At 38.9% G+C, this 144,179-nt stretch overlaps 1 protein-coding gene across 4 annotated transcripts; it reads left to right on the forward strand.

Annotated features, from left to right (window-relative positions):
* Window positions 1-3,755: 3,755 nt before the first annotated feature.
* On the forward strand, window positions 3,756-66,471 carry YTHDC2 (YTH domain containing 2). 4 transcript variants are annotated; one of them, XM_036309168.1, is made up of 29 exons: window positions 3,756-4,133; window positions 5,299-5,389; window positions 7,535-7,731; window positions 11,882-12,081; window positions 15,733-15,899; window positions 17,304-17,406; window positions 18,243-18,399; window positions 21,533-21,640; window positions 24,611-24,759; window positions 27,192-27,327; window positions 30,310-30,436; window positions 30,648-30,713; window positions 34,393-34,571; window positions 34,813-34,909; window positions 34,991-35,078; window positions 35,165-35,245; window positions 37,413-37,495; window positions 38,691-38,796; window positions 40,254-40,373; window positions 40,680-40,952; window positions 44,355-44,481; window positions 45,917-46,122; window positions 46,444-46,639; window positions 50,228-50,337; window positions 51,685-51,977; window positions 59,505-59,676; window positions 62,099-62,302; window positions 63,057-63,239; window positions 64,693-66,471. In XM_036309168.1, exons 1-29 carry the CDS (start codon window positions 3,929-3,931, stop codon window positions 64,771-64,773), a joined length of 4,305 nt encoding a protein of 1,434 aa, XP_036165061.1. In that variant the 5' UTR covers window positions 3,756-3,928; the 3' UTR covers window positions 64,774-66,471. The 4 variants fall into 4 exon arrangements, with proteins under 4 accessions (XP_036165061.1, XP_036165062.1, XP_036165064.1 ...); XM_036309169.1 differs by lacking the exon at window positions 62,099-62,302 and having other exon boundaries at window positions 3,757-4,133; XM_036309170.1 differs by lacking the exon at window positions 5,299-5,389 and having other exon boundaries at window positions 4,115-4,133.
* The last annotated feature ends 77,708 nt before the right edge of the window (window positions 66,472-144,179 follow it).

A 144,179-nucleotide genomic window follows, 5' to 3' on the forward strand; every position in this document is an offset into this window, starting at 1 on the left:
AGGAGGGGGTGTGCAAGAGGCAGCTGATCGATGTTTCTCTCTCATCGATGTTTCTAACTCTCTATCCCTCTCCCTTCCTCTCTGTAAAAAATCAATAAAATATACTTTAAAAAAAATTAATTGTAATAAGATAATTCACTTTCTTTCTTATACATGTTTTTCTAATTATTTGCAGTTAATTACAGTGAAAAATAAGGTAAGCATAAAGGTGACATATCACTTTAGCTAATTACTCATTAGCCAGAAGTAAATATATATTCCCACCCAACTGTAAGGGGGCCAGAAAGGACAATTCTGTTACATACCTGCAAAGGAAGAAAACTGGAAATATTCAGTGAACAGGATTGTTGACTGACATAATATTCTTGGTTGCCTAGCCAACAGCATTTCAGCATCCCTTATTACTTGCTAAGAGAACATCAATTTTGTCCAATCTTTTCTAGGTGACGATCTACTTTAGGAAAGACCAGACCTTTCATGATAATTCCATTCCCCTTTGCTGGTTATTGGGTTAGCCATGTTCTGGTTAGGATATATAAGGATGTCTATTTTTGGGATTTCTGGGAAAGTTTTTCTCTCTTTTAAAAAGAGACATCAGACAAGACACTTATCTTTCTTGCCTTTATCTGGTGCTGTGTGATGATGTGCTGACATGGAGCTGCAACCAAGAGGAGTAGCAAACACTCAAAGAATGGCAAAGTGGTAAGCTGGAGAGATTCTGAGTGATTGAGGGTATTGGTGTACAATGTTGAAATAATAAACTCTGGAACTACCCTACTTCTAGACTTCTTGCTACATAAGATGATAAATGGCCTTATTTTGGGCATTTTTTGCTTGGTTTTCTGTCATTTGACGTCAAAAGCATCTAATTAGTACTGAATGCTAAGGATGAGAGATAGTAAAAACATCTAATTAGTACTGAATGCTAAGGATGAGACAGTAAAAACATCTAATTAGTAGGGAATGCTAAGTGCTTCATCTGCATAAAGATAATATAATCTAATTTAATCCTCATAATAAAGCTATAATATAATGTTTTGTCATATAGATGCAGAAATGAAAGCATAGGGAGGCTAAATTCTTGCACAAGGTCACAGAACTATAAAGATTAAAACTTTAGGTCTATCTGACACTAAAGATAACTTGAAATCATTTAAAAATATTCCATATCTTCCTTATTTTAATTTTTCTCTGAAACACTTGTAGAAAGTAGAATTGCAGTGTTTCACCCTAAGGACCCAGATATTTCCAGGCATATGCCAAAATATTAGATAATGTATAATCTGATTAATCTTATTACTTACTTTTATGTAACTTTAGGCAGGTCTTCTCTCTTTTTATGTGATTTTATTTTATTTTAAATTCTTTATGAGTTAAGGAATTACAAATGTGTCCTCATCCCCCCATGAATCCCCAACTCCCCCCCCCCCCTCATGCTCTCATCCCCCTGTTGTCCATGTCCATTGGTTTGGCTTATCTGCGTGCATACAACCCCTTTGGTTGATCTCTTCCCCTTACCCCCTCCCTCCCCTACTTTCCTTCTGGGGATTGATAGTCTGATCCCTGTTTCTCTGTCTTTGGATCTGTCCCTGTTCATCAGTCTATGTTGTTCTCTATAATCAGGTCTTCTCTTTTTTTAAAAAAATATATTTTATTGATTTTTTTACAGAGAGGAAGGGAGAGAGATAAAGAGCTAGAAACATCGATGAGAGAGAAACATTGATCAGCTGCCTCCTGCACACCTATTGGGGATGTGCCCGCAACCAAGGTACATGCCCCTGACCAGAATTGAACCCGGGACCCTTCAGTCCGCAGGCCGATGCTCCATCCACTGAGCCAAACTGGCCATGGCCAGGTCTTCTTTTTTATTTCAACAAACATGTTCCATATCCTTACTGGGCACTAGGAATACAAATATTAAGAGCATTTATCCAAAAAGAAAGGAAAGAAGAAAGGTGAAGCAGAACATTAAATCAATGCTTGATACTTGCATATTATGTCACATTTACAATTCTGTAAAATGAATATTAAATATACTCATTTACAGATAGGAAACCTGTAAATAAGCTTAGCAGTCAAATAAGTAGTCAAGCCACAAAGCTAATAAATAGTGAAATCAATAAAAAATGGAACTAAGAAGTTGTGAAGTGAAATTGAAAGCAGTATGTGGCTGACCCCATGTATAATGTTTTCAGTCTTATGACAATATATTTAGTGCATCCAGCTATCATCTACTATCTATGTTGTCCTGGTATGAAGCTAGGCTGGGCCTGGTTTTCATGCATAACTCATTAGTTACCAATAAATTGCATGGCCTTCAGCCAGTTTTAATTTCATCCAGCCTGTTTCCTCATTTGTATCATGAGTTAATATAACTATTTCATATAGTTTTGTGAGGATTGGAAAAATAGTGCCTCTGGGCACTTAGTATATGCCAGACATTATTATTGCACACCTAAGGAAATTAAGATACACAGAGATCAAGGTAGTAGTAAATGTTTACACAATTCACTGATAACCCTGAGAGGACCAGAATGTAGGACGTATTTCTGCTTATGTAGAACTCTTTTTAGTAGCCAGCCAAAGAGATTTTGGAGGGTAGAGACAATCAAACCTAATTTTAGATTCTAAAATATGGCCAAACAATGAATATTCATTATGCATCTATGCAGTGCTAGCTGATGAAATAGTGACCAACAAGATAAACAAGGTCCCTGATCCAAAGGCGCTAATATTCTAGTGGGAAAAGCAAATAATACCTAAACAAAATAATTTCAAACAGTGGCAAATAACAGATTGAAGAGCTTGTCCAGGTAAGGGATAGAATCCGGCTTTAAATGACAAGAAAGAGGCATCCATATGAAGTCCTGGGGGCAGGGGCGCGGGGGTATGTGAACTGCCTTGTGCAGGAGGAAACTATGCAATTGGAAAGTTCCTCTGACCATAATGAGCTTGTTAAACATCAAGGTACAGAAAGAAATTAGTTGCAGTGGGGGAGCCTTTGTTGTGCCAGAATGGAAGCAGTTAAGGTAGCTGGGATTAGGTTTATGTTAGTGGAATTGTATACTAGCAAGTGGGATTCTCATCATCTTCCCTGACCTCCTAAATTAAAGGGTTTCACCTTCCTATTCCATCATCTCATATGGCACATAACTATCATTCAGTCATTTACTTGTTTATTGTCTGTCAGTCCCATTTAGGATTGGCAGATAAAATACAGACGCTGTTAAATTTGTATTTCAGGTAATGAATATATATATATATATATATATATATATATATATATATATATATATATATATATTTAACCAAATGTGTTCCCAAATATTGCACGGGACGTACATATGCTAAAAAATTATTCGGCTTCTGAAATAAAACAACTGGGCACCCTGTATTTTTATTTGCCACATCCGGCAACTCCACCCCCACTAGAATGTAAACTCCCAGATGGCAGGAAACGTGCATGTTTGGTTCCCCAGTGTAGGGCGTAGCATAGTGCTCGCAGGGCACATAGTAGGAGCCTACCCGTGCTTATTGAAATGAAGGAAGGAAGGATTCAACACAGTAACGAGGGCTGAATAAAGGTCTGAGTAAGAGCGCCTGGGTTCGAGGGGTGGATGGAGACAGACCAGCTGGGTCGGGGCGTTTGAGTTAGTGAGGTGCGGCGGCCCCGGGGCGCGACGGCGGGCGCGCTGAGGTCACGGGCGCCGCGGCCCTGGTGACGTCATCACGCTCGCTCTCTAGGCCACGCCCGGGCTTCAGTGGCGCCCGCGCCTCCTCGGCTGTTGTGACTGACTAGGCTTCCCGGTGGCTTTGGCGCCGCGCAGGCCGCCTGTGGAGCGGTCCGGAACGGCAGAGGCCCGCTGTCCTTATCGGTGACCGTCAGCCCGCAAGCCTGGCCGCTTCCCGGCGGGGTGACCTCAGGGCCATGTCCAGGCCGAGCAGCGTCTCCCCACGGCCGCCGGCTCCTGGCGGTGGCGGTGGCGGTGGCAGCGGCGGCGGGGGCGGCCCGGCTCAGTGCGGCCCTGGGGGCGGCGCCCGGGCCAAGGGGCTGAAGGATGTTCGCATAGACGAGGAGGTGAAAATCGCAGTTAATATCGCTCTGGAGCGCTTCCGATATGGGGACCAGAAAGGTGAGGCTCCCGACCGGGACCCCGCCGGCGGCCCCCTCCCCTGACCCCCTGACCCCCTGACCCCCTGGCCCCCGGGGCCAAGGGGCTGCCTCGGTGCCGGGAGGGCAGACCGGGCCCAGCGGGGAGCCTCCGGCGGGCTGTGAAGGGCCGCGGGGCATCCTGCTGAGGGCGGCGCGCGGGCGCTACTGTAGCCTCAGGTGAAAGGTCCGGGTGCCCTGCGGCCGGGGGCGTTTCTTCCCCCCCAGGGGCAGGCTGTTCGCAGCTGCGGGCGGCTGAGCCACGGTGCTGAACTCCTGATAAGCCCCTACATTTTTATTTTTATATTTTTTTAAGGAAGCTGTGGTACGTTTAAGCCACACAAGAAGAGCAGAAGGAAATCAGACAAATAAAGGCACTGGCAATATGTAGTGCCTTGGTTAAATCCTAGAAGCATCACGCTAAACACTTGAAAAAAAAAATGAAACCTGTTTTGGCCTGGGAAACGGCTTGCGCACCTGTTCGGGTTGGAGAGCTGCTTGCCTGGCGCCACACGGCGCAGACCCAGCCGCCCGCCTCTGGCGATACGTCCAGGGTATGGAGGCCCCCCCGGGTTTGCTGGCCTGCATAGGGGGCCCCTCGCTCTGGGGCCTACAGTTCCCAACCGGGAATGACCTGCGCAGAGTGGCTCTGAACTTGCTGTCAGCAGAGGTGCAGCCTCAGCAATAAAGAGCAGCAGATCTGTTGTGAGCTGGTGAAGTAGGAAGTCTGTGCAGTTTTGAAGGCAAAGAAAATATGCCTTCAAGGTGTTTGATGTCGAGCATTCATAATGCTTGAGCATCGTTGACCATGGCAGGAAATGAACATTTTGTTAGTTAAGCAAGTGAGGACGAAGTTAAAGTCGTAAAGTGTCTTCATCGGTCATCATACCAACGCAAGCTTCTAGCATACATAAGTAGAATCTTTGGGGAACCATTAGAATTCTTTACACACTTGGATTTAATTTTCATGACTATAACTGTGGTAGACATTCAGTGGCTGTTGAATATCTACTTTTCACATAGAATATAATTCGATTATATGCATATATGATCTTTTCATATTTTATATCTATGTAAGCAATATTGAAGCACCTTGAAAGAAAATCACTTGTCCCCAAATGGTACTTTGTGTGTCTTTTCCCTTGTAGAAATGGAATTTCCTTCTTCTTTGACCAGTACCGAACGAGCCTTTATTCATCGATTGAGTCAGTCTCTTGGTTTGGTCTCTAAAAGTAAAGGGTAAGCTGATAGCTTTTCTTATTTAAAGAAAATTATTTACCAAGAAAAGAACAATTATTCTGACTACATTTAAATAGTACTGTTCTAGATTCACATTCTTAATTATATTGTATGTAGATAAACTGATTCATGTCTGTGCCAAACATAAGCTCTTTCCTTTTCCTTCAATCCCCCCTATTTTTGTTTTCCCTAGGGGCAAAAAACAAAAAAAGTAAACTTTAAGATGTAAGAAAAAATAGTTTAAAATTTGAAGTTGATTACTTGAGAGAAATATTTTCTTATTTCATTGAAACAGTCTTTTTTTTTTTTTTTTTTAAAGAATGGATGGCCTAAAGGTAATAAGTATAATTATTTACAGAATTTCTCTTTTAATGTTACAGTACTGTAATGGTAAGCCTTAGAACACATTGACTTTTTTTTCTTACTAAATCAAGAATCTGATGATTAGAACTGATTAAATAAAATGGAACAGGAGCAAACCGTACATATTTTTTGAGAGTCACTGAACCATAGTGGGGAAAGGTCATTTGAGCTATCCAAATTGAAGAGCTTTGAAATTCTGTGGAACTATTTCATTTTGAGACTAAGGGTGGTGGGATTGCTGTATAGCAGAGCTTCTCAATATTGGAGCAATTGGCATTTTGGACTGGGTAATTCTTGATTTTGGAGGGCTTTTTTTTTTGCAATGTGGGATGTTTAAGCCTTTACACCTATATATACCAGACAACTTCCTCCCCAGTTGTGACAACCAAAAACGCCTCTAGACATTGCTAAAATGTTCCCTGGAGAGCAAAATTGCCCCTGGGTGGGAGCCATGGGAGGGGGGCATAAATTCAGCTTACTCACTTTTAGGTTAAGAGGAGGAAAACAATACTTTATTAAGTAAATATATTAATAAATAAATAGTAGGGAAGAGTCTAAGGTGAAATTAGCTGATGTAGGTATGTCTTGCATATGAATGTCCACAACAGTGACAGATTACTGACAGGGGATTTAGCTTAAGTGAATGTGCATTTTGAACATCACTGAGGTCAATGCTGGAACAATGGCTAGGATCCTAAGCACCCCCATATTAGAGTCCTCTGGATAAGTAAAATACTGCACTTGGAAATAAAAATGGAATGTAGGGGCATAATCCTTTGTCTAAAAACACCTGGATCAATATGTTTTGAGATTCAGGTTTTTCTGATGTTAGAAAGGTATTAGGGAATAATTTCAGTATGTTATGTAATACCCCTAATAAGCTGTAGGCGTCACCTTCAATCACATTAATATTTCTACTGGAAAATGTATGATTATTCACACTAAAATAAATAAAGACTGGAAATAGCCTCATGTCAATTTAATCAGGCTTTGCTGCCAGTTGAAGTTGCTGCACTTAAAAAAATTTTTCAGAACTGTTTGGGTTTAAGATTTACAGATAAGAGCTAGTGAGCCTGCATTAGAAAAATGCACAGTTCTGCAGTTATACCATTTCTGTGGTTAAATGGGTTCTGAATTCTGAAAAATTAACTTAGAAATGACAATTACAAATTGCTCTCAGAAAAGCAGTCCATTTGAATAGATTGCCTCTACTTCTGTTCTGTTCCCCAGTATGCATTTGAAAATTCTTACCAATAATGTTGATTTATGCTTTTTGGGGGGCCCAACTACTAAAGTTGGCTCTCTTAACAGGTCTTCATGAGAGTGTGACATTACCAGCATACTGTGGAGATATTCAGTGGGATGTGTTAGTCTGCACAATGAACCATAACTTTTTTATTATCACTTTTAGATTCTGTTGTTCAGATCCCCCCCCCCCCCCCCCCCCCCCCCCCCCCGTGCTTCCCAGCATGCATGAATTAATTGTTGTCATACACCATGAAGTCCGCTAGGACAAACTTTAACATTTGTGGGTAAGTAAGCCATTTTTACTGACTTAAAATTGGATTTGCAGCATTTTGAAATTTTAATTGAAAGTGGTCTTGTGGTCACTTTAGCACCACAGCCCTCTTTAATTGAGTTTTTGGGATTTTCAGCATCTTTTCCCAAATCATTTTGATTTTTTTCAGTGTTTTGCTTGACATGTATTTTCTAAGTAGGCATACATCATATGTGAACAAATTGACTGTATATAGTAAATAAATGATTTTTATTAATATTCAGAAAGGGAGCAAATAGATACCTAACTGTGAAGAAGAAAGATGGATCAGAAACAGCTCATGCAATGATGACCTGTAATTTGACTCATAATACAAAACATGCTGTTAGGAGCCTAATTCAAAGATTTCCCGTCACCAATAAAGAACGTACTGAACTTCTGCCTAAAACAGAAAGAGGAAATGTGTTTGCAGTTGAAGCTGGTATGTATTTTCTGGGGAGCTTCTGTGTTTATCCAATTATTTGATGACTGTTCTTTTCCCATTTTAAATTTATTTTTAAAAACTAAGATGAAGTAAGATTTCCCAGTGTGAATAGCTTATTGAAATTATTAAAACTTATAAAAATTTTGGAATGAAATGCAGTGTTAAGGCATGTCATGAAGTTAAACAAGTTTTCTTTTGAAGTGTCATAGTAATAGAAACCATTTATTGAGCATTTACTCTGTGCTGGGCAGTATACTAAACTCTCTATACAGGGCCTCATAGCAACTCTTGCAAGGTAGGAATTTCCCCTATCTCATAGGTGAATAAACGGGTTCAGAGAAGTTAAATAGTTTGTTCAAGGCCATTCAATCAGCCAGTAAACTGCAGAGCTGGGATTTGACTACATGGTCTAGACCAGGGGTCCTCAAACTTTTTAAACAGGGGCCCAGTTCACTGTCCCTCAGACCGTTGGAGGGCCAGACTATACTTTAAAAAAACCTATGAACAAATTCCTATGCACACTGTACATATCTTATTTTGAGGTAAAAAAACAAAATGGGAACAAATACAGTATTTGTATTTGCATGTGGCCCGCAGGCCGTAGTTTGAGGACCCCTGATCTAGACTTTCCTATATTATGCTGCTGTGACATGCTAATGAGTGAGTTTTGGAATTGAGTTTTAGCTTCTGGTAAGAGACAGGACAGAATGTTCAGTACATTAATTTGTTGAAAGGTAGATAATATATTTAGGTTATAAAATTAAGTGGCAATTTCACTGTTTAAAAAAATAACTTCCCTAGTGAGAAAATTATTTATTACCTGAAGTGACAGAATGTGCATAATTTTCAGTCTATTGGAGTAGGTTTGCAGAATCCAGAAAACACATGGTAGTAGATATCAAGGAATTTAAGTTTAAATACACACATGCAAAATATTTTTAATTGTGTGAAGAATATAAATACATCATGGCTCTATTTTATTCCTGTCTGTTTAGGTAAGTGTAGAAGTTGGCCAAAATACTCAAGTAGGAAATTTGATAAGCATTAGAGCCTTATATCCTATACTATAGGCCTGATGCACGAAATTCGTGCAAGAGTAGGCTTACTTCCCCTGGCTGCTGGCACCAGCTTCCCCTGGGACCCAGGCTTCCCTCCGGCCGCAGGCAGGAACCTGGGACCTGGGCTTCCCTTGCAGCCCCGGCTTTGTCCAGAAGGTCGTCTGGAAGGACATCCATCCTAATTAACATATTACACTTTTATTATTATTATCCTATCTAATAAAAGAGAAACATGGTAATTGGCGTACGACTGCTACCCTTCCCATTGGCTAATCAGGGCGATATGCAAATTAACTGCCAGCCAAGATGGTGGCCGGCAGCCAGGCAGCTTGAAACTAACATGAGGCTTGCTTGCTTCAGTGACGGAGGACTCCAATGTTCCCTGCCTGCCGCTGCAGGCCTCTGAGCTGGCAGTTTGAAACATAGTTACAAAAACAGAAGCTAAACAAAACCCCAGAAACCAGCTTTCAGCTAGCCGGGATCTCAGACCTGGAGTTGATACAGAGTTTCGATTGTAGAACCTAAACAAACCAGATACCTGCTTTCAGGAGCGGAGGCCTAAGAGCTGGAGCCTCAGAGCTAAAGCTGGCTCAGAATAAAAAAAGAAAAAAAAAAAAGAAAAAAAGGAGCAGTTGGGAGCTTCAGTCCCAGCCTGAAAACAGCCCTCAGCCCCTCACCCAGGCTGGCCAGGCACCCCAGTGGGGACCCCCGCCCTGAAGGGTGTGGGACCAGCTGCAAACAGCCATCATCCCCTCATCCAGGCTGGCCAGACACCCCAGTGGGGACCCCCACTCTGATCCAGGACACCCTTCAGGGCAAACCAGCCAGCCCCCACCCATGCAACAGGCCTCTATTCTATATAGTAAAAGGCTAATATGCCTCCCAGCACCAGGATCAGCGGAGCCTCGAGGTCTCCCGGCACCGGGATCAGCATGACGGGGCAGCGCCCAAACCTCCTGATCGCCCTGTGGCTCTGTGTGTGACAGAGGGCGGGGCCACAACCATCCCTATCGGCCCTGCTCTGTTCCTGACAGGGGAAGGCGCCCCAACCCCCTGAGAGGGGGGAGCTCCCCAATCTCCTGATCGCCCTGCGGCTCTGTGTGTGACAGGGTGCGGCGCCCCAACCCCAACCCACGGGCCCTGCTCTGTGTGTGACAGGGTAGAGGCATAACCTCCCCATCGGCCCTGCCCTGAGTGTGAGAGTGGCGGCGCCCCAACCCCCTGATCGGCCCTGCTCTGTGGGTGATAGAGGGCGGCGCCCCCCCCCCCCCCCCCACAGGCCCTGCTCTGTGTGTGATGGGGTAGAGCCATAACCTCCCCATCGGCCCTGCCCTGAGTGTGACAGTGGCGGCGCCCCAACCCCCTGATCGGCCTTGCTCTGTGGGTGATAGAGGGCGGCGCCCCAACCCCCTGATCCACCCTGCTCTGTGCGTGACGGGGGGAGCTCCCCAACCCCCTGATGGGCCCTGCTCTGTGCGTGACAGGCGGTGGCGCTGCAACCTCCCCATCGACCCTGCCTTGAGTGTGACGGGGCGGTGCCCCAACCCCCCAATCGGCCCTACCCTGAGCATGACTGAGGGTGGCATCGCAACCTCCCAATCCGCCCTGCTCTGTGCATGACAGGGGGCGGCACCCCAATTCCCCAATCGGCCCTGCTCTGAGCCCGACCAGGGGCTGTACCTAGGGATTAGGCCTGCCCTCTGCCACCCGGGAGCAGGCCTAAGCCAGCAGGTCGTTATCTCCCGAGGGGTCCCAGAGTGCGAGAGTGCACAGGCCGGGCTGAGGGATCCCCCTCCCCCCCGAGTGCACAAATTTTTGTGCACCGGGCCTCTAGTCCTATATAATAAAAAGCTAATATGCAAATTGACTGAATGGTGGAATGACTGATCGCTATGATGCGCACTGACCACCAGGGGGCAGACGCTCAATGCCACTCAGCCAGAAGCCTGGCTCTCCCGCCTCCAGGATGTCCCACTGCTGGCTTAGGCCTGCTCCCCGGGCGGACATCCCCATCAGTTGGGCATCCCCCAAGGGCTCCCAGAATGCAAGAGGGCACAGGCCGGGTTGAAGGACCCCCCGAGTGCACAAATTTCATGCACCAGGCCTCTAGTAGATAATAAAACTCTAATATGCAAATCAACCTAACAGCAGAACAACCATTGCTGTGATGTGCCCTGACCACCAGCAAGCAGACGCTCAACGCAGAAGCTGCCCCCTGGTGGTCAGTGTACTCCCACATGGGGAGCACCACTCAGCCGGAAGCCGGGGTCATGGCTGGCAAGCACAGTGGCGGTGATGGGAGCCTCTCCCATCTCCAAGGCAGTGCTAAGGAGCAGAGAGCCTGGCTCATGGCTGGGGAGTGTAGCGGTGGTGGTGGGAGCCTCTCCTGCTTCCGCTGCAGGCAGGCGGTAAGGAGTGAGGGCCCCAGACTGCGAGAGCCTCAGATTGCGAGAGGGATGTCTCACCGCCAGATTAGGCTCAATCCCAGGGGATCGGGCCTAAGACGGCAGGCAGATATCCCCTGAGGGGTCCTGGACTGCGAGAGGGTGCAGGCGGGCTGAGGGGGATGACCCCCCCCCTCCAGTGCACAAGTCTTGTGCACCGGGCCTCTAGTTTATACATATTATTCTATTTGGTCACATAATCTTATATGTTTAACTTAAACATATAGGGTATTTTTTTCATGATGTGTTTTCACATTGGACTTGGTAAATATAATTCACATTGTTTCCTACTACAATATTTCCTAATTTTCTATGTTATTGATAGAAACAAGCCTGAAAATCATTTTAAGATATCAAATCATGCTTTATTATTAATGGCTATTGAATGATTGATTTTTGTTTATTTCTAAACATTATGCATCAGAAATACTTTTGGGAAATATGTTTTCTAAATAATACTGAAATTGGTAACGTATTCTCTAAGAATAGTAAGTATAGGAGTACAACAGTTGAGACCTTGCTTGCAAACTTTATATGGACTGAGTAGAGAAGAAACATTTGGATGAAATTACATTAGAAATTACTTATTTTGTTTTTAACACATTTTTTGTTGATTATAAATTTATTTTTTTTTCATTTTCAAAGAAAACCGGGAAATGAGCAAGACAAGTGGGCGACTCAACAATGGCATACCTCAGATTCCAGTGAAAAGAGGAGAATCCGAATTTGATTCTTTCAGGCAGTCTTTGCCAGTGTTTGAGAAACAAGAAGAAATTGTTAAAATAATTAAAGAAAATAAAGTAGTTTTGATTGTAGGAGAAACTGGGTCTGGAAAGACTACACAGGTTTGTTTCCTTGTTTATAGCAGAAAAAATATTTTATCCCATATAACAGTTTTATACAGAAAACCCTCGATTTTTCAGACCTTTATTTAACAGATCTCGGGTTTAACAGACAAAATTTTCAGTCTGTGTCATATGTGAAAATTAACACCCTGTTAATTTTAAAATGCTTTTAACTAAGATTTGCTTATAATTAAATTAACAGGTTATTTTGTTGTTGTTGTTATTAGTTACTGTTATTTTTTTAAAAAAATATATTTTATTGTTTTTTTACAGAGAGGAATAGAGAGTTAGAAACATCAATGAGAGAAACATCGATCAGCTGCCTCCTGCACACCTCCCACTGGAGATGTGCCCGCAACCAAGGTGCATGCCCTTGACTGGAATCAAACCTGGGATCCTTTGGTCCACAGGCCGACGCTCTATCCACTGAGCCAAACCGGTTAGGGCAGTTACTGTTATTTTTAACAAATTTTAGCAAATAGGCCATGTGTTGGAAAAACCTGTAGTAATTTCGCTGACATAAATAAATTACATGTCTATAACTATAGTGTACATATTTAAATCCAAGAGTTTTTGCTGGTAAACAGTGTTTGGCAAATGATTAGCTTGTGATCACACTGCATCGCAGGCAGTAATTGGTTTCTGTTGTCATGTACTGCAGTAGTTTTAATGTGTGCTGGCCTTTGTTTGGATGTACGTGCCCAGATGAGGCCCAGCTGTGAAGCATTGCAAGCTGCTGTGGGGCCTTGGGCCTTCTCTTGGAAGTTCTGGGTCTGTCTGACCCAGCTGCAATTTGTTAGGTAATTTTCAGGTTGCAAAGGGCCAGGGCATTCATATGCAAAAGCCTCTGCTGCAGCCTGGGTGGGGCGGGGTCTCAGGGAATCAAAGGGCGGAGCAAGCAGCTATGGCTGGTCCTCAGCCCTGCCCTAAGGGGCCCCGCATCTCAGTGTCCCGGTAATTGCTGCAAGCACCTCTGACGAAAAGCCGCCCTCAAGTTCCGAGTTCTGCCTGCTGCAGACAGTCCAGTTTCTCCCCATATGAGTCCTGGGTCCCCAGAGACTTCCTGGAAACGGAGTTCAGAGCAGTCGGGAGCTTGTGACTCCCTACCGATTAAAAAAGACAGCTGCGTCCTCAGGTGCCAGCCCCTTTCCGCGCGCTCAAGCCTCCGTACCTCTGCACTTTACTTCCGCAGCTCCTCTGGGTCTCAGTGTGCTTTTCTCTTTCCTTCTAGTTGTAGAATTTCCACTCAGCCAGCCTTCCTGTAGTTCTGGATGATGTCCGTTTTGTCTTTTCATTGTAATTTTGAAGTTGTTGTGGGAGGCAGCAATTTCTGTTGTTTACCTATGCCGCCATCTTGGTTTCTCTCCGAGTTGAATATTTTTTATTCCTTATTACCTATTTATATTTTGTGACTTGCTTATTTACATCTCGTTTTTCGTTTGGCTTAGTCATTTTGGATTTACTTTTAATAGTACTTTATATATCATAGATACATGCCTGGTGTCAGCTATCTTGAGCATAATTTTTCTCAATTTTTTGTTTGCTTTACTTAGTGTCAAATCTATCAATATTTTTTAAGGTCTTTTGCCATGCTAAGAAAGGCATTTCCTACTCCAAGATTAAGCATAGGGAATACAGTCAAGTAAATTGCAGTAACTGTGTGGTGATAGATGGTTACTGGACTTCCTGTGGTGATCACTTTGTAAGATATATAAATGTCAAATCACTGTGTTGTTGTACACCTGAAACTAATATATTATCTTATGTCATTCCAGAATGAAAAAAACATTTTCCTATAATTATTTTTTCTTAGTATTTTTTTTATTTATAGTTTTAAAATCCATCTGGAATTTATTTTATCATATCAGGTAGAAATCTTACTTTTTCCTCATGTTAATATCTAGTTGTTCCAATATAATTTGTAATTATCTTTTTCCCTTATTTAAGATAACACTTTTGATCAAATACTAAGTTTCTGTAGTCCGTGAACCAATTTCTAGAATTTTTGTTATATATATTTAGTTGTATTTTTGCACTAGGATCTCACCTTTTGCTTTTTGTAGCTTTATAGTATGTAAAACAACATTCCTCTTCATTATATTTTCTTTTAAAATATTTCTTAGCTGTGTATATGCATGCTTCTGGGTAAAATAGTCAAGTTTAAAAAAATCCCAGAGGCTGAGATATGTATGAAAAGATGCTCTCACTCATAGTTAAAGAAATGGCCGAAACCGGTTTGGCTCAGTGGATGGAGCGTCGGCCTGCGGACTGAGGGGTCCCGGGTTCGATTCCGGTCGAGGGCATGTACCTGGGTTGTGGGCACATCCCCGGTAGAAGATATGCAGGGGGCAGTTGATCGATGTTTCTCTCTCATCGATGTTTCTAACTCTATATCTCTCTTCCTTCCTCTCTGTAAAAAATCAATAAAATATATTAAAAAAAAAAAGAAATGAAATCAGAACAATTTTATTTTTCAATTATCAGATTGGCAGAAATTTAAAAATGATCAATATCCAATATTTGCATAGGTGTTGGGAAAACAGCATCTTCTGCTTTATTAATAGTATAAATTGTTTTGGAGGGAAATTTATAGTTTTTCTGTTCAGATTTAATTTATATTCTCTGACTATAGAAGTATGTGAAGATAGATATTCAGTGCAGCACTGGTAATAGCAAGGAACATCATCAATAATAACAAGTCCAAAAACCTGGAAATTATTTAAGTGTAGTGAAATTTGTTAAATTATAGCACATCCATAGAATAGGATGTACAGTTATTAAAGTGGATTAGGTAATCTGATATGTTAAGTGAAATCTACAAATTACAGTATTGTGTAAGTAATCACTTTGTATGAATAAAAACCAGCTTATATACACAAATATGCTAAATTGTGTAAACATTTTTTCCCCTGAAAGAGTTCATAAGAAACTTAACAGTAGTTATTTTTTTGGAGAGGACTAGTGGTAGTGGAAGGGGTAGGAAGACTTTTACTTTTGAATATTTCTGACCTGGTTGAATTTAATTATAGAAAAGTATTTACAATCCTGGTATTAGGCTATTTTTTTATGCTTTTCACTATTAAAACCCACAGTGGAATTTTGATTGTCGTTTCATTGACTTTATAGAATAATTTGAGAGAATTGACATTTTTGTACTTATTCCCATTCAGGAATATGTCATTTATTTATATATTCAGATCTTTTATGCTTTTCATTAGTGTTTTAATAATCTTTGTATAAGCGTTAACTATTTCTTTTTTATATATTTGATTATTTTTATCATGTAGATTCATGACTATTTATTTTATATATGGTTTATAATTAATTAGTTTAAATTTTTTTACTCAACTCTCCCAGATTTGGCCATTAAGTATTTCTTCCACTTGGTTCCTGTGTCGTTTTGGCATGACTCATCACTTTTTTACCACTTCCTTACTTCCTAGCACTGCAAGATGTTTCAGGTTGATCTTGAACAAGATCTTTTTAAATCACATTCTAGCCGATTATTAGCAATTACATGAAAGTTGTTGATTTTTTGATTATTTTATATTTGGACATGTTACAGAATTTTTTTAGTTTTAATAGTGTTTCATTGGATTTTCTGGGTATATAATTATGTCATTTTATAGCACTTTAAAACTTGTATTTCAGATTCCTCAGTTCCTATTAGATGATTGCTTTAAAAATGGTATCCCTTGCCGAATATTTTGTACTCAACCAAGACGATTAGCAGCGATTGCTGTGGCTGAAAGAGTTGCTGCAGAGAGAAGAGAAAGGATTGGTCAAACAATTGGGTATCAGATACGATTAGAAAGCAGGTAAAGATAATTCTTCACTAGCCTATCTCTTATCATTCTTAGAAAAGATAAATGTCTATGTTTCACTGAATATGGAGAATGTGTTAGTTGAAAAGTTAGATGATTATTTATTCCAAGTAGTAATAATTCTATGACAGATCATTGAGGTTATGTCTAAACTTAGTGAGATTTTAATAAGCAAATAGTTGAGAAAGGCTTTGGGCCATAGATACAAATTGGAATTTCATAGTTTTATGATCAAGTACAAGTTATTTCACCTCTTTGGGTCTCAGTTTTCTCATCTGTAAAATAGGGCTAATAAAGGCATTTAGAGTACGTTGATGTGAAATTTATAGTAAGTACTCAGTAAATGTTAGAGACTGAATTGAATACTGTTAGTATTAGTAGTACTTTCTTCATCAATTGTACTATTTTTGTGCTTCAGTAGTTTGGATATGGTGGTTTAAAAAGCTGATCCCTTTTATGATATACTTTTGTCCCCAAGCAAATAGTACAGGGTGTCTTCAAAAAATTTATGCACACTTTGAATGATTATAAAGTCAATGTTTATACAGTTCATTTTAAAAATTTAAAAGAATTTACAGAAATGAATAAATTTTTTTGTCAATGCCTATTTTCAAACTGATGACCATTCTGGTCCAGGCTTTACTGATAACGTGAAGCAATGGAATTGCAAACATCAAGAATCATATTGTTTGGTGTTTGTGTGCCCTCATTTCGTCAATTGTTGCTGGTTTTGTACCATAAACTTTACCTTTATAAATCTCCATTAAAAAAAGTCTAGTGGCACTTTAGGATAAATTTTCTTTGCTCAAAACTTAGTCTGGCTTCACTCATTATCACATATCACCTAAAAAAGAGTGAAAATTAAGTAGCTATCAGCTGTTAAAGTGTGTATATTTTTGGGGGACATCCTATATTTAAGGTCTTTTAAAAAATCTGCTTATGGCTTTTTAACAAAATAATCATTTAATTAATAAAAGGCTGTTAGTAATAAAAATTTTGTGAGATTGTCAGGCATAACATAAATATTTCACATAACTTTGCTAATAAAGCATATATACAGTATTATATTACTTAAAGAATATTTTTATTGATTTTAGAGAAGTGAGAGGGAGAGAGATATAGAAACATCACTGATGAGAGAGAATCATTGATCAGCTGCCTCCTGCATGCCCCTTCCTGGGGATCAAGCCTGCAACCTGGGCATGTGCCTGACTGGGAATCAAACTGTGACCTCTTGGTTCATAGGTTAACACTCAACCACTGAGCCACACCAGTTGGGCTATTAGTTACTTAAAGTAACATTTGTTAAAGTACAAATGAGACTAGCATTTAATGTGATCATGGTTTAATTACATATAATGCTTGTAATTGTGCATGTTATTTTGATTTTTTAAAAAGGGTTTCTCCTAAGACACTTCTGACATTTTGCACTAATGGGGTATTGCTTCGAACATTGATGGCAGGAGATAGTACATTGTCAGCTGTGACACATGTTATTGTGGTAAGAATATTGCTGAATTTACCATAAATTTCCATAAAATTTAAATACATAATTACATTTTTAGAATAGGCTATAAGTGAGAACCAATTTGTTTTTGTTTGAACAGGCTATTATAATCAGGTTACTTTTTATTTTATACAATTATTAGAAATACATATTTTATATTTAAGCTATTATCAGATTTTATAAGAAAATAAAATAAGTGGACAGTTTTTTAAAAAGTGCTTTTTTATGTATGAAAACTATACTTGCATGCATTTACATAGAGCTCTCTAGAATGGTGAATGTTTTCTTTTCTCTGAATGCTTAGTCATCTGATTCCTCCTTTAATATGTATTTACCAGCCTTAGGGCATACTTTACAGTCATTTAACTTCATGGTGAAGCTGCTAATGAAGAAAGTAGATGAATTATCACCCTATTAAAGAGTTATAAGCTTTTATCCTGCTTGTATAAAAAGAAGTAGATTGAATTTTATAAACTTGTAATAAGCAGCTTTTGTAAACTTATTAGTTCTGTGTATTCAAACCAAAGGATGCACCTGAGCCCTGATGCTAACAGATTTTGTATATTATATTAAAAGAACATTAAATTAGACTGTACTAATTCAGAGTTTATTTTAGTTTGTGTGGTTTTATATTCTGTGAAAAACAACAACCTATATTGGGTTATTAAAGTCTATTTCTGAATTGTCCATAATACAGAATTTTCACTAATACTGGTTGGCCTTGTCCACAGTCAATTTGAATTAGTGTAAACCTAGCAGTTCCATAGTTGTAAAGACTTAGTCATCTATAATTTTTAACTATTCCATGGTTTTATTTTTGTTTACTGCAGGATGAAGTACATGAAAGAGATCGATTTAGTGATTTTTTACTTACAAAGTTAAGAGATTTGTTGCAAAAGCATCCAACTTTGAAACTAATTCTTTCTAGTGCTGCCTTGGATGTAAATCTCTTTATAAGATATTTTGGAAGTTGTCCAGTGATATATAGTAAGTTAAATTATAAGATTTCTTTTAGCATTTGTACAAAAGAATGCTTTTTGGCATGGTTATATTTATTGTAATCAGAATTGGGAAATGTTCTGAAGTAGAGAGTATCCATTTCTGTTTCCTTTGAGATATGCTTAATTAGTCATCGTTCTATTATTTATCCTTCTCCATCTACAACTCTTTGCTGTTGTGTTGTGAGGCCAATTCTCTAGTATTAAAAGGAAGTATTCTTTATTTTGGCCCTGTATTCCCCTTTAAATTCTGTCCTATAGCTTCCTCTTTATTGCCAGACTCCTTGAAAGAGTAGCCTACATTTCCTTGTTTACTTCTCAGGTACTTCTGAACATGCTGCCACTTAACTTTTGTCCTTATCCTTTAATCAAAACTGGTTTTGCCACCAGTTAAAAAATTATTAAATTTATCCTCAAAATTAGAAAAAGTTGTATGTGTTTACCTTAATGATATAGTGCAAACATATATAGGAAAAAGCACACAGTTGCTCCTGTCCTCTTATTCTATGTTCTACTTTCCTGAGATTAATTGATGTTAAAGCTTAGTGTATATCCCTTTTCACCTTGTCCATCTCATATATGCAAATCTACACATATATATCATGTTTACAGAAATTAGTTTTACAAAAATGAGCACATACATTATTTTGCAGTTTGCTTTATTCATATGCCAATACATTGTGAACAGTCCTTCATATCAGCGGTCCTGGATGTAGTTCATTATTTTAAGAAGCTGTCTTAATATTTTATAATATGAATGTACAATGATTTAACTATTTCTTAATTTTTTGATATTCAGATTGGTTTTAGATCCTCCTTTCCCCCACAATAAACAGTGTTGTAATGAACATTCTTATATGTATATTCTTATATACTGATGCTCTTATTTCTAAGGATAGGTTCCTGAAAATGAACTTGTTGAGTAAAAGGATATATTTTTAATTTTAACAGATTTTTCAATTTTACTTTTTCAAAAGCCTAAAATTATTTAAATTTCTGTAGTCTATAGGGCTGTTTCTATTTGTATATTCTTACCAGTATTGTTTTGACACTAATTTAATTGCCAAGCCTATAGTTCATATTTTACATAAAAATCTTAATTACATTTTCTTTAGTATTTTTCATGCTTGGCCCCCTTTTTCTTGTGTGTGTGTGTGTGTGTGTGTGAAATGCTCCGATCCCATAATTTGACAAAACTGCCTTCTGAAACTCAGTTACATTATAGTTTGCACTTTCTTTTGTGGTCCCCTTTGTGGGTTTATTCTTTTACAATGGTGCTTAAATGTTGGTATTATGGTTATTCCCTTGATCTGTTTTCTTTTCCTTATACACCTTCACTTCCTTTCTTTTCTTTTTTTTTTCTTTTTTGTTTTTCCTCTTCTTTTCTGCTCTATGCTACACTCTATGAGGTACTGGAGATGCATAGTTAGTGTCTCTAGAAGTTCTCACTGCCCTTCTACTTTTTTATTTTTACTTATTTATTTTAATGAGTTTTTTAGAAAATTTTTTTATGGATTTCAGAGAGGAGGGGAAAGGGAGAGAGAGAGAGAAACATTAATGATGAGAGAAAATCATTGATCGGCTGCCTCCTGCACGCCCCCCACTGGGGATTGAGACTGTAATCTGGGCACGTGCCTTTGGCCAGAATCGAACCTGGGACTCTTCAGTGTGCAGGCCGATGCTCTATCTACCGAGCCAAACAGGTTAGGGCTACTTTCTTTTTTAGACCGATGACTCTTGAATCTTTATTTCCAATTCAGACTTTTCCCCAATTCAGACTGTTCTCTAGAGCTTTGGTCTTAGATATCTTATAAACAGCTTACTTCTAATATGACCCAAACTGAATACTTAATAGTTCTACAAAAATTTTTTCTTATGTTGCCTGTTTTGATTAATCATACCATTGACCTTGTCACCTAAGTCACAAATCTGTATATTTTTCTTTTCATAATATTCTTGGATGATAAGGCACATGAAATACATGCATCTGCTAATTGAAAGCTAGTTTGGGCACCTCACAATTGACATGTCTAAAACTAAACCCCAACTTCCACCAGCTAACTAACCCGTTCCTTTTTCAGTTTTCCTTGTTACATCAAGGAATAACCTCATCATCTATCCAATTTTGTAAGCCAGAAATCTAAGAGCTTTGATTGACTTTTCCTTATCATTCCTCCATATCCAATTAAATGATGAGTTCTTTGGGTTTTACTTTCTGTCTCTAAAGTCTCTTTTTTTCCATTTTTACTATCACCAGCCTCATTCAAGTTGTTCTCTTTTACCTGAACTATTGGAATAACTTCTACCTGCTCTGTCCCATCCACTCTACTCTTTTTTAAATCCATTCTCCATGATGCAATCAGAACGGTCTTTTCTGAACTGGAATTTGATGATGTTGAACACTCTCCTGAGCTTAAAACTTCGAATGACCATTACTTCAGGATAAATACCTAAGTCCTTAATAAGACTTATCTATTTCTCCTGCCTCATCTTGGACTACAATCCCCTCTCAACTCCCCCTCTCCTACTATGTTCTAGTTAGCTTGAAACTAGTTTGGTCTTTTCATATCCTTTCCCACAGTGGGCTCTTTGCATGTGCTATATTTCCCCACATAGCTTAGTTATTTTGTTTATCCATTCTCTTGGTCCTCATTTTCTCAGTGAGGATGCTTTTCTTAACTCACTAACACCCCCCCCCCACACACACACACATTAGATATTGTCATGACATCTTGTATTTCTCTTTGATAACACTTGTCACAACTCTATTTTAAAATTTACATTCTGGATTATTGGATTAATGTCTGTCTCCTCTGCTAGCTTGCAAGCTTCAGGAGATCAGGAGGTAGCTCTGTTTCTGCTTACCATTTGTATTCCTGGTGCCTAGCATGATGCCAAACACATGATAAGTAGAGAGTAAACATTGGAAAAAATAAGCATATGAACACTTTTCTAAAATAAAGATCACAGTTATATTTAAAGGACAATATCATGAGGATCACTTAACCTATAGAATTGCTTTTGGATTTTACACTCAACATTTGTTAACTTGGAAATCTCATGGTTTTATGTGAATTATCTCTGAGATGCAATAACTACTTTTTAAAATGTATGTTATTTAGTACAGGGAAGACCATTTGAAGTAAAAGAAATGTTTCTGGAAGATATTTTAAGAACTACTGGATATACAAATAAAGAAATGTTAAAATACAAAAAGGAAAAACAGCGAGGTAAGCTTTTTTATTTCTTATTCCCCACCCCCCATTGATATTTAGAGAGTGTAAGGGAGGGAGGGAGGGAGGGAGGGGTGAGGGGAGAGAGAGAGAGAGGGAGAGAGAAAGAGAGAGAGAGAAAGAGAAACATCAACATGAGAGACACATCGATTGGTTGCTGCCTGCATGTGCCCTGACTGGGATGAGGATCAAACCTGCAACCCCAGTACATGCCCTTGACCAGTAATCGAACCTGAGACTCTGGTGCTCAGGCCAGTGCTCTAACCACTGAGCAAACACTGGCCAGGGTGGGAGGTTAGCTTTTTGTCAAACACATATAAAAAGAAAATTACTATTCCTATTGACTTTTTAGAATACTTCAGTATTATACTATGAAGGTACAAGGACACTTGGAAGTGTTTGTCTTGTATATAATTGTGTAATATACTAGAATACTGTCCCAAATATACCTTTTACAATATGATTTATGTCCAGAAGTTATAATCTATAGTGAGGAATTGAAAGTGGATGCCAATATGGTGAATACGATGGAGAAAAGGTGTGGGGAAAGGTAGAAGAGGATAAAAGGGGGATAAATGGTGATGGAAAGAGACTTGATTTGGGATGGTGAACACACAATACAGTATACAGATAATGTATTATAGAATTGTACACCTGAAACCTATATAATTTTATTAACCAATGCTACCCCAATAAATTCAATTTTTAAAAAATTAATTAAAAAGAAAGAAAGGGAGTACCGGAATTGAGGAGGTTGTGTGCGTCTATAGCCAAAGATTCAACCACTGCCCTGGCTGGTGTGGCTCGGTTGGTTTGGATTCCATGCACTGAAAGGTCGCTTGTTGCCAGATTGATTCCCAGCCAGAATGCATGCCAGGGTTGCAGGCTAGATCCCCTGTAGGGACATGCAGGAGGCAGCCAGTTGATGTTTTGCTCTCACATTGATGTTTCCCTGTCCGTCCCTCTCCATTTCTCTCTCTCTAAAAATAAATCAATAAAAATATTTTAAGGAAAAGATTCAACCACTGTTTGAAGGAGGGAGAAGAGTATGATATGCCACAGCATATCTCAGGACAAGAGTAGGGAACGGGTGGGAGGGAACTCATCTTTGATACAAATGTCAAGGTTTTCAAATCTTGATATTGTTATGAATTGCTTCTATTCTTTGATTTTAGCATTATTTGCCTATTAATACATTTCTTATGACATATCTCAGGTTTTGAATTAGGATTAGACTCTTTTTATTTACTTTCACCTACATTATTCATGATGGAAGATTTGGCTTAAAGCTTTGATTCTGTTGTTTTGTCTGTATGACCTTGGATAAATAACTTTGGATTTTCCACTTGATAAAGCTGTTAGCAATACTTATTTCACAGTGCAGTGCTAGATCACTAATGTGTAAATTATAAAACTTGCAGATCTTGAAACTTTTGAACATGAAAGTTGTATAGAACTTGTATTTCAAACAAATAGCATGGTGGCAGAAGTTCAATAAATTGTTTTCTACAAAGTGCTATATGAATATCAATCATTGATTTAAACAGTATTTATTGTATGGCTAAAATACTGTTCTTTGAATTATGGATATAGAAGTAAACATTTTATTAATAGATGAATAGATAAAGTTTTTAAGCCGTTTCATGTGTCTTTATGATTCAGCATAACACATTTCATTAAATGGTTGCTAATTAATATATTTTAAAAAATAATTATTTATATAAAAGGCCAATATGCCAAGTGTCCGACCGTCTGACCGGTCACTATGATACACACTGACCACCAGGGGGCAGATGCTCAATGCAGGAGCTGCTGTGATGCGCATAGAGAAACGGTACTGTGGACCTGGCACCCACAAAGCAAAACTCGGCTTCCTCGAAGTGGGACTCAGGCTCCGCCACCACCCCAGAGTGACAGTCCACCAAATCACAGCGGACGCTGCCAAGACCCCATGGCACAAAATGGGCCCACAGCCCCACCCAGCCCGGAAAGGGTTGCTGTGGGCACCGGGTAATGATGTCAGATAGCAACGCCTAGCTTCCTCTCCCTAGAGACAACTACCCTCCTTACAATTTCTTCAGCCCAGGAACACGACTTGCTTTATAGCCAAGTGCAAATATTTTACACTTCAATTAAATGTCTGTGAAGCGTCTGTGCCTCATCTCATTTGATCCTCACAAAAGTCCTGGAGTAGGTAGATACGAGATTTAGTGGAATCCTATTTTCTCTTCATTAGCTGGAAAACGGAGATTTAGAAAGTTTAGAAACTTGACCCAACGGAAAAGAAGTAAGAAATGGTGGACCTTGACAATGACTTCAAGTTTTCTCACTGCACAGAATTATAGTCAAACACTGCTGCAGTTAAAATATTTTACCTTTTGTTCTCCCTGCATGATCTACAATAATAATCTGCTTTGTGTTGATATTTACTGCTGTGTTGCTGACAATTACCTGAAAGAGAAGTTGGGGTGCTTCACTGGGCTGGAAAAAGTTTAGCTACATCAGAAAGCAGGTCTAATTAAGCAAGTTTATTCTATATCTGTAAAAAGCTAAGTTGACTCGCGAATGTGCGATACATAGAAAGCTCTCGCTGGCACCAGTTACACACGTGTGCTTTGATCTGTCATTATCAGTCGTGAATTTGGTTAACACTTCTATTATAAAGGGTGAATAGCAATATTAAAATATTTATTCTAATTAATTTCCTTTCAATGTTCATGAATTTGTGTACCAGGGTACTAGTATTTAATAAAGGAATTAGACTCTTTCTGACATATGGCTGCATAAAGATGTTAATGTCTTTGCTAGGGTTTTTCACATTATTTTAACTGAAAATATGAGTGTAATTTATTTTAAATAAGGCCAACTTTTAAGTATTTTCAGATTCATTAGAGTACTAAAACAAAGGAATATATTTCACAAAGCAAATAACTTATTTATAAATTCTTTCTTTGATAATTAATTTAGAAGAGAAACAACAAACCACACTTACAGAATGGTATTCAGCTCAAGAGAATACTGCCAAGCCTGAATCTCAGAGGCAAAGAACAATTCCAAATGTGACTGAAGAGTATGATTTATTGGATGATGGTGGTGATGCTGTTTTCAGTCAGTTGGTAAGACCTAATTGTTTTCATACTGATATTTTAAGTAAAAATTTTATAGTTTAAAGAACATTGTAGGAGATCATAATATTTTTATGCATTTTTTTATTGCTTAAAGTATTACATATGTCTCCTTTTTCCCCAATTGACCCCCCCCCCCGCCATACCCACCCCCCAGGACAAAGCCCCAACTGCCCCAGTGTCCGTGTCCATTGGTCATGCCAATATGCATGCACACAAGTCCTTTGATTGATCTCCCATCCCCCTTCCGCCTTCTCTCTGTGTTGGACGGTCTGTTCAGTATTTCTTTGTCTCTGGAACTATTTTTGTTCATCAGTTTACGTTGTTCATTATATCCCACATATGAGTGAGATCATGTGATATTTATCTTTCTCCGACTGGCTTATTTCGCTTAGCATAATGCTTTCTAGGTCCATCCATGCTGTTGTAAATGGTAAAAATTCCTTCCTTTTTATAGCAGCGTAGTATTCCATTGTATCGATGTACCACAGTTTTTTAATCCACTCATCTGCTGATGGGCACTTCAATATATCAGACATATGCCATAGCAATATCTTTACTGATAATAGCTCCCAGGACAATGGAAACTAAGGAGAAAATAAACAAATGGGACTACACCAAAATAAAAAGCTTCTGCACACCAAAAAAAACACCCATTAACAAAACAAGAAAGCCCATTCCATGGGAGAACATATTTGCCAATGCTATCTCAGATAAGGGTTTAATCTCCAAAATTTACAGGGAACTCATACAACTTAACAAAAGGAAGATAAACAATCCAATAAAAAAATGGGCAAAGGACTGAAATAGACAATTTTCAAAAGAGGGCATACAGAAGGCCAAGAGACATATGAAAACATGCTCAAAGTCACTAATCATCCGAGAGATGCAAATCAAAACAACAATGGGTACCATCTCATACCAATCATCAACAAATCAACAAATGACAAGTGCTGGAGAGGATATGGAGAAAAGAGAACCCTTGTGCACTGCTGGTGAGAATGCAGACTGGTGCAGACACTGTGGAAAACAGTATTGAGATTCTTCAAAATATTAAAAATGGAACTCCCATTTGACCCAGTAATTGCATTTCAGGGAATATATCCCAAGAAACTAGAAACACCAATCAGAAAGAACATATGGACCCCTATGTTCATAGTGCACAATTTATGCATTATTTTTTGCATAATATATGCATACAGTTTTTAGTTTATTTTAGGCTACAACACATTTTTCAGAATGGCTTTCTAACACTTTTTTTTGTAAATAATGCAGTATCTTTTACTGTTTCATTTTAACTTTAAATTATTTCAGTATTTTCTCTAAATATCTTGAATATAGTAATAGATATTGTGCATATGCATTATTATTGCTTGATATTTTGTCATCTCAAACGTTTAGGAGCCCATGAGCTAAATAATATAAGACATGATAACTTAGAAAATTGAGAAAAGATTGTTGGTGTTAGAGCAAATAATCAATACTGGTATTGTTTCTATCACTGATCAGCTTTGTGACTGTATAAAATCAATTGCCTACTATAGATAAAATCAAGTTCTCTTCTTTTATTTTTACAAGTGAATATTTTGTAGAAGCCCTGCCTGGTCATCCATAACTCTTCATTCCCATTCCCAAGTGGTGCCTCTCCTTCACTGAGTTCCAAGAAATCTGAAAACTGGAACTAGCTGATTTCCTAAGACCATTTTGGTCTTTGACTCTGGTTTGGAATTCTTTAAATGGCATTGATGAAAATGCAGAATATAGCTGGGACTATGCACTTCTATAAAAAGAATTTAACTTACTGTTTTGAGCATGAGAAGGTATATAATGCAGATATGCTGCAGTTTTTTTGCGATTATTTAGAGATAATGTATCCAAATGAACTACACATGAATTTAAAAATACTTTTAAAGAATGTTTAAAATTGTTTTTTAATATAGGGAACATTCATTTGGTACAATGAACAGGATTTTGATTATTAGTTCTTAAGAGTGGGTTACACATTAGCATCACCTAAAGAACTTTTGAAGCCCTATGGAATCTGGCCTCCATCATCAGGGTGGAACCTGGATCAGTGTTGAAAAGCTCCAGGTGGTGGTCCCTCTGGCATACAGTTGGGAGAGAGAACCACTGGTATACATTTTGCAACATCCTATCAGAAGCATACCAGTACTTGGTTAATATTTTATCTGGATTATCTACCCTGTTACAAACATTCTTATTCTCAGATGAAAGATGAATGTAAGAACAACATATAGTAATGTAAGTGATATGTTTATGATGAGATGAGAAACATGTCAACGTCTATGCTATAATATTATATGGTTAGTAGTTTCTGTGATCATTATGGCCATCTCATGTTCTTTGCAAGTAGAGGTTAAGCTGTTAGGTAATTTATAACCTTTGCTTTTTTTTTTGTAAAGACAGAAAAAGATGTGAATTGCCTTGAACCATGGTTAATAAAGGAAATGGATGCTTGTCTTTCTGATATATGGCTGAATAAAGATGTTGAGGCCTTTGCTCAGATTTTTCACCTTATTTTAACGGAAAATGTTAGTGGTAAGTGTAATTTATTTTAATTTATTAGTCAGATTTATGCTGAAAATTTAGTTCAATTCAAAATGTATGTACTATATTTTTTATTCACAACCAATAACGTATTCTTTTGGAGTACTTATTTGAAATGCACACATCAAGATCTTCTTATTAGCATAGTACACTAAATAAATATTGTGTTAAATCAGGATTCTTAACCTAGTTGTACCAGAATAGTTTAATGGGGTCTGTGAGTGTATGCCAATTATGTGCAAAAGTATTTTTATGTTCATGTATTGTACACATACCTTCCCACTCCCAGGGGAATGGCTTAGATTTTCAAAACATTTGTGATTTCAAAAGAAGAAAAAGAGCTAACTTTGCTCTAAATTTTTAAGTAAGTGAATGGAGAATTTTAACATATCTTTAGTTGTGTGAGCTCAAGTCCTAATTCACATGTACATGCTGTATGTCATGTGACATGTTTTCCCTAGTGAGTTATCCTGATGTTGTTAGTTGATGATAGTGGATATTGGCAACCAGAGATGAGTTTCAGAACCTTGAAGGATTCTTAGCAAAAGGTAGAATAAAATATCATAGAAAGTCAGTACTGGAAAGGATTTAGATGTTCTTTCACCTAAACTTCTCAGCATCATCCTATATAATAAAAGGCTAATATGCAAATTATCCCCTTGGGACTTTAACTGCTTGCTATGATGTGGGCTGACCACCAGGGGCCAGCGCGGAATAAAGGAACCCCAGCCGGCAGCCGGCAGCTGGGGAAGGAAGGCCCTGGCCAGCCCTGATCACCAGCCAGGCCCAGGGACCCTACCCATGCATGGATTTCGTGCATCGGGTTGGGAGGAGGGGAGATCCCTCAGCGCAGTCTGCACACTCTTGCAGTCTGGGAACCCTTGGGGGATGTCTGACTGATGACTTGGGCCTGCTCAGTCGTCAGTCGGACATTCTTAGTGCTGCTGCAGAGGCAGGAGAGGCTCCTGCCACCGCTGTTGCACTTGCCAGTCTTGAGCCCGGCTTCTGGAGCGCACTGACGACCGGGGGGCAGCTCCTGCATTGAACGTCTGCCCCCTGGTGGTCAGTGTGCATCATAGCGACTGGTCATTTCACCATTTGGTTGATTTGCATATTAGCCTTTTATTATATGGGATTATTGATCACTCCCTTCCTGAAACATTTTTTAAATTAACTTCTGATATTCCATACTTGATTTTCCTTCTTTTCTCCCTGGATGGAACTACTTGGTTTTCTTGGTAGGTTTATTCTTTTTTTTGACCTATAAATATGAAATGTCCCAGGCCTCAATCCTTTGACCTTCCTTCTACTTATACTTACACACTATATGGATCTCATCTAATCATAGCTTTATGTATTTATTTAAAATTACTTGTAATTTTATGTCTCCAGTCCTGACCTCCCTCTCTCTTCAATATGTCTGATCACTTGACATCTCTAGTTGGATGTCAATCGGATAAAACTGGATTTGCCCCAAACAACTTTTGATTTCCTCTCAACATGCTCTTTCCTAAGTGTTTCCTAAGTATGCATAATCAATTGTAGATCTTTTTAAAAATGCAGGTGCCTGGCCATCTGAGACCACCTGAATCTGAACCTAAAGTACTATCATTCACTTAGTTGCTAAGTCAACAAAACATAAAGTCATCCTAGACTTTGTTCTCACATCCCACATATAACCCATTAACAAATTCTGTTAGTTTTACCTTCTAAATAAATCTAAATCTGACTATATTGCACTTCCCCTCTGCTGCCACCCTAGTATAAGCCAATATTTCTCTCCTGGACTATAGTAGTAGCCTATTAACTGCTTCTGTTATGTTATTTTAGTCTCTTCTCCGGAGAACAATCAGATTGATCCTTTTAAAAAGGGAATTGGATTATGCTGCTTCGCTTTTCTCTTACTTTTTCATGGCTTTCAATTACACTTTGAATAAAAACCAAAGACCCTTCCCTGATTTGGTCTTTGGTTACCTTTTTTATCTCATTTTCTACTACTTTTTCCCTTGTTCACTCTGCTTTAGCCACCCTTACCGTCATTCCCATATTTGGGCCTTTGTTTTGTTGTTTCCTGTGTCTGGAATTCTGTTCCCACAGATACTCATATGGTCCAATGTCTATTCCATTTAGCTCTCTATTTATTTATTTATTTATTTATTTATTTACTTACTTATTTATTAAGTATATATTTTATTGATTTTTTACAGAGAGGAAGGGAGAGGGATAGAGAGTTAGAAACATCGATGAGAGAGACACATCGATCGGCTGCCTCCTGCACACCTACTGGGATGTGCCCGCAACCAAGGTACATGCCCTTGACCGGAATCGAACCTGGGACCTTTCAGTCTGCAGGCCGATGCTCTATCCACTGAGCCAAACCAGTTAGGGCTAGCTCTCTATTTAGATAGTGTTTTCTCAGAGAGGCCTTTTCTTATTTTACTAAATTGCACCCTTTTCTCACTATTTCTCCTTACCCTGCTTTATTATTCTTATTGTACAGTTGACCCTTGAACAATGCGGGGTTAGAAGTGCAGTCCCCCATGCAGTTGAAAATTCCACATTTATTTTGACTCCCCCCAAAATTAACTACAGTTTTACCCTGCCTGGTATGGCTCAGTTGGTTAGAGTGTTGTCTCAAGCACCAAAGGGATTCAGTCCCTGGTTGGGACACATGTGGGAGGAAGCCCATTAGTGTATCTTGGTGAGCTTACGATAGTTTAATAACTGTCTTTTCTTCTCTGAAATTCCAAAGGTAGTCCCTATTCCATCCTGTTTATATTAAGAGCATGTTAATAACAGATCCTTTGGGATGATATGAGTTAAGGGTTATATAATGCTGTTAATGATATAGTTAGGTGAAGTAGCCAGTCCCAGCTAATTCTTCTGATGCTCAGTTCTTTCATTTAAATAAAAATTAAAATTATTTTAAAAAATTTGGAAATTTAACACATATTTATCTTTTTCTTATTTTAGTCGATTACAGACATAGTGAAACCAGTGCAACAGTTCTGATGGTTGCCGCAGGACGAGGTTTTTCAAGTCAAGTAGAGCAGTTAATTAGTATGGGAGCCAATGTCCATAGCAAAGCATCAAATGGCTGGTAATTTTAAATTGTATCCATTCTTTGTATATCTTTGTATAGGTACACATATTTTTTGATTTTTCATATTTACCTTTGTATTAAAAGCTATTGTGTAATAATTGCTGGTACATCTCTAATGGGTGAATGAAAAATTTTGAGCAACTACTAGTTTTGTAATTTTGAGAACATTATTTATTTGTCTTAATTTGATATATTTGAATTTTGGCAGGATGGCTTTAGATTGGGCTAAACACTTTGGGCAGACTGAAGTTGTGGATCTTCTAGAATCTTACAGGTAAAACTTTATACTATGTTTAATTCTAACTGCTTTTTAAAAAACCTCAGCCATGTAAATTATAGAAAGTGACAAATTTACAGTCTCTTATTGAGATATTTTGTGTGTGTGTGTGTGTGTGTGTGATTCTAAGGAATTTTTCTGATTTTTTGGCATAGGTTGCTAATGAGATCCACTGTGTTATAATATTTATCTTATTTTTTTATTTTATTTTGAAAAAGCAGAAAGGGAATTTCCAGTTAAACGTGGTAGCTACAGACATGTATTTATCACTGCATTTTCCCAAAACTTGACTAAAATGATAAGGAAAGGAATATAAAATGTGTAAACTGGCAAAATTATTTGGCAGATCCAAATGTTAATTCTAGTATGGTGGGTTTTGTTGTTATTTCAATAATAGCACTAGAACCTGCAATCCTTTTAGTGCTAACATTTTTAATGTTTCAGACATTCGTTTTTTTTAAATATATTTTTATTGGTTTCAGAGAGGAAGGGAGAGGGAGAGAAATATAGAAACATCAATGATGAGAGAGAATCCTTGATTGACTCTCTCCTGCACAACCCACACTGGGGACTGAGCCTGCAAATGCCCTGACCAGTAATTGAACCATGACCTCCTGGGTCATAGGTTGATGCTCAACCACTGAAGCACTGTGGCTGGGCTGTTCGGACATGTTTATGGTATCAGATATAGCACACTAGACACTAAAAATTACCAAGTAATTATCTAGATAATATTTTAGTTATTCTGGTTAATTGGGCTTTCTTTTTATTTCCCAGATTATGACATTATCAATTACAAATTTCAAATATTTAAAATTAAGTATATTATGTTTGTTGCATAATTCATAATTGATATCTAAAGTTTGTAGCTTAAAACAAAGAATGTAATAGCATCTTCATTTACCAGTTAAAAAGTAAGAAAAAAACTTGGAATGTTTTAAAATGGATCTTAAAGTTTAAATACTGCAATTATAAAATTGTATAAGTTTAATATTTTCCCCAATGAAAGCAGTCTTATGTTTATCTTTCTGCCAAACTCTTTTAGAGAGATTGTATTATATTAATTTCCTAGAAATCTTATGGATAAATACTAGTGATGGTAGTAGTTTATATCTTTACTAGAGGCCCGATGCATGAAAATTCATGCAAGAGTAGGCCTTCCTTCCCCCGGCTGCTGGCACCGGCTTCCCTGTGGCACCCAGGACCTGGGCTTCCCTCCTCCAGCCACTGGCAGGCACCAGGGACCCAGGCTGGCATCCCTTGGGCCGCCCGCAGGCACCCGGGACCTGGGCTGGCTTCCCCCGGGCCTCCTGCAGGCAACCAGGACCTGGGCTGGCTTCCCCTGGGCAGCCTGCAGGCACTCAGGACCCCTGCTGGTTTTCCCCAGGCCGCCTGCAGGCACCCAGGACCTGGGCTGGCTTTCCCTAGGCTGCCTGCAGGCACCCAGGACCTGGGCTGGCTTCCCCTGGGCCGCCTGCAGGCACCCAGGACCTGGGCTGGCTTCCCCTGGGCCGCCTGCAGGCACCCGGGACCCCTGCTGGTTTTCCCCAGGCCGCCTGCAGGCACCCAGGACCTGGGCTGGCTTCCCCCAGGCTGCCTGCAGGTGCCTGGGATCCGGCTGGCTTTCCTCTAGCCCCGGCTTCGTCAGGAAGGGCGTCCGGAAGATGTGTGGTCTAATTAGCATATTCCCCATTTATTTTTATAGATGTGTAGGATAAAGACTTAAGGCATGTATTTCAGTAATTTATGCTGATTCTGGCTTTTGGAAAATAGCATAATTAACTCACTTTTAGTATAGAACTACCAAATTAAGAATCTTGTTAAGTTGGTACCTATAGAATTTTCTTTAAATGGAATTTTCTTCAGAGTGTTGTTTATCATAGTGAAGAATAAGAAACAACCTACTAAGAAAATATAATGATGACCAGAAGTTTGGTTTTTAAATGTTTATTGAGATAAAATTCATAAACCATATAACTCACCCAATTAAGTGTGCATTTAAAGTTTTTTAGTATGTTTACAGTGTTATGCAGTCATTACCACAATTTTAAGAACCTATTCATTACCCCAAGAGGAAATCTATACTAATTATCAGTCACTCCCCATTTTCCCCAACTCTCACAGCCCAAAGCATCCACTAATGTGTCTTTCTATCTGTTTCTATAGATTCGTCTATTGTGGGTATCCTATATAATAAAGGGCAATATGCAAATTGACCCTAACAGCTAACTGACCAGGAATGATTGGTCGCTATGACACTCACTGACCACCAGGGGGCAGACGCTTAATGTAGGAGCTGCCTCCTGGTGGTCAGTGCACTTCCACAGGGGGAGCGCCACTCAGCCAGAAGCCGGCTCATGGCTGGCCAGCATAGCAGTGGTGGTGGGAGCCTTGCCTGCCTCTGCGGCAGCGCTAAGGATGTCCAACTAGTGGCTCAGGCCCGCTCCCCTTGGGGAGCTCCCCTTGGGGAGCAGGCCTAAGCCACTAGTCAGACATCCTCCGAAGGCTCCCAGGCTGTCAGAGGGATGTCTGACTGCCAACTTAGGCCTGATCCCCCCACAGAGTGGGCCTAAGCCAGCAGGTGGACATCCCCTAAGGGGTTCTGGACTGCCAGAGGGTGCAGGCCGCGCTGAGGGGACTCCCTCCCGAGTGCATGAATTTTCATGCACCAGGTCTCTAGTTTCATATAATTGGAATCATATAATATGATTGATGGTCTTCTGTGATTGGCTTTGTTCACCTAGCCTGGTGTTTTCAAGGTTTATTCATGTTGCAGCATCCTTTTCTGATTGAGTAATATTCCATTCTGTGGACAGGTCACAGTTTTTTATCCATTCATTACTTGATGAACATTTTGGTTGTTTCTACTATTATGAATAATATTGGTATGAACATTTGTCTACAAATTTTTATGTGGACATGTATTTTTATTTCTTTTGTATATATACCTAAGAGTCAAATTGCTGGGCATATGGTAACACTCTGTTTAACATTTTGAGAAACTGACACATTGTTTTCAAAATGGCTGTGGTATTTTTACATTCCTACTTAGCAATGTGTGAGGGGAAAGTTCCAATTTCTCCACACCCTCTCTAACATTGTTTTTTAATGAAGTGTTATCTCATTGTGGTTTTGATATTTGTTTCTCTAATGATGAATAACATTTTTTCATGTGGTTTTTGGTCATTTGCATATTTTCTGTGGAGAAATTTCTTCAGGTTGTGTTTTTTAAAAAGCACTTATTGCCAAATTTACTTTGAATAGTGTACTTTATTTTTAATTTTTATTTTTTTTAAAAATATATTTTATTGATTTTTTACAGAGAGGAAGGGAGAGAGATAGAGAGTTAGAAACGTCGATGAGAGAGAAACATCAATCAGCTGCCTCCTGCACATCTCCTACTGGGGATGTGCCTGCAACCCAGGTACATGCCCTTGACTGGAATCGAACCTGGGACCCTTCAGTCCACAAGCCGACGCTCTATCCACTGAGCCAAACCGGTTTTGGCTGAATAGTGTACTTTAAACTAAAACATGAATTATAGTTGGGACATTAAGTATCACTTATCTTTCTTAATGTCTATTGAAAATTTGAAGAAGGACATAGTGGGGCTCATTGGTCTTAAAGGGTTATTCTTTTAAATTAAAATTAACTTGGCCTTTTTTTTTTTTTTTAGTGCTTCATTGGAATTTGGAAATCTAGATGAAAGTTCTCTGGTTCAAACAAATGGAAGTGACCTCAATGCAGAAGATAGAGAGCTCCTGAAAGCTTATCATCATAGTTTTGATGATGAAAAAGTAGATTTGGATTTGATCATGCATCTCCTGTACAATATCTGCCATAGTTGTGATGCTGGTAAATAAGTGTTGTCTAAAAGATCTGGAACAAAATGTATACTTTGATTTAAAAATTAATAATTTGTGTGTACAAATTTTTGTATAATTCCCTTGACAATAATGCATAACCTCTTAAGTATCTTAAGTATTACAGTTTATCAGTACTTGAAAACATGTGATATAGTTCATTATAGCTAATTCTATTGATTGGTTCTGGTTTTACATGAAATTTAATATTAACAAAATCATTTCTCTCCAAGGTGCAATATTAATTTTTCTGCCTGGATATGATGAAATTGTTGGACTGAGGGATCGCATCCTATTTGATGATAAGCGGTTTGCTGACAATACACATAGGTAAAAACTAAAGCTTTATATATTTTTTATTTAAATTAAAGATAGGTACCATAGTATATTTTCTCTTTCAATTGTCAACAGATATCAAGTCTTTATGCTTCATTCAAACATGCAAACATCTGATCAAAAGAAAGTATTAAAAAACCCACCTGCAGGTGTTCGAAAAATAGTAAGCTTCATAAAATTTTATTTTTTCTATTTTAGTAGTCATTGGTTCTGTTTTCATATTAACTATAACATAACATCCCATTGCAGATCCTTTCCACCAATATTGCTGAAACCAGCATCACAGTCAATGATGTTGTCTTTGTTATTGATTCTGGTAAGGTGAAAGAGGTATGTATGGTTAAGTTGTATTTTCAACTCAAATGAGGAAGATTAAGATGCATTTACGTGCATGCTTTCATAAGCAGAGTTCACTTTAATGGTAATATTTCTGGTTCTAGATAAATTTAACAGTAAATGTTAATTTCACTAAAGTAAATATTCTCCCTTAAACAATTCAGTGTATAGGATCTGTCTTGTTATTTTTACAAATTATACAAAAAAGTAGCTTTTGCTCACTAAATACTAGGAAGGAAGTAAAGGGTTTGGCTAGTTATAGTGAAAATTTTGTCCAACTGTGGGCATTTGATTACATGTTTTCATTCTACATGTGGGAATGGCCCATAACCTTCTTATTTATTGTTATATCTTCAATGCTCCAAGAATAGTAGGTAATCAGGAGATATTTAATGCAAGGGAGCCATGCTGAAAGAAAGCAAACAAAAAATAAATTTCATTAGATCACTGCCATGTTTAATCTTTGACCTATTGTCTATGGCTGCTTTTACACTGCAGTGGCAGAGTAGTTGCAACAAAGACCCTCTGCAAAGGCTAAAATATTTAGTACCAGCCCCTGCTGTAAATAAAAGTCAGCATTTCCTTTTAGTAATGGAATGCCTAGCAACTCTCATTTCACTGAAAGAATTGAAAATGATAAAGGTAGTTGATTTGTCAAGGAAAGAAATACTATCCTTGTTGTAGAAGGCAAAGTATGTCTGTTCTAGTGGATATAAATAATGGTTTTTAATGTGAAAATTTTGTTAATTACTTTATAATATTTTCATTGTTCATTTTCAAGATGTTTCTAGGAATATCTTGTAGAAAAAATCTTTATAAAATTTGGACATTTCATTGTAGTTGGATACTGTAAAGAAGGGGTACATTTTATTTTTTATAGGAGAATAATTATGAATATTATCATTAAAAATCTGAATAGTGAGTCAATGAAAATTCAGATTTTATTGCCCTAAAATTATCTAGAGCTGAAGTAGATTTTGAATATCTTAGAAATTAATTTCTTTAGGTGTTATTTATCAAATAAACATGACAAATGCAACATTTTATTAAAAACTAAATAAGTAGCATCTTTTCTAAAAATCCCACAATTAAACTATTAGGAGAAACACACTTGTATTTGTTTTATATAGTTATTTTTTGAAAGGGAAATTATTGTCACTGAATGTTTGAAGCATATTTTAGTCAGGAATGCAGTCTTTAAAAATGTTTCTCTACAGTAAATTTTCTTTGAGGAAGTATGCTTTAACATTCTGGATCGGCTAATTACATTACAGTAGTAGCTCAGCAGGAGATACAGTGGAAGGGATTAAAATGTTTTTCACTTTGGGATAGGATTGTTTCAGCTATTGATATTCTTTTTTAAAAAAATATATATTTCTTTATTGATTTCAGAGAGGAAGGAAGAGGGTGAGATAGAAACATCAATGATAAGAGAGAACCATTGATTGGCTGCCTCCTGCACACCCCCTACTGGGGATCGAGCCCGCAACCCAGGCATGTGCCCTTGGCCAGAATCGAACCCGGGACCCCTCAGTCCACAAGCTGACGCTCTATCCACTGAGCCAAACCAGCTAGGGTGGCTATTGTTATTCTTATTTCTCTAGATCAAGCTTCCTAGAGAGTATTTTAAAAAAATGTTTTTTCCTGATCATATCTGTTCTTCACAATGATGTAAACCTGATGAACAGTGATGTGAAGAGAATAGATTAGTTCTTTCCCATCTTGATGCCTTATGAGAACTGACTGCTATTATTTAACTGTAGAAGAGAGAAACAAATAGCTCAGCAAGGCACAGAATGAGGAAGTTTTTCAGGCCTTCTGAGTTTTTATTCTTTTTCTTTAGAATGTTTGTAGTCAGAAATCTGGATTAAAAAAAAATTAGTACTCTGCTGTAATTATCTAATCAAGGGGTGTTCTGAATTAAACTTGGCATATTAAAATATAACTAGAGGCCTGGTGCCCCGCCCCCCCCCCCCCCCCCCCCCCCCGTGGGAGCACACTGACCACCAGGGGGCAGCTCCTGCATTGAGTGTCTGCCCCCTGGTGGTCATTCCAACATTTGGTTATTTGCATATTAGCCTTTTATTATATAGGGTGGTTTTGCTATTTCTTCCTAAATGCCTTTTTAAGTTTTAACATGAAGGTGATTTAAATATTACAGAAATCCTTTGATGCACTGAATTTTGTTACAATGTTAAAAATGGTGTGGATTTCCAAAGCTAGTGCCATACAACGAAAGGGCAGGTAATGTATATTTAATGTACATTCAAAAATTGCATGTAAAATGGAAACATATTCATATGTATTACATATTAATGTATATTGCACTTTCTGTAAAATGTTAACATTTTCATGTTAGTCTTTATTTTATATTACTTTTGCAAAGCAAACTAATTTAATACTGTTTAAAAAATATCACATTCAGGTTATATTAAAATTAAAAATTTTTGCCTGGTATAAACCATATTCATAACATGTAAGAAACTTAAAAAATAAAAGCAAAAATGTCAAACATTTGCAAGATGGGACAAAGGACTAATTTTTGTATTATACCAAAAAGCTTTTAAAAAATTGGTTAATATAGACCAGCACATTAACTTCACATATGTTGCCTTATGTATATACCAAAATAAATGTAAATTAATGAGGTACTGCTTTTTGCTTATCAGATTGACATTGATGAAAATGTTAACAGTGTGTGCAACAGAGCTGGCAAAAGCATGGGCCTATAGGCTTTCGTAGTTTGCTGATGGGAGTGTAAATTGGTGAGATTTCTTCAGAGGGCAGTTTGAAACTGTTTATCCAAATCTACCCTTCCATAGTGGATTCCACTTCTCATAATTTATCCTGAGTATACTTGCACATGATGTATATTTAAAAATGTATTTCATAGCATTTTTGTAATAGTTTGGGAACACTGTAGTGTCCATCAACAGTGAAGTGGTTATATTGCTAAAGCCACACAGTGGTATACCAGTGTAACTGTTAAGAGGAAAATATTTGGATGTATGTCTTTTTATGTGGGATGAGTTTTCAGAATATATTAAGTGAGAAAAGTAAGGTATGGAACATGTGTCTCATATTCTGTACTAAAAAATATATGTTTGTATATATATTTAGATGTAAATGCATTGTTAAGTCCGAGAGAAACATTGAAAAACAATTATTGGCTCTGTGTTTCACTTACTGACAATTGTAAACCTACTTTGCCCACCCCTATATATCAGTTAGGTATCATTCATGAATCTCACTTTATAAATGAGATAATGGAGTCCTAGACAAGTGAAGTGCCGTCATAAAGGATAAGTGTCAGAGTAGCAGTTCAAACTCAGATGCCCTGATACTAGTTCAGTGTTCTATATCCTAAATCACATTGGTTGTACAGTTTACTTATTATAGTCTTTATTCCTGAGTCTTAATTTTGTATTTTACTTTAAAGGGCAGGGCGATGTAGACCTGGAATTTGTTTTCGTCTGTTCAGTAGACTCCGATTCCAGAATATGTTGGAATTTCAGACTCCAGAACTTTTGAGAATGCCATTACAGGTAGAAGTTTATTTAACTCTAAAAGCCTATCTTTGTGGGTAAGGGAGGAGAAGGGATCATTTCAACTTATGCTGATTGGACTTTTCAATAATCAATTTATGAAACAATTTATAAAACAAAATTATCAAATATATATTATGGTAGGTGGTTATGTATATAACTAATATTTTTTATATACAGAAAATTTAATTTACAAACCTTCAAAGCTTTAAAGAATTACTTGAGTATAGTTTATAAGAATAGCATTTGTTTTTGTACATTATTCTAGGAGTCTGTCAACCATGTAGTTTTCACCTTTTACATTTTCTATGAGGATTACAAAGCAAATTATTTGACGTCCAAAACATAATACCAGAATCTCAGTTTAAGATGCTGAGATTACCTTGGTAGATTTGGAACTAAGTTCACTGAGATTTCCTGGCCGTTACTGTTTTCCTTCAGGTTTTCTGACTTCATGGAACAGCCAGACACTATAGTTCCTAGGGAAAACTATCATAACATTAATTCGATTCTCTGCTGTGCTGAATTAGATGCTGATTCCCAAACCTTTAAAGAGACATTGCATCATATTTTTGGTAACCACATATCTAGATGACTTCCTACTTCCTCATGCTCATGTTCCATTTTATGTTCTTCTTAGGACAAATTATAAAATTCTTAACAGATGCCTAAATTATTTCTCAAGCTTATGTCTCCAGTTTTAATTTTTTAGCTCCTGCCTTTTGTCCTCTCTCTACTCATACCAGTAGTTTTCATTTCCTAAGCACATCTTATTTGTATTGATCTTAGGGCCTTCATATGTGCTATTCCTTCTCCTGAGACTCCTCCCCCTTACTCTTTTTATAATTAACTCCTACTCAGTCTTTATGTCTTAGTTTAAATGTCATTTCCTCAAGAAATGGTTTTTGACTTCAATGGCTTCCTTTTCCTGCTTCCTGAACTTGATTAATTTACCTCTTCAGCTCTCTGTGTCCTTCATAGCGTTTATCACAGTTGTAATTAAAGAGTTAATTATGTAATTATTCTGTTCTTCACACACAGTGAAAACTTCATGAGGGTGGGCACTTGTCTGACAGTCTGTCCTCTTCTTTTTCTCCAACTTGCTGCACAGTACCTAGCACTTAGTAGCACTTAAGTATTTGTTGAATAGATACAAGATTCCAGAAGGTAATATAAAGGAAAAAAAAGATATTTTGGACAGTAACTCTTAAAACTGTGTGAGGAGACATTGTCACTGGTGGCAATGGTAATTTTGATATGAGTTGTTGGAGGGTGTTCATAAAAATTTTGGAACCTAGGGCAAAGTATGAGCCTATGTTTCCTTGAAAGACATTGTTCCCTTTACTGTTGTTCATTTTAGTCAGAGGCTCTGCTAGTTTTTGGGTACTGTAGTTCTCATGATTTTTTAAAAAAATAAATGTCAATACTTCAAAATTATTTGCTATTCTTATTTACAGGAACTTTGTTTACATACCAAACTGTTAGCCCCAGTTAATTGTCCTATTGCGGATTTCCTTATGAAAGCTCCTGAACCTCCACCAGCTTTAATTGTACGGAATGCTGTACAAATGCTTAAGGTTCGTGTCTTAATGGTTTTATTTAACCTATATGAAATTTAAACCAAATGAGAACACATCTTAACTAATTTTATACTTTAAAAAATTATCTTAACCATCTACTTTGAATAAATACTGTTGTGGTAGTTATAATAAAACAGTAGCTTGTTTTAATATATTTAAAGCAAAATATATATTTTGTGTGTGTGATGTGATAGCAAAACAAAGTTTACATTCTCATTTCTTTTTTATAGACTTTTAGATATGTCACTTGCTTAAACATAGTTTTTGGTTATGTTAAATTCTGTTTTGTATTCTTTTGTTTAGACAATAGATGCAATGGATGCATGGGAAGATCTCACTGAACTTGGATATCATTTGGCTGACTTGCCAGTAGAACCACATCTTGGTAAAATGGTCCTGTGCGCTGTTGTTTTAAAGTGTCTGGACCCTATCCTTACAATTGCCTGCACACTAGCCTATCGAGATCCTTTTGTCTTGCCAACTCAGGCCTCTCAAAAACGCGCAGCTATGCTTTGTAGGAAACGTTTCACTGCTGGAACTTTCAGTGATCATATGGCACTTCTCAGAGCATTCCAGGTACTCTCATTGTTATTTTATTTCTGAAAATGTTGCTGGTTAAACACATTTCTGGAGCAAGTGTAAGAAATTTAAAAAATAGATATGATTCTATTAATTTTGTTTCATTATAACGTCACATTTTATGAATTTCCCAGAAAAAAATCTTCCTACTGTTAATGTTAACATTATCACAGTTTTTCTCTACTTTTTTCTTTCATTTTATCTTTGTAGGAATATGTGTATTGTAGGTGTGTACATACTTATTTTTATTTATACTTGTATTTATTTTTAATACTCAAGTTTCTTATCTTTCAATTATATCTTGGGCAAGAAATGCTCTAAAATTTTAGTTAACACTCTATGTTACTCGAAATATATAGAACAAAGCTTAGAAGAAATTTACCTTGAATTTAATGTCTATTTTTTTTAGAGTACATCTTTTTTTTTGTATGATCAAGACACTATGCTAAGAACTTGATTTTATAAAGCAAAATAAAAAAATCACTTAAAACCTATCCTATATAATAAAAGGCTAATATGCAAATCGATTGAATGGCAGAATTACCAGTCGCTATGACATGCACTAGCCACCAACAGGCAGACACCCAATGCAGGAGCTGCCCCCTGGTGGTCAGTGCACTCCCACAGGGGAGTGCTGCTCAGCCAGAAGCTGGGCTCACGGCTGGTGAGCGCAGAGGTGGTGGCTGGAGCCTCTCTGGCCTCCGCCACAGTCGGACATTCCCCCAGGGCTCCCGGACTGCGAGAGGGCACAGGACGGGCTGAAGGACCCCCCCCACCCCGAATTCTACCCCCCGAGTCCCCCCCCCCCCAGTGCATGAATTTTGTGCACCAGGCCTCTAGTTAAGATAATAGTAGTGAAAAATGAGGAAAGGGCTAAATGGGAAAGGAAAGATAAGGAAAGTGAGGTTTTGAAGAAGGGAAATTATATATAATGTAGAAATTCAGATGCAGGGGATAATTTCATTATTTCTTCAAAAGGTAGACATGTTATTTATCCTTAAATTCTTTTGAATGTAGTCTATGCCTATACATTAAAAAAGCATTTTTTTTTTATTTAAGCAGAAAATACTTTTTTTCAAGTATTTCCTTATAATACATACAATTTATAAAAATATTTACAAACTTCTTTTGTGTGAGCATTATTAAACAGCTAGAGGCCTGGTGCACGAAATTGTGCATTGGTACGGTCCCTAGGCCTGGCCTGTGATCAGGGCCATCTTCCCCGGCTGCCAGCAGCCGGCCCCACCCTCTGCTGCCACTCACCCCTGGTTTCCTGTTTGCCATCGGCGATTGGAGCCTGACAGCCAGGGGAAGGAGCCTAACAGCCGAGGTTGGCCATTCCCACCTGCTTGTTGGCCCCACCCCCACTGCGGGTCACCCTCTGTGTGTAGGCTGACCAGTGGGGCGGGGGCCTTGGCCTGGTGCCACACGTGTCCCCTGCCACTCACCCCCGGTTCCCTATTCGCCATTGGGCAATCAGAGCCTTCTGGCCAGGGAAAGGGACCGAGAGGTGGTCAGTGCACCTCATAGTGACTGGTTGAGTGGTCGTTCTGATCGTTCCACCCTTAGGGTCAATTTGCATATTACCTTTTTATTATATAGGATAGAGGCCCGGTGCACAGGTAGGGGCCAGCTTCCCTGCCCTGATGGGGGCCCCGCATTGGGGTGGAGGTCCCTGCTAGGGCGCTGGGCTGGTCAGGGTGAGGGGCCACAGCCATTCTGGTCTCTGACTGTTCTGGTCATTCTGCCATTTTGGTCGCTGGGCTTTTATTATATTGGATGGATAATGCATTGCTCTTAATTGAGTCTGTGATATCTTGTATTATCTGCTATGATCAGATCAGTTGAGTGACAATAATTAGAGGAAGATTTGGAGAATTCCTGTCTATTCTTTGCTTTTCCCCCAGCTCCTTGAAAAGAAGAGGGAATAGATAAATTACTGCTTTGATCTATCGGTTATATTTCAAAGCAAAAGAACTCATTTTAAAAGAGGAGCTATTTTATATTGCACATAGATAGTTTCTAGAAATCCCACTTTCCATTCTCAGACTGATTAGGAGGTTGATACAGAGGTTATTTTTAGAGGAATAGTGGATTCTTAGATATAAATGTATAGCTCTATACCAGCGGTTCTCAACCTGGGGGTCGCGACCCCTTTGGGGGTTGGATGACCCTTTCACAGGGGTCGCCTAAGACCATTGGAAAACACATATATAATTACATATTGTTTTTGTGATTAATCACTATGCTTTAATTATGTTCAATTTGTAACAATGAAATTGGGGGTCACCACAACATGAGGAACTGTATTAAAGGGTCGCAGCATTAGGAAGGATGAGAACCACTGCTCTATACTTTTGTGAAGGACAATTAGCACCTGTATTTGAAAGGTAAATATTTTTACATAACTGCTCATTTAGGTTTCTTGATACTTAGTTCTCTCATTGAGATTTTTATAAACTCAAAAGACTTTCTTAGCATTTGAGTATAAATTTAACTGATAAATCACAAAGTCTTAGATTTTATTTTTTATATTTAAATTTTAAATTATTTTTTTTCTTTTAAATATATTTTTATTGATTTCAGAGAGAGGAAGGGAGAGGGAGAGAGATAGAAACATCAATCAGCTGCCTCCTGCACGCCTCCTACTGGGGATCGAGCCTGTAACTTGGGCATGTGTCCTGACCAGGAATTGAACCAGCCACTTCTTGGTGCATGGGATGATGATCAACCAACCAAGCCACACCAGTCCAGTGTTAAATTATTTATTTTTTAAAAAATTGAGGTATAATTGGCATATAAGTTTCAGTTGTACGGCATAATGATAAGATATTTGTATATATTGCAGAATGATCACAGTCAATCTAGTTAACATCCATCTTCAAACAGTTATAATTTTTTTCTCTTGTGATGAGAACTTTTAAGATCTACTCTCTAGTCTGTTAATTAGATTTATTCTGAAGATTATTTCACAATATATACAAATATTGAATCACTATGTTGTACACCTGAAACTAATATGTTACATGTCAAGTATATCTCATTAAAATAAAGTTTATTTTAAAAAAGTTCTACTCTCTTAGCTACTTCCAAATATGCAATATAGTGTTATCAACTATAGTCCCCATGCTATACATTATATCCCCAGCGTTTAAACTTGGTTTATAACTGACAGTTTGTGTCTTTGACCACCTTTACCCATTTTGCTCATTTGCTGGCAAGTATCAGTCTGTTCTCTGCATCTACATTCTTTTTTTTTTTAAATAAAGTCTTAGATTTTATAAAATAATTAGAAGAAGAAGAATTGACCTTGAGTGGTTAATGTAGTGGTTTTCAGTTACTTTGTTGCCTAAGAAGTGTCTGGTACATGTATTATGTTATATAATTATATTTTTATAGGCATGGCAGAAAGCACGAAGTGATGGGTGGGAGCGAGCCTTTTGTGAAAAGAATTTCCTTTCACAAGCAACAATGGAAATAATCATAGGCATGAGAACTCAATTGCTCGGTCAACTTAGAGCATCAGGTAATGTTTTCACACAAAGAACCTATTTAAACCACTGAGAGAACCCTGCCAATACCTCGTAGTATTTCTAGTATTAACTGATGCCATCTTATATTATTGTTATGACATTATCACATTTTTGTGATATTCATTACCTGCTTTATAGATTTCCATGTGACCTCAGCTTTTGTTTGTTGAAAAATTGACACTGCAGAATTGTCATTGAGAAATGTGTGAATACCTTTTGATACTGTTGGCAGTGAACACTTTAAAATGTATTTGTTGGTAAAGATCAGTTTAGATATTACAGTTATATTTTATCACTATTAATAAACAGTTATTTAGCTCTATGAAATATAAATTATAAAAAATTAACTAGCTTGTTACAAATGCTGGCCTTCATATGTTTGGAACATAAAGCAACAAGTAATCACTTGAAGGCATTTTGATTTTTTTTTTTTCTTAATATATTTTATTGATTTTTTTACAGAGAGGAAGGGAGAGAGATAGAGAGGTAGAAACATCGATGAGAGAGAAACATCGATCAGCTGCCTCCTGCACACCCCCTACTGGGGATGTGCCCGCAACCAAGGTACATGCCCTTGACCGGAATCGAACCTGGGACCTTTCAGTCCGCAGGCCAACGCTCTATCCACTGAGCCAAGTCGGTTTTGGCTGATTTTTTTTTTTTTTTATGTAGCTATTTTATTTTAGAATTGCTAATTCCTTTTTGAGTAGCATAATACATTGAAAAAATAGAAGATGACTACCAGAGTCTGGGTTTACAGATGAGCTGAAGTGCCAAAGTAATATAAGAAATAAACCACAGGGTTTAGAGTTGTCTCAAATATGGGACAATATGAAGTACTTTTGGAATTATTATTAGAATGGTTTAGGTTTTCAGCTATGTTTTAGTGTGTTTCAGATAGCAGCTTATGAATAACTTGACTGCAAGAATGTGTAATTTAAAAAAATATTTTTATTGACTTCAGAGAGGAAGGAGAGAGAGAGAGAGAGAGAGAGAGAGAGAGAGAGAGAGAGAGAGAGAGAGAGAGAAACATCAGTGATGAGAGAGAATCATTGATCAGCTGCCTCCTGCTCACCCCACACTGGGGATTGAGCCCTCCACCCAGGCATGTGCCCTGACTGGGAATCGAACTGTGACCTCTTGGTTCATAGGTCATCGCTCAACCACTGAGCTCTGCTGGCCAGGCAAGAATGTGTAACTTTTAAAAAGTTTCTAAGCCCCCAATAAATCTTCTGTTTTTAGCCTGAGCAAACTTAAACTTTCTTAGAACATTGATTCTATATTTTAAATTAGATTTTATTAATTATTGTGGAATTTGAATATCATTAAACTTACATACGTTCTACAATTTTTTTATAAAAAACACACAAATTTAAAAGTATGTTGTGAACAATAGGAAAAGTAGGTGTGGTTTTTTCCTCTTTCTAGGTTTTGTTAGAGCACGAGGTGGTGGTGACATTCGAGATGTTAACACAAATTCCGAGAATTGGGCTGTCGTTAAAGCTGCATTGGTGGCAGGCATGTATCCTAATTTAGTCCATGTGGACAGAGAGAATTTAGTATTGACAGGGTCAAAGGAGAAAAAAGTACGGTTTCATCCCACTTCAGTTCTCAGTCAGCCTCAATATAAAAAGGTAAAACATTTTTAATGCTCTTAGGCCTTGAGGTGAAACTCATCTAATTTAGATGGTTGAAAAATCAATGAAACATTAAGAAATTAATTATATATATGTGTGTATAATTCAGTATTGGGGCAAAATTTTGATTGACTCTTAGAGCTGAAAGAGTTAATGTGTTAAGTAATGAGAACTAACTACATGAGCAATGACTTGCTTTAATTTTTGTTTGGGTATGCATCACCCATTTTATTAAGGGACGTTTTACAGTTTAAAATTATTACCAGTAAAGTAGGTGATAAACATAGTTAACAGTTTTTTAATTTATTTTCCTAATAGATTCCTCCAGCCAATGGTCAAGCTGCAGCAATTCAGGCACTGCCCACAGACTGGCTTATTTATGATGAAATGACCAGAGCCCATAGAATAGCTAACATTAGATGTTGTTCAGCAGTGACACCCGTCACTGTATTGGTATTCTGTGGACCAGCTAGGTTGGCAAGTAATGCTCTTCAGGAATCTTCATCCTTTCGAGGTAAATGTGTTATGAAGGAAATAAAAATATATTTGAAATGAAATTTTTTTTCTTTTTGCTAAACCAAACAAATTTTGAAATTATAAAAACTTATGTAGTATTAACTCCCTTTTAATATAAGACTAACCAGAAAATACTAAAGCATACCACTGTTCTTGAAATTAATTAAGATAACTTGATTTGTACATTTTTTATTAATCTTGCTGATAGGAAGTTTGTTTTTCTCTTCCACTGAATTTAAATGATTAACAAAAATAAAAGGTATTTGTTTAAAGGAAATAATAGTTACCCATATCTTATTACCCTTATGTAAACATACTTAATATTATATATTTTTCTGTAGATATATACATATTTTAAATTATTTTACCCATACTATCATTTTATATTCTGCTGTTTTGATTGTATAGAATATAAAAAACATGAAATATTTTATATTAATGGCTGCAAAATATTCTATCATATTAAAGTGGTATATTGTATTTAAGATTTTTCTTTATAATTGGACATCTTGATTGTTTCTAATTTTTTCCTATTTGGTGACTCAGCAAATATTTACTATTTGAATAACTGCTATATGTCAGGTATTGTGGTAGGTATTGAGGATGTAGCAGAAAACAAAATAGACAAGTTATTTCTGTCCTTGGGAGTTTACATGGTTGTGGATGGTAGACAGACAGCAAAAAAGTAAGTGTTTTATATAGTACTATGAAAGAAATAAAGCAGACTGCCTTAGGGATGACCTACTTTAGAAAGAAACCCTAGACAAATTTCTCTGAGGAGACGTGATTTAAGCTGAGACCTAAAGTATGAGAAGGAGCTAGCTATGTGAAGATAATAAAGAAGTTGGCAAGGGCCAAGATTCTGCACTAAGAAATGATCTAGGAATTGACCTAAAGGTATGTGATTGGAAACACAGTGATCAAAGAGAGAGTGGGATGGGATAAGGTTTGAGAACTGATGTTTTTCTTAATTTGACCTACAGTTTCATGATTTAAAGCTGTTAGCCTTCTTTCTATCATATATAATACCCATTTTTGTTAGTTTTATATATTTTGAGTTCTGTGGTGTTTTTGTATTGTTTTGTTTTTTAAATCCTCACCAGAAGACATACTTAGAGAGAGAGGAAGGAAGAGGGAGGAAAACTTTGATTGGTTGCTTTCTCTAAGTGTCCTAATCAGGATTGAGCCTGAAACCCAGGTATATGCCCTGACTTGGAATCTAATGGGCAACTTTTCAGTGCATAGGACCATGCCCAACCAACTGAGCCACTCTGGCCATTCTAGTTCTGTGTTTTGACTGCTATAGATTCAAATTGAATAATCTTTTTCTATACTGCTCACTTCAGAGCTGAAAAAGTTTCATTCCTCCATGGACCTGATAAGTACTCCGTTTTTTCTTCGTCTTTTGCTATGATTTGATTTTTAAGATAATTTTTTCAACCATGTTGCATTGACTCTGGTTTAAAATGTAGATTTCATGTTTTTCCAAGTGCTTTCCCCTCACCTGCACCAAAATAATCCTTATGTATTGTCTTTTAGAAGGCTTATATTGATTTCATATTACATTTGGCATGGTAAAACTCTCTGTCTTCTTTTCCTTTAAATTTCTGCCTTTATATTATAACGTTATTCAATAGTTTTGTATTTTAATAAGCTCTAATATCTGGTGGAGTATCTACCCGTAACTCTTTGCTGCTTTTCTATTAAGTTATTTGATAATCTTACCTATTTTTTTTTTATGAATATTGAGTAGTCACCTTCTTTTTTTTTCTTTTTAAAATATATTTTACTGATTTTTCACAGAGAGGAAGGGAGAGAGATAGAGAGTTAGAAACATCGATGAGAGAGAAACATCGATCAGCTGCCTCCTGCACATCTCCTACTGGGGATATGCCTGCAACCCAGGTACATGCCCTTGACCGGAATTGAACCTGGGACCTTTCAGTCCGCAGACCGACGCTCTATCCACTGAGCCAAACCGGTTTTGGCGAGTGGTCACCTTCTTATAAGCCTTTTGACACCAAACAGTTCTTTTGTGATTTTAATTTAGTGTTTGCTTCCAGCAAATTTAATATATTCTTCCTAATTAGCTATATCTTCTATTAAATTTAGCAATTTTTTGGTAACTTTGTAAAGATTGGATATATTTCTTAAGATGATTCTTAAGATGTTTTCTTTCTGTTTTTGAATTACGGTGAATAGGTTTTCTTTTTCTTTGCCTGTTGTTCTTGCTTAATAAGAACTCTACCTCAAAGAGTATATTTTATGTACTTGGTTACTTTACTAAGCTCTTATTAATCCTTTGGATTCTCTATTTCTTAAGTTATATTACCTTCAGGTGGTAATATTTTAATTTGTTGCCAAAATTTATTTTTTTATCTCTTTTTCATGATATTGGAAAACCATTAAATGGTCTACTTTGTCCTTTTTAATTTTAAAGGTTTAAATTCTAAAGTTGTACCATTGATTATAATGTTAATTCTTGTTTTAATAAATTATTTTATTCATGAAATTAAGGCAGAATTGTTCTGTTTTTAATGTTTTAAAAATGTGTTGAATTTGTTAAATAACTTTTGAGCATTTGTTCATGTAATCAAAATTTGTTTCATTTATTGATGTGGTGTATATTTTTTTTATGGAACTACCATCATATTGTTCCAAGAATAAACCTTTCTTGGACTAAGAGTAATTTATTGCAATGCTAAATACTTTGCCAGCACTTATTAAAATTGTAATATTTATGTTCATTAGTGAGGCTGACCTACATAGAGTTTGTGTGGCATGTGCATTTGCACATTTAAGTATCTTTAGGTTTTTGGTTTTATCAGTTTTAAGGTTAGGTTTAGATTCTCTCATTAAAGGAACTGGCTATTATTTGATTTCTTGAAGGTTTGAGAGACTTGGTGTTCTGCATTTCTTTGCTGCTGTTCTTTAAGGACATCTTGAATTTCTTCCTTAAATAGTCTGAGTTTTTCTATTTCTTATTCTTTCAGTTTTAGTAATTACTTATTCTTTCAATTTGTTTTATAGAAATGAATTTTCCTTGAAGGTTTCAAGACTCTATAATTCTTTTAAGCTTAACACATTTTGAACCATTTTTACAATTTTATGCTCAGTTTTGATTTTGTGGTTAGATTTGTGCTTTTTTCTCCCTTTATTAAATTTATCAGGATTGCTTATTAGGTTTTAAGGAACTGGATTATAGTTTTAACTATTAATAACATTTTGTCTTCCCTAATATATCATTCTTTTCCTTACTATTTTTAATGTTTTTATTCTCTTATGTTCTTAGTTTTCTTCTCCATCTACTTATTATTTAAATATTTTTTTGGATTTTTTAATTTCTTTTTTGTTTTGTTGCCTTGTGATTAGAGATTGTAGTCTTTACAATTCCTTTTTTCCCCTCCTTTTAAATATTGAGATTTAATTTGTGACCTATGGGGTTTAGAGAACTCCCCACCCAAATTGTTAGTATATCAGGAGGATTTGTGTAAATGTGGTGTGTCAATCTATATTTGCTTATTCTTTTTGCTATAATATAAAATGGTTAAAGTGAAAATTTTTCTTTCAATATTTGTTTCTACAGCGGATGGTATTCCTAATGATAGTAGTGATAGTGAAATGGAAGATAGAACCACTGCTAATCTGGCAGCTTTGAAACTTGATGAGTGGCTCAATTTCAAACTAGAACCTGAGGTAAGTTGCTCTTTAGTAGTGTGATCCAGTTAGTATGATCTAATAAACAATATAATGAAAATTATATCTATAATATTGGGTTCTTAGCATTAGAGAATACAACTTCTTTTTCAGTTTTGGGCCCTCAGGTATTCTCTGCTGCATTGGGGTTTAATCCAACAGTGGATTTGAAAAACGTAGGTGCAGATCAGTATTTATGCATGGTAATATTTTGAGTATTTCTGTGTATATAATGAAATATTGAGTATTGGGTACACAAGAAATCCCTTTATTTTAACTATTTCTAAGAGAAAGATCTGAATTCCTTTCTCATTTCTCTTTTCACATATCTCTGAATTGGGAAAGAGGAATGTTTCTTTTCAAATTAAAAATATTTCTTGACAAAGCCTACCCTTAATTTCATCTCCACTTTTAAAGGTCATTTTATAGCTTTTTGTTTTGTTTTGTTTTGGCAGCTAAGCTGTGAATAGTCGACAAGGGCTAGATTTACCTTTTTCGGATTCTTCCATCATTTGAACCTACTGTATGTAGTCTCACTTGAATATCCAATAGCCTGTCACTTCACTGAAATTGTTCTTGCTGGGGACAATATTGTCCTCCATGTTGTCAAAACCAGCCTGCTGTCCTTGACAAATTTGACCTCTTCTCATTTTTGGCAGTATTGTCCATAACCTTCTTTTTGTAATTTTATCTTTCCCATTTTTCCTCCTCACACCTGTCCCAATTTCTTTGTCACCAGGTACTGTGACATTAATCTTTCTTGATTCTTCTTTTTTCTAGAGAGGCCATTTCTTCTTAGGTTCTTTCACGGACTCTTCTCTATGTGTTTGTGCCTTAAATGTTAGATGTTCTCCAATACTTTGTGCTTTGCTTTTTTCACTGTCTGCACAGTTCCTAGAGACTACCTCTAACCATTTATGCATTGATGACTACCACGTCTATATCTAGCTTAGGCCTTTCCCTGGACATATGAATCCAGCTGCCTTCTGGACATCATTATTTGGATGTTCCACAGTCACTAAAATAAAATGAATGGAACTAAATGTATTTTTGTTTGTTTACTCTGCTTTTGTTTTTTACTCTGCTTTTGTTTGTTTACTCTGCTTTTGAGATGTTAATCACACTCTACCACATATTGTCTCTCTCAATAAACTGTTTCATTTGATTTTGTGCCTCAAATATGGTAAAGAAGAAATTTTATTTCATTCTTGTAATAAAAAGAATGAAAGTAGTAGTAAATTATATGAAATGTAAACCTTGTTCTTTGGAAACATTCAAAGACCCTTAATTAATAAACAAATAGGTGCTTGCAAGCATATTTGAACTGAAGAAACTATTTTATTGTAGGCCGCCAGTTTATTGCTGCAGCTCAGACAGAAGTGGCATAGCTTATTTTTACGCCGAATGAGAGCTCCATCTAAACCGTGGTCTCAAGTTGATGAAGCAACCATTAGAGCAATTATAGCTGCTTTAAGCACTGAAGAACAGTCTGCAGGTTTACAACAACCATCTGGGATTGGACAAAGGCCAAGGCCTATGTCTTCAGAAGAACTTCCTTTGGCATCATCTTGGAGGTCAAATAATAGTAGGAAAAGTTCAGCAGATACTGAATTTCCTGATGAGTCTACTACTGCAGAAAGGTAAATTAATGGCTTGAAACAGGAGACATTTTCTCCAGGAAAAGTTATTTATTATGGAATTATGTGCTTTTATAATATTTAGAAGTTACATTGTTATCATGTAAGGAACACAGAAAGGTCACAGTAAAATGGGAAGAGATTTTTCCTTTTAAAACCTCTATATAAATGCCTAATATGCAAATTGTCCCTTTGGGAGTTCGACAGGGAGTTCAGTCGCTTGCTATGACATGCGCTGACCACCAGGGGATGGTGTGGTACTTGGCAGGTGTTGGCAACACGGCGCCAGCAGTGGGCGGCAGTGGAGGCACTGCCAGCCCCGATAGGCCCCAACGAGAGCGGGACCGTGGTGGGATGGTGAAGCAGGTGAGCAGGCAGTGCCAGGCCAAGGTGGGGTGCCAGGCAGGGCTGCGGGGCTGTGAGGCTGGGGGCGCAAGCTGGGGTTGCAAGGCTGGGGATGCAAGCTGGGGCTGCCAGGGCGAGACAGGGCCAGACATGCCCTGAAGCCCTCCTGCGGTCCCTTCTAGGCAGGCCAATCTCCTGTGGTCCCTCCCCGGCCGGTCAGCCCCAATTGTACCTCTGTAGCCGAAAGAAGCTGGCGTCGTCACTAGAATATGTCTGAAGACCAACTATTGGCACAATGTACCTCTGCGGCCGAAAGAAAGCATCATCATTGACAGAATATGTCTGAAAAACTGTCATCGACAAATACTACCAATACTGGTAGGAACTGCCTTCACAGCAAAAATTAAGTAAATGAGGATGCAATTATCGAACATAGTTGTGGTGAAATGACTGTTACATGTCAGTTTTGCCTATCACTAAATTTCTCCAATGGAAAACCATCTGATGGAAAATTTACTCGATGTTGCAGCAAAGGTAAAGTTTGTCCAAATGATATAAGTTTCCAGAATACCCGGCATATTTTAAAAAATTAATGATAAACGAAGATTCTGATAGTAAAAATTTTATGGAAAATATTCATTCCATAAATAGTTCTTTTGCTTTTGCTTCAATGGGTGCAAATATCACTTCATCATCAGGATATGAGCCATACTGTTTTAGAATACACAGTCAAGTTTATCACTGTACTGGAACTTTACATCCTTCAGATGGTGTTTCTCAGAAGTTTGTTCAACTCTACGTTTTAGACACGGCCGAAGCGACAAGTAAAAGATTAGCAATGCCAGAAAACCACGGTTGCTCAGAAAGACTCATGATCAATATCAACAACCTCATGCATGAAATAAACAAATTAACAAAATCATACAAGATGCTACATGAGGTAGAAAAGGAAGCCCAGTCTGAAGCAGCAGCAAAATGTATTGCTCCCACGGAAGTAACAATGGCAATTAAATATAATCGTGATAGTGATCTGGGTAGATATAATTCTCCCCGTGTAACTGAGGTTGCCGTCATATTTAGAAACGAAGATGGAGAACCTCCCTTTGAAAGGGACCTGTTCATTCATTGTAAACCAGATCCCAATAATACGAATGCCACTAAAATAAATCAGTATCCTGTTTTCTACATTAGATGCAATGACATATCCTATTCTTTTTCCACATGGTGAAAAAGGCTGGGGAACAGATATTGCATTAAGACTCAGAGACGACAGTGTAATCAACAATAATACCAGACAAAATGTAAAGACATGAGGCACACAAATGCAGTATTATGGATTTCATCTCTCCGTGTGGGACACGTTCAATCCTATTTTAAATGCAGGAAAATTAGCTCAACAGTATATTGTCAATTCATATTAAAAAATGGAAGCAAATCGGATAAATTTCATTAAAGCAAACCAATATAAGTTGAGAGTTGAAAAATATGGTGGTTTGATGGATTATCTCACATCTAGATCTGAAAATCACAATGTGCTGATTGGTAAAATGATAATACTTCCATCGTCTTTTGGGGGTACTCCCAGAAATATGCAGCAGCGATATCAGGATGCTATTGCAATTGTAACGAAGTATGGCAAGCCTGATTTTTTTATAACCATGACATGCAACCCCAAATGGGTAGGTATTACAAATAATTTACAGCGCTAGCAAAAAGTTGAAAACAGACCTGACTTGGTAGCCAGTGTTTTTAATATTAAACTGAATGCTCTTTTTAAATGATATATGTAAATTTGATTTATTTGGCAATGCTACAGCTAAAATTCATGTCACCGAATTTCAGAAACACGGACTGCCTCACGCTCACATATTATTGATATTAGATAGTGAATCCAAATTATGAACGGGACATGACATTGACCATATAGTTAAGGCAAAAATTCCGAATGAAGACCAGTGTCCTCAACTTTTTCAGATTGTAAAATCAAATATGGTACATGGACTATGTGGAATACAAGATCCAATATTAAATATTAAAATATTCTAATTATTTTTTTTTCAATGTGCATGAATCCGTGCACCAGGCCCCTAGTAATTCTTATGAGTTTTAAGATAATATGAAGGATTTTAGGCTACTGGTATGTGAGTTATTTAATAAGAAATTTCTTTTTCAGAAAAACTCAATGTTTATTTTTAAGAATTCACAAATTTAGGGTCTGTTGAGAAGATAGCAACATTTTTTATTTTACATTTTAGTTAATGTATGTCAAGTGGCATCTTTCGTAGGTACCCTACAGCAAGAAGTGATGGCTATAGCCATTTAAAAGAACAACCCACAAGTATTACCTAGATATCAATATTGCTGACTAGTATTCCTACAGAAAAACCATCTATTCATTCAGTGATACATTCAATACCTGTTGTTCTTGGTATGAGGGATAGAGCAATGTACAAAACAAAATAGACCTCTTCCTTCAGAGAATTTACATTTTATTGAGAGGCATATAATAAGTAAATAAATTTATTGTGACAAAATTTGTTTCAATTTAATCAAATTCTTTTATTCTTTCTGGCATTTAGCAATTGGATGTGACATTTTTATTTTATGATTGTCAATAGTAAGAAAACTCTTCTTGAATTATTTATCCAAAAATATATTATGATATAACGAGAGGCCCAGTGCACGGATTTGTGCACTGCTGGGGTCCCTCAGCCTGGCCTGCGGGGACTGGGCTGAAACTGGCTCTCTGACATCCCCCGAGGGGTCCCGGATTGCGAAAGGGTGCAGGCCAGGCTGAGGGACCACACAGGTGTACAATCGGGGCCAGGGAAGGACCACGGGAGGGCTGTAGGGCATGTCTGGCCTGTCTCGTCCAGTCCCAATTGGACCCCAGCAGCCAGCTAACCTACTGGTCGGAGCGTCTTCCCTCTGGTGGTCGGTGCACGTCATAGTGACTGGTCGAACAGTCGAATGGTCAGACACTTAGCATATTAGGTTTTTATTATATAGGATATGATAGTGGTTATAATGAATCATTGGGCATGATTCAGAACTATTTCTTGTAAACATTTAATAGAATCAAGTATGTTTCTTTTTATCATTAGAAAAAATTTTCTTACCTTGTTGATAACAAAGACAACATTTTGCCTGTGATGCTAATTTTGGCAATATTGGAAAGTCTCTGTAGTAAGAATATGATTTCACTGGTAAAAAACTGAAAATAGAAACAATGGAAACAAAAGATATGTGATGTTCAAGGGTCAGATGGGGATTTCATTACCTTCTTTTGATCAAATTTTGCATATTTCACAGAAGCATAAAGGCTTTATTAGTTCAGACTTCAGTGAAAGAGGAATAATATTTATTGGTTTCCAAGTTCTTCAGATATCCAGTTTTAGGAATAATTTAGCCAGTTGCCAAGAAAACCACACATTGTGCACAGCTGAACCTTTCTGATGTAGACCCTCCTAAACAAAAGAATAGTAAAAACCATATATTCTACTTAGACATCCCCCACTTTTTTGAAAAGATTATTCTAAAAGCTTACTTGAACAGCAAATATTTAGAATGTGCACATACATCTCCATGGATATTTTAATGTGGTCTTATTATTCCTACACCTTTCTGGCATTTAGCAATTGGATGTGACATTTTTATTTATTATATGATTGTCAACAGTAAGAAAGCTCTTCTTGAATTATAAAAAACCTGTTAGATTCACAGAGAACTGTGTGTGTGTGTGTGTGTGTGTGTGTGTGTGTGTGTGTATGTGTGTATGTATGTATGTATAAACGCATATATATTATGTGTGTACCTATATTCACATACTAACAGAGTTGCACACATTTTTTTGGATAAAAACTTCCTTTTTCCTTTATGAAGTAATACATATTCATTTGATAAAATTTGGAAATACAGAAGAAAATCAGAATTATAAAGTGTAATTAGTTATACTTAGAAACTGATTGTCTTATAAGTTCATCCCCCCCCCTCCCCCCCCACCTTGTGATACCAGGATCAAGCATTTCCTTTTCTTACAAGTTGTAGCCTGACATTTTTCATTCTCCTACCTATTGAACAATAGGACTTTTTGTAGAATTAATGGATTATGCCTAGAATTGATGTATCTTGATGAAGACTAGAATGAGGACTCTTAGGAAGATTTATTTTTGAAGAGAGAAGTTATCATCTTTGTGGGATTACTTTTTAGAGAAAAATTATTTATAGTTAGAGTTTTCACTCTAGGATAGCAAGATGTAGATTAGATAAATGTTTTCAATAAAAACACTTTTTGTCAGTGAATTTCATTTATTTTTAATATAATAAATATCCTTTGATAAATATAAAAATAGTCACATATTCTGTTTGCTTACATTTTCTTTCTTTTAAAAAAAATCCTCACCTGAGGATATGCTTATTGATTTCTTTTTAGAGAGAGAGGACAGGTGGGGGTGGGGGGGGAGAGAGGAAGAAAAGAAAGAAAGAAAGAAAGAAAGAAAGAAAGAAAGAAAGAAAGAAAGAAAGAAAGAAAGAAAGAAAGAAAGAATTATCATTATGAGAGAGAACATTGATTGGTTGCCTTCAGTATGCACCCAACCAGGGATTGAACCTGAAATCTAGGTATGTGCCCCAGGTACATCCACACCTTTCAATATATGGGACAATGCTCCAACCAACTGCATACTGGCCTGGGCTGCTTATATTTTCAATTAACTCTTCAACTCTACATTTGAAGCTTTGTACATTCTGCACCTCAGCCTTATAATATCCTCCATCCTATAAAGTTTTTACCTAAAATCATATTTTGAATTGAAAATATTTAAGAATAGTTTAAGAAACTATTAAAATACTAGAAATTGCCCATGTCCCATCCCAAAGCCAAACTAATGTTTTTTTCTTATCATTTTCAAATAGTAATTTAATGGCAAAAGATTTACATAAGAAAAAATGAGCTATAAGTGAGTTCTATATCAGAACTCTTTGTTCCTCCTAATTGAAAATTTAGGTGGAATGGTTTACGCCACAGTGGTTCTCAACCTTCCTAATGCCGCGACCCTTTAATACAGTTCCTCATGTGGTGACCCCCAATTTCATTGTTACAAATTGAACATAATTAAAGCATAGTGATTAATCACAAAAACAAGATGTAATTATATATGTGTTTTCCGATGGTCTTAGACGACCCCTGTGAAAGGGTCGTTCGACCCCCAAAGGGGTCGCGACCCACAGGTTGAGAACCGCTGGTTTACAGGCATACTTTGTTTCTACTTGAATGAAATGTTTTGGGGAAACCAAATAAACATGAGAAAAAAGCTAAAATAAGGCTCAGAGTAAAAGATCAACTTGAAAACCACAAAAATAGGTATTTAATTCTATTGAAAATATCATTTTTACTTTAATAAGATTTTGCCTTCATTAAGTTCTGTCAGCTAATTTTCAGGTCAGTTAGGTACCAGGGTAAGAATGATGGAATGTTAGAAGTTGTAACTAAAAAAGTCATTGAACTTCGGTTATGAGAGGAAAAAAATCTTTGAAAATTTAATTTTTGTACTTCTAATCAAGTTGTTAATGATTCATATATGCATACATCACACTTTATTAATATCTTTAAGTTTTAGCTATTTTATTTCATTTGTGAAAGAAACAATCCTTCATCTAAGATATTTATAGAAATGGAAAAAATTGTGGGCATAAGCTATTTCAACTTGTCTTGTAGGCAGGACTTGCAAAGACTCTGTGGAAGCTTGTGGATTATTGAACACTTACCCTTTTCTGCTTTAAATTTATTCATTATAAATATTGTGAAACACAGCAAAGTAAATGAAATACTATAATGAACTCCATAGCCCTGATTCAATAATAACCAAGATTTCACCTACTTGTTTGTAGCCAAATATTTTTTCCTTTTGCTTTCGTTTTTGTTTACATATTTCAAAATAAATACCATACATCCTGTCATTTTACCCTTCCACATTTAACTATGCATCTCTTAATACAACAGGCATTTTTTCCTACATAATCAAAATCCAATTATCAATTTCAATGAAATGATAATTTCCCCAGTTCTCTATAGATTTATTTGAATTAGCATCCAGGGAGGACTTATGCATTGTACCAGGGTGTTGTGTTTCTTGAGTCCCTTGTGATCAGAGCAGTTCCTTAGTTGGCCTTTTTGAAGAAACTAGGTCAGTGGTACTGTGAGATGTACAGCAGGTCCTTGAATAACATCATTTCATTCAAAGTGTTTCATTATAATGTTGATGAGATGACATAGTAACTTAACTCTTGTTTATGTCAATTAGCCTATGGTAAAATTGGTTCATTATACATCATTTTGCTTAAAGTCACAGAACTTGTTGCTGACACTGAGTACTTACTGTACCACATTCTGGATTTGTCTCTTCATTTCTCCTGGCGTTAGTTATTGCTATATCTTAAGTAGTTCATGTAAACTGGTAGTTAGCTCTCAGTGCTTGATTAGATCCAGTGTTTGGGCGAGAATATTCTATAGGTGGATATTGCATGATTTTAGGAAGTACTCAGTTTATTTTTAAATGTCTGGTTGTTCCACAAATATATACTTTTTAAGCTCATAAATTAAAAGACTTGCCCAGGATCATATACCTAGTTAGTTATAAATTTAGTACTGTCCTAGAAATCTTTTATCCTGACTCTAGTCCAGCATTATTTCCACTTTACCTTACTATTTTAGTATGCTTTTTATATGTATTTTACTTGGCTCTAAGATATGCTGTGGAGGTGGAAGGGAAGTGGAGTGGGTGATATTCTTGTAAAGGCCATTGGCTTAGATGTAGTTTAATAATTTTATAATGTTAAAGACATTAAATGTCAATATAAAATATAATTGTTAAGTTCTCTCCTATACCATCATAAAGGAGGATAGGGATTTGGTAAGGGGAATAATACTTGGGTAATTTTTAATATTAAGTTAAAGACTTTTGTAGATTGTCTTAAAAATATGTTTTTGTATATTTGTTTTTGTAAACTGTACCATAATAGTCCAACTGTTTCTTAACTTCCAAATGTAATAGAAGAATGAAATTCCCTTTTAAAAAATGTCCTATCAACTATAATGTCTTTGAAACTTTGATTTAAAATGGCATTTGCTTTGTATTATGAACTTACATATAATGGGTTGCCTTTGCTTCTTCCTTCTCACTCAAGAGTATTGATGAAATCTCCATCTCCAGCACTACATCCACCTCAGAAGTACAAAGATAGAGGAATTTTACATCCTAAACGAAGCACTGATGACCGACCAGATCAAGCTTCTGCAAAATCTACAGAAGATTACCCAAGTCCTTGTGCTAGCCCTTCTCCTCCATCCTCAGGAAAGGTAGAGTATCTAAAAGTTGATGTAGCAAGGAATACATTTGTAGCACATTGGATATTACGTATTTAAAATCATAAACCAATTATTTTCAGTTACTAATTGTGGGCTCTGTTCTAGATATATATTGAAGCCTGCAAACTTGAGACACCTTGAGTAAATTTTTTGTTTCTTTTGTTTGCCAGTTTTTTCTAGTTATTACCATGTTGGTGTGTTTTAAAACTAACAGATCACTCACTGATGGCATGTAGCTAAGTAGTTCATTATTTCCTTTCTATTTCTTTAGAACTTCTTTTTTTTGTTGTTAAAACAAATAAGAAGAAGATTATCTTAACTTTGGTTTATAATTTTAGAATTGAAAAGGATTTTTTTGTTAATTGATTTTATCAACTCAGTGGATATAGTATAAACCAAAACAGGATGGAACTAGGAAGATAGGAAATTTTGATGGGGAATTGAGAACTATGTATCTTTTAAAGAATTTATAAAATGAATGGTTTCTAATGTTAGAATATATTTAGTTCTACTTTCTTGTGTTGTTAGTACCTGAGTAAGTATTTGACTAGGGTTATTTGTTGTACTGTATGTTGTGTTCTGGTGAACCTGTAACATTTTTGGTGTACAGGGTGACATGACACTCAGCCAAGTCAACTCACCTGGGTCCTCTAGCTGTTTTTATTAAGATTTCCTTTTTACCACTTGTTTTTAGCAGTTTGATTTTGATATGATTTGGTCTAGTTTTCCTTCTGTTTCTTCTTCATTCTGTGTATTTATAGTTTCCATCAATTTTGGGAAATGTAAGACCATTACTTTCTCACTTTTTTTGTTGTTAATCCTTACCTGAGGATATTTTTTCCATTGCTTTTTTTGAGAGAATAGGGGAGAGGGAGAGGGAGAGCGAGAAACAATGATGTGAGAAAGACACATCAATTGGTTGCCTCCCACACATGCCCTAACTCATGTGGGGATTGAACCTGCAACCCAGGTACATGCCCTTGACCAGGAACTGAACCTGTGATCCTTCAGTGCGTGGGCTGATGCTCTAAGCGTTGAGCAACACTGTCCAGGGCTCTTCACTTATATTTTATATTTCACCTCTCACTTCTCCTTTCTGGGATCCTGGATATACAAATCTAAGGCTACTTGATATTTTCCCACAGGTCACTTGATGCTCTGATAATTATATTTCAGTTATTTTCTCTCTGCTTCATTTGAGAGGTTTCTATTGCTGTATCTTTAAGTTAGGTCACTTGTATTTTTATTTGTAGTGTCTAATCTATTATGCATTCTTTCTAGTGTATTTTTCACTTCAGATACTGTAAGTTCATCTCCAGAGCATCCTTTGGGTCTTTAAAAAATACCTTCCATTTCTCCTCTCATCATGCTCATGTTTCCTTTATCTTCTTGAAGATAGTAAGCATATTTATCATAACTGCCTTAATATTCTTATCTCCTAATTGCATCATCTGAGTCTGTTCCTAGTGATTATTTTCCAGTTATGGATCATATTCTTCTGTTCCTTTGCATTCCTTATAATTTTGTTTGGCTACATGATTTTTGTTGTATTCCTTTAAATAGTGTTAGATATCCTTTTGGTATACAGTTAAGTTAGTGGCAATCAATTTAATCTTTTCAGGATTTGCTAGTAAGCAGTGCTAGGGTGGTTCCAGAGCAGTTTTTATCTGGTACTAATTTAGTTCTGATACTAAGGTGTGATGTTTCTGTGGACTAATGACCCATTATTAGTCCAAATTATTTCTATTTTGGTTGGGGATAACAGGAAGTATTCTCAGCCATATGTGTGAGCGCTCAGAATTATCAGGTGTACTTCCTTCCTTTGGGTCTTTTCCAGGCCTCAAGTCATTTTTTCTTACTTGTGTGCAGGTCAGCACTTAACCAAAAACTGTGGGAATCCTCTGCAGTTTCCCATGAGCTCACTTTCTGTGCAACTTTCTTCGGTCTAGTTCACTGCCATGCAAATACTAGTTGCCTGGTCTGTCTCTGCATTTCAGCAAGACCACTGGTTTCTGTTTGTTTCCTTGCACTGTTACCTGGAAACTGTATCCTGGCAATAAGCTGGAGCAGTATTTGTTTTGTTTTCATAAAACTTTTGTTTTAATAAACTTTGAAGTTTATTAAAATATTTTCTGGAAGTACATTTGGAGTATAAATCAAAGTTGGTAATCCAGGATCCTTTCTTGATAAGGGATTTTGAATGCTCTGAAACTGAGTACTGGGTTTGGGCTCTTTAACCTCATTTTGATTGAGCCTTGTGTAGTTTTTCAGGAATGAATGACAGAGCTGTTCGCATTTGTTGAATATTTGGTAAACTATTTTGGTTTATATGTTCATGATGATGTTATTTAATGGAGCCTATTGATTCCGAAAGGTCAAATTACCTTTCAAGAATTTATGCATTCTTTTATAGGGGTCAAAATCTCCTTCACCAAGACCAAACATGCCTATTCGATACTTCATAATGAAGAGTAGCAATTTGAGAAACCTTGAAATTTCTCAACAGAAGGGTATTTGGTCTACAACCCCTAGTAATGAGCGGAAGCTAAATCGAGCCTTTTGGGAAAGCAGCATGGTTTACTTGGTTTTTTCTGTTCAAGGATCTGGACATTTCCAGGTGAGCCATCCTGAAGCAGTAAGGGTTCTTCTGGCTGCAGGTTAGACCATAGAGATAAAAAACAAACAACAACAACAAAAACCCCTGGCTTTGTATTACATCGGAATGCAATTTTGTCTTAGAATGAGAAATACATTGCACCTCCTCAAGGGCATGATAAATAGGGATCCCTTTGTTTTTGCCTTATCTTACCAGAACCTCTCCAGATAAACAATTTCTGCTTCTGAAGACAACTGTAGATTTACCATTTCTGGGGTAGATTAAAAACAATGAGAATCTTGAATTTTTGGTAAAATGTTTATTTAAATAGGTCAAGGAAGTTAGTATTGACAATCAAGAAACTGAGTGTGTGTCTTAACTCATATATCTGAATTTATAAAATAATGAATTTGATAATATAATTTTTGGAAGTAAAAGCATAGAGGTTAGATTGTATCCATTTATTATGGTATAAATGTGGGTTTAGAACTATTGAAATATTATTTAGAAAATATCTGTCATATCTGAAATTATGTTAGAAGGCTGGAATTGGTCTTTCCTGTAAAATTTGCTTATATATTTTTTTATAAAAACACTTAATAAGTAGCTTATTTTTTAATTGATCTTTATTGTTGAAAGTATTACAGATGTCCCCCCCCCCTTTTTTGTTAGCTATGTATTACTTTTATATTATATTTTTCCCCTTAAAAAACCCTCATAGCTTTCTCAGATAAATTGAATTTACTTTTATCCTTCCACCTCATTTTATCCACAGGGATTTTCTAGGATGTCATCTGAGATAGGAAAGGAGAAGAGCCAGGATTGGGGCTCAGCTGGACTAGGAGGAGTATTTAAGGTGGAGTGGATACGAAAAGAAAGTCTGCCCTTTCAGTTTGCACACCATTTGCTCAATCCTTGGAATGATAACAAGAAAGTCCAGATAAGCAGAGATGGGCAGGTATACAATGGCATTTAATATTTTTCTTCTACTTTTCTTTTTATTTTGTTTTGCTGTTATTTAGTGATTTGTTTGAGGAGCCATTGTAAGAATATATATCCTATTTTCCACATGCACATGGAAAATAGTGGTTCAGATTTGTAAAGGAGCTAGTACAAGCCTTCTTGCAAAATATCTCTTATAGAGCTCATTGCTTTTGTAACATTTTGTAAATTTGACTTCTTTCTGTCATTGCATATATAAAATATTTCTTAAGTTCCTTTTTGGAGACTCCTGTTATCCTCCTAAGATAGTGATGGTGAACTTTTTGAGCTCGGCGTGTCAGCATTTTGAAAAACCCTAACTTAACTCTGGTTCCGTGTCACATATAGAAATTTTTTGATATTTGCAACCATAGTGAAACAAAGACTTATATTTTTGATATTTATTTTATATATTTAAATGCCATTTAACCAAGAAAAATCAACCAAAAAAATGAGTTCGCGTGTCACCTCTGACACGCGTGTCATAGGTTCGCCATCACTGTCCTAAGATATGATCAAAACTGAGTGTAATTCTGAAGTATTGTAATTTTACTAAAATCTAAGGTTAACAACAATATCTAAACTCCATTAAGACTTTAACTAATTGTGTAATGTAAAAAAATAACCTTTTTATATTTTTGTGGCTTGTTTTATTTCTATTATGTTTTACCTTGTCTTCATGACATACATTTTAAACTAGCTAGGGTGATGGGAATTAACATACATATGGATTACTGTGCTAACTGTAATATGAGGTAATTTAATGCACACAATGAATTATTAGCCCAATTTTATGTAGGATAAAATAGATTCAGAGAAATTAGTTTTGCCTAAGGTCACACAGCTAATAATTTATTTGAACCAGTGTGACTCACTTCAGATTACCACATGAAGAGTGGATTCTTTTTAAAAGCACATCTTGTCACAAGAGGACTGTAAATAACATTCTTTTCAGTTATATAAGAATATTTTTATTTTTATCCTAAATAGTGATTTTGAAATAAGTCTAATACCTAAGATAAGATTATTATATAGTCATCTAAGCTAGTCTCTTGGAAAAAAACACTGGAAATATCTAATATGCTATGTTTTATAGGTCAAGCTGAATGCTTTTGCTAAATATCCATTAGAAACAAAATTCATTATTTCCAGATACAAAAAAAAAAAAAAAATTCTAACAGAACTCCATGGAAGTCTCTCATCAAGTTGTCACAAATAGTTGCGATATTTGCAGGTTAACTACAGTCTTAAATGCTTCATAAATCCTAAAGCAAAGAATTAGAGCAATGTATTCCATATAATGTTAGTATGTGCTGGTAGAAAAATAAAATTTACAGTGATTTTCTTACATTTTTATCAGTGTAGGTATTGGTGATTATAAAATTCAGTCCAGTTATTTTAATATTTATTCTGACTTTTGATTTATCTAGGAACTAGAACCTCAGATTGGGGAACAGTTGCTACAGTTATGGGAACGCCTTCCATCAGGAGAAAAAACGACAACTGATTGACACTCAAGTTATACCATTCTTGACTTTGAGTACTGGCAATATTTGTGGTCATTAAGGATATCTTTCAGATTACTTATCTCTTTATCTTTCAACCTTTCAAGAGCACTTAGTTACAGAATGCACTGACTTCCAAAAACTTAGATGGGCTTTTCTGGTTTAGAGTATTGCTTTAGAACCACCATCTTCATATAAAAGAGATAATGATAATTTTAATAGTGATAATATAGAATGATTATGTAATGTTTATTAATTGTAAGTTTCTAATTGAATAAAACATAGTAGTTTCATTATTTGACAAAACAGCAGTTATTTTAAATATACTTAATTTGAAGTTGAGTGTTCATTTGTTTAAAACACTGAATTATAGTTCATATTGATTATTTTTTTAATGCAAAGTAAGTTTGTTTACTTTTTATTGTTAACACTATTACAGATGCCCCCTATTTAAGTTGTTTACTTTTAAGAAAGGCCTGAATATATCAGTACATCTGTGCACCATTTTAGAAGAGTCAACTCCTAAGATTTATGATTAAAAAGCCAACAAGCAAACAACCAGATTAAAAAATGTTTCTTTTAAAAAATAGTGTGTGCTAATTAACGACTATTTATTCTGTCATTTTTAGCCTAAGATACATTAAGAAAAAAAGGAGGGGTATTCTTTTTCTGCAATTATGTAATGCAGGAAAGTCTGAAGAAAGGCAACATTCCTCAGGTCGAATTCAGTGCTTAGTTTTCTTGCTGGTTCTGCCTCTTTTAACCTGATGGGTGCCTTACCCCATTCTTCCTCCCATATTACAACTTACATGAGCACAGTAACTATGACCTTTTTGTTTTGTCTAGGGCAACTTGATTTAGACAAGTTAGAAATTTAAACAAATTATACAAGTAGTTTAACAGGTAGTGATAACTTGTTTGCTGTATGTCTTCCAAACTGAAGCCTACAAGCATCACAGTTCTAAATGCCTTCTATTTGTTTTCCAGTACTTTTTATCCTGCTATGTTTTGGATGATTTATTTATTTTTTTGCACTTAATGGTTTAATAAATTAGGGTGGTGATGGTGGTGATTTTTTTTATAAAACTGTGTTAGCGCCAACTATCTACTTCTTTGCCAATTCAGAATTATTTGGTTTCAACTCTTTACCGCCACTATCTATAAAGTTTCCTAAGAAGCTTTTTGAAGGGAAATAGAGGTACAGGTAAAAAAGAATGAAATGTCTTGGTCACTGAGCTCTAAATAGAACAGGTTGGTAGCACTTGTCATGATACATTTGGGTCATTTCTAGATAACAACACCAACAGGAAATTAATTTAAAGACAAGAACTCTGAGTCATCTGCTTCTGTATTTGAGAACAAAGAAGTGAAAATTTATAGGTCAACATAAAATCTTGAGAACCCTTCTACTTCCTCTGGGAAAGCATTATATATTGATATATTAGTTTAGAATGTCATCTGTGATTTTGGCCTGTATTTGTAGATACTTGGTTTTTAAAATTTATTTTATACTTTGAGACATACCTATAAATTGAATCTATGTGAATTATGTTTCACTGTATGTGTATTACAGTTTTTTTCCTATTAGAGCAACTTGTGTTCCTCTGATAATGTTTACATTTTGTTTAGGTGTATATTTAGCAGTTCCTGGTGTTCTAAATTTGGAAGTTGAGGACTTTTGAAAAATAAAACTTGTTTCATTTTTATCTGTTTTCTAATATCTAGCCCCTGTGGAAATGATGACTTTGTTGATACCTATATAAAATGAGTACAATTTGAATGTAATTAAAATGCTGTTTTTGAAGAGATGAACTTTAAATATACTTATTAGATGAAATTCTACTCAATTATTTATATCTTGTTATTTCTGATACTACATATTAGGACTAAGGTAACAGTGATCAGCAATATCCCTTGAGATATTAATGAATTTCAAGTACCTTGAAGAATATCATAATGACATTGAAGGTGATGGTTTCATAATAGTACAAACTCCTTGAGAAAAAATATCCTTATTATGATAGGGGCATAGAAAAAAAATTCAAGACATGTTTTAATGTAAAATCTTTGGAATATTAATAAAATATTCAGCCATCCACCTTGTGTTCTTAGCCAGGACACTTCATTATGCTAACTTGCCATTGTACCCGCTGAACAACCCAGCGTCACTCCAGCAATTACAGCAAAGATAGGCCATGAGGAAAGAATAAACTTCAAGAAAAGACAGGTTCATTTAAGAATTCTTCCTCATAGACTCATTCTTTATCATTTAAAATATTATATCCTGAAACAGAGAAAGTCTTAAGGAGTAAGTTAAATGAGCTTCACCCCAGAATCAATAGCAGGGCAAAAACATTGCAACTGAACATGTAACTCACAAGTGACCATGCTTCCTGGTCTGAGTGAGCCTCACATAATATAGATCTTCACTGTGTTCCAGGAGTCTCCACAATTCCGTTGTACCCAAAGGACCACATACTGTCAATATGCCCATGGCCACTGGATGCATCTGGTCTTTCAACCAAATGGGAAATTTCCACTTGGCAGTCTAATACAATCTCCAATTCTCCATATTCAAAATTGAACTACTATTGCTTCCCCACAGCCTGTTCTACCAAAGCTGTCTGCCCTCTTCAGTAGATGTCAGTTCCCTTCTTTTGGTGGCTCAGGCCAGAAAACTTGGAGTCACCCTTGATGCCTTTCTTTTTCTCATTTTTATCAGAAAGTTTTCTTGGGTCTACTTTCAAAATATTTCTAGACTCCAGCTGTTTCTCACCACAGACTGTCATAACCACTCTGAACTGCGCCACCATCATTCTCACCTGGGTTATTGAAATAGCTTCCTAAGATTTCTTTTCTCTCCCTTCTGCCACGAATCTATTCTCAACATATAAATTTTAAGACATCAAGAGAATTAATATAGTGCTGCTCAAAACCCTGCAATGGCTCCCCATCTAACTTGAAAGCCAAAGTCTTTATAATGGCATAAACACCTTACATGATCTGCTCCCCCTTTATATTTCTGACCTCTACTCATTCCACTTTAGCCACATTGAGCTCTTCACTATTCTTTCAATATACCAGGCATGTGCCAGCCTCAGAAACTTGTTTTAGCTGTATACACTGCCTGAAATGCTCTTCTCAGAATATCTGTATGGCCAGCTAGTTTTACCATTTAGCATAGGTTTAATGCAAAGGTTTCTTTAAATTTTATTTAACTTTTAGAATTAACAAATCAACTTTTTAAAAAAGATGTACAAGGGCATGGACCTTGGTTGCGGGCACATCCCCACTGGGGGTGTGTGCAGGAGGCAGCTGGTCGATCTCTCTCATCAATGTTTCTAACTCTCTATCCCTCTCCCTTCTTCTCTGTAAAAAATCAATAAAATACATATATAAAAAAGATGTACAGTCCAGCTCTATGAATTTTAACACATGTACAGATTTATATCTTTTACCACAATCAGGATTTTCCATCACTCCCCCTCATGCTATGTCCCTTTGTACTTATAGCCTCCTCTTGTCCCTAAGCCCTGGCAGCCATTGATCTGTTCTCTGACATTCTAGTTTTCGCCTTTTGAGAATATCATATAAATAGAATTATTTTTCAGCATAATGTCTTTGAAATCAATCCAAGTCATTGTGTATATCAAAGCTCATTTCCAGACTTCTGGTCAAAATGGAGAGTAGATAAATACTATACTCACCTCCTCCAACCACTACATCAAAATTACAACTAAATTATAGAACAGCCATCATTGAGAACCACCTGAAGACTAACTGAACAGACATCCGATCCTATCTAATAATAGAGAAACATGGTAATTAACCGTAACTTCACTACCCTTCCCATTGGCTAATCAGCGAGATATGCAAATTAACTGCCAACCAAGATGGTGGCTGGCAGCCAGGCAGCTGAAGCGAACAGGAGGCTTGCTTGCTCTAGTGATGGAGGAAGCCAACGTTCCCTGCCTGCCGCTGCCGGCCTCTGAGCTTGCACTCTAAGAAACCATGTTGCAATTATAGAAGCTAAACAAGCTCCAGAAACCTGCTTTCACCCGTCAGAGCTGGAGTTGCAGCAGAGTTTCAATTATAGAACCCAAACAAACCCAGATACCTGCTTTCAGCTGCTGAGGTCTCAGAGCTGGAGCCGAGCCTCAGAGCTAAAGCTGGCTCTCAGCTCCAGTGACAGCCATAGAAGGTAAATAAATTCCAGAATAAAAAAAGAAAGAAAAGGAGAGGTTGGGAGCTTCAGTCACCCGCCAGCCTGAAAACGGCCCTCAGCACCCCAGTGGGGACCCCCACCCTGAAGGGGGTGTGACCAGCTGCCAAACAGCCATCATCCCCTCATTCAGGCTGGTCAGGCACCCCAGTGGGAACCCCCACCCTGATCCAGGACACCCTTCGGGGCAAACCAGCCGGCCCCTACCCGTGCACAAGGCCTCTATCCTATATGATAAAAGGGTAATATGCAAACTGACCCTAACAGCAGAAGGACTGGGAATGACTGGTCACTATGACACACACTGACCACCAGGGGGCAGATGCTCAGTGCAGGAGCTGCCCCCTGGTGGTCAGGGCACTCTCACAGGGGTGAGCTCTGCTCAACCACAAGCCAGGCTGATGGCTGCCAGTACAGCGGTGGTGGTGGTGGGAGCCTCTCCTGCCTCCTCAGCAGTGCTAAGGATGTCCAACTGCAGTTTAGGCCTGCTCCCCGCTGGCAAGTGGACATCCCCCGAGGGCTGCCAGGCTGCCAGAGGGATGTCTGATTGCCATCTTAGGCCCAATCCCCTGGGGAGTGAGCCTAAGCCAGCAGGTGGTCATCCCCTGAGGGGTCCCAGACTGCGAGAGGGCACAGGCTGGGCTGAGGGACCCACCCTCCCCCCCGGGTGCACAAATTTTTGTGCACTGGGCCTCTAGTAAGGATATAAAGAAGAAACCATGTTGAGAATGGGTAGAAAGGGTGGAGACGAGAAATAGGCAGGTCGCACACCATGGTGTAATTAAAAATTGCGAGGGATATCTTGGCTGTGGAGCAAGAGACCTCAACTTCACACTGGGCTCTCCAATCCAGTGCTCCAGTGCCATGAAGAGTCCCTGTAACATCTGGCTTGAAAAACAGCAGGGATTACATCCAATTGAGATGGAGGGCTGCTGGAGACCTAGTTGCTACACGTCATAAGGGCCCAAGTGCAGACTCACTTGCTCATAAAGTTACTTGCTCTGGGCTCCAGTACAGGAACAGCAGCTCAAAGAGTGCCAGGACAGATGGGGAGGAAGTAAATTGACTAGATTCAGGGAGAAGTCTGGAGGGGCAGGGGTCAGGGTATGGAAGTGCTGGCAAGTGTTCTTTTATTCAGCCCTCCCCTCTGCTGGCCTGGTGCAGGTGGGCACCAAATCTGAGCTCTCAATTAACCCGCCTAACCTGTTTGCAACATCAAACACATGGGTACTACCCAACCTCTTCCAGCAGATTCTCCACATGAGCAGCCTACCTCAGCTCAAGCTGTGGACTTTTCTAAATTCTCAGAGGTCCAACCCCATAACGCCCCCTCATCCCCTAAAACAAAAAGAAGCCTGGCGTAAGCTCTGACTGGTCTCAACTTGCATTATAGCCCCTTCCATTAGCCCCAAGTGTGGGATAAGCAGCAGACACTCTTGACTTGGAATGTAGCCTCAAAAGTGGCAACAAACATGACACAAGTGGCAGCTGGCCTCAGCTAATTGTGGTGCCCACCAAAAGCCCTCATCTGAAACTAGTGGAAACCATCCCCAGTTCACACAATAGCCTTATCCAAGCACCTCCAAGCCCAGCACAAGTGGCAATCAACCACAGATCACTTTTTAACTCCTACCACATAGTGCTAAACTAGGCACAAGCAGTGGCTGACCTTGACCTGCATGCTCCCATGAGACTCCAGATCCAACACACCCGATGGCTGGCTTCAGACCACACCAGAGTACCACCCAATCAGCTCTACAAATGACTCCAAGAGTGGACTTGGCTGGTACTAGAGCTCTGCTAAAGTGACTCCCATCCCACAGGGTCAGCCCCAGCACAACAGCTCATCAGCTGTAGTCATGGCCAGGCCTCACGGCCAGCCTGAGGACCAATCCCACCCACTGATGTGTAAACAGCAATCAAGGCTCAAGTACAACAGGAGGGCACACACAACCCACAAAAGGGACACCCCTAGAACACCCAGCTCTGGTAACCAGGGAGACTGCACCATTGAGCCCCACAGGACACCTACTATAGCAAGCCACACTGCCGAGACCATGAGATGTAGCAAATCCTCCTAATACATAGAAACAAACAGGGAGTCAGCCAATAGGAGGAGATAAACATGTCCCAAGTGAGAGAACAGGCCAAAACTCCAGGATAAGAACTAAATGAAATGGAGACAAGCAATGTAGAGGCAGAGTCAAAACCACTGATTATGATGATTATAAGGATGCCCAATTAACTTAGTGAAAAAATAGATGACACAGATTCCTATCTCTTGAGCAAAGTTATAGGAATCATAAAAAAGATAGAAAGCAAACAAAAAACCCAGTCAGAAATGAATACAATAATTGAAATGAAAAATATATTAGAGGGAATCAACAGTTTATTAGATGAATAGGGAGTTGAATCAGTGATTTGGAAGACCAGGTAGCAGAAAATACCCAATTAGAAACAGTAAAAAGAAAAAAGAATAAAAATAAAAATGCAGATATGCCTAGCTGGTGTTGCTCAGTGGTTGAGTGTTGACCCAGGAGTCAAGAAGTCACCAGTTTGGTTTCAGGTCAGGGAACCAAACTGGTTGGGTTGTGGGCTCAATCCTCAGGACGTGCAGGAGGCAGCCTGATGATGTTTCTCTTTCATTGATGTTTCTATCTCTCTACCCACCTCCCTTCTTCTCTTTCTAAAAATCAATAATTTTTTTTTTTTTTTTTTAAACAACAAGGATAGTTCAAGGGACCTTTGATACAATATCAAGTGTACCAGGGGTAGCAGAAAGAGAAGCGAGAGAGCACAAGGAATTGAAAATCTATTTTAAGAAGTGACTGAAATCTTTCCTCTCCTGGCAAAGAAAATAGACACATAAGTCTAGGAAATACAGAGTCCCAAAGATGAACCCAAAGAGGCCCACACAAGCACACATTATAATTAAAATGCCAAAGGTTAGAGACAGAGAAAATCTTAAAAGCAGCAAGAGAAAAGCAGTTATGTACAAAAGAGCTCCCACTGAGACTGTCAGCTGATTTCTCAACAGAAACTTTGCAGGAGAATAGGGATTGGCATGAAATATTTAACGTGATGAAAAGCAAAGACCTTCAACCAAGATTGCTCTACCTAGCAAGGCTATCACTTAGCAATAAGGAGAGATACCATTTCCCAGACAAGAAAAAGCTTAAGGAGTTTATCATCACTAAACAAGTTTCACAAGAAATGTTAAAGAGACTCCTTTAAAAAAAAAACAGAAGATAAAAAATGTGACTGAGAAAATATAGGAAAGACAAAAATCTTTAGTGATAAAGACACTTAAAAAAAGCAGCGGGCCAACAACTATAAAGCTAGTACAAAGGTTAAAAGACAAAAGTAGAAAGATCATGTGTAATTACAACACTAAATTAAGGGATACACACAAGAAATAAAAATAATGGCAAAAACAAATGTGGTGGAGTGAGTTAAAAATGTGATTTTAGAATGTGTTCAAACTTAAGTAACCGTCAACTTATAATAAACTGCTCTAAACATAGGTTGGTATATATGAAGCACATGGTAACCACAATCCTTTAAAGTCTAAAAGAAATATGCAAATACTAGAGATAGGATAAAGACACTACAGAGCAAGAGAATAAGAAAGGAATGGAGAACTAGAAAAACAATCATAAAGTAATAAAATGACAATAACTACATACCTATCAAAAATTATTTTAAATGCAAATGAACTAAATGTTCCAATCAAAGGACATATAGGCTGTCTGGATTTTAAAAACCACACCCATGCCTATGTTTCCTACAAGAGACCCACTTCAGATAAAAAAAACAAACGCACGCTCTGATGAGAGTAAAGGGATAAAAAAAGATATTTGTGCAAATGGAAACAACAAAGCTAGGGGAGCAGTACTTATAAAAGACAAACATTTTCCATGATAGACCCCATATTAGGCTCTAAAACAAGCTTCAATACATTTAAGAAGACTGAAATCCTATCAAGCATCATCTCCGATCACAATGGTATGAAACTAGAAATCAATCCCAAGAAGAGACCTGAGAAACACCCACACATGGAGGCTAACATGCTACTAAAAATGAGTAGGTTAAGAAGGAGCTCAGTGGGGAAAAATTAAGATAAAAACACAATGACCCAGGTCCGTTTTTGGGGACTCGAAATGGCGGTGGGACCGGTGTGGGGTGAGTGTGTGTGTGAGAGAGTGAGCATGAGTGAATGAGCGTTCGTGAGTGATGTGTGCAGGTTTGGAGCGTCCTGCAGTACCTGCAGCGTCTTCCGGGGAAGAGACTTCCGGGCTGTGCAACTCCGCGCCCAGCTTCGGCCACCACTGCCGCTGCTGCCACTGCCACTCTCCAAGTCTGAATGGACAGCGTCGCCCCGCAGCCATAGTCAGGGTCCGGAGCTGCGGTGTTGGTCACAGAGGGGCCAGTCGCCACCCTCGCCTCGGTGCACTGGAACCGCAGACTGGACGGGAAGTGAGTAAACTGTGGCCAGGCCGCAGGGCCGGGGTCCTGGGGTGGATGGAGGTGGGTGGAGGTGGGTGGAGGTGGGTGGAGGTGGGTGGAAGTGAGTAAACTGTGGCCAGGCCGCAGGGCCGGGGTCCTGGGGTGGATGGAGGTGGGTGGAGGTGGGTGGAGGTGGGTGGAGGTGGGTGGATAGAGGTGGCCAGGACAGCGCTGATTGCTGGGAGCATTGGGAGCTCAGGGCAGGAATCCCAGGCTGAGACTCGCGGGCGGGAGCAGGGTGAGTTCCCTGCCAGTCCCACCTGGGATCTCAGTCTGCAGGAGGGAGCCACGCAGCAGAGCTCAGGGCTAGCAGAGATGTTGGATGGACACTCCCACCAGCGATCCTGAGGGACCCTTTAGAGGAACTTTTGAAGGAGAGCAAAAAGGAGACTACAGTGGGGCTGGGGAAGGACGGCCTGCCCACCTCCAGAGCAGGGGAGGTCCCCCCTTCCACACTCTGTGGAATGGCTGGTTGTGCCCTGCCCTACAGTGGCCTGAGGCAAGGAGGAAAGGCTCTGGGCTGGAAAATTCTGCGCCCCTGTGACTAGACCAGGCAGCGTCCAGGATGCAGACATTTGGCCTGGTTGGCCTGGAAGGAGGCCCTGCTGGGGACAGCGGCACTGAACAAGTGGAGTGCCAAGCCGGGCTGATTTATTTGATTGCATTTCATACACCAAAAACAAACTATCAAAAAGAAAAATTAGGAAAACAATCTCATTTACAATTGCATCAAAAATATAAACTAGCCCTGGCCGGGTGGCTAGGTTGGTGGGAGCATTGTCCTCCATACCAAAAGGTTGCAGGTTTGATTCCCCCAGCCAGGGAACATAACCTAGGTGGTTTTTCATCCCTACATTTTTGATGTGTGCATAAATCAAAAAGTTTGGTGTTACTTAATTGTAAGTAACACATTCTGATTTAAGCAGTAAAGGGATTTAGTAGAAGGATGTCAGTCAACAGAATCGATAGATTGAGCCAGATATGAAAATAGGGAAGTGGGTAGACAGAGCAAAGGAAAGGTCAGGCCAGTACCTCACCCCTGGCTTCCCTGCCACTGGACATTGTCAATACCAGATTCTCACTTCTTTCTTCAATGATTTTCCAGTCTCCCCTGTGTCTTTGTCACACCCTCTCAAGAATCAAAGTGTATGGGAGCAAATGACTGGCCACATAAGTGCCTTCCTGCTAAGGCAGCGGTTCTCAACCTGTGGGTCGCAACCCCTTTGGGGGTCGAACAACCCTTTCACAGGGGTCGCCTAAGACCATCGGAAAACACATATATAATTACATATTGTTTTTGTGATTACTCACTATGCTTTAATTATGTTCAATTTGTAACAATGAAAATACATCATGCATATCAGATATTTACATTACGATTCATAACAGTAGCAAAATTACAGTTATGAAGTAGAAACGAAAATAATTTTATGGTTGGGGGTCACCACAACATGAGGAACTGTACTGAAAGGTCACAGCATTAGGAAGGTTGAGAACCACTGTGTTAAGGAGTAAGAAGCAGAAGGATCTGCCCTCTTCTGCCATGGAAGGTGGGCCCACGTCCCACCAGCCCTAATACAATGAACTATCACTGCAAATAGGAAGGAGGTTTGGGTTATAGTTAGATATTTTTAAAAAAAGACATAAATCTGCGACAACATCTATTGATTCCTTATGACTACAGGATTGTTTTTTCCCCCCCAATGGTTGAAATAATGTATATACAGGGGAGGATGTTAGATTGTGACCCAGGCATAACTTGGGAAGGTTGGAGAAGGCCATATATTCCCTGAGATTGTATGCAGAATTTTGATATATTTGTGTTTTGCATTTCCGGGGGGTGGGATGGTCTATAACTTTTGTTAGATTCTCCGAGATGCTCACATCTATAAAAAGTTAAAAAATACTACCTGGAATGTTCTACATAATTACTTTTTCCTCGTGAAATTTCATTTGTCTGTATTGTCACTATTTACTACCTTTGGTCCACTAGATGGTACTGTTGTATGCATTTCCAAACACCAATCACATTTTATTGATACAGATGAAAAACCACGGTGGTTTAAATGGCAAGTTCTCAAGATCATTTTCGAATTAAAAATAATTTTACCAATCATGTACTTCAATCTGACGAACCCGGTGCCCCAAAAGTAAGGGAGAGATTTGACCAGGACCAGGCCTTTGGAAAAGCCAAAAGGGAAAGGAACACCTGGCCGTGGGGTCTCCTCCTTCAACCACACCATAATTTGAAGCTGTGCTCTGGCCGCTGAGGGGCTGGGGCGGTATTGGCTGTGGACTTCAGATTCTTTGCCCTGAGCTATTTGTAGATTTTAGTTATAGTCACGACTTAAAATATGTTCCTTCTCTCCTGAGGGCTCAGGGGTAATACTCAGGAGGGCTTTAGTTCAGGAGGAAGCTTGTTCAGATCCTTGCTGTGACGGTCTCCTACCCCCTTGCCTGGTCAGCTTGAGACATGTCTTACAAGTATGTGCATTATGTTCTTTCCAGAGCCAGATAACCCTATGAATGTATTTATGAGAAGTATCGATGAGGTATGATGCTGGTGTTTGGATTCCTCAGACCAAAAGAGAGAGAAAACCCAAGTCAAATGGGGAAGCCACTCCAGGAAAGTGGCTGGACAGTTTCTCTGTGGCATCTTGTGTACAGACCCGTAAGCCAAGGCACAAAGAGGAGCCATGGTCTGTGCTCAGCACCCACCGCTTTAGGGGATAATCCTTCCAAATTTCTCCCCCAAAAATAGTCTTGAAGTGCCCAAATCTTCAAAAGATATGCTGTTTCTTTTTTGCCTCCACTTCTCTGTTCTCTGCTCCTTGATCCTTTCTGAGTCGGGCAATATCCCCAGGCACACCTCTCTAAGACAGGAATCAAAGTGCTCACCATCCACGCCTCTTTCCATCAAAGCTAGCAATATTGAATCAATAAAGCACCCTTTTACAGAGCAGCCTTTCCACTTGCACTGATAAACATACCCAACTATATCTAAAACTGACATTTCAGTAAGCCGTTGTGCAGGTCACTATGATGGCTATTCTCTGTCTCCAGATCCACTCTCCTTTGTGCCCAGGATGCTGACTTCTATGTCCCCTGACTTCCAGTTGGTTTGGTCAGTGGGAAACACCAGCAAGAGATGGGAAGGGGAGAGGAGACAGAGCTGGAGAATGTATTTCCCTGTTTCTGTCTGTGGGTCCCTGGGCAGGTTGGCCGTGTTCTTTATTCTCTGCGGAAGGCGATAGCTCCTGCCAGACAGCACTCTCCTGCAGCGAGGACTGTCTGGTTTCCAGTAACTTCTTGTTCCTTCCTTTGCTCCCTCAGGCCGAGGGGTGTTAGTATCTTCCTCTGTGGGGCGCTTCATTCTCCTTTGTAGTTTGTCCTGAGCCCTGCCTCCTCCTTTGTGAGCAGACCCTTCATTAAAATATCTTTATTGTTTTCATCTGTTTCCAACTAAAACCCTGGCCCACACAGCGGGAAAATTCTTGAACTTCTATATTATGAGTTTCCTATAAACATCTAGTTATGACGCTGGATTTAAAATGTGTGTGAATTTTCAAACTGAAACATTAATGGCCAAGTTTTATTAGATTTAGTTGGAAAACATTTACTGAGTTCCAGGCACGACATGAGCACTTCTGTCTCTCATACTAGATTATTATCATAACCCTCTAGGTTCAATCAAAGGTTTGTAAAAACAATAAGTTGATATTGTTCACCACCCCAAGTCAAGTCTCCTCCCATCATCAATTGTCCCTTCTTTACTCTCTTCTCCCCACACCCCAAGACAACATGTTTTTTTTTTTTTAAATTTATCTTTATTGTTGAAAATATTACAGATATCCCTTTTTTTTCTCCATTGGCCCTCTCCACCCCACTACCCTCCCTTCCCCCAGGCCTTCACTGCACTATTGAAAAACAATAAAACAAACAAACAAAAATTCCAGTAAGTTGAAAGTTTTTAGGCATTTAAAAATAGTTGAACATTGACATTTTTATTGTGAATTTGATTTAAAACATTATTATTAAAATCCATTAATTATTACTAATCATAGTTTCTATGATAAACACCATGATATGTTACCAAGATACATCTTTAGGAAGGAAGATCTTATTGCCCCCATACTGGGTGGGCTGCTGGCATAAAGCACTAAGATGCCAGACCCTTGTGGGTATTATCTGAGTTGAAGAGAACTGCCTTGCCCAAGTCATGCCCCTTTCCCAGGGTGGTCCATCTCCAGTGTTGATTGGTGTTTGGGGTATAAAGGCTTGAGACAGCTTTGAAGAGTTGCTTCTCATTTTCAGAAATTTATCATGAGAATACTCCTTTATGACATTATCTTTTCCAGAGTTGGACCAGACTTGTGACATTTGATGCCAGGAGTGATGCAAGAAAACAGATGCTGGGATAGGATTTTGGATCTGAATTATGTACCACCTGGTTGAATTTGAGGACTCTCATGATGAGTGGTTAAGTGGAGTGCAGATAGCCTCTGGCACAAGATAGCAATGCAATTGTTAAAACTTGTAAGCCTGATTGAGTTACATGACCAACTACTCACTGTGAACTGGATGAGAGGGGTCAGTGCTGGATCTGACCTGGGTCATGTACTTTGCAGGTGGGGAATAGACAGGGCATTATGGTAGAGATTCAATAGAACCACATGGAAGAGTGTGGGAGTTTTCTAAAGAAAGGAATGATGTGTTCGGCGCAGTGGGAGATGCAGTCCTTGTCACCAAGGCCCTTGTTATGGCCTGTAATGCTCTACTTGACCTGGTTTGTCTCCTTCCACTCCCCCCAACCCTGCCTCCCAGGTTTCTAGGCAACACTTAGCCTTCTTGCAGTTCCTTAAATAAGCCAAGCCTTCAATTCCTGCCTCCAGGCCTTTGCACCTGTTCTCTCTCCGTGGGAGGCTTTCCCCTCATCTTACCATGATCATCCCCTTATTACATTTGGGTCTCTGCTCAAATGTCACTTACTCAGAGAGTTCTTCCCTGACCCCTTCTAGGGTCACTGTATTTGTCTTACCTAGCTTACATTTTCTTCATAGAACCAAAGTGCACTTGACATTAAATTATTTTTGCTTGTTACTTTGAATATGAGCTCATAGAGCAAGGATTGTGCCCTTTTCAGCACTGTATCCATAATCCTTAGAATAGTGGTTGGCATATAGTAGGTGCTGAGTAATAATTACTGAATTAATGAAGATATAGGGTAGATGGTAAAATAGAGATGCCAAACTGGGCAAGGTTAGTTTCGACTGGAGAAAACAATGGCAAAGGCTTCATGGAGGATAAAGAATTTGAACTGGACATTGAAAGATGGGTAAAACGGACAGGCAGAAATGGAAAAGTTCAGGTAAGAGACTTCTGTGGGGAAAGGCACGTTTGTGGGGAAAGGACACATATGGGAGTAGTCCATTGTAACAAGAGTTTTGGGGTGGTCTGGTGACCGTGTGGTTTGGGGGCTGGTTCATACTTTGGTCCAAGTTCAGTTGATAAGTAGCATCTAACCATGGAGTTTATACTCTGAAAAGTATTGCTGCTGTTCTTTCTTTTCTTTTTTCAAAAATCCTTATTGCTGAGATTATTATAGATGTCCCTCTTTTTCCCCCCCATTGCCTCCTTCCACCCAGTTCCTGTCCTGCCCCAGGTCTTTGCCACTCTATTGTCTGTGTCCATAGGTAATGCATATATGCATATAAGATCTTTCTTTAAGCCCTAGCATTTTGGCTCAGTGGATAGAGCGTCGTCCTGCGGACTGAAGGTTCCCAGGTTCGATTCTGGTCAAGGGCATGTACCTCAGTTGCAGACTCCTTTCCAGCACAGGCCCTGGACAGGGCTCATGCAGGAGGCAACCATTCGATGTGTTTCTCTCACATCATCCATGTTTCTCCTTGTCTTTCCCTCTCCCTCCCACCCTCTCTAAAAATCAATGAAAAAATATTCTTGGGTGAGGATTAAAATAATAATAATTAAAAATAAAAAGAAAGATCTTTGTTTAATCCCCCCCCCCCCCAGAATCATTAGTCTGTTCCATTTCCATGCCTCTGATTCTATTTTATTCACCAGTTTATTCTGTTCATTAGATTTCTTATTAGTTTATTTTGATTTTTAGATTATTGATAGGTATGTATTTGTTGCCATTTTGTTGTTCATATTTTGGGATCATTTTCTTTTTCTTCTTTCTCTTCTTAAAGAATACCCTTAAACATTTCATGTAATACTGGTTTGGTGGTGATGGACTCCTTTATCTTTTTCTTGTATGTGAAACTCTTTATCTGACCTTCAATTCTAAATGGTAAACTTTGCTGGGTAGAGTAATCTTGGTTGTAGGTCCTTGCTATTCATCACTTTGTATATTTTTGCCACTCCCTTCTGGCCTGCATAGTTTCTGTTAAGAAATCAGCTGACAGTCTTATGGGCATTCCCTTGTAGAGAACTAACTGCTTTTCTCTTGCTGCTTTTAAGATTCTCTCTTTGTCTTTAACCATTGGCATTTTAATTATGATGTGTCTTGTTTGGGATTCTCTGGGATTCCTGGACTTGTAAGTCTATTTCTTTCACCAGGTAGGAGAAGTTTTCTGTCATTATTTCTTCAAATAGGTTTTTAATATCTTGTTCTCTCTCTTCTTCTGGCACCCTCATAATGTGAATGTTGGTACGCTTGAAGTTGTCCCAGAGGCTCCTTATACTATCTTCATATTTTTGGATTCTTTTTTCTTTTTTCTCTTCTGGTTGGGTGTTTTTTGCTTCCTCATATTTCAAATTGTTGATTTGATTCTCAGAATTATCTACTCTACTGTTGAATCCCTGTATATTATTCTTTATTTTAGTCAGTGTATGCTTAACTTCTGACTGGTCCTTTTCCATTTCTTCGGAGGTTTCTAGAAGATTTTTGAGTAATCTTATAACTGTGGTTTTAAACTCTATATCCAGTAGTTTGCTTTCTTCCATTTCTTTCATTTGAAATGTTTCTTTGTCTCTGCATTTTGGCTGCTTCCCTGTGTTTGTTTCTATGTATTGGGTAGAGCTGCTATGTCTCCTTGAATTGGTAGAGTGGCCTTGTGTAGTAAGTGTCGTATAGGGCCCAGTGGCTCAGCCTCCCCAGTCACCTGAGGTGGGCACTCTTGGTGCACCCCTTTGTGGGCTGTGTGCACAGTTTTGTTGTAGTTAAGCCTTGATTGCTGTTGGTGTCACTGGGAGGAATTGACTTCTAGGCTAATTGGCTGTGAGGACCAGATGAGACTATAGTGGGAGAGCTGCTGTGTAGGAGATACACCTATGGAGCAGGACTTGCTTCAGTGGGGTTTTGGTGCTCACTGAATCTGCTCCGTGAGTGTGTGGCTTATGGATGTGAAGAGTTGTAATCTGGTATGGTCTGACTCTGACCACTGGGTACACTGGCTCCTGGGTCTCCAGGGAAGTGCAAAGTGAGCCACTGCCTGGGGCCACCCAGCAGGAGCTACAGAGAGATCTGCAGATTCCTTCTCTTTGTATGGGGTTTGGAAGTGCCCAGATGAGGCCCAGCTGTGAAGCAAGGCAGGCTGGTGCTGGTGCTGGGTCTTGGGCCTTTTTTGGATAAGTTTGGGGCTCCCTGACCCAGCTGTAGCTTGCTTGAGAGAATTTTAGCCTGAGCAAGGATAGGCCATTCATGTGCAAAAGCTGCTGCACTCACCTTGGGTGGGGTTGTAAATTGGATGAGGCTGGGTCTTAGGGAATCACCAGGTTGGAGCAAACAGAAATGGCTGCCAGTCAGCCCTGAGACCAGGGAGGTCCCAGCAGAGGAACAATGACTGCTGTGAGCACCTCCATCTGGGAGAAAGCTGCCCCTGAGTTCCTACCCTGATGCCAGACAGTCCAGTTTCTCCTCGTATGTGTCTGGGTCCCCCAGAGCCTCATCCAGCACTGGAGCTCAGAGGAAGCAGGAGCTTATAAGTTTAGTTTGTGGTGCCGGCCTTTTAAGAGGAACAGCTGTGTCACTGAGCCCCAATCCTCACTGGTTTTTACACCCTTAGTTCTTATTGCCCCTAGGGATTTCTTTTCCCAATTCTGGGACCCTGGGCTTGGGGGTCTGGTGTGGGGCTGGGACCCCTTGCTCCTCCCAGTGGTCTCTGCACAGTCAATCTCCCTCCTGATTAAAAAAGCAGTACATGTGGGTGCTGGCCCAGCCCATTCTGCACCTCCGCACCTCCTACCAGTCTCAGTGTGCTTTCTTCTTTACCTCTCTAATTGTAGAACTTCCATTCAGCCAGCTTCCCAGCGGTCCTGGATGATGATTGTTCTGTATTTTAGTTGTAATTTTGATGTGGTTGTGGGAGGTGGCGAGTATAGGCGTTTATCTACGCTGCTATCTTCAAATCTCCTGCTCTTTATTTTTTACTAGATGTTGTGCAAACCACTCATTAGTGGTTTCTGATTTTAGTTCAAACTGATTTACCTACCTATTTGCCACTCCAGTTAGTTAATGCTTAACCCTAGTATGTGCAGTTTAAATGTTTAGCTTTCCTATTATTTCTGTGTTCTTATAGGGTCCTAGCATAACATAGAGAAGACCAAGACTCCTATTAACCCAGTGGGTAATAAGGAAGTGAGTGATGTGATGTCTCAAGCCTGTCTTACATTTTGAATCAAGCCTCACAATGACTATCAGAAGCGGTTTCAGATGTTTGCATTTTTGGTCTTCTTTTGGATATTTAGTGTATATTGTGCATAGCTCTGCCTATTTAAATATACAATATTTAATCAGGTATTTAAATATTCAAATTAGAGACAGTTCTGGAAAGATGATAAATAAGAGTAGGTTTGCCTTATTTCTCTATCTGAAATCTACAGAAATAAACAGAAAGAAACAGATATAGAAGGAAAAAGTATCTATAATGAAACTAGGAAACAGCTAAATTCCACACACAGATTAAATAATATCTTTTAGATTCAACATCATTTGAATCAAATTGAAGAGGGATGCTCAGAGCAGACTCCTATATCCTCTGATATTGGGAAAGAGACAGATTTCAAAGTGTAAATTAGTTGATTAAAAAGAGCCCCACTCATAACCTTTAACTTGATATAATAAGGAATTGATCTGTGGCTAGATCAAGGAGAAATAGGCAGGGCCTTGACTGGTGCACATTTCTATTCCAAAAAAATGGCAAGGGAGATCATGTTGAAAGGAGGCATGTGCCTATTCAATCTTTATTGCTTATGACCTGCTCCAAGACTAGGATAACTTAAAGAATGGTCAGGGTCCAAAAGGGAGTACCCTCACAGGCCAATAGGTTTATACAACAGTGGACTCAGTTTTGTAGGAAAAAATTTATATTAAGCCCAGGTTTCTATGGAAAAGCCAAGAATACAACAACAACAACAACAACAACAACAACAAAAACCCCAAACCCCAAAACTCTAAGAGAGGAAAATAGAGGTTGTGGCATAGATATTTTACAGCAAGTGGTTTTGACAATAAAATGATCAAGAAATGAACTAATTGTGAAACTTTGGTACTATTCAATGTTATTATGGCTTGAGGAAATGTCTGATTCCTGGTTTGAACGTAGAGAAAGGGGAAAAAATGGAAAAAATTCTGGTCATTTTCATTCATGTGTAGTTTACTCCAATTCTATTTGATTATTATTGTTTCCCCATAGTTAATGTTAGATATTTGTGACATTAGTTCTCTGCAACCAAAACACTTTTTCATACTAAATAAGAAAAGGAATTGGCGAAGCACATTTGGAGTTTCCCCCAAGATTTCCATAGTTTCAGTGTTCTGTATTCAGGTAATTTCTTTTTTTTTTTTTTAATATATTTTTTATTGATTAAGATATTACATATGTGTCCTTGTCCCCACGTTATCCTCTACTCCCCCCCCCGCTCATGCCCTCACCCCCCCGTTGTCCATGTCCATTGATTAGGCCTATATGCTTGCATATAAGTCCTTTGGTTGATCTTTGTATTCAGGTAATTTCAGTGTTCTGTATTCTGAGATGATTTAGAGTTAGTTGACTGGAGGTAAAGATTACATTGAAAATCTTTGTTAGTAGGTGATTTCTTTTTCTATTCCTAGGATTTCTAATCTACACAGGTTGTTCCTTGCCAGTATTTCCTACAGGGTTTTGGTAGTCCAAATTCGAGGTATTAATTTATGGCTCTGCTGTGTACTTACGTGTGTGACTTGGTGGGGAGGGGGTCAGTTTCTTAATGTGCTCAGGTTTTGCCTTTGTAAAATGCAGATACGATATACCTCATAATGTTGTTGTGAGGATTAAACAAGACATCATGGAAAATACCTGGTTCAGAGTCTGGGCCATAGAGGGCATCCCAATAATACACTATTGTTTCCTATTCAACCATAAGAGCTCATAAGTAATGAAATATGATAATGCCAAATGGCATCCTTCCTTCACTGAAGAATTTTCCCTCCTAGGTAGTAGCCTACCCATGACATCTGTTACATTACTCTATATCCTTAAAATTAGCATAGCATAGCATTCTTCTGGATATTTTATGGATGGAAATAATTATAAATTTTATTTTTGGTTCACGTAATGGCCTCTGAGCATATGGAATTCTCCTAATTCATTGGCAATGAGTTCATAAACTCTGCTGGATCTGCAGCTGTGAACCTACAGTATACATCCTCTGGGCATTTTTAACAGATTTTTACTTGGTGATAGTTAATAAATTAATAATTGGTGCTAAGAGAATTTAATGTATCATGCCAGGAAAAGCAGAAATAGCAAGTAAGAAATACATGTTTCTATAAGGTACATGCTATTAGAACAAAAGAAAATCTTGAAGGGTGACTTGACCTTGGCCCCCACCCACTTGTGATGGTAAAACGAGTGTCCTTCATTTAAACACCAATTACTGATGCTATGGAAGTTACTATGCTTTATTAGAATAGTGGTATGATGGGAACTTTTGAATTATTAATGATTGGTGCTTAAGTATTAAATTCATACAGAATACATCTATAACTTTGTAAGGAAAAGTGATGCACATACTGTCTTTGAAAAACTGTTAATGTTGAAAGTCATATTCTACATAATTGCTCTTCTTTAGTAAGAAAGATCTCTTTGTACAGTCTTGTCATTATTCTCAATATTTTCCCCATAGTTCAACACAATCGTAGGCATCCAATAATAAGAATTCAGAATCCATACATTGCTTTTTAAAGAGCTTTCTCAAGTTATTTTGCATTAAATCTGTTATTATTATTAATTATCATTACTTAATGTCCAGGGATTGGCAATTTTTGTTTGCCAGAGATTATAGGTTGTAGTGCCCTTCAGATAAAGAGTTGTGTCCAGAGCATGAGCTGTCCTAGTAAAAATAGTACCTCTGTCTTCATTAATTTCCTTAGAAAATGGAGAAAGGAGTAAGAAAAGTGCTGGAAAGAGAATATTGATTTTGTGCCTTTTTAAAAAATCTATGATAAACTCCTAAGTGTGACCCAAGGCCATGGGAAAGGCTAATGTCCCACTGCCTGGTCAACATCTCTCAAAGGAAAGTTAAATCGCCATGTCCAAAACCGTACCACGCTCACTATTTGGACTCCCTGCCCCTCTCCTCCCCCTGTCCCCATGTGTTCCTATTTTTGGGTTTCCTAACTCAGCAAATACCATCACAGTTCACTGAGATGCATATGCCAGGAACTAGGGGTTATTCTTAATCTGGATACATCCCTTTGCTTCAGCTTCCACTACCACAACTGACCATTTTACTTCTTAGTATCTTTCAAATCGATCGGTTTCTCTCCATCTTCCCTGCCACTGCCCTGAACAGCCATCAGCATAATTCACCTAGAGTGCTGCAGTAGCCATCAACTGGTCTCTCCGTTTCCACTTTCCCCTGTCAATCCACTCCGCCACTCAACAGACCATTTAAAACCCAACCTGATCACACCACTGACCTATTTAAAATCTCTGCTCTTTAGGAGTTGGCCTGTTTGGCCCAGCCTCTGCTTATGTCTCCAGGCTCGTCTGAACACCTCCTCTTCATTTGCTGCATACTGTCTTCTTAGAATCCTTCAGCTGCGATGCGCTCCTTCCCACAAGGGCTCACCTCAGTTAACTCTTTCAGACCGCAGGCCAAGAGTTACCTCTGGAAAGCCTTCTCAGATACTTTAGGCTTAGTCAGATCCCCATTGTGTGCTTGTATTGCACCAAGTACTTTTTCCTTGAGTATTTATCACACATTCACACTGTGTGATCATTTTATTCACTATTTTTTTTTGGTGCAGGAACCCTGTCTATAGGTTTACTATTGCAGCATGCTGCCTTTTCCCATTATTTTTACATTAATTCCTTAGCGTCATTCCTGGTTCTTTTTTATGTGTCATCTTCAGGGTTGGGTTGGAGGAAGAAGTAAGAGCTGATGATAGCCATCTTGCCAGGATCAGGGAATTCCTTACTTCTATTCCCGATAATTTTCATAATTAAAATGTTAGTGGCTTTGGTCTATTTTTATCTTATTGATGTGCCACAGTATGAGACATTCACTAAGGTAAGAAAACTACACTATAGGATTTAGGATCATATATAGGTGATAAAATTATATAAAAAACAATGAAGTGATTACCATAAAAGTCAGGATGGAGCCCTAACCGGTTTGGCTCAGTGGATAGAGCGTCAGCCTTCAGACTCAAGGGTCCCAGGTTAGATTCCGGTCAAGGGCATGTACCTTGGTTGCGGGCACATCCCTAGTAGGGAGTGTGGGGGAGGCAGCTGATCGATGTTTCTCTCTCATCAATGTTTCTAACTCTCTATCCCTCTCTCTTCCTCTCTGTAAAAAATCAATAAAATATATATTTTAAAAAAGTCAGGATAGATAGTATCTTTATAGGGAGGGAAGAGATTGTAATTTGGAAGGGACAGGTTGGGGTCTTCAGATGTGTAGCAAATTTTTTGTTTGTGGACATGAGCTACGTAATCCGTGGAGCCAGTAAAAATGAAAACGTGGAGTCCTTTGTTTTCAAAATTATTAAAAATTCAAGACAGTGACAGCAGCTCATTAAACCAAGCAGGGGAGCCTTTGAATGGTGGGTCTCTGTGTAACTGCACAGGTTGCCTGTCTGTGAAGCCAGCCTTGGTGGGGATTGTATGAATATTCACTCTATAATAACTTGTTAAGCTAGATATTTATGTTTTATGCATTTTTCCTCTGTGTTGCTATGTTTCACAATAAAAGTTTAAAATAATTGAATAAAATGATATTTCACAAATAACAAAGGATTAATTAAAACTCTGTGATTACTTTGAGGAACTCCCATAGATTAGGAAGAGATAAAAGGGCAGAAAATATAAACAAAAAGTCAAAACATATGAATAATAGGAGGAATGTGTTAATATCTGTATAATAAATAGGAGGCTCCACAGGAGAGAAAAAATTAATAAGGGAATAAATATTTTAAGAAATAATAACTGAACATAAGGATGCATATATTCTTTCCAATTAGTATTTCAGGTTTCTTTGGATATATTCTCAGAAGTGGATGGACCTGGAGAGTGTTATGCCAAGTGAAATAAGACAATCAGAGAAAGACAAGTACCATATGATTTCACTTATGTGGAATCTAATGAACAAAATAAACTAACAAATAAAATAGAAACAGACTCATAGATATAGAGAATAGACTGACAGCTATCAGAAGGGAGGAGGGTTGAGGGACTGGGTGAAAAAGGTGAAGGGATTAAGAAAACAAACACACCCCACAAAACCTCATAGAAACAATAGGGTGATGATTACCAGAAGGAAAGGGGAAAACAGGGAGAGGGCACAGGAAAAGGGAGATGCTTTGGTCAGATAGGCTGAGTCCTGGGGTCCTCTTACCCAAACTCCCCATCAGGGCTGAGGATGCTGCTGCCTGGCTGAGAAGCATGACCTTCCCAGAGAGAGAAAGGAGGTTTACAAATGGTGTCAATGTGCCTCATAGGTCTGGTTCTTTAAATAGGAAATCAAATTCTCAGTAGTACATAAGCAAGTGAGAACTTATTATTTTACTAGAGGCCCGGTGCACCAGTGGGGTCCCTTGGTCTGGCCTGCGGGATCGGGCCAAAACCGGCTCTCCGACATCCCCCGAGAGGTCCTGGATTGCGAGAGAGTGTGCAGGCCAGGCTGAGAGACCCCACCATTGCACTGTCAGGGCCGGGGAGGAACTTGGGAGGGCTCCAGGGTGTGTCTGGCCCATCTCGCTCAGTCCCAATTGGCCGGACCCCAGCAGCAAGCTAACCTACCAGTTGGAGCATCTGCCCCCTGGTGCTTAGTGCACATCATAGCGACTGGTAGACTGGTCAACTGTCTGCCTCCTGGTGGTCAGTGCATGTCATAGTGGGCGGTTGAGTGGCCTTAGCACAGTGGTTCTCAACCTTCCTAATGCCACGACCCTTTAATACAGTTCTTCATGTTGTGGTGACCCCCAACAATAAAATTATTTTTGTTGCTACTTCATAACTGTAATTTTGCTACTGTTATGAATCGTCATGTAAATATCTGATATGCAGGATGTATTTTCATTGTTACAAATTGAACATAATTAAAGCATAGTGATTAATCACAAAAACAATGTTATTATATATGTGTTTTCCGATTGTCTTAGGTGACCCCTGTGAAAGGGTAGTTTGACCCCCAAAGGGGTCGCTACCCACAGGTTGAGAACTGTTGCCTTAGCATATCATTAGCATATTACACTTTGATTGGTTGAACAGATGACCAGACACTTAGCATATTAGGCTTTTATTATATCAGATAGGGAAAGCAAAGATGTGATTGTGTGTGTTTTATGTTATAATATATATATATAACAGAATTTTTCATTTTAACAATTTTTAAGTGTGCAGTGCCATGACACTAAGTACATTCATAGTGCTGTGCAACTATCATCACTATCCCTTTCTAAAACTTTGTCATCATCCCTATTTTAGATACCTCATGTAAGTGGAATCCTGCAGAATTTTTTCTTCTGTGACTGGCGTATTTCCCTTACAATGTCTTCAAGTTTCATCAATGGTGTAGCATGTGTTACAATTTTCTTTAAAAAAAAAAAAGCTGAATAGTATACCATTGTATGTATATATCTCACTTTTTGTATCCATTAATCTATCCACACACATTTGGGGTTGTTTCCACCTCTTGGCTACTATGAATAATGCTACTATGAATGTGGGTATACAAATATTTGTTTGGGAGCTTAGTGTTTTTAATTTGAAAAATTAGGTGGTAGGTATCTATAGTTTGGGGTTGGAGCATTATATATTCTTATTTGGGTTAATTTTTTTTTCGTCCTTGATGAGTATACCAGCCTGAGAGAAAGGAGGACCTTTCCAAACGTCTGGCTAGAAAAACTGGACACAGCCTGGTAGTCTGAAGGCAGAGCACTAGTAAATTAATGCTAGTTTTTTTTTCCTGGTGACCAAATCTTTCTCAGATTAGTATGCTGCCAATCAATTTTAGAAAGTGAAGGTTCACTTGATTTTCTAAATCCTAACTGATCTTCTCGACTTTAGGTGGCAGTGTTTTGGGTGGCAGCTCAGGTTCAAGTGCCCAGCAGTTTCTGACTCGGGCCTGCCTCCAGCCTTTGTTAGGAAGTGAGAACTTTGTTCATTTTACGCCCGTGCACTTTGCTGAGAGAATGAGTTGGTGGTGATGGAAGGAAAACAATCAGAAGAACAAAACTGAAACACAGGAAAGTGCTAATTTGAGTGAAAGCCCAGCAGGGAAGTGAAATAGAAGGCTACATATATCTACCTACCTCCCTGCAGTGTGTGTATGTGTGTGTGTGTGTGTGTGTGTGTGTGTGTGTGTGTGTGAGTGTGTTGGTGGTGGGGGTGTTACAAGGCTAACATGGGAGAGAGACCTCCTACAAACGAAAGGCTTTCTGTACATTTTCTACCTCTCGAAACAATGCTGCTTCTCTTTGGTGCACTGCATTCATTTTGCTATCTTCAGGAGAGTTAAGATTGTAGGCATTTGCTTCTGGCTTAGTGTTGTTGTTGATACTGTGAGACACTGTGGTGGTAGTTTCTCATCCATGAAAATCCACACCAGAACAGACCATCAGAATCACAGTAACCATGGTAAACATGCCTCAGAAATGAAAAGATACCTGAAGCAAAAATGTTGCTAAAAGATGTAAAGAAGATGAAGAGCACTTTCTGGAATTAATCTAATTATTCCATGTAGTTTTATCTCAGCAGTAAGGAGTTATATATCTATTATTAATCAGGAGAAAGGTCCATTTAAAAGGTCGTAAGTGGCATACGTGATAAAAATATCTCCAATGATGAATAGGAGAACATTTTAAAGAAAAAGTAGAAGCAATATTTACATATAAGAGTCATAGAGAATATGCACACACCCATAGCTGTCAAATGTGAGTGTAACTGCAGTAGTATTCTTAAAAATATTTGTGTTTTGCATTTTGCCTTTTTTCATGCAGCCTGAGGGATTCATGTGGCTGAAGGCAGGGATGAAACTATAGGGCTGTTACAGTAGGAATGTAAAGAGAAAGAAAGAATTAACATTCATTTTTGCCACTTTAAAAAGGATTTTACATTAAAGCAATAGACTTGCCAGAGGGACTTGAGGAAGAGACAATGTTCTCAAAATTTAAGCGTATCAAGACCAAACAGGGAGGAGTAGGATCTGAGCATCAGACTTTCTTCCATAAAGGAACCCTCATCATCTATGATGGCTATTCCATAGACTTGCTGCCCTAAGGATGGGATGAAATCCTCTTTCCTGAGGGATTGTGGGATTAGGTGGGAAGGAGAGAGGCGGAAGAGTTAAGATCGTAGGCATTTGCTATCTTCTCTGGGCTAAAATATATTAAATAATCTGGAGGGAACAAGAGGATCAGGAAGCTGAGTCCCCCGATTATTTTGGTGTTGAGGATAGGGGATTATCTGTAAACTACCCTCTAATTAGTGGCAAGGGCCCCATCAAAGTAAACTTGCTGCCTCAGTAGTTTTAGGTGTAAAGCAGGGGGTAGGGGACGCTAAGCTTAGCTTTCCTACTCACCTTTGGTTAATGGTGGCCTAGACAATATTTTCTAGGAAGCTTCCAAAATTCTCTAGGAAGGCACAAAACTTTGCTAAGGGTCTAGCTGATCAGTTTGCTCTAGGTTGAGAAGGAGGTCAGGGTGGATGGTGATGGAATTGCCATGTGGCTGAAGAACTCACAGGAGACAAGCGAGACTTCCAGGGGCCCAGTAACTCAGTGAGCACTGCCCAAAACAAGCCGAAGACACCAAAGCACAAAGTATACTAGGCACCTATTTGTGGTGTAAATGCCAGCAGAGGGAGAAATGACCAATTCTGCGAGGATGGTGGATGTAGGGGTCAGAGAAGCAAGAGGATACTACCCAGATCATAGGTCCCTTTCTCCTCTGCCACGAATAGGCATCCCATCAGAGGGCAGGTGTGGTGGATGGGAGAATTCTGAAAGCCTGGCCTTGGTCCCTGCCTGACAGTCCCCAGTAAAAGTCTAGTTATATCTCCTGTATGATCAGGCCAGGGGCTCTGCCTCACCATCTTCAAAAGACGTGCTACCTCAAAGTGTGCGCGCAGACAGACAGGTGACTACATTAGGCTAAATGTCCATGTTTTCTCCCTGCTCGTGGCGGGTGAGTGCTTGTGAGTACTATCAGAAGAATTATAGGCAAGATTAAAAAATGTACATTTTCTCTGCCCATCCGAGTGAAAGGTGACAAACTTACAGCTCCAATCAATCAATAAAACACTCAAAAAACAAACACACTACGTAATATGCCAAATGATAGACACAACAAATTAAGGTCAGAAACCCTTGTGACAGTTTTTGACATTTTAAAATTCTAGTAATGTGTTGAGGAAATGCTATAAACCCTGGGGGTTGGTTGTTTCTGACTGGAATGTCCTAGGCAGGGAAGAAGAACTACTGTTTCTAAGGCCAGCAGGTGTAAAGGTGAGGCTCTGGGCTCAAATCCCGACTCCATCTCCCACACTGGAACGCAGGCAAGTTGCTGGACACCTTCGTGTCCTCATCTGGAGGGAAGGATCAAACAGCTGCACAGGGTAGTTAGACACATGAATTAATACATGTAAACTGCTTAGTAAGTGTTCATACATCTTCACTCTCATAAAAAAAAAATCTGCACTATCAGTGGCCTTGTGTGAAATCATAAACTGGAGGAGACTGCCCAGCAGTAGATAAATCACAAGGGCCCTGTTGGAGGGGCTTCTCTGCTGGGAGCCGTTTGAGTGTCCTGGGTCTGAACACTTGGCAGCAACTTGATTCTAAATTGGCAGTTCTTCAGCTGGTGATGAATCATTATTTCATCTTGTTAGAAAAGAGCAGAAAAAGACCATGATATGAATGGGTCATTACCAAGAATCCCATTGCATTTTATCATATTAAATGCCACTGTCAGAGATCAGAATGAGATCATAAGACATAAAAACCAGCTACAGATTCACTTAGTATATGTTTTTTAAATGTCATAGTAGAGCTTATCTCATGGTTCTGGTAAAATTGCCCCCAATATTTAAGTGTCCCCAATAATTTACTTTGCATTTCTTACTCTTGAATTTGTCCAAATGTTTGAGTAAATCTACTGTCATGAGATCTTAAAGGTAGTGGGTTTCCTCAGTTTTTGCCCTCACTAAGTAGAAATTCCTTTGTTTCTAATAAAACAGTGTCTCTCAAACACAAGTTTTTTTTTTTTTTTTTTTTGGGGGGGGGGTTGGTTATTTTCTCAGGCAAAGAAATGAGAAAAACAATGTTTCAACTGTCATGATGCATTTTCATTTATAAAATGACAAAGGGTAGTTTGAGCCTGACTGGAGTGGCTCAGTGATTGAGCATCGACCTATGAACCAGGAGGTCACTGATTCCCAGTCAGGCACATGCCTGAATTTGGGCTTGATCCCCAATGGGGGGCATGCAGAAGGCAACCAATCATTGATTCTCTCTCATCATTGATGTTTCTATTACTCTCCTCCTCTCCCTTCCTCTCTGAAATCAATAAAAATATATTTAAAAATAAATAAATAAATAAAAATGCAAAATAACTTAACAAAAATGACATAGTTTGAAAATGACCTGGCAAATGAAATTGATTATTTACAAAAATACAGAAAGCTCTGTTCTTTCTACTCTAGTAAAAGCAGATGTTTTCTTATAATTGTTGCATACTGTCTCTCACTGTGAAATCCAAAGTTAAAGTTTGGGGACTTTAGTTAAATAGTTAAAGTTTGGGGACTGCTGTCTTGGAAATATTTTCTTGGTAGATTTTCTCAGCAAGGCTTCTCTGCTTTTCGGAGGCCTGGTTAAGCGCAGCACCTAATGTGGATATTGTGGTCCTTACTGTCCACTGGGAAATTAAGAAAACAAACTCTAGATGACTAGGAGGTTGTAAGCGCATAGTTATATACTAAGTATACTTCCTGGGAAGAATGAGCTGAAAAATAAACTGTTTGTTGGCAGACAGTTCTCCCTGTGTCTCTTGCATTTCTGCCTATTTTGTGTACAGAGGCTCTGAGGGACTTTGTTTTGGGCTATTTTTTCAATGATGTTTGTATAGCAAACAGCCTTGGAAAATACAGACAGTGTCTCCTTCTGGAACAAAGGGTAGGCATGCTTACTGTCTTTGAAGAAGGCTGGGTTCCTGCAGCACCCACTGTGTGTGCAGGTGCCCCTTGAATCTCCTTGCATTGCCCTTTGGGAATGGGCTCAAGGAACTGACATAAGAAAATGCAAATACTCTGGCAACTGCTATTGCTGTGAGCAGCCAAGTGTTTTAACTCTGACCCAGGAGTTTTATGTCTTCTATCAGGATCCATAAATGATGGCAGATTGAGGGTAAAAGAGGAGTGGATTTTGAAAGGAAAGCTGAGGTACAATTACCTGAAAAGGAAGGCATGGATGCTGGGCACATAGAATGAGCAGACATCTATTACCGTGACATATACTTTCATATCTGTGGTTCTTTGCTGCTACTGATTTTCTTGCTTAGTAGCTCTCCTGTCCAAGTCCTAGTCTTTACTCAAGGCTAAGCATGTCTCTCCAGCCCAGAAATAGCAATTAAACTCTTATCTCATTTCTAGAAAAATGTATTATATAAAGTAGTCACTTAATAAGTAATTGTTGATGAATTTGATCTGTGTTTTCCTGTGTCCTCTGGCTATAAAATCTTGGAGGACACAAAGTATGACATCTGGGCTTTATTAAAATCTGTAGCAAATATTAAAGTATAACATAAAAAGTCTTATTAATCTAGTAAGCACATGTTAAAGTTAACTATGTTAATAAATAGCTTATTGGTGTGAAGCTTATATTGTGGGGGGAAATAACTCAGTAATATAAAACACATATAAAATAGGTACAAAATCCATCTTTTGGTAAATGTAAATTGTGTTCTAATATGTTCTGAGCTTTCAGATCATGTAATTACTTTTGGCTGTATCCTTTGTTGAGAACTTTAAGATTTAGTGTGAGGAGAAATGCATACTGGGAAATACTTTTGCCGAAAATGTTTGACTAGAATGATGGCAAATTTGGTTAAAAAATGAATAAGAAGAATGGAAAGATGGGTGATGGTTTTAAAATGCAAGAGCTAGTTCCCCTATATGTGTGGCTCAAGGTGAACTTCTACTTGCACAAAGAGAAACTAGGCATCTTCCTGAATGCACCAAGTCTCAGGCCCAATGTTATGCCCTAAGATTCTCTCTAAGATCATGGACCTCATTTGAAAAAATTCCAAATTAAATATGAAAACTATGAATATCTCTTTTCCATATTCATATCAAGATTCCTTCAGAATGTCATCTCTTCCTTCTCTTGGGTTAATATTTTTAGAACTTAAAGGTTTAAATATTTAATCATTTCTTTTCAAGAAATACTTTGAAAATGATATATAATTTCAGTGTGTACAAAGCTTTACTCAAAGGAATGAAATCCAAAATGATTTGCCTTTGCCTATGGCAGAGATGTGTGTGTGTACGGAGGCAAGGAAGGACTGGCAAGTTTGTGGATGTCTAGGGTGAGAGCAGTTCCTAGAAACACGATCAAATGGAAAACATAAGCAAATACCCAATGGGTATTCTTTTGTTTTACTTCTATAAAATGACTTTATTTTTAATAAGAGGAACCACAAGGAAAAGTTACAATATTAATAAACAAGCAGAAAAAAGTAAACTGGAGAGTTTTGAACTTGAAGATTAGTGAAAATATACAGAAACAAAGAACTGCTATGAAAGCAGTGGTTCTCAAATGTCGTTGCACATCAGGATGACCTGGGGCATCTTTACAAACTGCTGATACCTGGTTCTCTCAGATATTGCAGTTTAATTGGCATGGGGCGCCACATGGTAGTGTCAGATACTGTTTGACACGACCATGTCAGAGAATATTTCTTTAAGAAGATGTTTCATGACCTGTGACAGGTTTTAAAGGACATTAATTACTTGTAGTGACTAAGTGGTGGCCTCCCAAAAGGTATGTCCATGTTCTGTTTTACCTTATTTGGAAACAAGGGTCTTTGCAGATGTAATTAGGTTAAGGATCTTGAGCAAGGAGATCATCTTCAATTATCTGAGTGGCCTCTAAATCCAAAGACTAGTGCCTTTTTTTATTATTGTTGTTGTTAATCCTAACCCAAGGATATTTTTTCATTGATTATTGATTTTTAGAGAGGGTGGAAGGGAGGGAGGAGGGGGGAGAGCAAGAGAGAGAGCAAGAGAGAGAGAGAGAGAGAGAAACATCGATGTAAGAAAGACACATTGATTGGTTGCCTCCTACACATGCACCGATGAGGGCTGGGGATCCATCTGCAACCTAAGTATGTGCCCTTGACCCGGAATCAAACCCTTGACCCTTAGGTGTGTGGGACAGTGCTCTAATCACTGAGAAACACTGGCCAGGTGACAGGTGTCTTTATAAGAGGGAAGTGGAAGGAGTTTAGACAGAAAAGAGGAGAAGGCCATGTGACCACGGAGGCAGAGAGTCCCCCTTTTCCCCTGTGAGTTCTATGGCTAGACTAATAATAAAATTGACATGAGCCCAGATTAAAAGGAGGAAAACCAATTTTATATGTGCACATGGGAGATAATAAATGATACTCAAAGAAATTATAGATCTAGACAACTTTTTATGTTTTTTAGATAAAAGAAATGATAAATTTGTGAAGAATTGACAGAGCAAAGAAACAGGTTTGGAATCTAAGTAAGGAATCTTAGTAAGGAATCTAAACAGAAAGAGGACTTGGATAGTAAATTAGTAAAAAATAACAAGGTTTGTTTATACCAGTGATGGCGAACCTTTTGAGCTCGGCGTGTCAGCATTTTGAAAAACCCTAACTTAACTCTGGTGCCGTGTCACATATAGAAATATTTTGATATTTGCAACCATAGTAAAACAAAGACTTATATTTTTGATATTTATTTTATATATTTAAATGTCATTTAACAAAGAAAAATCAACCAAAAAAATGAGTTTGCGTGTCACCTCTGACACGTGTGTCATAGGTTCGCCATCACTGGTTTATACAGACTTCTCAGCTCTGGATTCCTTAACCCTAGAAATGAGGGTGTCTCTCTAAACCCCCTTGGAGGAAGGGGGGGTCCCTTTCACAGGGGGGATTTATCAAGGAGACAAAGGATAGTCAACATGATAGCTAATTATAATTAGTTAGTTAATAGGAAAGGAGCAAAGGGAGGCTAGACATTATAGGCATGTCATTTGGGCAGATTCACCAGAAAGCTGCAATTTCATACTCCCCAGGAGAGCATTGGCCCATTCCCCCCAGATCACTGAGGGAAGGGGTCCAACAAAGAGGACATAGATGCACAGTGAAGTTGGGGTGCCTAGGGAAGGCACCAGTCAGTCATACCCAGGAGCAGATCATTGACCAGAATGGCATGGCCATTGCAAACCCCTGAAAATTTGGGAATACATAATCCTCTAAACAAAGGAATTCTCTCTCTTATTGCTTGTGAGGCTTGCTCATACCTTCTTTCTTGCATTTGCCCATGCAACCCACGGCCACATGGGTTCCACATGCAATGGACTGATGGGTTGCAGCAGGAAACCCAAACTAAGCTAGCCTGATGATGTATTGTACTGCTCCAACATGGAATGGAAACTCTGGACACTGACTCTGATTCTAGCGATATTGGAGCCACAGCTACACACTTCTTCCTCAGTAGGACAAGAAGAAATGGGACCTTGGAAACTCAGGGATGTAATTCCACAGAAATAAAAACCACTTGTTCTCCTGTGTGAGCCTCAGAACATTATTTTTCTCAGGATATTGCAAAAAGTCCACTCCTATGAGCAACAGGTGACGAAGACCTCTCCCCATCCTCTCCCCATCCTCTCCCCATCCTCTCCCCATCCTCTCTCCATCGGTAACAAACACACCCTTTTTGCATCGGCTACTTTTCAAGTAACTTTAATACTAAAGACTCAATATGCCATTGTGGGATATTTTAGGTACCCTGCCCTGGGCCCCAACAAAATGATGTCCCCACAAGCCAAGAATACCAATAGTCACCAGAAACTGGAAGAGGCAAGGAATGGAGCTTCTGGGGGGCGTGTGGCCCTGCTGACATCTTGATTTCAAATTTGTGACCTCCAAAAGTATGAGAGAATACTTTTTGGTTATTTTAAGCCACCAGTTTTTTGGAGCTTCGGTATGGTAGCTCCAAACGAATACATCACCTAATGCTGCTGTAGCAGCAGAGCAGAGGCTAAACTGAGGGGTAAAGTTGATAAATGCTACATTCTTGACACAAATGCATCATAACCAGAGGGCAGCTTTGAAATTCAGCTTCACATGTTCCCATTGTGGGGAGTTGGGCTGGAGTAACTGCTTGGCAGGCCATTGTTTGCTAAAAGGAAACCTCCTCTGCCTCAAGTATCCTTTATCTTTGTAGCATTTAGGACTTCTTCAGTTGGGACACACACACAAAAAAGTCCAGCTGGCTTCCCCAAACTTGTAATTAGGTGATTGACCGAAAGATCCTAGTGGAATGCTCAATAGCTTAATTAGGGGATCAAATGGTGAAAATGGGAGAGTTTCTTTTCATCTGTTTGCTTTGTCCCCTCCACTTGGACTCCATTCTCAGAAAAGCGATGTCTTTTGGGGTCAAGATAGCAGCAGCTGCAGATCTTACGTCCTCACAATTGCAATGGCCCCTGTCTTAGAAGCATCAGCAAACATCTCCTGGTGCTTCATTGTGGTGATAGAATCAGATGCTAATCACATGGGTCAGACCCATGGCTGTGGTCAGCGGAATACCATGTATTCATGGGCTTAGGCTAGAGTACATGTATCTAGGTAGATGCTGAGGTTCCTGAATGGTTGGCTTTATCTCACAACTAAATTTTAATGATTAGGGGTTCTGATTATAATTAATTCTTATAGAGAGAATATTTACTTCTAGTGTTTTAGTCTTGCTGGTCTTCACTAGTAGTATTCAGAAACTATTTTGGGGGCATGAGTTCAGCTTTTTTCTTTTTTTTAAGATTACATATATAAGTGAGCTCATACAGCATTTGTCTTTCTCTGTTTGACTTAATCATTAGCATAATGCCCTCCCGATCCATTCATGTTGTCAAAATTGACAGGATTTCCTTCTTTTTTTATGGCTGAAAAATATGCTCCTTAATGTTTTGAAGGCATCATCCAATTGTCATCAAGCTTTCAGTGTTACTGTGAAGTTATGATGACATTTTGATTCCTCATCCTTTGTAAATGTCATTTTTCCTCTCTCGAGGCTTATACTTGTGTGAACCTATTCTATATGAAAGTGCATGTCATTTAGCTCTGGGAAATTTTGTTGAATTATTTCTGTAGAAATTTCCTTTTTTTATGTTGTCTGTCCTTTCTTTAAAATGAAGCTACTTTCAGTTAGAGAGTATCTTCTAAATCAGTCCTCTAAGTGCCTTTTCTGTCCTAGTTTTCATCTTTTTATGATTTTGTTCTATTTTCTAGGACATTTCCTCAATTTTATTACTTTCTAATTCTCCACTGATCTTATTAATTTTGGCTCTCTTGCTTTTAATTTCCAAGTTCTCTGTTGCTCTAAGCATTTTTTCCTTGTTTCTGGATATCCTAATCTATTAGGATTTCAATGGTGTTTTTATGGATTTTTTTCCCCATGGCCTTTCTCTTGTCTTATTTGCTTGCTTTGGTCTTATTTTGCACATTAGAAGTTTTCCCCAAAAAGCTATTCCATTTATAGTGGGTTGTCCATTCACCTTTAAGTGTAGAGTTAACAAAGTGGTGTAGGCTGTGTGCTTGGGTAGGGTCTGTCTATTGGTAGTTTCACTGTAGGATGATCCTGGGGGTATTGCATCATTTATTAGGGCACTCCCAAATATCAGAATTTCCCCCTTATTTGTTTAGTTTCTCCAGAAAAGGATTCTCCCATCTTCTGCCTGGGTAGAGTGATGTAATTCTACCTCCTAGATTCCTGGGTGCTGAATTAGAGTAAGCGATAGAGAAGTTCTATAGATCAGTACTAGATTCTTAATACTTTCCTTGTTGTTTCATGCATTCTCTTTGCCTTCTGCTGTTTAGAATGTCCTAAATTCAGGGTCTTCAGAGCAGTAGTTCTGAAATTGTTTGGTCTAAAAACCCCTCTAAATGATCTTAAACATTTTTGAGATTGCCAAAGAGCATTTGTTTATGTTGGCTATATCAATTGATATTTACCATATTAGAAATTAAAATGGAAATTTAAGACACATTTATTAATTTATTTAAAATAACAATAAGCCAATTGTATTTTAATATAAATATCACATATTTTGAAAAATAGCTAAAGTTTCCAAAACCAACAAATAATTTAGTGAGAAAAGTAGCTATCTTTTGTATTTTTGCACCTTCATTTAAGTGTTTAGCTTAATAGAAGATAGCTGGATTCTCATATCTGCTCTGCATATAGTCTCTGGAACACTCTACTATACACTAATGAGAGTAAAAAAGGCAAATAATATTCTGGTATTATTATAAGGTAGTTTTGACCTAGTAGATCCCCTGAAAGTGTCTTGGTGACTCCACACTTTGAGAACTGCTGCTCTACAAAACAAACTCCCCTCCTCCTGCTGGGATGAGAATGGGTTGGTGGTCCATCTGTGCAAGTTGGGGAAAAGATCTGGGGTCTAGGCATTTCTCATACAGAGGCTCACCCAGTCCTCCTGTTCCCAGCTTCACTCTCATCCCTGCCCTCTATTCCTTCTTGTTATCTTGTATATTAAATGCCTGAGTCTTACTAGAGTTCTACAACACCAATAGCTTTGTTTTCATTTGTGCCCCCCTTTACAAACTCCAAATTCTGCGAAGTCAGTGTAATGGTTTAAAAACATGTCTAGAAATATTTTGACATTCCTCCAACTGAAAGATGGTGTTTGTGGTGGTGGGATCCTATGTATTCTTTTGGACTGACCTCAGTGACTGGTTGGCCAATAGAGTGCAGTAAAACAGTGCTAAGTGGCTTCCAAGGCTATATCAGAAAAGATGGTACACCTTCTACTTGGCTCTCTTAGGATACTCATTTTTGGACCCTTGAGTTGTTATGTAATAAGTCTTAGACTGCCGTGCTCTGAAGAAGCCCAGACCAAATGACAAGGACCTTTATATGCAGCATTTCCAGCCAACTGAGGCCCCAGCCAACAGCCAGTGCTAACTCTCAGACACGAGTCACAAAGCCTCCAGATAGTTCTACCCCCAGTTGTTGAATCACTCCAACTTTTGAGTCTTCCCGGTTTAGGTTGCAGACATTATGGCGAAATGGCAAGCTGTCCCTGCCAAGTCCTCTTCAAATTCCTGACTTGCATAATTCATGAGCATAAAAATAGTTGTTTTAAGTTGCTAAGTTTGGGGGGTAGTTTGTTACACAGTTGTAGGTAACCAGAGCAGTCAATGACTACTCATTTCTTTGTTCTCCATCTTCTAGAATTTTATTGTCATCATTCATTTATTGTTTTCTTATTTTTTCTCTCTCTTTTTGGTCTTTTTTGTTTGGTTAACTCCTTTATTTCTTTAATGTTATTTTAGGGATTTTGGCAGGTAGTAAAGGGGAATACACATTCAGTTTGCAGCATTTTGATGGATAAGTTTTCCAAGTGTCTTTTATCTCATTGAAGTACATTTCAAGATGTTTTCATTTTAAGTGTAGTATGGCTATAAATTAGTATCTCTGTGACTGGGCATGTCTGTGTACTCATGGAATTTAATTTATTTGATCTATTAAAAGAAGAGTGACTAGTACATAAAATAGTATGCTTATTGTCAAACATGCCCATGGTATTCCTCTAAGGTTGAGGTGTTCTAGGTAAAACACATGTTTTCTCACATCGTTGGTACTTGAGGATGGTATATTATTGAGTTGAATGAACAGTTACAGAAATATTCAAAACCTCCAACGAGAAATAGCTACTCAATAACATTTTTTATGCACTGAAATTATGTCCCCTCAAAATTCATATATGAAATTCTTAACCCCCAGTACCTCAGACTGTGACTGTATTTGGAGATAGGACTTATGAAGAGGTAATTAAGTTAAAATGAGACTTTTAGGGGTGGTCCTGATAAAATCTGATTGGTGTTTTTAATAGAAAAGGACACACAGACACCAGGACACCAGAGAAAAGACCATGTGAGGACATAGTGAGAAGGTGGCTATCTGCAAGCCAAGGAGAGACGTCTCAAAGGAAACCAAACCTCCTGGCAGTTTGATCTTGGACTTCCAGCCTCTATAATGGTAAGAAAATAAATTTCTGTTGTTTAAGCCACTTCACCTGTGGTGTTTTGTTATGATAGCAGACAACAAAAGTAGTAAACTAATACAAATATTAAGTATTTCTACTTTCTCTATTTGTCCCCACACCTGTCAGAGAACAAAGGATCAAATCAAATCAAATCAAATCAGATAAAATAAAATCCAGTGGTGTATGTTGAGCTCTTTAGGTAGACTGATGTGCCTGGAGGAGATCAGGGTGGAACTATATGCTGGCCATCCAGGTAGGATTGGGCTGATGGTGCTAATGCATCCTATTTGGTTATTTATTTTATTTTATTTTTTTGCAGTTTAGGAAGACATAAACATTTAAATGGACTCCCTAAAGAGAAATATTTAACTTGTTCTAGCTAGTATCTAAGATACTTCCTTTTAATTTTTAATTCCATTAAGATTTGTTTCTTCTGAACCACTGAGTATACTACTAAGGAATTTAGCACTTCTGAATTAAAAGAATAACAACAACACAACACAGACCAATCCAAAGTGTTCACAGAGAAAACCCATGGAAGGAGAAGGGTGGGATGACTTAAGGAGCCCAGATTCTTTCTCTCACAGGGCTCTTCCTTTCACCTTTGAGGTGCCACCACTTCTATGTACAGGGCCCTCTGCCAAAAGATCTTCCGTGAGCCAACCATGTCAGCACAGTAAACTTTAATCCTTTCACCCCCTTGTGTCCTTTCACCCCCTGAGTTCTCATACTCAGATCTAATGTACCACATTGTGAAGCCTTCTCAGCTCAGCCATACCAGTTCCTCATTAAGCTTTTTCTTGGACCAGTCATCATTGATGGCTCGGATAAGGCATCTATCTGTCTCACTTATACTGGCTCATTTCTCCATGTCTTCAGTTGTCAGCTTCTATCCTTGCTAGCATCTATAAGGCATGGCCTTTCTGGATTCAAGTGCAAGTTCTAGAATATGTTCTCTGTTCCCTCAATCTGACTGACCTCCAGACTTCTTTAGGTTGGTGGGCTTTCTCTGCTACATTGAGCCTCCATAGGGTTGGTTAGAGGAGACTTTTGATGCTCTTTCAAGACACGAATCATGAGAACTCAGTAGAACTGTCTGCTTTAAGTTCCTTCTGTCTGGTCACCATGTCTGCTCCACCATATCTGCAGGATGTATGTGTGTGAATTCTAGGTTTTCCAGCTAGAAATAAAGGTTCAGATTTTGTCTGCACTTACATCTCCAAACTTATGGTGGCTCTTTTCAGCTGCCAGAGGGCAGAGGCAGTTATCAGGGACACTCACTAGTCTCTGGTTTTCTTTCTTTCTTTTATTTTTTTTGGTTCAATCCCCACCCAAGGATATTTTACTTTTGATTTCTAGAAAGACTAGAAGGGATGGGGAGAGACACACACACAGAGAAATGTCAATCTGAGAGTGACACATCGATTGGTTGCCTCCTGAACCTGCACTGACCAAGGCCGGGGATCTAGCCTGCAACTAAGGTATGTGCACTTGACCAGAATCAAACCTGGGCCCCTTCAGTCTACAGGCCAACACTCTATTCACTGAGCCAAACTGGCTAGGGCATCTCTGGTTTACTTGCTTCTCTTCTGACTGCTCATGTGGCTGATACTGCCTTCTTTGGGGTGGAAAATTCTTGCTGCAAGTAGTCTTCTATGTGTTTCATATCTGGACTTAGAAACACCAAAGACAATAATTTCAATCCTTTTTTCTCTGGGTTGCCTGTGGCAATCCTTGTGTCCTTTCACCCCCTGAGATAGTGGACACAAATTGTGTGTGTGTGTGTGTGTGTGTGTGTGTGTGTGTGTGTGTGTGTGTGTCCTCTTTTGCTCTTTCTTCTGTTTTCTCCATTGGGCTGACTATAATTTATATATGACAACTGGAGCAGCTGTACAGCATCCTTGAGGATATAAGTCAGATTCTAAATATGGTAGGACAGAGAACTAAGAGGAAGCCTGAGGGGTCCTTGATAACTTCACAGAGAAAAATCTCTTAGCCTAGACAAACAGCCCTATGTCTGGATTCTCTTTTGGAGAGAAAATACCTTTTGTACCTAAACAACTATTATTTTTTCTTTATACGCTGCTAAACCTATTTCTTGCCCTAATCATTTCAAACTTGAGTCCATAAGCATTGAGGTAAATAAGCTTGAGTCCACAAGGTAAATAGGACATTGTTGCTATTCTCCTGGAGCTCACATGCCAGTAGAGGGGCAGGAACCTGCAGAACTCTTTGGCCAAGATAAAGTAGAAGCACAGAAGAGATGTGCAGAATGCTGTGGGAGTTCTCAGGAGCAGGAGATACGAGTTTAGCATGGAGCAAATGCGGTGAAAGATTCAGGGAAAGGTGGATTTTGAAGAAAAAGAATTTATTTATTTGTCTGGAGACAGGAAGGGAAGGGTTTTCCAGGCAGAATGAATTGCATGAGCAAAGGAGATTTGTGTGGTATCTCTTCAAGAATGCCACACTGTCTAGTTTGGCAACATTCTGGTGTGGAGAAGGGTATTTCAATGTACTTGGCTTTCTTCATAGTCAGTCAAAGCATACAACTTCCTTGGGACCAGAGACATTAAAATTCTTAAAGTTGGAATGCAAATGAGAAGCAAGTGTTAATATTTAGCTTATGAAATTCAAAACAGGATTTAGCACCAAGACAATAAGCTTGAAAGCCAAGTTTTATCTTAAAAGGAGAACAACTTTTTGAATTCCTTTAACAGGCTGAAAATATAGCCCAGCGGCCTCAGATCATAGGATTCTGCTACATTATTTAAAAGATTTCCTTGTCTCTTGTGTAGGCCTGGAGGCTTGATGCCCAAGTAGGAGTCAAGAATAAGATAGAATGAAGCTTCCCAATCTGTGAGTACCTGTGAGTTAAAAGCATCTTTTGATCCTTGGTTTTTAGAAAAGCTTTGCATGAGCAGAGGGGGCCATACCTCTTGGCTAGTAGCTATGGATCCTGACTGGTAGCTTCTTGACATGAACTATATGGTCTGGGACTTGAGCAAAATGGCATCAGGCACCTCCTCTGTGTTTGGCGTAGGAGATACTCTATATTCAGGCACGAATGGCAGCAGCCAGGTGATGGGCAGTGTGTTGCTTCCCATTCTGGACACGTGGCCTCTGATGCTGTTGGGACTTGCACTGTGAGTGTGTGTGTGTGGTGCTGGTGCTGGTGTGTGTGTGTGTGTGTGTGTGTGTGTGTGTGGTGGTCGTGGTCGTGGTGTGTGTGTATGTAATCTTTCAGGATGAACTTGGGAGCACAGGATGCAATCTGAGGTCCTGTGGTCAAGGTTCAGAGTCGGGGAGTCTGCTGGGAGGTCCCGGTAGACTTCATGTTGCTGTTTTCCATTTGTCAAACACGTTTCCCTTTGTGCAGCAGATGTGCCCTTTAATAGTGCGCAAGCTAGTGGTGGAGTGACTGCTAACAATGCACGTGCTGTCTGCAAATTAACTTTACCGTTGCTTATGAATACTTCATGTGGGGAAAAGGTTTGATTGGACTCGAAGTGCTTTTGCATTATCACCAAAATTTTAACATTACTTTTGTCCATAAAGGAAAAGAAAGATCTGGTAGATTACTTACATGTCATATGAGTATTCTAAATTTTGGGTTTTATAAAATTCCAACATTTTGAATGATCGTAAAATATTTGGTTTAAAAATGGCTTTACATGTATCACCCATTTGTGAGAATAAAGTTCCTCATCAATGTGAACTCTCCAGAATTTGAAGAGCTCATCATTAAGAACTTGATTAGGAGTTGCTTGTGCCCATATTTGGGATAAAAGCTGATAAAAGATTTATGCACATAGGATCAATTTATGAACTTCCCACCAGTTCCAAGATGAACACACACTGTTCCTGGAACAAGACCCCATCTCCACTCCCTCCAACAACCCAAATTAAAATCTCTTTTTAATGAAAGTTATAAGTTTTCCTGTTAGGAAATAATCTGGCTCAACGAATATGCTAATTAGAGCTTAAATTTCAGTTCACACTATTTATCTTTCCCCCCCTAAATTCTAAATATACTAAAATACATTAAGTGCCAAAATGGTGATGAATCCCCTTACATAAAGTAGCTATAAGTAGAGATTGTTTTTAAAAAGCTGGCATTTGAACATCACCAAAAACCACCCTAGGAGGATTTTGGAAATGGCAATGGATACATTAATTCTGCTTCCCACATACCATGGAATAATTATTTTTTTAAGCTGAAATTATTGGATGATTGTTTGTAATGTGAAGTGTTTTTCCATCATTAACGTGCGTTGTGAAATCTCTGTTGTCTGCATCTCTAGTTGGTAATCTCTGGGGTGAAGACAAGTAAATATGAAAGCAGAGAAGTGAGTGTTGGGAGGCAGCCAGGCCTCTCATTGCTGACTTTGGTGTCTCGTCCTCTCCCACCACTGACATGACACTTTTGCTCAGGATTTAACTTATTGGCTCTTCTGTCTTCTCTGTTCTCTTTCTCCATGGGATGCAGTATCTCTTGGAACACTCATATTTTATCACATACTGTGTGGGAGTCATTTAGTAGCTATGCTTTGCAATTTAGAAAATGCGTTTTATTGATTTCTTTGGAAAAAAAGGGAAGAGTTGAGTTAAGATGCTCAAACTTGAACTACATACAGAAAAAATGTGAATATTACTCATTGGAAATACAACTTCTCTACCATTTTTTTTTTTGGTTCTAAATGACACCATTTATCAAAATGTTATAAGGAATAGCTGGTTTATGAAAGGTGATTAAGTTAGGAGTGATGGATGCTTAGCTTTTAAATAAAACACATCAGTTCCTTAATGTATCACAGAGTCCTAATGTATGAGTTCCTCCTCTTTTAGCAGCCTGCCCATCTCTCTCCCTCCTGGGCTTTCTTTATTTTGAGGGCACAGCACTGCTATTATTCTAGTGGGGGGTGGAGTCCTCTATATACTGGTGATGAGAAACTAAGGAAAAGTTTCACATTGATGACACAATGCTTTTCTTCTTCTTTTTTTTTTATTATTAGTTAAGGTATTACAAATGTGTCCTCATCCCCCCCATTAACCCCCAACCTCCCCCCCACACACAAACTCATGCTCCCATCCCCCTGTTGTCCATGTCACAATGCTTTCCTTTATTCTGACATTCTTTGATTGGGAGAGGAGTTAATATGTTCACTATTTAAGTTAATTATAAACCTTTTTTTATCTCTGAGAAAAGGGAAAACATTAAGGTTTTCTGTGGTAATTGTTTTTTGACTCTGGACATGAGTCTTTGGAGAAATTCTCTTTGATAAATGCAATTCACGCACAGGCAGTGGAAACAGCCATCAAAAGCTTTCATAAAGGAGCTAATAGTATAGAGTAATAACTACTTTGCAAGGGCGTTGGGGGAATTAATCAGAGAGGTTCTGTAAAGTGGTTTGGAGACGAAAAGTGCAATATAAATGCTAAGTAGCCATACATTTTTCTGGGAAGAGGTGCAGTAAATGTAATCAGGGCTCTGCTCAAGCTGAGCAGCCTGATGGCTACCTCCGCACTCATCTTTAATGTTCATAGAATCACTGGCAAAAAGCATTTTCTCCCCTCCTACCACAATGTAAATATTTCCACAAAACTCAGGGCAAGTAAAGATTCTGAAAACTTTTGCAGAATTGTGAAGAAAAAAGTCAGGCAAACTGTATTTTCATAGTAGGTGCTCAATAAAAATGTTTTTAATTTTATTTTACCGTTGCTTTTTAGGACTCCTATACTCATGTGCTTTTGAATCCCTCAAGACAATATTAGCACTAGATGGCACTCTATCACCATGGAAGAGTGACTGGGGTGGTGGTGGTGGTGGTGGTGGTGGTGGTGGTGGTGGTGGTGTGGTGGTAGTGGTGAGTGAATCTCTCTAGTTTTGTAATTAGTCAAGAATGTAGATAAACAGAGGTTTAATTTAAGTCATTTCCTCTTCCCTTTACTTGGTAAGAAATCATGACCTTTTTATATTGGAGGAGAGGTGACAGGGACCTACCACATTATTTTACTTCTGCATAAGGCAAGTTCAATTTGATTGAATTCTCACTTTGAGGGAGAGAATGCCAGGCCGCTGCCAGCTCTGTTTCACAATGTGTGGTGTTGGTAATGGGCTATGACAGCCTCTCTCCTGCCATTAACTCTGTGTCACAGTCCGAAGGTGACTTGAAATTTGGAGAAGGGAAGGTGCATGATTGATTCTCACAGTGAGAACATGCTGTCTAGCCTTCTCTGAAAGCTAATGACTTCTTAATTTTTATTAGAATAAAAGTATTGGTTTTCTCATAATCCTTGGAGATTCCCATAATGAATTGAAGTGTTCCTTTGCCCTTTAAAAAACAGTTTTTAATGATTCAGACTATTAATATGATTTTTTTATTTTTTTGATTAATTAAATCTTTATTGTTCAGATTATTACAGTTGTTCCTCTTTTTTCCCCCCATAACTCCCCTCCACCCAGTTCCCACCCCACCCTCCTCCCTCACTCCCCACCCACTCTCCTCATCCATAGGTGCACGATTTTTGTCCAGTCTCTTCCCGCATCCCCCACACCCCCTTTTCCCCCAAGAATAGTCAGCCCACTCCCTTTCTATGCCCCTGATTCTATTATAATCACCAGTTCATTCTGTTTATCAGATTATTCACTTGATTTTCAGATTCACTTGTTGATAGATGTGTATTTGTTGTTCATAATTTCTATCTTTACCTTCTTCTTCTTCCTCTTCTTAAAGATACCTTTCAGCATTTCATATAATACTGGTTTGGTGGTGATGAACTCCTTTAGCTTTTTCTTATCTGTGAAGCTCTTGATCTGACCTGCAATTCTGAATGATAGCTTTGCTGGATAAAGTAATCTTGGTTGTAGGTTCTAGGCATTCATCACTTTGAATATTGCTTGCCACTCCCTTCTGGCCTGCAAAGTTTCTGTTGAGAAATCAGCTGACAGTCGTATGGGTACTCCCTTGTAGGTAACTGACTTTCTTTCTCTTGCCGCTTTTAAGATTCTCTCTTTGTCTCTTGCTCTTGGCATTTTAATTATGATGTGTCTTGGTGTGGTCCTCTTTGGATTCCTTTTGTTCGGGGTTCTCTGTGCTTCCTGGACTTGTAAGTCTATTTCTTTCACCAGGTGGGGGAAGTTTTCTGTCATTATTTCTTCAAATAGGTTTTCAATATCTTGCTCTCTCTCATCTTCTGGCACCCCTATAATTCTGATGTTGGTATGCTTGAAGCTGTCCCAGAGGCTCCTTACACTATCTTCGTATTTTTGGATTCTTTTTTCATTTTGCTTTTCTGGTTGGGTATTTTTTGCTTCTTCGTATTTCAAATCGTTGACTTGATTCTTGCAATCCTCTAGTCTGCTGTTGGGAGTCTGTATAATATTCTTTATTTCAGTCAGTGTATGCTTAATTTCTAGTTGGTCCTTTATCACAACCTTGAGGGTCTCATTAGATTTCTTGTAGATCTCATTAAGTTTATCGGCAGTTTCTAGAAAATTCTTGAAAAACCTTAAAATTGTGGTTTTGAACTCTATATCCAGTAGTTTGCTTTCCTCAATTTCTGTCATTTGTGTCCTTTTCCTTTGTCTCCACATTTTTTATGCTTCCCTGTGTTGATAAAGTGGTTTTCTGTGCTGAGTGTCCTCTAGGGCCCAGTGGTTCAGCCTCCCCAATTACCTGAGGAGGACACTCTTGGTGCACCCCCTTGTGGTTTTTGTGCACAGTCTTGTTGTAGTTAAGCCTTGATTGTTGTAGGTATCACTGGGAGGAAGTGACCTCCAGGCCAGTTGGCTGTGAGAATCAGCTGTGTCTGCAGTGGGAGAACTTCTGTGCTGGAGACACCCCTCTGGGGCAAGATTTGCTTCAGTGGGGCTTTTGTGCTCACTGAGTCTGCCCCCTGAGTGTGTCCTTTATGGTTCCATGGAGCTGCAAACTGGATGGTCCCACTCTGGGTTTCCTGGCTCCTGGATCTCTAGGAAGGTGGTAATCTAGCCTCTGCCTTAGGCTATACAGCAAAAGCCTCTCTGCAGGGCTTGGGCGGGGCAGGTCCCACGGGATCAATAGGGCGGGGCTAGCAGTTATGGCTGCTCTTAGTCCAGCCCTCAGAGGCTCTGCTTCTCAGTGTCCTGGTAATCGCTGCAAGCCCCTCGGAGAGAAAGCTGCCCTCGAGTTCCGACCGATGCCAGACAGTCCCACTTCTCCCGTATGAGTCTGGGTCCCTAGAGACTCGTCCGGAACTGGAGCTCAGAGCCTGAGACTCCCTCCTGGTTGAAAACGACAACCGCTCCCTCAGCCGCCAGCCCGCTCCGCATGCACCTCCGCACCTTAGTACTTTACTTCCGTACTGCGCCTCCTCTGAGTCTCGGTATGCTTTTCTCTTTCCTTCTAGTTGTAGAATTTCCACTCAGCCAGCCTTACTGTGGTTCTGGATGATGTCCGTTCCGTCTTTTAGTTGTATTTTTGAAGTGGTTGTTCGAGGCAGCAAACTCCGGTGTTTACCTATGCCGCCATCTTGGTTTCTCCTCCTAAACACTTTAGTTTTTGGATCTAATTAATACTAAAAGTAACTGGTAGGTATTTATTTTGGCATAGGGGTTCTGTCTTAATGATAAAAATAATTAAGACACTGATAAATTTGAGAACTTCTAGGCTAACACTACAAGTGCCTCCTTGATTTTCTGTGAGGAGAGGCAGCCAGGCTCCTGTCTCATGTGATCATGGAGGCCTACACTCACCACCACCCCATCCATCCTCCCCAGCATTCAGCTTCCCCTTCCTTAATCTACTTTTCCATCATGCACATCACTTTTTAAGGCACTATGTAATTTAGTTGTTTATTATTTTGATTGTTCATTCCTTTCACAAAACTAAGTGTCGTGTGGGCAATGTTCTTTACTATTTTATTTACTGACTAGTAAATAAAAAGTGTTTAGAAGAGTCCCTGGCACTTAGAGCTTTTTGTAACTATTTGTTGAATGAATGAAAAATAAGCAGTGGTATCTCAAGTCTGGTGTATATACAGGACGTACCCAAAAATGTAACCTTTGAATGATTATAAAGTCAGTGTTTATTAACATACAGTTCATTTTCAAAATTTAAAAGAATCCACAGAAATGAATAATATTTTTGTCAATGCCTGTTTTCAAACAGATGACTGTCTGGTCCAGGCACTACTGATAATGCGAAGCAATGGAATCACAAACTTCAAGAATCATTTCGTTCAGTATTTGTGTGCCCTCAATTCATCAACTTGCTGGTTTTGTACAATAAACTTTATTTTTTATGTATCCCCATAAAAAAAATCTAGCGGCATTTCAGGCTAAAATTTCTTTGTTCAAAGTTTAGTCTGGCTTCACCCATTATTTCAAATAAGTTAAACTTGAAAAGAAGTGAAAATTAAGTGAGTTATCAGCTGTTACAGTGTGTATATATTTTTGGGACACCCTATATTTCTTATAAAAAAAGTGTACAAAAATTACACAGATGAAAATACATTAGGACCCCTTTCTTGCTTAGAGGTACTTTTGTGATTCATGTATTGGAAGAATAGTTAACTGGGTCACTGTTGTTTTCATTATTATTGCTGCTTAAATAAATCCTTATGGTTTTGCTTTATAGAATGAAGAAGTGAGTGGATCAAAGATTCTATTCTTGCCTTTCCTAGTTCTCCATTCTTTAAGATGAACCTAACATGTGCCTAGAGCTATACCTATGAATTCTTTTAATTGTCTTCCAGTAGAGGTGATTCTTGTTTCTGTGAAAGAGTTAAAAAGCATTTCCTTAAATGCAGGTGTTTACTTAAACCCTTAGACCTCTCTGAAGTGAAGAAAACCTCCCAGAGATAAGTACTGCACACTCTATAGTGAGGGTTGAAATCATTATGAATAAATGAGGGAAGGACGTTACTGGGCCTGGTTGATTCAAAGTAAAAAGGATTCCATGTTAACTCAGTATATCTGTTTTCTACACTGAATAACGAGTTACCACAAACTTAGTGGCTTAAAATGAGGCACATTTATTGTCTCACAAATAGTGTGGGTTAGGAGTCTGCACAGGCTAACTGGGCCCTCTGCTTAGGCCATCACAGGGCTGCGATCAAGGTGGAGGCCTAATGGGGAAGAAATGCGTCCAGACTCATTCAGGTTGTGAACAGAATTCATTTCTTTGTGGCTGAGTGACTGAAGACCCACCCCTGCTTCTTAGTGGCTATTGCTGGAGGCCCTCTTGGGTTCTAGAGACCACTTGCAGGTATTGTGTTAGGGGTTTTAAGTTTACTTTTGGAAGTTTAGTTGTTACATTTGTGATCTAATGAATTATTGTCTTTGAATCAATAATAGCATGTTATGTCTAGCAAAGCATATTTAGATATATCTAGATTATGGGACCTGACATGATACATACATTTTTCTTACCACAAATATAAAAAATACCTATCAGGAACTCTATGCTTTAACCCTGTTCTTATCTAATTTGAATTGCTAGTCTATTTATTGCTAATATAGGGAGTGGAAGGAAGCTCTCTTAGTATTAATAGAAGTGGTGAATAGCAGGTGGAGTTACCATGTAGCTATAACCCATCACTTGTGAATAAACACTAACCTTCCACACTCTCTTTCCTTCCATGCTCTTAGATTTTTCTCAGGAGTATCATCCATGAAACAAACCTCAGTCCTTGGAAATGTTGGGGGGAGTTTTCATTCACTGACAAGAAAAGTTCGGACAAAAATGTGACTCTACTGTATTTATTATTCAAAGAGATATTAAATGCACATTAAGTAACTATACTTTAATTACTTTGACCATAAACTGTCACCAAATATAGTGTTCATTTTATTAAATATTGGTAATCAACATCTTTTAAAAAATTAGGATAGAGATTACATTTTGGCACTAGAGAAAAAGGGTCCAAAATAGATTTCTTGCATTAATGTCTACAAAATAGTTCTCCTAATAAATTCTAAAAATTATAAAATTGAATTATAAAAATACAAGAAAAATACAAAATACTGACTTAAGGAAATTAATCTATCCTTTTAACAGTGATTATACACTGAGTGGCCAGATTATTATGATCACCTGATGTTTGTAGGCAAATTAGCTATAATTTCGCGCTGACGTTGCTAGAGGGCCAGACCATTATAAACAGGGAAGCAGGTTGTTTACCACAACAGTAAAAGTGATTTTTTTCCTGAAGATATGAGTAAACAGCATGATTTAACAGCCTTTGAACGTTGGATATATATATTGAGTGGCCAGATTATTATGACCACCCCATCAGTACTTCGTTGGGCCACCTTTGCCTTCAATACTGCGGCAATTCTTCTTGGCATTGACTCCACGAGATGCTGAAAGGTGATGCGAGGAATCTGACACCATGCCTGATGAATAGCACTGTCCAGTTCTGTGAGATTTGATGGTTGTGGAACCAGCTGCCTGATGGCTCTTTTAACTTCGTCCCACAAATGCTCAATTGGATTGAGATCTGGTGATTGTGGGGGCCGCCTAAGCAAGGTAAAGTCTCCCTCATGTTCTTGAAACCACTCCTGCACAATACGAGCACCGTGGCATGGCGCATTGACTTGTTGGAAGAAGCCACCTCCATTGGGATACGCCATCAACATGATAGGATGAACTTGATCAGCAATGATACTTAGGTATGTTGTGCTATTCAGATGTTCAACACGAATTCAAGGGCCCAAATCATGCCAGGAAAACATGCCCCAAACCATAACACTGCCCCCACCTGCATGAAGGGTTGTACTCATGCATGTGGGGTGCATGCTTTCATGCTGTTTCCGCCAAATTCTCACTCTGCCATCTGCATGATGCAACTGGAAACGTGATTCATCGGACCACATGACTTTTTTCCAATGCTCGACTGTCTAATCCTTGTGTACCTGTGTGAATTGGAGATGTTTTATCTTGGTAATTGCAGACAGCAAAGGTGTTCGAATAGGCCTTCATCTTCCATATCCCATACGATGCAGTTTAGGGCTAATTTGCCTACAAATGTCAGGTGGTCATAATAATCTGGCCACTCACGTTCAAATATATCCCACGTTCAAAGGCTGTTAAATCACCTTATTTACCCATATCTTCAGAAAAAAATCCCTTCTACTGTCGTGGTAAACAACCTGCTTCCTTATTTATAACGGTCTGGCCCTCTAGCAACATCAGCACGAAATTATAGCTAATTTGCCTATAAATGTCAGGTGGTCATGATAGTCTGGCCACTCAGTGTATATAATCTCTTTAATAAGAGAAATCAAATGTTATTAATAAAGAAAATTAACCTATCAAAAGACATGTGAGCATTATTTAGAGTGGAATAGGAGAAAAGTCACTTTTGAGGTATTAGGAAGTAAAATTTTACTGGGGAAAAACATGTACTAGAATATTTTCCTAAGACCCATGAGAATCATAAATCCATAGAAACTGAAGAGTCTCATTCTGCTTTGGTAAAAAAGTACTGTGTGAAGCTTTACCTAGGATATGAATTTGCATTTATAAAAAGCTATAAAAATTTCACTAAATCCTTGTTTTTAATCATCTCACTACTCCATGGGTTTCATTGTACTGTAAATAAACTCTGCCTATGGAAAGCTTATGATAGGTAGTTACCCAACAATATAGTTAGGATTCAACTATTCTAATAAGGAAACAAGCAATTTAAAAATATTTGTTAAGCATTGCCAGTGTCCCGGGTGTCATATAGAACATACATGATTTTTCTCCATGGCTTCATAATTGAAGGTGTCATGGCATAGGTTACCTTTGGCTGTCAAAATACAACATTGTACTTATGTGTGCAATCCTTTTAGAGGAGTATTCGTTTTAATCTCTTAAGGCTTTATAGGCTTGATGTGGACTTTATATGTAAGGACAAATTTTTAAGGACATTTAAGGCAGAGATTTTTCTGTGCCCAGAGTGGGGAAGCTTCCTGAAAGAGGTGAGTGGCCGCCCTTGTCAGGGTTTAATGAGAGACAGGCAGGTGACTGCTCCAGGGGAACCACACTGAGAAGGCACAGCATCCAGAACAGCTGTGAGAACCGCAGCAGTGGCTCAAACTTAGGACTCCAGCAGAATCACCTGGAGGGCTTGTTAAAGATGGCAGCTTCCACCCGGTTTCCGTCCAGCAGGCCTGGTGGTGGGCTCTGGGCATAGAATTTCTCACAAGTTTCCTGGTGAATCGAACCGGTGACCTCTTGGTTCCTGGGTCGATGCTCAGCCACTGAGCCACATCGACTGTATGCTGATGCAGCAGTTCTGAGGACTATAACCGGAGGACCCTGACCTGGAGGGCCCAGTCACCGCCTGGCTTGACTAGGAATTAGCCGCTTGCGGAGAGAATAAGAGGTAAGGATAGCTGGAAGGAACAGCTAATATGAGAGTGATATCCTGAGGGCTGATGGGGATGCTTTATAGTGAACCCATGGTTCACACTGACTTTGGGAGCAGTCACTCCCTCCCTTTCATACTGGCAAGAAAACAAGTAATTGTTCACTTGGGGAAACAATTCTCACTGTGATTGGGGTCACTGGCTTTGGAATCAGCCGAGACACGAGTCTAAATTCCTGTTCCACCTCCCAGTGCCAAAGCAAGCCATTCAACCCCTTTACAGCCACAACCACCTCTCAGCGAGGATTGTCACCGAGGAGGTTCCCAGAAACAATAGAGGGGTGGGCATTCATCCTTCCAATCGGGAGGAAACCACAATGAATGTCACGCAGCCGTTCTCTCTCTGTCCATTCCTGATACAGGGCAGGGAGTCCTGGTGTGGCCATGGAGGGAAGCAAAGCTTTACCTCTACCCATCTTCCGCTTTCAGCTGGGACTCCTTAAAAAGACAGTTTGACAAGAGAGTTCATTAATATGTGCAGTGCACAACCTTTGCAAAAGTAACTCAAAAGGTGGCTTAGAACTCCGGCTTCTACTGCATCTTCGACAAAGATCAATAGATTTGTGGAGAAGTGGCGGACAAAGGAGTGATTTTAGGCTTCCAAGGATGGCAAAATGTCAGGAAACTAGTGGAGTAAGGTTTGTTTGCAGATTCCTCTGGTGCCGTCTGTGGGCTGATTAGAGTCTGTCTCCAGTAGAAGCAGAATTTATGTCCTGCCTTTAGGCAGAAAAGGGGAGGATAGAGAGAGCATTTCCTGCATTTGCTGCTTCTTAATTGCCTTCAGTTTAAAATATGTTTTTTATGTCAAAGAGGCCTACTTTGGGATGACGTATTCTGGTTTCCTTCAGCCACATAGATGTTCTGCCTGGAGAGGGGATAAAATCGATGGAGACAAAAATAAAGGGATGGTTAGAATTTATTAGTGGTTGCAGTCCTGTCAGTGTCCATCTGCAGTGGTGGCAGCATCCAGGGGTGGCAGCATTGTATCTATTGCCAAAATTGTCCATCCTAACTTCATGGGATGTCTTCCCTATCATTCTTTTTTTTTTTTTAAATGTTTTTATTGATTTTTACAGAGGAAAGGAGAGGGATAGAAACATCAATGAGAGAGAAACATCATTGATCAGCTGCCACCTACACATTCCCTACTGGGGATCCAGTCCATAACCTGGGCATGTGCCCTGACCCGGAATTGAACTGGTGACCTCTTGGTTCCTGGGTCGATGCTCAATCACTGAGTCACACTGACTGGACTTCTCTAACCATCTATACTAATAAAAGGCTAATATGCTAATTAGACCAGGAGACCTTCTGGGAAACCTTCCGGATGTCCTTCCGGACAAAGCCATGGTGGCAGGGCTGAGGCAGAAGCAGTTAGGGGTGATCAGGCCAGGAGGGGAGGGCAGTAGGGGGTGATCAGGCCGGTGGGAGGGGACAGTTGGGGGCAAACAGGCCAGCAGGGGAGGGCAGTTGGGGGCCATGAGGCCGGTGGGAGGGGGCAGTTAGGTGTGAGCAGGCCGGGAGGGGGGGCAGTTGGGGGTGCTCATGTGGCAAGGGGGGCAGTTGGGGGAGAGCAGGCCGGCAGGCAGGTAGGTGAGCGGTTAGGAGCCAGCAGTCCCAGATTGCGAGAGGGATGTCCGACTGCCGGTTTAGGCCCAATCCCACAGGGCCATGAGGGATCACACAGGGATCAGGCCTAAACCGGTAGTCAGACATCCCCCAGATTGGAGAGGGTGCAGGCCAAGCTGAGGGACACCCCCCCCCCCCCCCCCGCCGCACGAATTTCATGCACCGGGCCACTAGTTCTCATATAAAAGAGTAATCCCTGAGCCCCACAAAAAACTCCCTCTCCTCATCCCTGCCTTAGTTTTTCTTTTAGCATCATCGACCAATCTGGTTACTTTTCTTATTTGTTTTTGTCTGACTCTCCATGAGAGGTTGAGCTTCATGAGGGAAGAGATTTTGTCTCTTGTTCACTGTTGTATCCCGATGCTCAGAATAATACCTGACATATAGTAAGACTTGACAAGAATTTATAGATCGAATGAACACTCTAAGTCTGTGACACTCCCCCCATAAATCCACCCTGAGTCTGAGAAACCTAAAATCTATTCGTTGTTTATAGTTATTGACCCTGGCTAACACAGGCAGCTGTTATTATGAAGATATTTTAGTGGTTTTTAGTTCATTTAAAAAGCTTTCACCTGGTTAGGTAGCTCAGTTGGTTAGAGCATCATCTTGATATGCCAAGGTTGCAGGGGGTTCGGTCCGCAGTCAGGGCACATACAAGAATTAATCAAAGTATGCGTAAATAAATGGAAGAACAGATCACTGTTTCTCTCTTCCTCTCTCTCTGAAATCAGTACATGAAAAAAAATCTTTCTATTCATATATTGGGATTGCTACTATACTGTCATTTAGAAAAGTTATCAGCTGAGAATGTTCTTTAACCAGGATTTGGTGAGATGCAACTATGAAACAGCTTTGTTTCTTGTCTACATTTTTTTTTTCTTTTTGCCATCAAACATGTGCTGTCATATCTTTTCAGTGCCAAGAGTATCTTAGACAGATGCCATTGCTTTGTGGACACTTTTGGGCATAAAAGTCCAGTCCAGTTTAATTTAATCAGGTTGGAATTTCTGCCTCATGTCCAGTAGAGAACTCTTCTCCTCTGCCAGGCTTGGCCCGAGACTCACAGGACCTGTGTTGGTGAGGGGACTGCATTGGTGATGGGCTGGCTTGCTCCTTGTTTCCTCCTGTACCTTCTTTCCTTGTCTGTCCCAGGGCTCCTCTTTCCTCCAGTGAGACTGAGACTTTCCTCCTCTTTCCTCTTGTATCCTCTGGGATACAAGAGTGGCGGAAGGGGCAGATGTCTCCATGAGAATGCTGTGTTTCTTCTTGGCTTGCCATGTCCTCTGTATAGCAGGCATCAAATGACAATGCCCTTATTGCCCAGTGGGCAGCCTCTGGCCACACAGCTTAAACCTGGATAACTTCCATGATGTACACTTGGCCCAGAGGAGGTACACCCAAAAGGTGGGAGGGAGACCACTGCATTGCTGCCCCTTTCTTCAGCCAGCCCTTTTCCCACAATTCATTCCCTTGTATTCTCTGCTTACGGGGTCACAGAGGCAGATCAACAAGTTCACTGAGTTGGTCTGCCTTGGGAATGAATGCTCATCACCCCTTCTTGCAGCCACAGCTAATTTCTTGAATCCCATCTCACTTGTCTTTGGAGTAAGAGGATAGTCCTGTCCCCGAAGGAGAGTGGAGAACCCATAGGACTTTTCACCTCTGCCAATATTTCTTAATGGGGCGGCTATTGGCAATCTGGGTGGGAATTCTTTGCTGTGCAGGGCTCTCCCTTGCAGGGTATTTATCAAGCTTGTATCCATTAAATGCTAGTAGCATTCCCAGAAATGCCTCCTCTAAACTCTACTCAGTTTGAGAACCATTACTTAGGCCAACAACTCAGTAACACATGGGAATTCTAGAATTTCAATCCATTACTTATACAGATGGGTGGGAGTAGTGGATGAGAGCAGTGTGATTGATCAATTCTGTAGAAATATGCCTGGCAGTTCTCTGTAGAATGTGGGTGTTCTTAGTACTTATTGTCCTCAGCTTTGGGCTTTAGTTGAAATTCTGAGACAAGAGAAGAAGAGTCTTTCAACATCCTGTTATAAGCTGAGAGAAATATGTCTCCAAGTGACAGAATAAGATGTATTATGTCTGGGGGTTTCTTTTACATAACTCATTCCCTTCTGGATTGTGGGTTCCAGTCAATCTCAATGAGAAAAGCTGCTTCATTCCTATCTTCTTCCTTCAAGTTTTTTTTTTTTTTTTTTTTTTTTAATGGAGGAACTCCCTTTCTTTGGAACAGTATAGCTTTAATTTATTTTCTGTAAATGCAAATCTTATCAGAAACATTGCAAGTAATTTTTATGTCTATAATTTTACAGGATCTTAAAAGTAAAGCAATGCTTTGCATTTGGTTGAACTATGAATGGCCATTCCTGAATGTTAAAAATGATGGAATACCAGTAATTTTGTGTAATTTAATCTAATAATGTTAGTGGACTCCATACCTAATTTGAATAGAACCGTACAGCTTTAGCATAAAGCAGTAGTGACTGGGATGGTGATTGAGACATGTTATTTACGAGACAGACAGACTCAGGTTTTATCCCGGCATCTGTGATCAGTTTTATCTGAAGAACAGAGAGATAGAAAGGGAACTAATCTCTTAGTTTTGCAGTGTGTTCTGCAGTTACAGAATGTTTTCATATGCATGATCTCATTTGCTCTTCATACTACCCTAAAACTTACTTCACAGAAGAATATCTGTGCTCCTTGAGTATAACTAAAAATGGTCAGTTTTCACACCAGGTATAAATATCTAATCTCTTAATGGAAACATCAGTTTTAGAAAAGCCATTTTGCTCAAATGTATTCTCTAATTAAGCCTAATATTTAAAATCCCAAACACACAGATCTAGTAAGGAAAGTATCAAAGTATCCTTTTTCCCTTAATGCGTGCTTGTAACAAAAGAAAAGAGAATATTGATTTTGGGAAGAGAGTGTGGTTCAGGGATATCATCATACAGTTTTTGGGCTTTGTGACTTTTGAGGGAGGTCATAGTGGGGTTGAGGTTTTAGCATTGGCTTGAAAAGGAAAGAGATAGTCTTTTGTGGGTAAAAATAAAATATAAATTAGTTAATAATTAAAAAGACCTATTTGTCAGTATCTACAAATAAGGAGGTCTTTTTTTCTAGTGCATGCCAACCCATGGAGTTCCTTTGATGTGGATTTTTCAAGAAAGGAAGCTTTTTCATAAAGTGGATTTAACCTTTGTGTCTGTCCAGGTGGATTTGGAGAATATACCCTAGTGAGTAGTAGCCCTGGAATTTATTGGGGTGACATTGATTAATACAATTATGTAGGTTTTAGGCATTCAGTTCTATACTATATCATCTGTATATTGTATTGTATGTTCACCACCTCAGATCAAGTCTCCTTCCATCTCCATTTATTCCCTTTGTACCCCCTTCGACCACCCCCACCTACCTTTCTCTCTGATGATTACTGTACTGTTGTCTGTGTCTATGAGTCTTTGTTTTTGCTTAACCTCTTCACTTTTGTCACCCAGTCCCCCAACCCCTACCCTCTGACACCTGTCAGTCTGTTCTGTTTCTATTTGTTCGTTAGTTTATTTTACTCATTAGATTCCACATATAAATAAAATCATATTGTACTTGTCTTTTTCTGACTGATGTTTTTCACTTAGCATGATACTTGGGTTCATCCATGCTGCTGCAAAGGGTAAGATTTCCTTTTTTGTGTTGGAGTAGTATTCCACTGTGTAAATGTACCACAGCTTTTTTATCCACTCATCTACTGATGGACACTTGGGTTGCTTCCAGATGTTGGCTAATGTAAATAATGCTGCAGCCACCTTTTACATCATACACAAGAATAAATTCAAAATGGATTAAAGACTTAAAATGTTTTTCTCAAAACCACAAAAGCCCTAGAAGAAGACGTAGGCAGTAAAATCTCAGACATTTCTTGTAGCAATGTTTTTTCTGATATATCTCCTTGGGCAAGGGAAACAAAGGAAAAATAAACAAATAGGAATACATCAAACTAAAACGTTTTGCACAGCAAAGGAAACCATCAACAAAATGAAAAGACAATACACTGAATGGGAGAACAAACGTATTTGCCAATGATACATCTGATAATAGGTTAATATCCAAAATTTATAAAGAACTTATACAACTCAACACCAAAAAACCAAAAAATCTAATTAAATAATGGACAAAGGATCTGAATAAACATTTCCCCAAAGAGAACGTACAGATGGCCAATAGACATATGAAAGGATGCTCAACGTCACTAGTCATCAGAGAAATGCTATTTAAAACCACAATGAAATATAACCTCACACCTGTCAGGATGGCTATCATCAGTAAATCAAAGAAATGCTGAGGAAGTGAAGAAAAGGGAACCCTTGTGCACTGTTGGTGGGAATGCAAATTGGTGCAGCCACTTTGGAAAGGAGTATGGAGCTACCTCAAAAAACCAAAAAAATTGCCTTATGACCCAGAGATTCCATTTCTGGGAATATATCTGAAGAAACCCGAAACACTGATTCAAAAGAATATATACACCCTTACGTTGCAGTGTTATTTACAATAGTAGTAGCCTTTTAAATTTGAATGCTATGTAATATATTTATTGTAATTGTTTTAGCTACTCCTTTCTTTTCCCAGAGAAGAACACATGAGAACCCTGATGCTGTGTCCTGTATTCTCCTTGTCAGGGAAGAAGCCTTGGCATCATGTTGATCAGATTTGCCATGAATTCCTTATGTTTGCCCTCAATAATAATTTTTGCTGACCCACCTTACTGACTCCTCCAGAGGAGCAGTCCCAAATCTCTGCAACTCTGCCTCATCCTCACTTCTGCCCTAGTCTCTCAGCAGATGACCCCCAAAAGCCCTGAAAAATTCTTGGGGAAAAAGTTCAAGGGACATTGGGCTAGCCAGAGATTTATTTTTATAATAACTTAAAAGAAACAAAAGCATCACATTTAATCATACACCCCATGGTGTACATCTGTCTTTTAGATGTGATCTGAGATAATGAATGTGTAAATACCAAGTAGAGTGTTTGGCACAGAGCAAGCAGTTAATAACTGTTTTTATCTGTCTGTCTTTAGTAACTTTTGACCAGCAAAGATGGTTTAGAAAAATATCAGATAACTCAGTTTCAGCAATTATGATGATGTAATGAGTTACACTGACCTATTGTCCTTGTTTCACCTGGTGTCTCAGCTAGTATAGTGTTTGCCATTTCTTAAAATGATTGTCTGTTTCACTGCTGCTGTGGTTGCCGCTGTTTACCTGGACTGATTGGTGACTAGCATAGTTCCAAACCTTCTCCTGAAATTCAAGAACTAGCTCACGAGAGCCTTTCCCCTTGGCCTAATACAATGTGTGCTCCACTGTGCATGCTGGGGCCATTTTCACTGCGAGGGTCATAGTGGCACTAACTCAGCAGCAAAGACTGAATTTGTGACAAAAATGAGCTAATATATGTTTAATGCTTAGCAGTTTAGAGATTACTTCTCATATATTGCTTAATTTTATCCTTACATTAACCCCATGAGGTAGATGCAGTGTTTTTATCTCTTTTTGTCCATAGAGTTAAATAATATTGTTTGAGAATATTTTTTCCCCTCTAGATGAAATGTGTATGTCCACCTTTTAAGTGAATTGATAAAGTGGCTAGTTCCAAATGAAATGGCTAAACCTCACTCTTTTAAACACCCCTGTAAACACTCCTTAGGCAATACTTTGGGAGGCACAATTGCATGTAATTGGGATGGTCTAATTGCATGAGTGCTTTATGCATTGATGCTTTGTGCTTTGAACCAGTTTCTTCCAACAGGCTATTCTGTTGCCCCCATTGGAATAATAAAACTTCTTCATGAATGTCACATTATACACAGAAATTTTTTGGCAACATCAACTGTGATATTGTAATGTTAACACAGGCATGGTGATTTCTTCTTTTTTAAAAAATATGTTTTTATTGATTTTTAGAGAGAGAGAAAGGGGGGAGAGGAACAGAGAGATAGAAACATCAGTAGAGAAACATCATTGATTGGCTGCCTCCTGTATGACCCCCTACTGGGAATTGAGCCTGTAACCCGGGCATGTGCCCTGACTAGGAGTTGAACCGGTGACCTCTTGGTTTATGGGTTGACACACAACCACAGAGCCACACAGGCTGGACTGGTATGGTGATTTCTAACCAGCAACTGGTGAAGGGCCTTGTTAAAAATTATCACAGAATCACTTGGTTACTATTGTTTTTTAAAAATTATTTTAAGTCTCTGATAAGAAGAGTAGGTACCTGGTAAATATTTGTTGAATGAATGAGTGAATAAATTGTGAGAGGCATCATTATAGGTTGATTTGAAACTGACAATTCTATATCCTTTGCATTGACCAAACTGGACCACTGACCACTTCCTGGATGTTACCTGCACCTTCCTGCCCCTTAGGCCTTTGGGTACTCCATTTACTCCATCCTGATTGCCCACCCATTGACCTGGACCAAATGCCATCTTCTCCCTAAAGCCTTCTCAACTTCTTCCATCACCACAGATAGAAATAACTGTATTTAAAATGTTCTCATAGCGCATTGCTTGTGTCTCTTTAGGTCCTTAGCATATTTTTCTTTTATTAGAATAAAGCACATAACATCTTTCTTTTTGAATTTAAGTTCTCTGAGAATAGAGACTGTGTTGTGTTCATCTTTGTACCTCAGACATATCTTTTTTAGCCTAGTGTCACATATGCTGGTTTCTCAAACTTTTTTCTGCTGTTGAATGAAGTCTACAGGGAACATTCTATATTATAATACTGACTGTTAGATCCCCTATCCTTCATAAAACTTTTCAACAAAGATGCTGACTGTTAGGGTTGCTGAAGGAGGAACACATAAGTTGGAACACATAAGGGGTAAAGAATTATGACTTCATTAGGTCATCTGGATCCCAGACGGGCTGAGCACCAAAATGGTATCCATATCCAGGGACGGGGAGTCAGAGATTTTAAAGGACTGTAGGTGGGCTTCTTTTCTGAGCAGAGCATTCTCTGGGCAGGTCCAGATCCAAGGAAGCTCTGGAGGGGAAGGATAATGGTCTTAGCAAGTGGGATGTGGTCTAAGTGAAGGGAATGTTGGTTGTGAAGTGACCTAAAGGTCAGTTCCCAGGGGAGGGGTATCGATTCAATTACTTGATTAAACCTAACACTGACAAATAGGAAAAGCATTCAGATTTGGTTTCCACAGAAACATTAAAGCCACTGATGAAAATATAAGTAAACAGTAAAATGGACAAGACCTCAAGAGTATGAAATTTTAAAAAAAGACACCGAACAGATAAACCTGTTTTGATTAGTTGGGGATGAACAGAATCTCTGTAAGTACCATTGACATTTAGTTTAATCTAAAAACCTAGGGAGATAATGCAGCATTTTTCTTCTGACAAGAGCAAAATGTTAATTAAAAAAATTGTCTAGTTTGTAATACAGCATGTGGCTTTGGAATAGTTTTTGAATTATTTAACTCACAAAGTCAACAATAAAAATAACCTTAGAATATTATTTCTATTTCAGGTAGTGGAGCTAAAAATAACTGGCAGGGGCTTGGCCTGGGATGGAGGTGGGGCTGGAGCCAAGGTGTGGAATGCAGTAGTTAATTTTCTTTTATTCTAGGCAGGTGCGTATTGGGGCTGATTATTTATAGGTGAATCTGCAGTGTGACAGGCAATATCCCCAGTGAAGCCTCAGGCAGTGAGGCTCATGAGATGGGCATGACACTGCAGATTTCCGAGAGCCGGCCGGGGAAGGAGCCATAAGCAATACCTTCTCCCAGCCAACCCCTCCTTGTGTTATTCTTTTAACACATTTTTTTTTCCCCCAGGGGACTTGCAAAAACACTGCTTCATTTTAAAAGGTGTTTTGGTAAATTCCCCAGCAGAAGCTTCCTTCCCTGCAGAGACAAGTATCAGAGCCTGCAGAAATCTGGGTTACTGACTTTGAAACCAAATAATTGGGCTGAATGAATGGGCAAGAGTAAAGAGGCTGCACATAAAGGGAATCCCTTCCGACTGCATCTCTCACGCTGGAGGACATTAGGATGAGAGCAGATGCAGCCCGTGGGTTGCCAGGTAACCAGAGTTTCCACAGATTTCCATTTTTACTTTATTTCTGATTAAGGGAAGCCTTTTATTTATTTATTTAAAAAAAAAACACACACAGAAAGGATTCAAGAACACTTCCCCTCACCCATCCTCATTAAGGTCAAACTAATCACATTCACCTGCTGTTGGATAAAATGTTTCAAATGACACAATTGTTTTTAAACATTTAGCTGTTAGAAAATTGTTGGGAAACATCAAGATAAAAATCAGAGGGTGGCAATATCCCTGCTTGGTACTCAGGCAGCCAGTGGAAAACCTCACGTGGCCCTGGGGGTTTCTGGGTTGGCTCTTCTGCCCCTTGCTGTGAATTTCCATGTCCCTTGAAAACACCCAGGACTTACTAAGGATGCTCTCCAATTGCTTGATTTTTATGTTCTTTAAAAGTTTATTCTTAACCCACGATGTTCTGAAAGAGAAATCAGCTTTTTTATGGGTAATTTGGCAAAAGAGTAAAACCAAAGAGAACAAAGAGAAGGAATTTGAGGATGTAAAGCTTAAAGTTTTACGTTAAGCAGATTTCTTCCCACTTGGTGGAAAAGCAGCTATATCAAATGGCTTTTGAAATTATATGGAGCAAAAGCTAAATAAGCCTGCAGGCTCATGGGCGGTCAGCAATGAGCTCTTTGGGTTGTATGTGGCTGGATATGTATGTGCACGTGTGTGTACAGTGGGGTTTCATTGTGTGTATGTGGCATAATTATCTATCTATGAGGATACCCAACAGGAAGCTTACTATAATACTCTGCCCTTTAGGATGGCAGTCAATAGTAAGGGGACATTAATATTTTTCCTATAAGCAGACAACAGTCTAGGAAATGTCACAGAGAGAAGTTTCTACAGTTTGTTGAGTATGAAGGGAACTGGAAAGGCAAATCTTCAATCCATATAACAAAATATTATTTCCTCCTCAACATTTCTATAGAGATGAAATCTGGGTAAAATGAGTATCAAGGATAATGTAGAGGGGAAAGAGATGTCACAAAAAAAACCCTCCAAAAATGTCCTGAAATGGTACTTGGGTGGGGGTAGCTGCACTACATAGTGCTCTAGATAAAGGAGCTAATAAGTGATAATTGTGGTTATTTCTATATGTTTATGTGTACTTGTGGGCACAAATATGAATATGTACACACATGTACCAACCTCATTTTTAGCACGAATGAACACCGCTACATTCTCCTTCACTTCTCTTTCGGAGCGTGGATTTATCAATGTCTGTCTGTGGAACAGTCAGCTTGGGAAGAATATGAGCTTTTCAGAATATAGTGTGTCATCAATAAAGGTGTAACTCACTGAATTGTGAGGGAGAAGGTGGGATGGGGAGGAGAGAACCAGGAGAGCCGAAGGATGAGCTCCTTTTCTGACAGGAGGAAGGGGAAATGTTGGCTCACAGGGAGTGGAAATGCCAGAGCCAGAATTTGCAAACCTAGAGGCTAAAACATGGCTTCCAAGCAGACGGACTGCACTCGCCCACTTTGATTTCAAGGACCCCAAAGCAAAGACTTCTTGCATTAATGAAGAGCTATATGCAGGGGTAGGCAGAATGGTTTACAGCTGTGATTATGTGAAACAGAGTTTATGCTCGCATTCTGATGCATTCATTATTGTATTATTTATTATGAACAACTGTGAACTTACTTTTGCCAACCCATGTATTCTTCTTCTCATATTTCTCCAACATCTCACAGTCATCTTGATGGCTTCACTCCGCTTTCCCCTCTTGCCTGCCACCTTTACCTTCTTAAGAGCAAAAGAAGGGGCAAGTAACTCTCATTCCAAGGTGAGTACATTGTCAGTTTAATTTAAAACCCCCTCTCCCTTTTGGACTCAACTCAGCAGAGAAATGGTTTTATTTAGAGTTTACTCATAATGCCTCAGAAGCTGAAAGTACAACTTCACAGCATGTGAGTGTGTGTGCAGGCTGCTGGATCCGGTTATGCTCCCAAAGATGGTTTCAAGGCAGTGTCTCTCTGTTCTGCCAGGAATAGCATCTAGATTGCAGATTTTTTTTTGTCTTACTTATATGTATTACATTGTTTATGCTACTAAATGATATTGCAAAAACAGTGTTTACAGTGTAGTGATTTATAATATCTTGCCCTTTTAAAGGAGCCTCCAGTTTGATATAATGTAAGACTTGTTTAGGAATGAAATCATGTGGCTGGGAGGAAACAGATCGTTGCAGTGTTTTTTATTTGGTTTGCCTTCATGTCTGGTTTCCTCAGCAGGCTCTTGTTCAAAGTATGCCTGGGGAGGAGACAGCAGCTGAAAAAATGATAATGGGATGCAAGTTGTTCTTGTTCCCCAATGACTTGGATGAATGTCAGAGAGCTCTTTCTTAATAGACAAATGATGGCTGAACCAAAAAGCTTTCAGGAGCACTTTTAACCACACTCCATCCTTTTAAGGAAATTATGTCCCATGGGTGCCTAAAAATGGGGAGGAAAACTGGGGCACATGAAGCACTTATCTCCTCTATTCACATGCACACCTTGTGCACTTTGGAAATTGGTTCTACCTGTGCTCTCTCACAGATGGGAGTGGGTCCTATCCCTTGGGAGATTCAGGAGGGGGCTGGGAAAGAATTTGAGACCCTATATCCTAAGGAGCCCAATTATTTCTCAAAAATAACAAAATTGTTGCACCAGAAATTACCACCTTGAAACCCCTTTAGAAAGTAGGGGAGAAGAGTGGGGGAGCTTCACTGTTTAGAGGTCATATGAAACTGTGGAAACAAACATATGTGGTCCAAATATTATGCTACCCTCCAGCTACTGCCCCATTTTCATCTGCTTTGCAGAAAAATACTTGAAGGAGTTGCCTATATTTGCTGTCTCATTCTCTTTTTCCTTCTCATTAGTGCGGCTTTTATTCAAACCACTCTAGTGAAGCAACTCTTATCACACCTATCAAGGTCACTGGTGATTTATACCAGGTCAGAGTCAATCGTCAGTTCTCTCTCTTTGTCCCAGTTGACCTCTCAGCAGCAGTTGACATAGTTGATGACTCCCCCTTGAAATGCTTTCTTCTTTAGGTGTCAGTGACAAAGCTCTCCTCTGTCAGATTCTGAAAGTAAGAGCCCTCTGGTACTCAGTATTTGGTCCTTTTTTTTTTCTTTATCTATCTTCTCATCCTACCTAGTCTCATGGCTTCAGATGACATCTATATGTTGGTGAATCCTCAAATTTATTTTCCAGTCCAAGTCTCTTTCCTGGGTTCCTCACTTACATATTGAACTGATTATTGGGCATTACTACAGAGGTAAGCATTTGGGAGGTAACTTGCCCAAAACAGAATTATTCACTCCTCTTCTCCAAAGTTGCTCTCTCAAAGTTGCCCCCCAATCCCAAGTAAATGGCACACCATTCATTTTGAGCTGCAGTATAGGTAGGAGTCATCCTGGATTGCATTCTTACTTTTATTTCCTATTAAAAATCCCATAATCTCTCTTTGCATTATTTCTCCCTGGCTTTATTTTTCAAGCCCTCTTTAGTTTTACTGACTGATCTTAAAGCATAAATCAGAACATGTCACCCTTCCTTTAAACCTTCCATTACATTTGGAATAAAATCGAATCTCCTTGACATGACCTAGCAGGCCTCACATGATTTTGTTCTTTCCTACCTCTGGGACCTCATCTTTTGCTTTCTTCCTTGCTCTTTTCACTACAGCCCATTGGATTTCTTTGACCTTGAGTATGCAATCATTCCAGTATTAATACCTTTGCATTAGTTTTTCCTTCTATAGTAATGTTCTTTCCCTAAATCTTTACATGGGTGCTGCCTTCATATCATACAGGGTATTAACATAATTGCCTATATTTATCTAGAATTATTAATTAAAAATGAGCTCTTTTATTGATATGTATTTTATTTTTATAACTGTTATAAAGTTGATATCTAATTTATTTTTTCTTACAAAATTTAGCCAATTGTTCCAATACCATTTATTTAACAGACAACTATTTTCTTCATTCATTTGAAGTGCCAATAGGGCTTCATTCATTTGAAGCACCTAGACTGCTTGAATTGGCATTTCTTATGAAAGAATCAGTGAATATACTTAAACCCAGATCCGGATTTCACAGGATAGCCAACAACTCCTATGAATTGTGGTCAAGGTTTACATTCAATTGAAAATTCCTCTGCCTCCAAGAAATTTTAATTTTATGTTGGCATCTACAATCTAAAAGAATTAGAGAACAACTATGACTATCTTGTGACCATTATAAGAAATGTCCAAGTTAAATATCTGTTAACTTACCTTCTCATCTGTAAAATAATTTTCTAGTCTCTTCAGGTCTAAATCTTGTGATTCTAGACTTAGACTTCTTAAAAGCATTTTTCCTCATTTTTAAATGAACTCTACTCATGTACACTGATATTCAAGATATCCTATCATTTCCATACTACATTCTTTGCTTTAGGGATTAGAGTTTAGCAGGGGTGGGCAAACTTTTTGACTCGAGGGCCACAATGGGTTCTTAAACTGGACCAGTGGGCCGGAACAAAAGCATGGATGGAGTGTTTGTGTGAACTAATATAAATTCAAAAAGTAAACATCATTACATAAAAGGGTACGGTCTTTTATTTCAATAGTTTTATTCATTTCAAATGGGCCGGATCCGGCCCTCGGGCTGTAGTTTGCCCACGGGTGGTTTAGAGTATAGAAATTCAACCATTTCTAAGTATGTATTTTTTTCTGGAAAAGCATTAGTCAACATCAAAGACTTAATGTTTGTTGTTAGCTTTTTGAGGTTCTAAATTTTCCCTCTCATCCATCATTGTTCCCTTATTACCTCTTTTCAAATATATGACCAGACAAAAAGTTGATAATAGTGGGTACCTCGGGAGTATTCTTGAGTTGTGCAAGCTTTACTCTTTTTCTGTTATTAATGCTGAAAATTTCTGATCCTTGGAAGCAAAATGAAATGCAGAAATATCAATGTTTGCTCAAGGTCTTTCTTTAAAATTTTTTTTCAAATAGCTGTACTGAATTTGTACCGTATTTGGACAATTGCCATATTGATAGGCTCTTAATGCTTTACAATGTGACTTCACTCTTGCCCTCTAAGAAAAAGGGCTAAACATTTTAGATGGAAATGGCAAGCCTATTACATAGGAAGTGTGGTTGGAAAGCAGAATGTCATTTTGATTACTGAAAGCAAGAAAACTGAACAGAGCATGGCTTCCCTATTTTCAGTGCCAGATAAATAATGTATTTTTTTCCCAAAGCCTGTACCTTTGGATGCAAACCTAGTTTTTTGGTAAAAAAAAAAAAAAGAAAGGCATTTCAACTCTCTATTGGCCTTTGGATTGTTTCTGTTTTCCACCAATTCTGAAATTGCAGTCAATTAGGAACCAGATTGTGACAGATTGGAACCAGAAGGGAGCTTTATGAATTCAAACAGAGAAATCTGAAAAAAAAAAAAAATGTGTTTAAAGCACTTTGCATATTTTCTCTTTAGAATTATAAACTACATTAATTTTCTGATGTAATTACTTATGAGATGTTTAAAGCTTAGCCTTATGTAAAGTTAATAAAATACATGCTTTATTATAAATCCTTATCTGTTTTAAGCTTATTTATTTTAACAATTTACATTTTCTTACATATTTGGTAGACTTACTAGAATGGGACTTCTTAATCTTGGATTCCCACATCTTCTCCTTGACTCTCAATTCCTACATTTTTAGACTGTATTCCTTGTTGATGATCTATAATAGCTAAACTTTTTTGAGTATGCCGCATCATCTGGATTTTTCATTCTAAGTCTATGGCGTGAAAGTGATATGTTTCTTTTTGTTGTTGGGAATTTTTTGGTTTTCTGATGGACAAAACTCCCATTTCAAGATCTTCATTTCAGAATAGATGTTTCAAATCCTGTAAGCATCAACCTGAGAAAACAGTGGTCATGTTTAAATGTTTAGTGGATGGGGAATTTGGCAGATACCTTTGGTGCCTTGACCAGATCCCCTTTGCCTATGAATTTAAATATCTAGTTCAGACTCTGCTTCTAGAGAATCCGACCTATGATGATTGGTACCAGCAGAGGGATCATGAGAAGTAGATTCCAAGGGATTCTGAAGTTGGATTATTGTGCTTTCCAGGTGGCTGGCAATGATCCCTATCACTAGTGATAGGTGAGGTACTTTGGTATGTAGCCATAGGGCAATTGTTAAACCTTTTACTTGTGAACTGGGGTGGGAGATTGGTGGAAGGAGATGCACTGGCTCATATATCTATCCCAGTCAAGATGAATGACTTTTCTAGGGTAGAAGAGATTCAATTTAATCAACTTGCCACCAAGTGCCTGATTATTGACATATCTTTACACTTCATGTCTACTCTATATGTTCATCCACATGCCTATACACAAAATTTCCTTGTCACATGCCTTTCAATCTTGCTTATTACAGGCCCCCAACCAATTATCTACTGCCACTGCTCATGAATCCATGTATGTCATTACCTTAGGTCACTTTCCCTTCCAGTGGACGCATTTGAGAGGTTCAGGAGCAATAGTATTATAAGAACAGAAGTGGGTGTCTGTTGTTGAATGCCCTTCATGCTCATGGTGACCAATCACCAACTCAGATGAAAGTGTGAGACTAGATGGCTTCCTTAGTAGCATTTAAATGCATGACAGAGTTAAAGACCAGGCATACAACTTAATTGTAAAACTGACAGAAGACAGAACTTAGGAAAAGGCTGAATTTTCAGCCTTGGCAAGTCATCTATGACAGTCATGTCTTTGTTAGAGAAAGAGTAGGACTATGAGGTTTGGGATGGAGATTATTGGGTAGATGTACTCAAGCATCTGAAATTCCCAGATTCCTTTAACTCTTGGAACTGTAATAGGTTCCCTTGTCGGAAGAGAGTGCTCCTGCTTGTTTTAATACTTTGTGATCATCTCAGACTTATTCCTAGACTTATTAATGACAATGGGATGCAGTCATTGGAATGGTTTATGCCCTATGTGCTTTGTAGAACTAGATCTTCTGAGTTTCTGAGTGAGTAAGGCTGGTTGAGTTCTGAAGTAGAGGTTCTGAAAGTTGTCAGTGTGGCCTGTACTAGTAAACCGCGAATGGCGTTTCCAAGAATATTTATAAAAGTGCTGCTACATGTTCACAGAATGGTCTGTGGCGTAGAGTCTGGTTTTCACCTTCATAACCCCTACGGTGCCTTAGTATAGAGTAAGCAATTAAAAGATAATTGTTGAATGGGGTTGAATTACTTGATAAATGCTAAGTAGTACAATTTACCTTGATCTTTTATTTTGCCTTTGTGTTATTGTGACCTCCTTAAAAGTTAATTTATCATGATATATCTATATAATAAAAGCCTAAGCAACCATTATGGCAGAACGACCGGTCACTATGATGCACACTGACCACCAGGAGGAAGACGCTCAACGCAGGAGTTGCCCCCTGGTGTGCTCCCAGAGGGGGAGTGTTGCTCAGCCACAAGCCGGGGTCACAGCTGGCAAGCGCAGCGGCGGTGGTGGGAGCCTCTCCTGCCTCCTTGGCAGCACTAAAGAGCAGCGAGCTGAGCAGCAAGGAGCAATGAGCAGGCAGGCAATAAGGAGCAAGTGTCCCGCACTGTGAAAGGGCGCAGGCTGAGCTGAGGGACCCTCCTAGTGCACGAATTCCGTGCTTTGGGCCTCTAGTATAATAATAAAATACTATATCTAATTAATATAATCCAATCCAATTATATGACAGTAATAGAAAAGGAAGAAAGTTTTTTCTACGAAGAGCACAGTAGATACATGGCTCAATATAAAAACACTTATTTTAAAAAGCGTCTGTGTATGAGTTGCTTGCTTGCAGGCAATTATGATACTGCTGCTTTGAAATTACATTTTCTTCAAGTTATAATCACTTTCTACACTTGAAAATTTCACAACAGAATGACAAAGGTCTTATGTCCCAGGAATTCTTATGCATATTTTATAGCTGGGAAACTACAAAGGCAGAGCAAGTAAGGAGAAATGTTAGTGGAGTTTAGAGCCAAAGGTTGGCCTTCATTCTCCGTCTCCTGGCTCTACTCACAAGAGAAGTTTGCCTGGCCTCAACCCAGTGTCTTTTATCAGTTCCCAAGCAAGTGAGCTTCAACATTACTACTTTCTATAATTGTTTCTCGATTTTCAGTTGCCCATTTGTTTTATGTTTTCGCCAATCTTTTTCCCTGTGCATTTTTTTTCTTGGCTTATATCCTTTTTTTACTTTCTAGTCTTTATTCCTGGCACACTGAAACACTTAATTTTCATCCTGTCCCTTTTTAATAATCTAAATGCTATATTTTGTACAGATTAAAAAAATTTTTTTAATTGATTTTGGAGAGGAAGGGAGAGGGAGAGAGAGATAGAAACATCAATGATGAGAGAGAATCATTGATCAACTGCCTCCTGCATGCCTCACACTGGGGATTGAGCCTGCAACTTGGATATATACCCTGACCAGGAATTGAACCATGACATCATGGTTCATAGGTCAATGCTCAATCATTAAGCCATGCTGGTCGGGAGAGATTTTTGATCTACTAAGAATCTCTATTTGGATTAGTTCCAGAGTCACAAAACTGTAATTGAATTATCAACATTTACAAAGGTTCTGGTGTTATTATTCCAAGAAAGGATAAAGGACAAGAGCTGGGAAGGTGACTCCTCAATGAGAGATGAGGTACTAAATTGTGAAAAAAAAAGTGGCATTTGGGAGGCCTGGTGAGGATATAAAAAGAATGATAACGCTTCAGCAATAGGTGCTCTTGGGCAAAATATATTTGAAACCTCGCAGGAGATCCATACAAAAAAGCTTCCCCTGGATCCAAGGGGCGAATGTTTAAATCAATTCTTGCATTGAAATGAAGTAAGAGTGAGCCATTAAGAAATGATAGATGTGCCCAATTGTAGTTTATATCCGAAAGATCCCTGAATTGTAACAAAGTAGAGTGTGTAATTTAAACAGCTGATGCTGTAGGTGTTACCACTGACTAGAGGATATAGATAAAAGTGGAAGGGGGATGATGCTATGGATTATAGCGAAGCTATCCTCGAATGGGTAATTTCTGTGCTATAGCAGTCAGAAGACACCAACTTTGCAAATTCCTTGAAGAATTAAAGGTTAATCATGTAAAGAAGCAGCGGGAACTTCCTGATACCTCTATTTTATTTCAAGAATCTATTGATTCTACACTATAATTGGCAGCCAATGATTTTGAGTAGAGCCTCAGATATTTTCTTTCTATGGCAGGTCACATTTTCAAGTTGGCTTGTGGAAACACAAGGTAAGGAGAAGAGTAAGATGCATATGAACAACTTTACACCCACCATGAGCACTGTTCTGTGGAGATCCTTCTGTTTGAGTGTAATGCTGCATTGTGATTTGATATACATTTCTATTATGAAAAAGGTCTAATATCATAATAGCCTGATAAATCTTATGTTCAAGGGATTGATATTCCTGAAGAGAGTAAGAGTGGTTCCAAACACCTGAATAGTATCTCTTTCAAAGATTTGCAAATGTGAATATCAAAGAGAAGAATGTAGAATTTAGCTACCTTTTTATAACTGAATCTGTTTATAAGAGTATACTGATTAACTTGTGCTCATGTATGGAAACAAAATATAAGCCATGGAGAAATGTATATGTTCTGTTTCTTTTGGAATGAATTAGCAGGAAAGGTCCTGGGGATAGGCCCCAGGACAGGTATAAGGATAGAGACCAGTAAATGTACAAATACCTGCATAGGCGTTGTCAGTACTCTCCCAAGCCTCCTCAGGGTCAATTCTATTTACCTGTTCATGTCTCCCTTGTGCTTTCCCTCTGGAAGGACTGCCCTCAGGCTGCTGGAGATAGCTTTGCCATAGAGCAAGGAAAGCAGGGAGTGCCCAGAACCAGATCTTAACCAGTGATAGAGACCTGTGAGGCAATAAATACTCATCTTCCTTGCTCCTTATGGGATAGTGGCTTACTCTGTCTCCAGGTGTCTCCTGTGGGATTGAGCTAGAGCTGCATTCTCTAAGACTTGACTTGAAATCTCAATCTTGCCTGGCTTCCTTCCTTCTGCTTTCTCCTCCCCCGACTGTTCCTAAGACTACTTCCTGATAAATGAGTTCACATGAATTGGCATCTTAGGGTTTGCATGTGGAGAAACGAACCTCAGAAATTTACCAGTTGGAGTTAGAACTGTGACATAGAATGGCAGATTGTGGTACTGTAATTTTTAAAAAAATATATTTTATTGATTTTTTACAGAGAGGAAGGGAGAGGGATAGAGAGTTAGAATAGATGAGAGAGAAACAGCAATCAGCTGCCTCCTGCACACCTCCTACTGGGGATGTGCCCGCAACCAAGGTACATGCCCTTGACCGGAATCGAACCTGGGACCTTTCAGTCCACAGGCCAATGCTCTATCCACTAAGCCAAACCGGTCAGGGCTGTAATTCTTAATATATTTTCATTTTCAGACTACTCTCATCGCCATTCCTGCTTCTGTTTTCTATAAAAATTGCTCAAATAGTCCTCTGTAGGTTTTTAATATAGGTATGCCTTGTTAAAAATTCATAGTGTTTTGTGTATTAGTGGGCTATTTGCTAAGAAGTAAGAGTTATTTTTATGCTTGGGAAGGGAATTCCTCCTTAGCGTTCAGATTCATGCATCTGCCTTGTAAACAAATCACTTCCTATAACAATTTATTTCAGTGGGTTGGAAGAGCACTAAAAATATATCTGGCCTCTACATAAATCTATAAATGTACAAGGGAGAAGGGAAAATGAGAGGTGGGGGAAGGCTGCTAATATTTATTGAGACGCTACCATGTATAAGACCTGTTATGTAATCTGAAGAATGAGAGGTTAAGGAACTTGGCTCAAGGTCACACAGTTAGTGAATAGTGAGCCAGGAATTTAAACCAGAACAGAATAGAAATGAATAAAGTTAAGCTCCTTTGTGGTATAATTCTTAACATGGTGTGATAATTCTGCTTCTGTTATCTTCATGCAAGCACAGGGCTTCTTGGATTAGTTGCCGCTGGCTCATTTTTTCCCACTCTCACAGCCAAGGGCCGACGTCAGGTTTCAGTGGCCTGTTGCCTCCTGTTCTGCTTACTCCCTTTTGTATGGGAGGACCAGCATCATCTCTTTTTAGTGTGCTGTGGTGTGTCTTTGTTCCCAGAACACAGCTGTGGCTCCACAATTACTTTTTCCATACTCAGATATTTTTATTATGGTTTTATGGACTCTTCACAATTTGAAGGAAAGTCCTCCTTTTGCCAATTTCTGTCATTGCTCATTTGCCTTAGCACATACTTTTGGCTTAGGAGGATAAGCCAATTTGCTTGTGAGCCAGGCATGAGCCAGACTCAGGCCTTGGACATCCTCTCAATTCCTCTTTCCCGCCCGACTCGGAGGGAAAAGAGTGGGAAGACCCATGTGTCCTTCTGTGATGTCCACCAGGCCCCAGCACTTGAATTCAGCTGAGTGTCTCGTATCTGCAGGTGGACCTTCTCTGCATTTTCCTATTGTGAATATTTACATGTTGTTTTCATTTATTCTCCTCAGACCTTCCATCAGTTGGTCGAACATCCAGTTTTCTCTTAGCGTTCTGATATTTTGATAATTTGTGTTGCTTTTAAGTAAAATATCAGAGAGTTCAGAGCTTAGAGCTAGAAGCAACTTTATTTATTTATTTTCAAAGGACTTGTATGCATGCATATAAGCATAACTAATGGACACAGACACCGTGGGGAGAGGTGAGGGCATGAGTGGGGAGGGTGGGGGAGCAATGGGGGGTAAGGACACCTTAATCAATAAAGAAAAAAAATAGAAGCAACTTTAGAAGTCATCTATTCCAGTTATCTCTATTTAATTTAATTTTTTCAATTCATGATGCAAATCTTTTCCTAATTATAGAAGTTTTGTAAGTTTTAGTTCAGGAACCTTTGAAGACAGAAAAGAGAATACAAACAGATCCCATGTAATACACCTGTCTAACGATAATTGCTGCTAATATTTTGATGTATATATTTAAAAGAAAAACTATTTATGTCTGCCATTTAAAAATATAGTATAAATATTTTATTTCCTTCCTATATGTTTTCTTTCAAGATACTTAATTAAGTATATAATAAATAAATGAGTATTCATTGTTAAAAATTCTAACAGTGTAGATAAATTAAATTTTTTCCTTGACCCTTTGTTTCTATTTACCTCCCCAATCTATTTTGTATTTAGACATAGTAGTCAATGTTATCAATTTAATGTGAATCATTTCATATCTATTTTTGTGTATTTATATACATATATGTGTGTGTGTATATCCTATATAATAAAAGGGTGATATGCAAATTGACCCTAACAGCAGAAAGACTGGGAATCACTGGTCACCATCACACACACTGACCACCAGGGGGCAGAAGCTCAATGCAGGAGCTGACCCCTGGTGGTCAGTGTGCTCCCACATTGGGGAGCTCTGCTCAGTCACAAGCCAGGCTGCCGGCTGCCAGTACAGCAGTGGTGGTGGGAGCCTCTCCCACCTCCTCAGCAGCGCTAAGGATGTCTGACTGCAGCTTAGGCCTGCTCCCCGCTGTCAAGTGGACATCCCCCGAGGGCTTCCGGGCTTCCAGAGGGATGTCTGACTCCCAGTTTAGGCCCAATCCCCTGGGGAGTGGGCCTAAGCCAGCAGGTGGTCATCCCTCGAGAGGTCACAGACTGCGAGAGGGCACAGGCTGAGCTGAGGGACCCTCCTGAGTGCACAAATTTTTGTGCACCGGGCCTCTAGTATATGTATAAAGCATTAATTACATTCTTATCTGTGTGCTGGTCTGAAACTTGCCTTGTGTACTTAATAATATACTCTAGACATCTATCCATGTCAGTCAGGATTCTGATAGAAAATAAATGGCTCAACTCAAATGAAGTAATTTGAGGAGAATTTGGGAAATTGAAATTTGTGGCCAGGGTATAGGGAAAGCACAGGGGACAAGTACAATACCCTGAGGTTAGTAATAATGAGGTTACCACCTTTAGATGAGATGGGGATAAGGTGGGGAGGAGTAGTGTGAGGGGGTAATGGGGAAGGAGGAAAGTGGGAGAGAAAAAGGGGGGGGGGGAGAGAGAGAGAGAGAGAGAGAGAGAGAGAGAGAGAGAGAGAGAGAGAGATTATGAAGAATGGAGAATAGGCTGCTTGGCAAGACTGAGTTAGTCAGGAGAGAGACAGTCAGTCTGTAGAGAGACAGTCAATCTGTACCAAAGCCTATGGTTTTGATGGTTTTGGTGGTCAGGATGGGGGGGAGGAAGGGAAATAAAAAACTTCCCTATTATGGATTAAATATTTGTGTATCCCCCAAATTCATATGTTGAAGCCCTAACCCCAAACACAATGGTATTTGGAGATGAGACCTTGGAAGGGAATTAGGATTCGATGAGGTTGTGAGGGTGGGGCCCCAATGAGGGGATTAGTGCCCTCATAAGAGGAGACATAAGAGCATTTGCTCTGTCTCTCTTCTCACGCATGCACTGAGAACAGACCATGTGAGCACAGTGTGAGAAGGTGGCTGTCTGCAAGCTGGGAAGAATCTTCACCAGAAATTAAACCCTACCAGACTTTGATCTTAGACTTTCCAGAGTCCAGAGCTATCCTATGTAATAAAAGCCTAATATGCTAAGTGTCTGGTTGTCTGGTCATCCGTTCAACCAATCAAAGTGTAATATGCTAATGATATGCTAAGGCTGCTCAACCACTTGCTATGATGTGCACTGACCACCAGGGGGCAGACACTCTGAACAGTAGGTTAGCTTGCTGCGGGGATCCCGCTGATCGGGACTGAGTGAGTTGGGCTGGCCATACCCTGGAGGCCTCCCACGGTCCCTTCCTGGCTGGCCAACCTCCCCCATCCCTCCCCAGCCCTGATCGTGCACTGGTGGTGTCCCTTGGCCTGGCCTGCACCCTCTTGCAATCCGGGACCCCTTTCGGGCCAATCCTGCAGGCCAGGCTGAGGGACCCCACTGGTGCACAAATTCATGCACCAGGCCTCTAGTTAGAAATAAATGTCTGTGTATAAGACACCCAGTCTGTGGTATTTTTTAATGCAGCCCCAGCTGACTAATATACTTCTGATCTTGGAGGGAGATCCTCATTGGAGAACTAACAAGGAGCTGTGGAGCTAGACAGTGTATATTGATGTAGTCCATATATGTCTGCTGGAGACCAATTCCAGCATGACAGCAGGGGTGAATCTGGGAATGGCTGATGGCATTTCCTCAAATCTGAAAAAGGATAATTGTTGGCTGCGAGACAGCTAAAGGGCATCTTAATCTACAAGTTATTGCCTCCTACTGGCCAAACACCTGAACAGCCGTAGGCTAATTCCCCCATTCTGACAATGCTTGTGTATACCCTTTGAAGTGTATATCTCTGCCTCACCTCAGGAAAAATTGTGTTAATAAAAAGCATGGGGGTCCTGGGATGAGGAGACCTTAGACTTTAAGAACTTAGAACTTAGATCTTAGCTCCTTTAGCTAAGCTCCTCTGACCCCCAAATGCTTTTCAAAATTATGCTTTGTCTCTGGACTCCTATTTAATCTATGCACAGCCTTCTCCAGATTGCTGAACCCTTCTTAATGCTGGAACAAGAACCCCGGCATATGTCACCCTCTCAAGGTACAGTGCTGGTACATTCACATAGATTTAATTCTTTCAATAAATTTCAGTGCCTTCAGATGACAGGCATTGTTATAAGGACAAAAGACTAAGGTAAAAAAAAAAAAAGTCACTTTCCTTCAAGAACTCACTTTCATTCTATTGGAGGTAGTGACCCGTGGAATGCAGAGAATTTCTTAGCTTGCATGCATCTGAATTTGTTACTGATGGGACTTAGAGCCTTTAAAAAATATTTTTATTGATTTCAGAGAGGAAGGGAGAGGGAGAGAAAGCTAGAAACATCAATGATGAGAGAGAATCATTGATCAGCTGCCTCCTGCACACCCCACACTGGGGATTGAGCCCGCAACTGGTCACCTGACCGGGAATCAAACCATGACCTCCTGGTTCATAGGTCAACGATCAACCAATGAGCTATGCCAGCTGGGAGGGACTTAGAACTTTTTAATGTATTTAATATATTTATGTCTGTTTGTGTTCCCTCTTTTGTGAATTGTCTTGGTTTATATCCTTTGGCTATGTTTTTTAAGATTCATTATTTTTTTTCATTTATCTCTAAGAATTCTTTATATAGTTTATGTTATCCTAAAGCTTTATTCTGTTTGCTTTAGTAACACTGTTCACTTGGGTTTTAGGTTGTGCTTCTACTTGAGGCCTCTCAGTTATGGTGTTGATGTTAGGCATTGTTCATTTGTGCTCATCTCATTAAGATTCCCTCTTCACTCTTTTGTAAATGTGTCATCCTATCTGCAGTGAATGGGTTCTATCCCAATGGATAGACTATACCAGTAGCTATTTGCCTAGAAATGCAATGCTTCTGGTTTTCCAGAGTGCTGCCAGTTGCCTGGGGCACAGTTCTCATGTGTTCCACCTCATTGTTCTAGTCTGGGGGCGGGTGCCTTTGCCCCTGAAAGTAGGCATGGAGAGGTTAGTGAGGGGCAGGTTATCTGGTTGCTTCTGCTGCAGGCTTCTAGCCAGCCACACACACTGCAGCTACCCAGGGACCCTTCTCCTCTCTGTCCTGCTTCTCTGAGCTAGGCGTTCCCTGGAGTCACTTTTGTCTTTCACGGCTATTTCTTTTTTTTTTTGTATGTACTGTGGGCCAGGCCTTCCCATTTCCCTCTAAGCCAGTGGTTCTCAACCTTCTGGCCCTTTAAATACAGTTCCTCATGTTGTGACCCAACCATAAAATTATTTTCGTTGCTACTTCATAACTGTAATGTTGCTTCTGTTGTGAATCATAATGTAAATATCTGATATACAGGATGGTCTTAAGCGACCCCTGTGTAAGGGTCGTTCGACCGCCTAAGGGGTCGCGGCCCACAGGTTGAGAACCGCTGCTCTAAGCTCATTTGCCTTTTGTTTTTCAGGGAGTCCTCAGAAATTTATGTGCCCAAGAATACCCCTTCTTGTTTTTTTGGGCTTTTAGAGAATTCAAATGTATTTTTTTTTTTATATATTCTGACATTATCAGAGAGTTTCAGCCAGAGGGAGAAGGCTGAAGTATGAACTAGCTGAGGGGTTGCCACACTTTTTCTGGACAGAGACAGTAGGAAGTACCTGGGCTTTGCATGCCAGGTGGTGTCTGTCATAGATACTCATCTCTGCCTTTGTGGTACAGAAGCAGCCACAGATGATAAGCGATGAACGGATGTGGCTGTGTTCCAATCAACCTGAGTTACAAAACAGGCATTGGACAGGATTTGACTTGCAGTCCTCATTTGCAGAAACCTGGCCAAATGCCTTCTACTGTTTGTAATAAATGAAGAATCTGAGGCCTAGAGGAAGTAGAGAGATGTGCCCAAAGCTACTCAAGTAGTGAGTGGAAGAACTAGATGGATTACCTCGTGTGCTTACTCATTTGTGAGCTTTCATCCACTTTGTTCTTTTTGCAGCATTAAAGAGACTCCTAAACATAATCTAAGTTCCCCCAGAGCCTTGGAGACAAGGAAGTTACTTTCAACATTTTTATTTTGAGTCTGTGACTTGAAGGCAATTAAAGTGCAGGCCAAGTCCCCTAACTCTGGAGCTTTGGGAAATCAGAGAGCTGAGGGGCTGGTTGGGTTGTTGGCTTTAGGACTGCAGGCCTATGGTCACATTCCAGCCTTTCCTTTTGTGAGCTGTAGAGAAATTTGGCAAGGTAGATGGAGCATAAAGTATATGAGCTCTTCAGAAACAAGGTTCAAACTGAACCATAAATATTGTTTCTCAGTTTTAGTCAGTGTGGTCCACTAGGGAGAGAATTTTATATCATAGTGCAAGCCATTCCTCTTTTTTGTCTAGCTTTGGGGCAACAGTAAAGGGATTAAGCTTGGAGTTTGGATTGAGGGATGCGTCTGTATTCTGCCACTTACCAGCCGTATGACCTTAAAAAAAAAATACTTAAACTCCCAATTTGTCATTTGATGCATCCTAAAATGAGAATTATAATGCCCATCTCATGGGGCTGTTTTGAAGACTGAGATAATGTATAAGAAAGTAACTTATACATTGAAAAGCACTGTGAAAATCTAAGTTAGTAGGATATGGATTGAGACTTGAAGCCCAGATACAAACAAAAAATTAGTGCCATTGCTGCGGTTTGTGATTTGAAATGCAGGAAATGAGAAGATATAACAGAAACAATACACTAGAAAGATGTTAATCAGCAAGCCTATCTGACATTTAGTAGAAAATTAAATATGTATATTTTTGTTTAAAATTTATTGTTCCCAGGAGCTTTATTTCAAATTAGTGCATCTACTTTCAATTTTCTTACAATTATCCAGGAGAATAAACTAAACTGTCTCTCCACTGGGGGTGGGTAAGTGAAGTGTCCCGTTTAAACAGCCACCTGTATAAAATACAGTCATGCTTTAGATCTGAGGAATGCAATAGTGAGCTGAATTTCACCTGTTTGTTTAATAAAGTCATTCTTCACGCACCTTTATTCATTCAAAATAAGATAGTAGGACATCATGGTAAGAGGTGGCCTCTGGACCTAGATTACCTGGCTTGAATTCTGGCTTTGACATTTACCAGCTTTGTCTCTCTGCTTCTCACTTTCTTCATGAAATTGAGATAATCATAATCCATACTATTTTTTATTGCTTGTTTTAAGAAGTAATGTGTTCGTGCATATAAAGCATTTAGAGGAGTGTTTGGCATATAGTTCACTAAATATTAGATATTATTACTTATTGCTTTCACTATGCTAAGCATGGTGCTAAGGTTCTAAGAGACCTGATCCATCTGTTAAGGCAGCAAAATGAACTGATCTGGCATTTTAGAATATTGTACTCTGAGTGATATGGGGAGAACTGGAAGTGATATGGGCAAAACAGGGAAATGTTTAAAAATGAAACGGTTGATTAATTTTAAGAAAATCTTCTCAACAAGCCTTCAAAGCCTGCTTTGCATTTCTTTTTATGGCTAAGGAAACCCAAACTACATAAGTGATGAGTGGTAAAACCTTGTTTTAATCGGGAAAAATCTGTCTTCCTCTGTGGTAGGCTGAGGTCATTACCAGGCCTGTTCCATATCTGACAGTCCAAAGAGACAGCAAGAAATATAGTATGGCAATAGCTGTCTATATATATAAAAGCCTAAGCGACCATTCAGCTGGTAGCTATGATGCACACTGACCACCAGGGGGCAGACGCTCAACCCACAGGCATGGAAACATGGCACAGGCTGATGAATCTCAGAGGGAAGGGTGGGAAGAGATTAACCAAAGATCTTATATGCATATTAGAGGCCCAGTGCACAGATTCGTGCACCAGTGGGGTCCCTCAGCCTGGCCTGCACCCTCTCGCAATCTGGGACCCCTTGGGGGATGTAGGACTGCTAGTTTTGGCCTGATCCATGCAGGCCAGGTCGAGGGACCCCAGTGGTGCATGAATCCGTGCACTAGGCCTCTAGTGTTATATAACGTGCTTTGTCAGTGCTAATACCTGTATTATGTGACTACTGTGCAGTGATACATTTTGAAACTGAATCTGTGATATTAGCTCACGTGACACATGGTAATAAGTTGGATACAAATGCTGATGTGTCCTGCTTATGTCCAGTGTAAGCTCCAAGCTCTAAAATAAGACAGAAGATGGTGAATCTATAGTTATTGGCTCCTTTGGATCCCAGGAGCGGATCCCTCTGCTTATGATGCTGCTGAGAACACTAAAACTCAGATGCACCTTCTTGAGGATTAAGGGAGATGTTGGGGAGTTGCATCTTTACACATGATCATAAATCCCTTGCAGGTATTCTTGTGTCATTTGTTTGGTTGCCCAGTGGTAAAACACAATGAAAGGAACGACGCTCAAGTTCAAGTCATTGTTTTCACTTCTTGCAAATTGGACCATCTTTGGGCTGGCCTGTCTCTTACTTTAGTGCCTCATATCGCACTATTACTGAGCTCAGACCTACCCAAGACTCTCCACAATGCTGTGATTTTCACCACCAGCAGAGTCCAGAAGGACCACCTCACTGTGGGGAAGTGGAACTGACTACAGAGAACCTGACACTCTCCACAGTAAACTTTCTTTTTGGCGCTTTCTCTGTGGACCATTCTTAATAATCTGATAATATTATCCATAAGCTTGGGTCCAGTTATGAAGAGATCAAGTAAATTTTTCCAAAATATTTATAAATTAAGGGATGTTCAGCTTCCAGTTATGACAAGATGAAGATGATGGCAATTCCTCTCTGCAAAAGCAAGTGCAAAAGTAGGTAAAATTGTAAAAAATAACCATTTAAGGGCACTAGAAATTTACTAAAGGCGGATAACAAAGTAAGAAGAATTTATCCTTGAAAAGGAAAGAATTTCAGGTAAGAACAGCGAGCGTATATGACCTTCTTGTCCAAATCTCTTCTCATACCCCAAAGGATACCAGATAAACTGCAGGATGTCTAGTTACCTTTGAATTTGAGATCAATAGCAAATAATCTTTAGGATAAGTATGTCCCAAATATTGCACGGGGACATACTTATACTAAAAATTTACTCATTATTTATTTGAATTTCAAATTTAACTGGAAATCTTATTATATTTTGACAAATCAGGCAGCCTCCCCTCCCTGTCTACTCATACCCTCTACCCCAGTA

This window comes from Myotis myotis, unplaced genomic scaffold (genome assembly GCF_014108235.1).
Source record: "Myotis myotis isolate mMyoMyo1 unplaced genomic scaffold, mMyoMyo1.p scaffold_m19_p_5, whole genome shotgun sequence".
Lineage (NCBI taxonomy): Eukaryota > Metazoa > Chordata > Mammalia > Chiroptera > Vespertilionidae > Myotis > Myotis myotis.

Excerpts from the sequence above, each read along its gene's own strand:
- YTHDC2 (XM_036309168.1), top strand. The coding sequence starts at position 3,929 with ATGTCCAGGCCGAGCAGCGTCTCCCCACGGCCGCCGGCTCCTGGCGGT. Across the intron at positions 24,760-27,191 it reads ATGCTGTTTTCAGTCAGTTG|ACAGAAAAAGATGTGAATTG; the intron begins GTAAGACCTAAT and ends TTTTTTGTAAAG. Across the intron at positions 40,953-44,354 it reads CACTTCTCAGAGCATTCCAG|GCATGGCAGAAAGCACGAAG; the intron begins GTACTCTCATTG and ends ATATTTTTATAG.